Consider the following 144,179-nt stretch of genomic DNA (forward strand, 5'->3'; position numbering starts at 1 on the left):
ACAAAATACTTGGATGCTCCTGCACAGATACAGGAAAGAAAGGGGGATCAAATTAAGATTCCAACACTTAAGCAGCAATATCCAGCAGTGATATCTGTTTTCTTTGAAACTTTTAGTAAGTTTTAAATTCATAGTTCTCTCTCACTGTTAAATGGGAAAGACAATACCCCCTTTCCATTCCTCACAGCTATGTTGTCAGCCAAGATTCATTCACACTTGTGTAATGTGGTGATAGAAGCAATATAAATGTTTAGATAAATACATACAGAAGAGACTGCTAGACACACATGTAAAATGTCATTCCCCAAAACAATCTGCATGGATAACTTTTGGAAATAATGAGTGGGGACAAGTGGGGTTGATGGCTGTTTGAACCCAACCTGAATCCCAGAGGTTGCTATTGGCAACCACTCTAACATATGTCTGCTATTAACCTCCAAAATGCCTACAAATCTGAAAAAGTATAAAATTTGAAGTCCACACTCATCCATCAATTACCCAAAGGCCTGACATGAAAAACAAATGTTGATTCCAAACCTATAGAATTTTGTACACACATACACGAAAATCAGAAATTGTAAAAATCCATTTCAGAAAATACTGAGCAAGAGTATTTATGTTCCTTGGTATATTTTGGGATCACTTATCACTCCATTAAAGATGAATTTTCTGGTTGTTGGAAAATTTCTTCTTTAAAATATTCTCATGATGTTGGGATGGTAGCAATCAAATAAAAGTAGTTTGCCTCGGATTATACAACCTTTCCTCTAGCCTGATGGAAAATCAGTTCATTAGAAAAATATATACATCAATTTAGTAGTATTTCTTCTAATCAGGGTTTCAGATTATCAAATAATCTCCAGGCACATAATGAGATTTACATTTTGTCTATTTTATTGAAAAAAAACAAAACAAAACCAAAAAAAAAAAAACACAAAAAAACACTACCAGAATCTTTTTTTTTTTTTTTTTGTCTTTATAACTTCCATTTCAGTGTTGACATTTTCCACATTCAATTATTTTAAGTCCAATAAGATTTCTAGCAAACGTTGCTAAAAGATGAAAATGCAGAAACTGAAGAGTTGTGAACATTCTTGATGCAACTCCCAGGCAGCTTCAGTGGATATAGCTAAACTGAAGCGAGCAGGGTATACTAAAATGACTTCCACTGTATATTTCTAAGTATAAAATGATCTATTTCCCCAAGTACATTTTTTATCCTCTTTCCCATATTGGAACTTTAATTCTGGCAATTCAAGTCCTTTAGCTGCAGCCCTTTTTGTCAAAGGCATTCTTCTTGAATAAAGACAGAATAAATACAGAGCAGAATTATCAAATAAATGCATACCAGGATACATGACTGCATGTTTCTTTATGATACATGTATGCATAACATATGTTAAAATATGAGGAAAAAAATCATCTATATTCTCTCAAGAGGAACCCTATTTGCATGATGTCCCAAACTGCTTTCAAATGCTTCTTGTTGTTTAAGGGACCTTTGAAGAGCAATATATATACAACCCTTTAAAAGAAAATCATTAAAATTCATAGCTTCCTTTACATTGCATGTATTTCTTTTAAAATTGTATACCCATAAGTGACATCCTTACATGTTCTTAAAGCCTTGTAAACCACAAACATAATTCTGAGAAAGAGTGACAGAAGAGTCAAGAAGTTTCAATATGTCTTTGGAACTGAACACTTCATAGAGCAGCAAAAAAACTGCAAAGCCCCTGCTAAATCCAAAACACTGCATCCTTGTGCAACATGCTTTGTATTACAATTCTTCAAACTGTGGTCAACAGAAAATTCTGCTCCAAACTCTACTAACAAATAACATCCCAGAGTCTTACCACCTGTTTTCTCCCTCTGTGCCATTTCTCTGACATCTGGGAAAGTAACACAAAGCCATAATTATGCAGTTATCACCCACACTAGGAAAACACATTTTCTTCCTCTTCTAGGTTAAGTCATTATGAAAATTTGTACACATGACTAGGAGAATAATTTGTAGAATGTTGTTTGCCCTGACATTTTGCTATCATAGCGCCTCTAAAAGCAAGGGCACAAAAGCCTGTTAAACCTCACAATTACATTTCGGCTCCTGGGTGCCACTGGACAGGTCATGAGAAGCGGACTAGTAAGTGGTGAGTTTGTGTTTCAACACTCACAAAGGAAGTGTTCCTGAAGCTGTTGTCTCCTTGGTAGGTGTTCAAATGACCTTTCAACAGTGGATTGGCACAAAGTAATGGTCAATAACAACGGTTTACTGTGGGGAAGCCTTCCACTCTGTCACCATGGTTTCCAGAGCTGAGAGCCCCTTAAAAGTAATTTGCAGCAAATGGGACAAAATCAGGAATTTGATGTAAATGTTCTTTGTCCAGTATGTTAAATCCATATGGGAGATTCCACAGCCCTACTTTACAGCTAAGACCAAAACGGATATCCTGGTCTGTACTTTAAGTTTAAATAAGCACCATGAAAATGCACGTTTTTACACCATTAAATGCTATCTAGAATGTTATTGTACATTATTATAAACAAAATACAGGAATGTCACAGTTGACTAAATTCCTATCAATTATGAACTTAATTTTTACACACATTTAATACTTATCTCATTTCAGACTTTTCTATACTGAGAAATTTTCTTTTAAAGAAAAATGGTTTATACAGTTCACTTCCTGCCATAATCAAGGTCTTTCTAACCTGATATCTGAAGGTTATGCTTCAGTGAATAATTCAGTAGGTTAGTGAAACTGTGGCAGCAAAGAAAGTGCTAATCTTAGATGGAAGCTGTGAGGGATATTAAGAAACAATTGCAAAAAGTGACATATTTAATAGAGAAAGATTACTCTGTGCTACATCTATTTAATTTGAATTGAATAAATTTTGCCAGTATTTTATGAGATGCAGTCTGCAAATTATGTGAAACTTCATAGTGTCACTGAAGTCTAGAGGAAAGAATAAAGGGGTTTTTTTTCCCTCAACCATTTTATGAGTATTGTGATTTTTGAGGACTTCTCACTCTTTCAAAAGAAATTTCAAAGGAACTGAAGAATCATTCACTGCAGGACTTTATTAATTTGAATTAAGAAAGAAGAAAGAGTAGTAAAAGGTGATAGTACTGAAAGATAAATAACAAGGGGCAATAGAAGGATCTTGTGTAATGAGACTTCTTGAAATAACTGAATTCCTTCTGGACTGTGACTGAGTGAGGCTGGAAATGTTCTCAATCTTTCAGGGAAAATTTAGTTGATCTAGCTGAGACAAGTCTGAAAGTGTGAGTAAATGCAACTGTGAAAAATGATAGGGGGCAGTTTTTGCCCTTAATCACTAAACAGATCCTTAATGCAAAGCCAGTCTTGACAAAAATAATTCAAGTTTATGTTCTTATGATACCTTGTATGAGTAAGTGGGATAGGAATATGATGTTAATGCTGAAAACATTAACCTCATCCTATGCCTCCGTACAGTTACAGATTATTAATGAGCTTGTTCTTTTGTCTCTTCCAATCCAACATTTATGTTTTTTCTTTTATCTTTTTTCTTGATTTTCTTCTATAGTCAGTGTTAATAAATTCTAAAAACAAATGTATCCTCTTGACATAAATCTTTGAAAAAATAAAAGTTACCAGCATCTAGTGAAAGGCAGCCAAAGACTAAGTACATAACAAATCTTGTAAGAATAACAAAAATTATAATCATTTCTGCACATCAAGAAACATCTTGAAAATGCAGAAAGATCCAAAAGGTTGGGGAAATAAAAAAAAAAAAAAAGCACTGAAACATAAAACATATTAAGCTGTGTGTTACTGCAGCTTATATGTGCAATTATATATTGAATCTGTACATGTCATTTACTAATTACATTATAAAAACTATGTAAGTGTAGCTTTTAATCAAAATTTTGCTCAGAAAACTGCCTCTCCAATAATTCCAAACTTTGTACCTATGCCTGTGCCTGCACTTGCACCACTTTCCCACCAAGCAGCCCGATGGAAATATTCTGAAAGCTATACCTTTTTGTTATAATTTCTACTTGAGGATTGCAAACTTTATTAAACACTTATTTTATTTTATTTTATAGGCAAATTAAAAACAACTTTATATAACTCTTGAATACCTTAGGATGGTGCCAACCGCAGATAATAACTATGCACATTTTGAAGTTAAATTTTGCAACTGTTAGTTCCAATTGTGGATTGTTCTGTATTTTCCTTTTTCAGTAAATGGTCACATTATTCAAATAGGAGAGAACACAGTAACTCCTTCCTCCCTCACCCCTTTTCCTTCCATGAGCAAGAAAGGTAAAACCATTAGAACTCCATATTACAGGCAAAATTGTTCTCTCTGATCTGCATGGTGGATCCAATACTCCCAATGAGAATTCTGTTCTATGTGAATAAAGAGACAAATTTCACTAATATTATGAAACATAATAATTTCACTGTGCATTCACTGGTACTGTTAACACTATGTTTTCTTCTTTACACATTTTGAATCCCCTTTGTCTGCTCAAAACAAATAGTAAGGACAAAAACACAGATCTACTGTGCATTTCAGAGGAAAATATCTCTCAATTCCACGATTAATCTTATACTGAACAAATTCATAAATGAGCAGGAATAGAAATTGGATATGGAGCATTTCACCTCTTCTATAGGCTACCAGATCAAGTCTGGTTCAGGTCACCAGGAACCTAAAGATATTACAGCCTAATGACTGGTTTGTGACCCACGTGAAATGAACTGGAATTATTTAAATTCACGGAAATAGGTGTCCATGTCACAAAAAGAATAGAAGAGACAGGATAGGGTAGGACTAGCAGTCTTCCTGGTAACCTGGTAGCATTAATAACAGGCAGTAACGACTGAATTGTAGGAGAGATTGGACTATCTTTGAAATGGTGTTCATGTAAGAAAGCAGAAGCAGAAATAAAGCAGTTAAAGTGCAGGGAAGATGCAGGAAATACAGGGGAAGAGGTAGTGCTGTGTTTGTTTATGTATTGTCTGATATGTGTACAAACAGAAGACTTCAGTCTCAAGGCCTGTCAGTTCAGCACCTTTCACAAGCACAAAATGTCATGTACTACAAGCTGATGAAATAAAAGACAAAGGTGTCAAAGGAACCATTACACTGTATTCTAGCAGTGATCAGAGGATCAACAGCTTCCCTTCTAGATTGACACTATGTTAAACTATGCCTGGATATTTGGCCTGAACCTCTTTTTACGTTCCCCAGTTTTATACCAAGTGTAGAACTTAATTTATAACAACAACCTCACACTCTGTCAAGTGGAAGATAAATGAAATACATAAGTATTCCCTTTCTAAGAAATATTTGGTCTATTTTTCAATAGACAATATGGTTGTTTGCATCCACACATACAAGGAGGCATACTCTTTCTTCTGCTAACAAAAATAATGGGTGTGCATTTACTCACCATATGGATACAGTGAGTATCCAACAGATAGAATAACACCTTGCACTGAGAAGGCTGCTCAAAGCTGAGAAAACAGTATGTGAAAATACCACTGCTTCTAATTCACATTGTCCTGTATATTTGGCTAACAGCGTATTTCTGACATCAACAGATCCCTCTGTACTTGCAGATAATTGCAGAAGAGCTGCACATGTATGCTATCATGGATTGTGATGGCCTCTGAGATACTAGAATGTATACTACCAGCTAAAGATACTAGAATGATACTACCAGCTAATAAATGCTGAAAATTTCCTGAGACTAAACATTTGAAAGATGTCTGCTGTACTGCTTCTAACTTGAAATGTCAGAAGTAACTTGAAATGACATTCCAAAATTATATTCCAATTAAAAATCTCTGGGTTTGGTTACTGAACTAGAATAATATGTATAGAGAAAAAAATATATACATATATATACACACATATATATATGTATATATTTGCCATTACAGCTGTCTTTACAGCCACAACTGCAGCAGCAGCAGCAGCGTCCACTTGTTGAGTCAGGTTACCACATCCAGCCAAAATTAGATTAAATGGCTCTAAAAAGTTTAGATACTTTCTTTCCTCACAAATGTTTTCACTAGTTCTCAAACCTGCAACAGCTTTGATTATTCAACCAACACAGGCTAATTGCCTACAGGTCTCCCTGTATTACACCACTTACATAAATACAGTCACCAGTCTTCAAAGAGTGGTGACTTAGCTTTTACAGGACCTAAAGTGAAATAATATGTAGCTCACTCTTTCCCAGGCGCACCTTTTTCCTGCCAATCTCCTGGCAGGAGATTTCCCCAATCCTTTCCAGAAGCACAACCATAATGTACAGCTGTAATGATGGTCTACTGCTGCGCAGAGCCTCTCACCACTGACCCGCAGCTTCCCGCCCTCATGGGGCTGCCTCTGTGGCTCATACCTTCAGCAAGAAGCTCTAAAAGATCCTTCCATTTTAATTGTATCTGGTAATACAAATCTAAACACCAGTAATTGGACAGATGCTATTTCAAGTGTTCTGTTGTACAAGCAGCAGCATGGATAAAAACATAGCAATGATGCAGCTAACCCATTCCTATTGTGCTCAGCACCATTACACACAATAAGAATATGTTGCTACTCCTACTATGTCATCTCACATCGTACCTGAATCCACTCATGTGGCTTAACCTAGCAATTTACTTAGTCACACCATGACAGACTCAGTTTCAAGATTTCTTCATGACTAGGCATTTTGGGGGGGCTCAGGTAGCTCTTCTGAACATTTTCCCAGTTTTCTGTGGTTCTTTCAGCTGTTATCCTCCAGGCAAAAGGCTCGAAAATACTCTAAAATCCTACCCCAGTCTTTTTTGTTTTTTTATTTTCTTTATTTTTTCTGAAACTTACCAGATACTCTAAAGTAAAAGAAGGAAAGGAGAGGCACTCTCTTGTTGATAAAAAGTCATTGCAGAAGTACAGTCCTCCTGTACTTCCCACTTCATCCTGATCCACTGCAGTTTTGCAGCTTTGCCTGAAGTTTTTTAAAAGAATGTGCAGAAAGACAGAGATTAAAATGGGTCTATATGCATTTTTACAATTGATCGGCACAAAAAATTAGTGTTAAATTCCAGCTCTTTTTATTGTTGTGATATACAGAAAAGATAGAAAAATCACCATTTGGATTCATCAAGCCAGTGAAAAAATGTGTGCCCCAGATTGCTACACGCTATGTATATCAGAGCTTTGTAATGGGGTTCATAGAAAAATAAATCAAAAGTGAATTTTCACCAAAAATTCAAGCTCACAATGTGTTTTCTGTATGTACTTTTGCTTCTCTCCAATCAGCTCTCAACAAGGAAGCACTATCCAAGCGCTCAGAGATGCAGAAGAGAAATGACTAAGTACAACCACGACCCTGTAAAATTTCTAGACCAAACATGGCCAGATATATTTATGCTCTCACCTATTAGTTAAGAGACAAATGTTCAAGGTTTGCCACTTGGACAAGAACTTAAAAAAAAAAACTTAAAAATACTTTGCATGCTCCAGCAATGTTGCATTGGAGTGGTGAAGGGAAGCACAGTTTGACACATCCATCAGATGGACATATATGAGATGGGTATTTCCAATAATCTCATAGGTTTTATGAATCATGAGTAGTCAGGAAGACATCTGATTAAGTGTATTTATTCCATCATAAAACCCACCTGTGTAAAAAGGCAAGAGCCACTTCATCAGCCAAACATCATTTTTCCCCAGTCTCCCTTCACACCCTCTGCGTTCCTAAGACAGACATCATGGAGTCCTGGGTAACTTCGTCTTGCACAAGGAATTTCAGCCTATGGGTACCTCTGACCGAAACCCTACTGCACTGGGGATGTCCCCTGAGACTCCCTTCCACACATTCACCCACAACTACATAAGCACAGGCACTTTGGTACTACCTCAGTGGTGCTGTTCATCCACCTGCACTTTGGGTCCCTTTGCTAAAGTCCAAAGGAAATAAAATCCCTGGTATTGAAGAACCTCTGGTAACTGAAAAAGATTCTCATAACAACAAGTAAGAGGATTCCAATTCTTTTTTCGGTGATGAGTCAAAAACTACCCAATCTCTTTTGGGTATGTCAGTTTAACAGTGTGATACTGGAAAAAGGAATAATCTGATTTACGCCAGGTCCAGGGCTTGATCAATCAGAACTACGCCTCACATTTAATCAAGAAACAAAGGAGAAGCCAGTGCTGTCTCTGGGGAACAGATATCAACACTGCTCCCCTGATCAGATACGCTGCTACTTGCTGAACCCTGAGATATCCTTTATGGCTCATTGCAGCCAAGCAAGCCAGAGCTGGCAAAGGCTTAGGTAATGCCAGAAGAACATGCACCTGAATGAGGATTTTGCAGCATCCATGCCTAATAGAGAAGGGAAAGCTCAACTTGACCAGCTCAAGTATCCTGGCCTCAACAAACAGCCCAGATATGAAAGAACACCCAAGTCTGTGAATCCCAGAAACAAAACATAGGCTCTTCCAACAATGGTAGCCCTGAATCTATGGACAGTTAACCCCAAGGGCAAGCACACTTGTACTTCTGCCGTATCTGACTTCTCATTAATTGTTTTTCCACCTCTCCATGTTTAGAGGTATCTGCCACAGGGGGGTCCTCACCCTTTAGAAAGGGGACACGGTAACTAGATGCTAAAGGTTGGTACAAGAATGATGAGCTCCCACTTGAATGAGCTGAACAGAAAAGGAATTTTCTGAAGGCTATGCACTATCCTGTCTCTCAGCTTTGGATGGTGGCCCAATGAGTTTTACACTGAAGACAATCGAAACATTAATCTCCACCTGTCTCTGAGCAGCGTATTGACACCGTGTACATACTAGGCATTACTCTGTGCTTTACTTCAATCTACTTATGAGCACAGCAACAGTGAAGCAGCAGCTTTCTCTTCTTCCCTATTATATACACGCACCTATAAACAGAGCAATACACACACATACGCACATATAAACAAATAAGTGAAGGTATACAGCCACATAAAAATTCACAGTAAGGCTCACAATCAAACGGGAAATTTGCAAAGGCTGTAAATGTAACACGCAGGCTAACTAGACATACAACAAAAGACTTCTGAACCTTTATCAAATACAAATTAACAGGAATACATTTGAATTGTTAAGACGAACATTGCTTTTCAAATAGGGTCGTAACTACTTCCTCCTTAGCATAAAGACGGGAAAAATATTGTTCCAGCTCCACCTAGTGGATAACGGCAGAAAATACAGCGGCTAAGCAGAGGCCCGGGGGGACGCGATAGCGGGGGCTGCGCTCCCCGTAGCGGGCGGGCACAGGGGGTCGGCCCCGGCGGGCGAAATAAACCGGCCCTGAGCTGCTATCCCTGCCTGGATCCTGGAGGCTCAGTTCCAGTGGGACCAAACGCCCCGGATTCGGGTGTATGGGATGTGGTTGCTAGTTATTTCTCACAGCTCGTTCAGGGAATGCCACGCATTGATACCGGTGGGGTCATCCATCAAAACAAACGATAAAATTGTCACGTGTGTTATATATGTTCTTTGAATCAAAAGGAGGCTGAATTTCCATATTCATTCAGTTTTCCTATGGCCTCTGCCAAATTAAGGTTTACTGCGAACACATTTTACTGCAGCATCAATTTGTGCAAATTAATTGCTTTTAATTGCTTCAAAGTTCTTTCCAAGCAGTAACGTAGCAGTATTGTCTGTGCTCTGAGAGCCAGACAGAATAGACACTGAAACAGAAGTCCCATCTCCGGAGTCATTGAATGGAGCTCAGGGCCTCCCTATCTCATAGTTGGCAACCCTGTCCATGTCGCGGGGGTTGGAAGCAGATGATTTTTAAAGTAGCCTCCAACCTAAGGTGTTCTATGATTCTATGAAATTTCTCTGTGCTTTCTCATCTTCTACCTTTGCTTCATTCTCTCATGATGACAAAACAGGAGAACTGTGGTGTAGCACACACCTCCACACTGAATGGAAGCACTGTAGAACCACAAACAGGCAAAACAAATAAACAAAAATAGCCTCTGAACCCTTTAAGTGTGTTCTAGGTGTTATGCTCTACAGCTGTATTCTTTTCTAAAAATGTTAATACAATTGAACATTCTCAGTTGAGACCCTTGATTTATTTCCTTTTTATGCCGTACTTTTCAAACATCTTCTTCCTGCTGCTTTCACAGGCAGCCTGTATTTTCATTGTTGCCCACTAAAAGGATCCACCTTTAAAAAAGTCAGAGCACTCTGTTAAGGCCTACTGAATAAGAAACATCTATTCCTTCTGTTCCCCAAATTGCTCCACTACTCAGCTTCTTTGTACCTCAAGTGACAGACAGAGCTGACCTTACATTTTGCAGGGCTCTAAGCTGCAGGCACTAAGGACAAGGGCTTGAACAGCCAGTGCCCCAGTCCTGATGCCAGAGGTAATCCGACACTGAGCTGCTGGAGAAGGAGATATGAAAGAGAGACCTGTGAACAGAAGAGATATTAATGGACAACAGGCTGCAGATGAGTAGGGCTACACTGCTTCTGCTTAAGTGTAGCATATCCACGGATTATCTTTAATTTAAAGCAGACGTATAAATCATTACATTATGCAAACAATTTCATTCATTCCAAAATGTGTATTCTGCGCAGATATGAGAACAATTGTAATTTTGTGCTCCTTCTTACATAAATGTTTGGTACATATATTTATAAATGTATAAATGTATAGGGTAAAAATGAGAAGAAAAACCTTGCTTCATGTGGTTTAAATAGTGAAAATATTTAGTCAGATGTTGAAGCTTCCAAGTGGTTCTGTTACAGCTAATGGGACAGTCTGCAGACTTCAATTCATTATGGGAGTATATATTTGCAGAACTGGCTCCACATACGCAATAGAGGAAAAGGATCCATCCACCATGGTGATTTACTTCAATATTTGTATCTATTTTAGTTCATTTCTCCCATAACAAATAAATAAATAAATGAAAATTAAATTAAAAAAAAAAAAAAAGTAAATATTTTTGCCAAAAGAAGAAACCTGAAAGGTGCATAATGATTTCACTAAACTCACATTAACTAAACAGGGTAAATTAAGCAGAAAACATAAAGGCCAAACACTGTACACAGTAATTAAGCTCAATATTACAGGGCTGTACTGTAATAATTACAGCCAGCATTGCATGCACACTCTGATAATTTACTTCAATTGCCTTTAGAACACACCAAGAAAATTTCTTTTACCCAAACAACAAAAGATTTATTTATTTTTAATAATAATAATTTTAATAATAATAATAAAGAGGACGGAAAGAAATAAAACCAAATTTGTGCTTTTCATTTTGAAAATTATCATTTTTTTCCCTTTCCCTATCTTGTCTCTTATGGAAAAATAAATAAATAAATAGATAAAGCCCTAAATTTAAAAAGAGCATTTGCTGTTGTCTTTCTACTAAAGCTTTTAAATTTAAAGAATAATAGATGCCTGTCTAGACAACCCTAAAATTGTTTTAGTTACTGATGTATGGATGACTGATAAATGTCATCTTTTCTGCCTGCGGTGCATTTTGTATCCAGTCTAGTGACATTTGTCTATAGCTGACCTGAGTCTGCATTTTTCATTTGCATTAAACATTTAAATTTTACAACTCTGGAGCTTCAGGATTCACTGTTTACTGAAAAATACAATGCCATTCCCTCCTCCCCCTTCCACCCCAAAGGAGAGATGCTTTCTTTGCTTGTCACATGGCCATTTTTAATTAAACCAGCAGGAAAGATTCTAATCAGACAAAGGCAATGGAATTTGCTTCATACCTTTCCAAGTGAAATAATTATTAATTCCCTAGTTTCACATTTCTCATGCAGATAAAATGAAATATGTAGGATAAGCAGTAAGAGGAGGTTTTTATTTAAATATAGACAGGTTTTTTGAAACAATGTGAGAAACGTTTAAGTGTTTCATGGCAGATGACAAACTCACGGAAATGTAAGAAATTAGTAGGTCTACTAGTTGCTTTTAGATGTTATTTTATGCTATTAACATCTTCATGCATGTGATTGCAAGACAGTTGAATTACCTCCTACAGAGATTTCCATTGCAAAAGACATCACTATATTTTCACACACTTCTACTGAGAAATGTTTGTTTCTGCCTACTTCGTAATACAGATGGTTCCAATGATAACTTTATGCAGATCATATCCTAAAAGACACTATGTCTCAAATAAGGCATGATTTTTGCAGTACATCACTTCAGAGGACTGAGGTCCGTTGAAAGTCTTTGCAAAATGCAGCTGGCCCGTCTGATACCTAGCATGACTTCTTTCAAAAGGACTATGTAAATCTGGATTGTAACAAGCTACTGAGGTCCACAGTTGTACCAGTTATTTTTCATTTATTAGAGCGGCTGCTCTGGGCAGCATTGTCCAATAGTTGGCAACCCTGCCTGCGGCAGGAAGCTTGAAATTAGATTATTTTAGAGGTCCTCTTCATCCCAGGCCATTCTATGATTCTATGATTCTCTGAATATAGCAATTATTTTCTATTATAAGGGCTTCTCACTCAAACAACAGTAAAAAATAAATAAATAAATAATTCCATGGGACAGTATCACAAAAATTGGCTTTGGTGCCAAACTAGAGCACATTTCATTACAGACTTTAAATGCAGGTTTTTCTAACCAGTACATTCACAGATGTTATCAAGGTAAGAAACTGAGGAACCGCTTCGTTTTCTTGTTGAGCTAACAGCAAAATGGCTTGAGTGGAAGTAACAGAGAGCTAAAGCGTGTGTCCAACTTTACATACATGAATAGTCCCATTGAGGCCCATGGATTTGCATACTTTCTATTAAGGATGCACATAAGTAGTACACAATGGACTTTTTTGTTCGACTAATAAAGCTACATCAGGGTATCTGCCATACTACAAAACCCTTGGGCAAACATTTTGCCCTACTGACTGGCACCAGAACCAGTTCCTCACAGCTCTGGGGAAGCCCCATTCCTGTGAATAATCTCCATCAACAGCACTATGGAAAGGTTTTGCTTGTTGTAATCCTATCAGGATTGGTATACGAGTACAAGGCAAGGCAGTTCTTCTCTACTTCTGGCTCAAGTGCATCAGTGTAAGATAGAAGTGGGGGCTTATATGAATGCCTTTGTTAACCAAATCTCACTCTACCCTATAAGGAAACATGGTAGAAGACTCCCTGCACTCCTGTTGGTCAAGTCTTATTTTCACTTGGCAGTTTTATATCAGCCTACACCTCACTTACTTTCCATTTTATATAGCTGATTGTAATGTTTTAATAATTTAATTTCTCCAGCACAAACTTGTGTAGAAAATCGTTAACCACTGAGCACCCCTGGCACAGATGGAGTAAAGTCTTGGACATGAGTTTTTTGCTCCAAAAAGTACAGCAAGACCCTAGCACATGGAGTAAAGTGGAAATAGTTGTTGTATATTTTTAACACACAGAGAGGGAACAGTTTTAAACTGGGACCTTTCAGCAGCTTCAGTCAAATTTCTCCCTCCTCTCTTCTTCCTCCTCTCCCTCCATCCCCCTCCAAAACAACAAAAAGAGATTCTTTTGAGTTAGTATCAAAAAAGAATGTGGTCTGAGATCAGAGGAAGTTGTAGTGAAAGGAAAACAGAAAACAGTTAACCTCCACCTTGTATATAAATCAGTGCAACAGATGTAAAAGTAAGTATACATTTGAAACCTACTGACCCAGAACACCAGCACTGAACCTTTGTTTTCTCTCCTCTCCAATATGACTCCATCTTGTGATTTTTGCTCACATGGCAATACAAAATATTTGTGTTCTTCTGCAAGATTTATTGAGAGAAACATTTATGCCTTGTTTCTTAATGTACCTCCTTTCCTCAGCACTATTCTAGGGCACTACCCTGTATTTAGGCAATCTTAGCAAACCAGTATTCTAAAATGCTAGATCTGAAGGGAAAAAAAAATGAGTCTCTAGCATTGTCCTAAGTAGTCCCTTATCAACATTCAGCAGCAGTATGATAGCAAAAAGGAGAAAAAAGCCACCCCACAGACACATGAGAAAAGATAAAAGGAGGCCTGAATGAAGACAACTGTGTTATTTCTTAACTGAGCTGTGGATTAGGAAGAGAAAAAGGGTTCTGACATGGCCTGCAGCTCTTTGTTTATGAGAACATCCTTTCAGTGATCTGAATCAGCGTCAGATGGGAGCACAGAGCTACTCTTCACGTTTGTAGCATTCTGGCTCCTATGCAAACTTATGGAGATCCTGAGTGTGAAAACTCTCATTTTCAAGGGCTAGAAACAGATTTTACTTCAATCCTTCATATGAAATCATTAAATTCAAGGGTAGGAGACACTCTAAAGGATTCAGGAGTGAAGCTGTCTGACAAGAGATATATATATTGAGATAGTACATGTTGAGGTACCAGTCTCTCAGTTAAGACTCTGTGAGGAGCCTTTTGCATACCAGTTTCACGAAGGGGGAGGCCTGTGAAAAGATGGAGAGTGCTATAACAGCATTCCAGACATTGATTTGTTTTCTGAACAAGTCAGTAGGAGGTCTGAAGAAAAATTTATATATGTATATACAAATACAGTTAACATACAAACACATTTTATATAAAGACCTAAACATGTATATGTAATTTACTTATATATATATATATAAGTAAATATATACATATATAAATATGCAATGCATATGTATATATATAATATACAATATATATTGTACATAAATATGATTGTGGATAATTTTTTAAAGAACAGTTGAATTAAAATGCAAGTTAAAGCACTGCAAGTACTGAACCAAAGATCAGGTTTGCTGTCACTTACATAGGAAGAAAATCATCTTTCTGAAACTGCTTGAGTTGCATCAGTACAAAACTGATCAGAATTTGACCATTCAAGCTTCTTCAGAAAACAAATGAACGTGTGTTTATCCTCCTAAAAAGAAGTAAATTCTATTTCCTAGGACTTCTGTGTTGCTGTTCTGACTGCTGAATAAGACAATTGTTAGGACTGTCCTTTATAAATCTGTTTATCATTTTATTTATTTGTCTACATTTAAGACATTCTTCACTCTCACACACTTAAAATAACAGTAGGTTTTGCTTGACACCTACTTGGAAATTTTTCATCCATGCATCCATTCACGTATACAGTGTGGAATTTAAATGAAGAAAAAAATAGCATGTTATACTGGAGAACACTGCATCCACAAAATATATGGGAGAGATAGGAAGCCAGATGGATGGAAGTTTGGAGATGACATTAAAAGAAGGACAGGTTGAAAACTGCTTAGTCAATACAGTGGAACACTGGACAGAAGAACTGATAGAGTCTGTATCCTATAGGGATGAGTAGGAAAATGGATCAGTTACAAGAATTTGATTGCCATAATAAAAAAAGATAGAAATGAAAAAGCACAATTTTCATGCAGGGGCAATAATTGCCTTTGAAACCAATGGGTAGTGCTTGAAAAATAAATAAATAAATAAATAGAGAAATAAAACCAAAACACAAGGCTATAGAAGCAGCAAAATAACATGAAAAATAATAATGAAAAGTTAAGTCCCACTGCATGTGGCTGTTGTATTTGTGCTTATTCAGTCTGTGCTCAGGGACATCTTTGGAGCTTGTCCACATAATTTTTATAATCAGCTCCTAAAAATAATGATATTTAGTAGACACGTGCAAAACTGTTTTTTATATTCAGTAATTTCTAAGGGCTGTGGAAATTATAGGGATTAGATGCTCTCAATTTGCAAGTGGAGAAACTGAGGCTGGTAGATGACAGAATTTTAATATGGTTCCACGGGGACTCGGTGTCATGGTGGAAAAGCTGCTGTGAGAGCTTTTCTGATGGCAGACTATCCATCTGGAGTCCCTCTTCATTAATCACCCAAGTCTCTGTTACCAAGTATGAAGTTCCTAGGAGTGGGTTTCTGCCATAGGGAGAGCACAATATTGCTTCCTGGGGAAGGAGGCATAGTGTCCCTTGGCTCTAGTGGTGAAGGCATGGCCCTCACAGACTGTGAGGCTTCACATATTCTGTATCTACAGCTGAATGTTCTCACTCTTCCCTGCCATTTGACCCCAATGCCAGCTGTGTCCTGCATCATAGGGTCTCAGGTGTCTTGGCCTCTATGATGAAAATAGTGAAAGTATCAGAGTTATGATAAAAAACACAACTCAGTTCTGTATCTTTTATCTTCTTGCTGCAGACATTATTATTTCCTCCTGGATAAATTCCTTTGTATTTCCCATGCTCAGCTTCATGATGTAACACAACTCTGTCTTCAAGACTGTGCCTTTCTTGCTGTCATATGAATCAGATGTATAAAACATGAGTCTTCCTTCTCAGCACGGGAGACCGCTGGTACAGACTCCATTTACAATAAAGCATCAGTTGCAACCCTTTTCATGTTCATCATATCAAATTAAGGCCTTCATAACTTCCTGACATGCTTATTTTGTGGGCTAAAATTACCTGAGCATAGGTTCTTCCTAAAACAAAATTATTTACACTGTTACAATTTTTCACCTATCATTTCCAAGAGTTAGCAAAATCACACAAAGCAGGAAAAGAGCTGCTGTGAATCTATATGTTGAAGAAATTCAGAAACAGTTCTTCACAAAAGCTGAATTTTTGACTAAGGAAGGAATGGGGTATAAATTATACTCCAATCTTCTCATATCAATGAAACAAAACAAAAGCAAACAAACAAAAAAAACCACCACAGTATTTCTCTCAAATTTGTTGATTGTAACTACTGTGGAAGGTTGCAGATGAAAAAAAAAAACAACACAACTATAATGCATACAATTTGCACAGTGTTGAATCTTCCATGCTAACAATATACAAAATAATAAACTGCTATGCTGAATGAGATTTGCGAATTTCAAGAGATCAAAATAGCCATTTTTTCCTATATTGTGAATCTCCTTTCTATGATATGTAGTCATATCTATCGTAAGGCTTAATACGCAATTTTGCAAGAAACTTTGGAGTTCCTAGTTTCAAAAATAAACATTAAGAGATTAAAGAATTTAAAGAGATAAAGGTTTTAAAAGTTGTCTGGAGTTTTTGTGTAGGTGAGTCAGGAAGAAGAGTGTTAAATTGCTGTTTTGGGCTAATCTGTAAGGCTTTGTTCCTAGATGTCTTTTACCTCTTGTTGTTCAAAAATATTTACCATTATTTTACACTAGTGTAAACAGCTATCTGAAGTTTAGTACGACAGGGAACCAGTCACCTTTCTTTGTCTGCCAGAGCCTGTAGCAGGGCATGCATTCCATGGAACTTCTCTTTGTTTTGGGCACACTGAAATAAGCAAGGATGACGGCTGAGTTGTTCTAGTCAGACAGAAAATGGGATTGACTGTTAAAATTATACTTTCTTGCATTATTGCTTCCACTGCCCTCTGTTTTGTATTTGAGTCAAGTCAGATGCATCTGCCTATGGCTTTAATTTGTACTTGAGCTGGCTCTGACTGCTAGTCATACATTCCAGTTTGTAGCACTCCAGAAGGCTTAACAACTTAATTGCAGGTGACTCCACAGTCCTCCATGTACTTTGTTTTCATCACCAAAAAAAAAAAAAAAAAAAAAAAAAAGAAATAATAAAGCTTGGGAAAGCTTTATTTCTGATGGTTTTTTCTGTGAGGTATCAACCTTCCCTACCTCCGACCCCTCCCAAACTAACAGGATAGTCCAGGATATTTACTTTCACCTCTTCGTCACATGGGAAAATCATGTTGTATCTGCCCAACAAAGCAAGATATATTAGTGTCATGGCAATAAAATCAAAGGAAGCCATCAGCTCCAGCATAGTTTGGATCCCACATCTTAAGGATTCTGCATTTTACCTCTGACTAAGTTCTTAAATATCCTTCACAACATTGTATGGTAGCTAGTAAAGCCCTTGAGTAGCATTTAAAATAAGAAGTAAGATTTGATTAAATTTTGTTCTGTGAGAACTATACAGCCTTCTTACAATTCAAAAAAGACTTAATGTCACTTCATGGAAAACAAAGGAAATCAGATCATTCGAATTACAAGATTGTTGATGGATTAATTTGTGACAGAAGAAAGTGAAAACGAGGTGGTGACAAGGGGATTAGTTAACAAGATGCAGTAAGAATACTAGGAGAGCTGCTCTTGCTTTACAAATACACTAGACTTTTTGAAGATATCACTAGCATGACAGATAAAGGGGATGTAGCTGCATTATATATTTAAATTTTCCACAAAGGCATTTGAAAAGATTCTGCACAAATGGCTTATTTTGAAAATAAAAGCCCATGTGATGAAGAGGAAGCCAGAAAATGAATTAAAACATAAGACAAAAGGAGGAATGGAATAATGAACATAATGCACTTAAAATGGAAGATATTCTCCTGAGAAGTATCACAGAGAGCTCTGCAGACTTATACCAGGGCAGCTGCACCTTGTTATTTAATCTGTGTAATGCTTTGCTTATAGATACTTGACTTCATTGAATGCTGATGTTTAAAAAAAAAAAAAAAAAAAAAAAGTATAGCATTTGTACAGTATTTATAGTCTGATGCTCTTCCTTTAATAACAGAGATGAAAGCAGAGATTAACAAAAGCTTTATAATTACAAAATTCACATTTCACAGCCTTAAATGTTGCAGAAATTTCTTCTCCCTTTAAACACGCTAATGATTTTTCTGTAGTGCCTCAGTTAGGGTGCATTTTTTGATAAACACCTGGAACCTTGAGAAAATAAGTGCCTAGTGGAGTCTGTAACCCAGAAGTGTTTCTTGTTAGTTATATTTGTAATTCACTGACTCATTATGTTCATGTGCTATTGTGTTACTGGATATCCATTCACAAAATTGACATGGTCCTATTAACCTTGTTCCTGTAATTTTGTAATTACATTTTTTTATTTCATTTTTATCAGCAAGGAACAGAGACAAAGAGAAACTTAAAGGGTTTGCCCCTTAAAAGTGAGAAGTCGCAGTACTGTGAAATTTAAGCCTTCACTCAGTGGAATTCATGGCCATTAACTCTCTGTAGGACTCATGACTCTAAACTGGTTTGCCTTTTTGCAAAGAAAATGACAAAAAAGAGCATATATCACACCACAGAATAAACTGAAGCCTAAAGATCTTGCATATACAGAGGACAGCTGCATTCAGATTATGCTTCTCCAGTAGCTAGACTAAGAATTGACAGCATAGTTTTGCTGATTTCCATGAGAGTATACTAATCACAAAATAATTGGCTTTTCAGTGATGAGTAAGTTTTTGTCCTTTATAGATGATTTAGAAATATATATATATAAAATAAAGGGAGTGTCACTTTAATCCAGAAGTTTTCATTGTCGAGTGGAATGTGCTATGTTAGCTAGCTCTCATGAAAAATTAGAGTGGAGATCCAAATCCAGTTTTCCCCACATCCAAAGGAAGCGGTCTTTTCACTTACTTAGTCTTATGGTGGATGCAGACATCAAAAATATTGTGCAATAAACTTTTATTTCAGATATGTACAACATTAGCTCTAATCCTAAACAATCTGACTGTTCTGGAGAGGTGTTAACACTTTAGCAGCTCTGTTCATATTCTCCTATTTGGAGGAAGCTAAGAACTATCCTGACCCAGGGATTTGTCAAAAGACCCACATGGGAGAAAAAAAGGAGGATCTAGATTCATTACTACTAAGTTCATAGCCTGTGAGTGAGACCTTCTTCAGATAAAAAGAATAAAAAGAGAGGGTGCTATGGCATTTTCTGCGATTGACTGTGATACTGTTTGTATCCTGCTGCTTGAGAGTTCTGCTGTTCTATAATCTTTTCAGGTGTGGTAGATAATTTAATCTTCTTCACAGCCATGATGTTGAATAAAATGTCACAATTAAACTACATAGAAAGACTGTTGCTGTTTTAATGGTAACCGATGTAAAGAAAATCATTTTGGAATCATCATGATTTTCTAAATGAGCTGAAACTTTCGACTTGAAAGCCATACTTTCTTTCCAAGCCATTTTGCCACGTATGAGATCAGCAGAGTTACTTAAATTCTCTGGGCTCAGATACAATGGAAAAACTCCATGAATTTGCAGAAAGCTAGCTAGAATTGACATTACATATATAAGAAATATGCTTGCCAGTAAGCATATACTTGCTGGCCTGTTTCAGGTTAAAACATTCCATATGTGCTCAAGTCTGAATTCTTTCTTAGTGCTTCTGAAATCAAATTAATGTTTGTTTGGTTTTTTTTATACAGGTGTAAGGAAATTTCTTGGAAAGAAAATTGTGCTTACAGTAAATCTTGAATATATCCAGTATTATGATTTACTGTGTACCTAGGTCATATCAACTTCTTCTCCTATATGAATCATATAACCTCTTTTTTGTCAGTTTCCAGATATCTGGAAAATTCTTTTCTGGAGGAAAGAAAATTATGGAAATATTTTGGTTCAGAAATAGTAAGGATAATTTGGTAACTGTGATTTCTAATTCACATTGAATTTGTTTGAGTTTTCTAAATGGAACAAGATATCCTATTACTTTGGATTCTTAAAGTTTCAGAGTTTTACCTTAGAAATTAATCAATCAAAGTACATAGGCCACTATTGGCATGCTTAGATTTCTAATCTGCCTTCACATAAATGTGCCATTACCTGAAAATATGGTTCACAGCATGCAGTTAATATGTCTCCAAAAGGGTTTTTATTGTGACCTTTAGTGGTTGGAAGGCACAGTTCTAGACTGCTACTGAGAAATATGTTAAAACAATAATCCTTATTTATCCATGAATTAAATAGCATGCTATGCTGATGCTAAATGCTTAGCTATGCTAACGCATATGAACAGCAAGGAGGTGACATGGGAGAGCCAACTTAGCTTCACCAAGATCAAATCCTTTTTGACCAACCTAGGGGCTTTTATGGTGGTGTTGCAGTATCAGTGTACATGGGAGGAGCCACTGATGTCATCTACCTGGACTTCAGTAAGGCCTTTGACACTCTACCCCACAACATCCTTCTCTCCAAACTGGGCACATATGGATTTGATGGGTGAAGTGTTCAATGGACAAAGACCTGGCTACAGGATCAAGTCCAGAGACTGGTGGTCAGTGGCTTAATGCCTGGATGGTGATCAGTGATGAGTGGTGTCCCCGGGGGTCAGTGTTGAAACTGGTACTCTTTAACATCATCAGTGACATTTACAGTGAGGTTGAGTGTGCTCTCAGCTAGTTTGCTGATGACACCAAGCTGTGAGATGCAGTTGGCACACTAGAGGGACAGGATGCTATCCAGAGGGACCTAGACAGGCTTGAGCAGTAGGCTCAGGTGAACCTCCTGAGGTTCAGCAAATCCAAATGCAAGATTTTGTACCTGGTCAATGCAATCCCTATTACTAATACAAAGTGGAGGATGAAAGGGATGAAAGGACTGATATAACTGGATATAACTGGTGGATGGGAAGGTGGACATGAGCCAGAAATGTGCCTTTACAGTCCAGAAAACCAAACATATCTTGGGCTGTACAAAAGAAGCGTGTACAGCAGGTTGAGGGAGGTGATCCTGCCCTTCTACACTGCGTGGGTGAAGCCTCACCTGGAGAACTATACACAGGTGTGGAGTCCTCAATACAGGAGAGACACAGACCTGTTGGAGTGCATCCAGAGGAGGGTCACAAAAATGATCCATGAAATGGGTCACCTCTCCTACGAGGACAGGCTGAGAGAGTTGGAGCTGTTCAGTGAGGAGAAGGCTCCAAGGTGATCTGATAGAAGCCTCTCAGTATCTAAAGGGGAGCTACAGGAAAGAAGGCAACAAACTCTTTATCAGGGTATATGATTACAAGCTTAAAGACGTCAGGTTTAGGTTGGATATAAGGAAAATATCTTTTACAGTCAAGGTGGTGAGGCACTGGAACAGGTTGCCCAGTGATGTGGGTTGATGTCCCATCCCTGGAGACTGTACACACAGAATAGCATCCACTTTACATGGATCTCCAGAAGTGCAGTGGAGTAAGACTAGGCACCTACAGGAAGACAGAGCTAAACGTCAGATCTTCAGTGGAAGAACTTGAAAGAAACTGAATTGTGGTTTTTATCCATAGTCACAGACATTTCCACTGTAGCCTCATTAATGAAAGAAAAAAAAGAAAGAAGGCTTTACTTATTTATTTATTTGCGGAATGTTAGCTTTCCATTTTATTTTACGCTATTGGCCATAGTGTGCTTTTTAATTATCTGTTTGCAATCTTTTGACATCTTAGAACCCAAGCATCAGGCCAGATGTTTCAATTTCATCAGCTTTTATTTTAGGACATGGGGAGAATACTACCTTTGGACATTTGTAATGGCTTTGTTGTTAGGGAAAATGTTAATTTCTGAATAATAGAAATTGGATTGTCTAATTTTCACATCAGTATTAATGCAAAATTGTTGATGTTGGCTTATTTCTGCAGGGAGGTATTAACTGTCAAATCCCATTGATTTCAGCTTAGATATCTTAATTAGTCCATCCTATTGATTTTGATGAGGATGTCATGAAAAGTAATTACTGTGCTTTCAGCGTAGTCATTTTTCTATTTTAACATTTCTTTTAAAAAGCAGATTCTTAAAATCACTAACGGTAGTAATTTCAAGAAGGCAGTCAAATTATTTGGTTTAAGAATCAAACTAGCCTCCTAAGACCACTTATCATTGTTTTGACAGATTTTGAAGCAGACCACCAGAGCTACACTCAAAACTGTCAAAAAAAAAGTGTTTCAATACCGCTTCATCCCCAAGGCCTGATTATGGTTCGGTATTCTTAACTTATTGAATTTTCCCTCAAGTATGCTATGTGCCTGAAAATTGTTGAGATGTTCTGTTCCATCATGTTAGCAAGAAGTGCTTGTTCTACTACAGTACAGTAAGGACAACAAAGCTCAACCAGTGTTATGTCACTTCATTCATTTTTCACTTCTTTTCACTTCTGTATTTCATATCCGACAAGATCTTCTCTATGCCTTTGTATGATCAAAGTCAAGAAAGTTTTGGTGCACTGAATATGGATCAAAGAGTCTTTTTATCTGAGAAGCTTGCATTTGGTTAAAATCAATATACATATTTTATATAACATTTCAGTTCAATCTCAAGTGCTGTTTGGGTTATTATTTAAAATTAATTGTATTTTGCAGACAGATGAGCCTTAGTAAAAATTTGTGGAAAAATACTGTCCACGGTCAAATGTGAGTATACTGATCTGGACAATCAGAAAAGTTCTCCAGAAGCAGGACAGCAGAAAACATTTATTTTGCTGCACTTATTTAAATAATATCAATAATAATAGTAAGAAGAAGAAGGGAACAATAATAATATTCTTCAGATAATTTCTACAAAAGAGTAATATAAGGGCTAAGTTCCAACAAGACAAAGAGAAAAATCACTGTATTAAAACCTTCTTCATTTCGACTATATTCTTGTGCTTTAAGAAGATAATACTTGGTTTCTATCACAGTACCAGAAGAATGTGAAAAATTATGGAAATCATAGATTCTACACCATGGCAGTCCAACTTTGTCTTGCCTGGGCCACACTGAGTGAACAGGGATTGTCTTGGACTGCATATAAACTATACAGTTAATCTGTATAAGTAACAAAACTTATTGAACAGTTCACAGATGTACATGCTGCCAAAGAAACAATGACATGAATAAGACAAGATTGTGTAGCGATGGATATTTTTCTCTGATGGAATAGGGCTTGTAAAAGTCTGGTACAGTAAATCAATCATTTTTTTTAGTAAAATACCTGGTTACAACTCCATACATTCCTTTTGAAAATTCACAGGTCATGTATTTATGTTGACTGAAAATGGAGTTGCAAATATACCAAGTTATTGATGATTTTTTTTGCAGTCTTGAAACCTGTTCTGAAATTCTTTCATACAAGGAGCAAGCACAGCTGCATATTTTTTCACTGTTCACAGAACCATGTGTATTCAACACACAAAAATGCTTAAAATTATTTGTCATAACTTAGTTACTGCACTGTGCAGTCAGCATGCACTGGTTTCAGCCCTGATATTGCCTATTGCACACCAGTGTTTGGTTGTTGCTGGGTAATGGATGCACGCCAGGGGTCAGGCTGGGCTGTTTGGTGGGGAAAAGCTGCCACCATGATTGAGGGCAGAGGACAGCCACAGTATGAGCTATGCTGGGCTGCATGCGGCCCACTGGCTGTGGATCAGACATGCCTGTTCCTCAGTATCTGCCAAGACAATAATCATCTTGTAAAGGACTTTGGATTTGCTTTATATCAACAGTAGTCCTTCGACTATGTAAATCTATGCCATGTCTGCTATAATACATAGTATCTTTTCACAGAACTGAGATTTATTTTCTACAACATAAGGTTTTATCATGTTAATGTTCAAACACTGTCCATATTTCAGCATTTGAGTATGACATGTTGTATAATTGCATTACAAAACTTTTTATTATAAAATCACCACATTCTTGGTATGGCATATTGAGCTTCCTTCAGTATATCTTTTTCCCTCTTGAAATGTGATGTCCTTTGTTTTCCAGACCTTTTTAACACCTGCTTCTTTCATTGGAATCTGTAGGACTGGTAAAAGAAGTACCAGAATTTTGATGTCTCAGAAGATATGGAAAAATAACCAAAACAAAACACACAAAAAAAAACAGGAATCCTATTCTAACCAAAATCTATAGAAACTCAGTAATTTTTTACATTTTGAATGTCTGTATGTATCTTTCATGGCACTTTTTCTAAAGACAATTTATGAATCTCTATTCCACTTCTTCTTCCTCGAGATGTCAGATCTTTCTCTTTGTACTTTGGATATTAAGATTTCTTCAGAAATTCTAGGTTGTGAAAACTTGCTGTGATCTTCGGTGACATAATAAAGTAATTCTCAGTGAGATATCTGGATACCATTTTAATAATTTTATATCTATTTTTAAATGAGATACTTGAGTTAAGTGTAAGACAGTCACTTATATAATGTGACCATTCTGTTTATAGTATGCAAGATCTGGTAAACAATAGAAGAGTTTTTTGCATTTTAGTATACCATCTTAAATACCAAGAGTGTTGTTTAATATCTGTGTCTACAGTGAACAGCCTCAAGGAAATAGAAGATGTCCTGCTGGAAAATGACAAGGCTGAAGATAACCTTCTGTGTATTGGAGAAAGCTTTCAGTGTATTACCACCCGATTTCCTCTAGGATTGTCCTCACAAGATTGAGTATAAATCAGTTTCTAAACCAAAGTGATATTCTACAAAGTACTAAACTTGTATAATTATGAGGAGAACAATACTTGTGTCTTCAGGTTCTACAGTAAGCTGGAATTTCCATGAGAAAAAAAAAAAAGAAGAGATACTTGCTTTATTCTGGATTTCTGAGTTTGGGATAAGAAATTATACTGACTCCAGGCAGGGAAGAATCAGTTTCTGACACAGCTGGAATAGTTCAATATTCATTGTTTAGCTGATAGAAAAGAGGCTGAATTTGCTAAGAATTTCTAAGATGTTTTGTCAGTCACTACGATTGATTAATGTAATATAAAAATACACACAAATATAATTCATATGTGTATGTACCATAGTACACATACTTTATTTAAATAAACTCACAAATATACACATTTAAGATAAATAAATGTCTAAAAATGTTGCAACAGAAACTTTTCTATCAAAGAAATAATAATTCTGAAAGCTCAGAATATCAACATACATCAGAGTTCAATTCTTTCAAGTAATATGAATTTGTTTTTATTTCTATTTTAAATTGCTTTTGTCCCACTAAAATGAATTGGAGCTATGGGTTATTTTGTGTGCTGATATGTGTGAGGGTTATGTATTAGAAATATTGCATCTGGATTTCTTATTCATCTCCTATACAAATCTCTGGCCAGTGGAGTTCTCATGAAGTGCTTATATTGTAATATATATTAAAAAAAAAAAAAAAGGGGGGGGGGGGGGGGGGGGGAAGAGTTATTAATACCCACCTGACATTCTTTTATGAATAAGTCAAAGATCAAAGCAGCAAATTTAAAAATTGCCATTTCATCTTTGGTTCGGGAGAAAATATCAAAAAAGAAGAGATTGTTAAATGTAACACTAAACTTGTGTGCAAAGTTGGAGGAAAAACACTCTGACTAGCAGAGTGGGTTGTATGTGTTCTGCAGATCCTAAACTTTCATAATTTCTACTGCAAGTACATTTTAGGAATACGTTAAGAAAAGTTTCAAGCAGGTTGAACTTAGCATTAGGGCTCCTCTAGGTGCTAGGATCCAGCTTGGTCCAGCAGTCACTGGCCACTTCATTGCCACAGCTTCATCCAGCTGCCAACCAGCAAGGCTGGTGGCTGAGGAACATCCTGAGTCCTGTGTTTGAAAAATAGTTGTCACATGGAAGAGAGATAGAAGATAAATATCTTTACAGAAGAAAAAATATCCTGCTCTTGTGGGCAGCTTCTCTTTCCACTTGCAGAAAATTTTTAGTTTTATTACCATAGGTAGCATTTTTCTTCCTCTACTCGGTTCTTATTTTTAAATCACCAACAAACATGAATAGAGTCATATAATTTCAGGGTATTTTACTTGTTCTTCTAAATGTGTGGAAAGTCACTTGTTCATTTCTATTTCTCTTACTAAAAGACTTTATCTTCAGCTTACAATTTTTGAGTCAGTATACTAAAAAGAATTTCTGTAGGACAAAATATATTTCTTCTTTTCCAGTATTTGTTTGCATGTTGTAGTAGATAAAGCTGTGATTCATCAGATCACTTAATCCCAGCTTTAAATCTTTTTTTGAAATATGTAATTAGATTCTACTGAGTCTGTTCTTCAATATATGATTTCTTGTATGAAAGTGATGTACTTCATAATAACATGATGAGACTTCAAACTGGTTCCAAGTTCTGCATTCATTTAGTGTTTTGTGGATGTATTTGTTTTATTTTGTTTTCACTGTGACTTGTAAGATAAATAGGCCTGTGAATCTCAGTATTGTTTATAGAGTTTCACAGGATCACAGAATGGCTCAGGTTAGCACCAAGAGCAAGGAGCCCAGGATCATATCCAAGCAGTTTTTGAAGAACTCGAATGAGACTGTAGCCTCTGGACAGCCTGTGCCAGTGCCCTGTTGTCTACACAGTAAATAAATATTTCCTGATGGCAGATATCTTTTTCAGTTTGAGTTTCAGTTAGTCTCCATTGCTTCTTGTCCTTGTCCTGTTCAGGACCTACTTTTTAGCAGACTGTCCTGGTGCCTGAGGTTGTTCATCTCCAAATGCAGGACTTTGCACTTCTCCTAGCTGACTTTCATGGGATTTTCATCAGCCCACCTCTCCAGCCTATCAAATTGCCTCTGAAGGGCAGCATGAACCTCTGGTGAGACAATTTTTCTCTCTCAGTTCTGTGTCACCTGTGAATTTTCTGAGAGTGCACTCTACTCCATTGTCCAGATTGTCAGTGAAGATGTTAAACAGGACTAGACCAAGTATTGGCCCCTGGGGTACTTTGCTCATTGCTGGTTTTCAACTAGCCTTTGTGCCACTCACTGCTACCTTCTGACTAGTTTAATCATACCGTGGTTTATCATTAATGGAGCATCAATACAAATCTAACCTCTGAGACAGATAAATAAGTACCAGAAAGTACCAAACATTTTTGTGGCACAGATGAATATTTGTAAAGTAGCATTGCTCAAATAAAAGGAAATACTTTAAGATGCATTAGCTACCACCACAAAAAAGAAGAAAAAAAAAAAAAAACCAAAAAAAAACAACCACCAAGAAGTCAGGAAAGAGGGGCTTTGTTCAATCAGAATATGCTTAGGCCAACAAGTCAATGGGATATTTCCAGAGAAATTTAGGTAGGAAACCTTTAAATCACCTTATAGTGTTTTTGCTACCTCATCTATCAAGTATTTTAAGGTTCAGAAAATTCTTAGGAAGATCATATGCTATTGTCTGCTATTTTTCTATTACTAGCCTGATCTAGAGCATTTGAACAAGTTACTAGCTGTGAAGAATTGTTTCCAGCTTATGTTATGTTCCTGTTTCTGCCTATTTGCATTAGTGCCCTGAAGCATTTTTTAGGTTTGCTGCTTGAAGAAAATGAGCTGCAGCACTATATTTACCTGATAAATTTCATATAGCAGATTCAATCAGATGAAATCATTCTGCAACCACTTATTTTTTGGTGGTGGGTGCCAACAATGCAATGGCAATTAATAGGACACTGGACAAAATTACATTCCATAACAGGGAAGTCAAATTATTTTTCAGCTGGCAAGTAGTAAAAGTTCAATTAGAACATGAATCATTTAAAACCAAATTGAATACAGCAGTGGATAGCATTATTTTGGGAGTAATATCTTGTACCTGCAAAGGAACATGTCTTCTTAGCAAGGTAGCCTCAGGGATGCTCTAACACACGGCCCTGCACATGGTAGTCCCAGAATGAGGGAAGGAGTTGGATGAGAGTTCCTTTGTATTTTGTCCCTTCCTCTCCAAAGGGATCTTCGCAAGAGGGTGGTCAAACACTGGATGAGGCTCCCCATGGCAATAGTCATAGCCGAAGGCTGCCGGAGTTCAAAGAGCCCTTGAACTACACTATCAGGCATATCATCTGATTTGGAGGTGGTCCTACACGCAGCCAGCAGGTGGACTCAATGATCCATAGGGTCTCTTCCAACACGGGATAATCTATGATGATATGAAATTACACTGTGCACATAGTCATACCTGGAGATCTGGCCCATGTATCAGCACTTTGTTCCTTAGCCACTCCTTTACTATCCAGATGCCTTGAAAGTGTAGAACTGGAATTGTTAATCTAATATTGTTACAAAGGCTTCCTTGTTTGTTTGTTTCCTTGCTCTCCCACCTGTTCCCCCAGACCTTTAGACAGGCAGAATAACTGCAATTTGAATATCAGTAGCCAGATGAGACAGACAGCACATTTGACTTTGAAACTGCTCTTACAGGCATCTACTAACCACTTCAAGTACTTAGGATGAAACCCTCTCTCCTCTTAAGTCTCACAGAATTTACCACAACATTCCTAGGTAAAGATATTACTGGCATCATGTTTGGCATTCTCTATCAGCTTGACTTTAAATCAGTATAGCAGTCATTATATTCATTTATAGTTCATTTGTAAATGTACTTGCTTCCACTTTCATGTTTGCTTCTTTAATCGCTTGAATCATTTAAGAATTGAAGCTCAGAGAAGTTGCAAAGAATCCTCTGAAGAGACCACTGAAAACTAGGTCTGCAAAGAGCTTCAGCAGAAATCCATGTCTACCCTGCGCAGTTGAGCATATGCAAAGAATGCCAAGTTAGCACAGAAACATCTGGAAATACTGGGTCTGAAGACAGTTTGGCAATGACAATTAATTACATCTTTGAGCTTAATGTTATACTGACACAGGTATAATATTTGTAGTATGACTGCTGGCATGCCAGTGGAAGGCCAGAGGTGTTTCAAAGGCAGCATTATTTTGCTGGACTATGCAGGGACTCAAGTCCCAGCCTTACTCCCCAAAATTCTGCTCTTCCAAACACCAAAATCCCCTAGAAAAGCTTCAGAATATTTAATTGTGCACACATCCAGAAGCATCCTAGCCTTAGTAGCTCAGACCCTGATGAGTTTCTTTATGGAGATTCACAGCTTACTCAAGGAAAGGACACAACTTGTTTTTCTGCCTTCTGCAGAATTTGCAATGGTTAACACTCATGCAAATTTCTACATGAGAGGTATTTGGAGTAGACATATTTAACTTTCCAGCTCACTGTTCACTGGTCAAATTCTCAATCTTGTTTTAAGGGCTCTGTCTCTAATCTGATAGAGGACATACCTTAAATGATAATTAAGACAGGTAGTAGGCTGTATGGCAAGTTCCTTGCATTAGTCAGTAGAAAATGAAGAGAAGAGTCTTCATGACTGTTCTTCAGTGGATCTTTCCTCATTGGGGCTGTCTCCACTCAGGAGGCATCCCTCCCCAGCCCTGGATGTTTGACACAGGCCAGCCCCTTAAGCCAGAAAGAGTCTGTATAGACACAAAAATGGGCTAGGTCTTCCACGAAGAAATATATATCACTACTACTATAAAGATTTCAGCTTATTATTTTCAGTGATTTATATACTGCCAGTGTTTAAACCTTTTTGTTCCTATGTGAACTGTAAATGGCAGCCACATTTTTTTTCAGATATGACAGTTTCGTGCAGTAGGTTATTTTTTCCCATTAGAACACATGCCATTAAATCCATTATGCTTTCTACTTTCTCTGTCAGTGCAATCTGTCTCTTTGCTTTGCTACAGTTAGTGCCACTATTAATTAATCTTATCCTTAATTCATTCCTCGTGTATTTTTTAAAGAAAATGTAGAGCTCATAATGAGCTGAACTGACAGATTTGGAGATCAAAGGCACAGATCCTCAGAGATGCATTGGCACATAATCACAATCTAGGTACCCAGCTTCCAGTGATTTCAGTAGTAGTTGGTGCCAAAGTATCTTTGAATATTGGTGCCGGAGTTTATATTCTTTTATTAGTTTCAGTCCAAGTTCCTTTCATTAGATTCATTTTGAAAGGCATTGTGTCCAAGGGCATTACAAGCCAACACAGCCTTTCATAGTCAGTTCAGTCACCAACCTTGTTGTGGGGCTGTAAGTGTAACTCTGCTTGCAATTACAGCTCTGGTGTTTTCACCCAGCTGATGGCCTAGCAGTAACTTCCAGCCAGTTCCCTCAGCACTTCCTAAACAGGTGAAAAGAAAAACTTGTTTCCTTCAAAACTCTTACTAACGTCCAGAGATAAAAATTGTAACTTTCCACCTGTACTTAACTTTGTGTTCAAAATAAGGAGGAGATCGGGAAGTCTTTTCCTTTCATTCAAGACATTGTGCTCAGCCTGCATTGTCTTCTTACATTGTTTCCTGTGAATAGAAGAGAGAAGCTGAATTATTTTATTTATGAATTTATTTTTGATACTTCAGCTGAAACAGAAGTAATTTGTATGATGGCCTGCAATACTGCCTGTTCTGCAGAGTGGCATGCAATAACATACATCCTGACCCTATGCAGCAGGGACCGATTTAAGCTTGAGAGTAGCTCCAGTGAAGTCAGACATGTTTCTGAGGTTAAGCATTGCATAACTGCTGTGTCGCATTGGGTCAGAGTGTTAAGCATTATCCCAGATTGTATCTCAAATATCTCAGCAGCCTGAAAAGCTCTATCTCATGCCCTGAGGGTGGGTGCATCCTCATATGGAGTAGGATACATTAATAAGTGATACCCAGATAACTCTATGTTTCTTCATGAACAGAGATAATTGGACTCTTGCTATCTTTTCTCAAGTTTACTTGCTACTATAACAAAATGTGATCAAATTCCAAGTGACATTTACTTTTTCTTTTTTTCCTGCTGTTTTTTTTCTTCTGAAATGCTTTGTATCGTTTCATAATATGGCACTGTAAAATAAAAGCAAAATAGATAATTCATAAATAGGGATCACTTCAGTGGAGTAGCAAGTAGCAGTATTAGCTGAGCTGTCTTTACACCACAGAAAAAGCAGAATATGACTCCACTTCAGTTACAGGGTGAAGAAGCCCTACAGACATGCTGGAGCAGACACTGAAGCTTCCTTCTCCTTTTCGGGGTCATCTGCAGCACTTAGCCTCATTACCACAGAGGATACAAGTCACATGGCACTGACTGAGCAATCTCAGTTGTATTCCCCATCATATGAAATGAAAGAATATTAAAGGAGCTTGACACTCTACTTCAAAGGTCAACAAATAATTCTCAGTGCCTCCATATATAAAGCAAATGACAGTGGACAATGGGCACAGCTTTGTTTCACATGCTGGCTGTAGTTTAAAGCAAGGTGACAGGAAATAATGAGGTTTAAATTGGTGAACTGGTTTGTGTGTTCTGGGGATTAACCTATAATACACATTGCACCCAAATTACAGAATTTGAGAGAAGAGAAGCATTAGAGCATTTTAGCACACATACTGGTTGTTTTGATATTCTGTTTACAGAAATATTGGTATTCCTCATTACCTTTACAGTCTTATCCCAATTTTAGATTAAAACCTTAAATTAATTAATTGTAATAAAATGTATTAGAAAATGAGTACTACTAAAATCTTATTTTAGCAAGGGTAGTCTTAGAGAAGGTGAAATGTACCAACAAAGGATCTGGTCCAAATGTTAAATTTTTAGTGTTTATAAATGAAATAAAGTGCAAAGAGGTAAAGGATGTCACATGCATTTTCTTTTTAAGCAAAGGAATTTCATGAAATAACTGCACTGTTCATATCCTTCCAAACACTCCCTATAACAGTCCAGATGTACATTGCACAGAGAAAAAGAGTGGCAGTACATAGACCTTTGTGTCACCTTCTGTCTTCCTGTGACATAAAGAACTACCATGCAGCTACTAACTTGTTCAGAGGTCATAAATAGTCGGCAGTGAGTTCAGCAGCAGTGAGTAACAGAAATGACAAGATATGCTGCATCCCTCTAAATCTGCTGCTTTCTCTTGCCCTACCTAGTTATTCTAGTGGGTGCATTTTTTTGCTCAAGGAAATTCAGTCTGAACTCACATGAAACCAGACTAGCAGATTGACAGCGCAAGTTCTATAAGCTTGATGGTTTCAAGGATACTCAGGCACAAGATTCAATATAAATTAAGCTGTAAATAATAAGGACTCTTACTCTGGGAAAGATAAGATTCAGGTGAGAGAGAAGACAGAGTAATGCAATTAATAGTTATTACACTAAAGAACCTTTATCAATAGCAAATGATATTATTAGGGCTGAAGACTGTAATTTGAGCAAATAGTTCTATTAACAAGCTTTAGTTGAAGTAGATCTCTTGAGTCTATTCAGTGTGCTGTTGGAAGTGTTTTCTTTGGGTCTCAGAGTTCTCATTGTTTAGGGTTTTTTGCTTTGTAATATCTTCATTCCTCACAGTCCCACAGGGCAGAACGTGAAGATGGCATCTATAATTGTAAATTCCAAGTATTCAAAATATGGAGACAGCATAATTAATATCAGAAATATTAACTTGTATAAAAGCAAACAACAATAAAAAATTACTTGGAAGTCAAAACAATTTCCCTTCTATTTCTCCTGTAAGGAAATTTGAGGAGGTTCTCTCTAACTATGATAGCTTTATGTTCATGCTAACCACAAAAAATAAAAGGATTCTTTTACCCACATTGCAAGTGCACCTGGGTCAAGGCAATCCCATACGCAGATAGCAAAGAATCATTTGAGAACTGCTCTGAGGAGAAGGATTTGGGGATGTCAGTTGATGAAAGACTTAACATGAGCTAGCGATGTGCTTTTGCAGCCCAGAAGGCCAACTGTATCCTGGGCTGCATCAAGAGAAGTGTGACCAGCAGGTCAAGGGAGGTGATTCTGCCCCTCTACTCTGCTCTTGTGAGACCCCATCTAGAACAGTGTCCAGTTCCAGGTCCCCTACACAAGAAGCACGTGGAGCTGTTGGAGCAGGTCCAGAGGATGGTTACAAAGATTATCAGAGGACTGGAGCATCTCCTGTACAAGGACAGTCTAAGAGAGTTGGGAATCTGAAGAAGAGAAGGCTCTGGGGGGACCTTATAGCATCCTTTTAGTACCTGAAGGGGCCTACGAGAAAGCTGGGGAGGGACTTTTTATAAGGGCAGGTAACAACAGGACAAAGGGAAACTGGAAAAGGGTAAGTTTAGACTAGATATTAGGAAGAAATTCTTTACTGTGAGTGGTGAGACACTGCTACAGGTTGCCCAGTGAGGTTGCAGATGCCCCCTCCCTGGAAGGCCAGGCTGGATGGGGCTTTGAGCAGCCTGGTCTAGAAGGAGTTGTCCCTGCATATAGCAGTGGAGTTGGAACTAACTGATCTTAAAGGTTCCTTCCAACAAAAACTGTTCTGTGGTTCTATGATTCTGTGATATTCGTATATTTTGAGAAGAGGGACATTGAAAAAGGCAATAGTGCTGTCTTTGTTCCTTTGGCTGCATCTCCTTCTGTGCTCATCAGGCTTTCTTGTATCTATCTGCACTGAGTTCCCTTGAGACTAACAGCACTACATTTTTCTAAGCAATTTTTTCCCACCATTCCTGTTATTTTTTTAAGTGCAAATTTCTCTTTAAATAAGTGTTTTCTTCTGCACGTCTAAAGCTGAAATCTCCATCAGTGCTTTCCTCACACTCAGAGAGATGTGGATTCCTCTTCTGCCCTCCAGAAGGACTCTATTCCTATTTTCATTTTCAAATTACTTGTTGGTTAATGAGCATCACCTCAGGCTGTCAGTCTCTGAACAAGCACAATGTCACAGGGATGGAATATCAGCCCCTATGTATTTACTCATATGATGCAATATTAATCAACCGGCAAAAATTGAGCTAAAATAGGTGACAGATCATTCTACAGTTAAATTGTGATTTTGCTGTTGAGATAAAAATCGATATAAGTGTTCGTGTTGCAAAAGAAAAGCGTACTTCACAGGAAATAAATTAAAGTTTGTTATTCTATAATACATCTGTCTGCACATTTTACAATACTATTCCCTATTATTACATTTCTGATCAAGACTAATGCTCATTAAAAAATCTAATATGACAATGAAAAAATTTGTATGGAAAATTTTTTGTTCTCTGTTACAATTGCTATCTCCTCCATTTTTTGGCAACCACAGAAAATTAGTCTTGGGCCATGGTAATCTTAATTATATCTTGGAACATGCGATGTTGGAACTGTATTGAATAAATTCTATTGGTGAGATTGCCTTTGCCTCTTAATGCAAAATCTCTATGTTCATATGCTTGCATTATTTAAATTACAAAAGGAAGGCAACTGAAAAATGGGATGCTTTGTTGGGCAGTCATATTCATGAAAATTCATTCAGTTGTGAGGGCTTTAAAAATGGGGAAAAAACCTTTTGCTGTTCAAAGTATAACAAAGCTGCATCAATTCATTTAAGCAGTAACATGCATAGGCTAAGAAACAAAGTTTCTATATGCTCTCAAAATCAGATTTTATGAATTTGACATGTATATAGTTATATGGCAGCTTTAACCCAACCTCTTGGGCTTTATTCCAAAAAGACAGCAAATAGGTGCCATTCTAAGAGGAGACACAAGGGCACTGCAGATAGGTGGCTTGCCTGTAGCCAGTATCACTTATGGACGTAACAGGTGGGTACATCATCAGTTCCAACACCTCTTTTCTCTGCATTTTTATCAAATTCAAATTTGACTACTGACTAAGCATCTGCACCATGGTTCCTGTCTTGTAATGTTCCCAAAATGTGTGAGCTTGTAGAGCTGTTCCAGGATAAGTGGGAAGATGATGCAACTGTCAGGTTCAACTGTGCCACTATTGTGCCCCTATGATGAACGGAATGGTGACAGAAAATGCTGCACTGGACTGTTTGAAGGGTGCCATTTAATTTCCATGGTGCAAGGGCCCAGTGATAATAAATGCATTTAAATAATGCTTAGAGGCAGGATATTTGAGCAGGGATGCAGAATGAACTCAGGCCTCCCTGCACAGCAGCCCTAATGAGAGCCAGCATTCTGTGTGAGTGTATCAGCAGACATGCTAAGCTGTGAGGCTGTGCTCCAGGCAGGACCTGCTCAATAAAAATAAATGTAAATGAATCAGCAGTTGCAACTAAAATCCTATGTTTGTAATGAACAGGCAATAGCCTAGACCACTAAGAAATGTTCTTGAGCAAGGTTGTGCAATTTCTTATTTTCACTGAAGAGGTTCTTGTAATGTCTTCATGGAAGTGATGATGGTGCCAGTTTTATCCAGGCCTTATCTCCTTCCTTGTTTTATTTAATTCCCTTAAAAGACTGCAGTACGCACTATGTATTCTTTTAAAATATTTTTCTCCAACCAATCATGATCTTTTTTAACTTAGTGAGGTTCTTTCACTTCCAGAGACACATCTGCCTATGCAGTCTTTCTCATTACATTTCTATGAAGACATCGGGATTCCAAGTATGAAACAGCAACTGCTTCTTTGGGCTACTCACTAACAAAACAGCAGTAGTTTTTTTTGTGAGGCCAAGTCCCACAGAGCTGCTAATAAAACACAATGTTCTCGGCTATTCAGAGTGCTTTCTTCTTATAATAAAATTTATTACAGACACCAACCAGAGTTATTCAGACTAAATTTGAGGAGTGTTTTTAAAAAAAAACATGGATATCTAGGTTTTCTTCTCTAATCTCAGAGCACAGTGTTAAAGTTTCAGATGGAACCACCCCTAGATCAGACTGTTTAAAGTGAAATCTTCAACAGCACTTGCTGCTATTTTCCCTATGGAGAACACCTCTCTATGTTAAGATGCCAATGACAATCACTGCCACATGTAGAAAAACCCAGAATTATCAGTGGCTGCAATGAAGAACAATGTGCTGGTGCTAGACCGTATTGCTGTGGTGTGTAACCTGTGCAGCAGTGTGAGTGAGGAACTGACAACCCTGTCAGCAATGCCAGTAGATCTAGTGCTAATGTGATATCTTTGACTGATTCTTAATTGGGATGAACTGCCATATAATGCCAGTAGCAATTATAGCTCCACAGCAACTTCAAGGAAAAGAGATAATCACTGTCAGAATGTTTTTTAGGTATAACTTTTGTTCCCTCATCTTGATGAGATTTTGCCCGTCCTCTTTAGAGACTATTTAGGTACGATGACATTCAATGAGAATGATTTACCTCTTTCCAGCTTGTGAGAAAAGACTTTAAGTCTCTTTCATTGCATAGGTGTTTATATTAAATTTCTGCATTCCTGTCTTTCATTTCCTTATTTTTTTTATAAATATTTATAATTTTGATTAGAGTTCAAGTATGTATTTTTATTTATTTATTTATTGTATGGAAGTGATTTTTGAAAATATTTTTCCTTACTCCTTTTTGTAATTAAACTTAAAATTTTCAATTTTTAGAGGTCTCTTAATAAACTTCACGATTAATGGGAATACTTGGATTTACTACAAGAGAATGAGGAACCAGAAGGAAGTAAAGACCAACATTAGCCTTGATTGGGACTATGTCCCCTTTCTTTTTGTATTACAAACCTGACAGAAGAGGAGGAAACCTGTTAGCACAATGACTTAAACATTTAGGAAAAATAATTTATTCTTTATATTTGGGGTATAAAGGAAAAGAAGAAATCTACTGTCTCTACATGAGGGACAACATGAAAAATGTAGACATTTGCAAAATGGTACAGAAGATTTATGAAAGAATTAATAGAAAATGTGACTTTTAAAAAAAGGTCTTTCATACATACTTTAGCATATAGTATATTCTGTCCTGTGAGAAACCATCTGGATTATTGTATTCAACTACGGAGCGTGCAGCATAAGACATGGACTTGCTAGAGCAGATATAGAGGAGGAATAAAAAGATGAACAGAGGAATATCTCTCCTATGAAGAAAGGGTTGTGAGAGCTGGGGTTATTTACTCTGAAGTAAATAATGTTCCAGGAGACCTCCCTATAGCCTTCAAATGTTTGAAAGGGACTTAGAGGAAAGATGGGGAGAGACACTTTATCAGCTACTGCAGTGACAGGAAAAGAGACAATAGTTTAAAACCAAAAGAGAGTAGATTTAGTTTATGTATCAGATAGAAATTCACTACTGTGAAAGTGGTGAGGCACTGAATGTTTGCCTTGAGAAGCTGTGGATACCCTGTACCTGAAGATGTTCAAGGTCAGGTTGGATGGGGCTCTGAGTAGTCTGATCTAGTGGGTGGCATCCCTGCCCATGGCAGGGGAGCTGGAACCAGATGATCTTTAAAGTTCCTTCCTACACGAGCCATTTTATGATTCCATAAATAGCACAAATATTGGAGGAGCATTATTAGAAATAGACCCCTGGAAAGACATGTTTTAGACAGTCATGGACTGACACAAATCATTCAAACAAAAACAGGACTGCAAAAACAGGAGTACAGAAATGGCAAACAAGAGTTGTAATTGATTTTATTATTTTGTTCTGGAAACATCAAATTTTCTGTCACAGAAGGTTCCTGGAATAAATATTCTCAACCATATTCAGAACTCCTTAGCTGGGAGAGATGTTATACAGTGATTTGACTAGAAAGCTAATATGCCCACCTCTTTCTGCAAAATATATGCTCCTGATTCATTTCTTGGAGTTGTTTCTAAATTTGATTTATGGAAATACTTAAAGAAGTGTCTGTCTATCAGCACTTCATGTCATTGAAGATTTAGGCTCCACTGTAGGCTGAAAGAAAATCTCTTCTACTCTTTAGTAGATTTAGTAGATGTATTTTTTTTTATTCAGGTCAGCATTTACAAGTAAAAAGCAGATAAACCCCCTAATCTAGAGTAATCAGACAGAGAAATACAGAATTCTCAATGGGACCTGGAGACATCCAGCATTCATAAGTGCATCTTCTGACTCCCGTGGAAGATTTGCGCAAAAGCAATTACCCCAATTCACTGTGTTATTTCCCTTCTTTCCCACCCTCCAAAAATTCCTCAAATCTACTTCTATTGAAAATCTATTCACAGGAGAAATGCTTTTCAAAACTTAGGCAATACTTCTTATATAAAAAGGTCTATCTTAAAAAATCAGCCTAAAGTTTTAAAGGTATTTTCCTACAAAGTAAATAACACTAGCTTAAGTAGCAGTGTTCTAGAGAAACAACAGGGAGTGATTTGTGAAGTTATCCCTGCCTAGAAAAAAAAAAAAAAAAAGAAAGAAAAAAAAAGAAAATTTTGTTGAACATGTGCTTCATTTTAAATACAGATGGCATTAAGCACATGCTTAATTATTTTTTTTTCTGAGGCAGGAGAAAAACTGAAAACCATAGCTATGTAATACTTTGCCATGTTACAGGAGAATCAACTAAAATGTTGCCATTATATTCTTTCATATGATTTCAATATCCTGCCTGAGCAAGAGAGCTGGGCCAGATGACCTGCAGACTTCCCTTCCAATCTCAATCATTTTGTGATTCTATGAATACTGTACAGATGAAAGCATGTTACAGTTTTATGACTATTCATAAGATAAACAATAGAAAGCATCATCAGTGTTTATGTAAACAGTAAAAATAATAACAATCATAACTAACAAAGGCAAATGTGTCATTTGGATCATTCATTTTTCTTTATTGAATTTTGATGAAAAACAGTCCATTTGAAATATTTCCAGAAACCATTTCAGTTCCAAAAGCTGAACACAAAAACTTGGTATCAGAGTTCAAACATATAAAGTTACATCTTATTATAATTTAATATTTCACAAAGCTAATCATTTTTGATTTTGAATAATTAAGCTTACAAAAATAATGTTACATTTATAAAATAAATCAGCTTTTCCCAATAAATTACAGTGGTGTTCCTCTTATTCAAAAATGTAATATATTGTACAAAATAGATAACATCTTTCAGTAAGATAAAATACTAAAGTATGTTTTTCATCCAGTACATTTTGGCAGTGTGTGGAACCATGTTATTGTGCATTTAATATCTAAACAACAGTGTGAAAACAAAACCCATTATATTATCATATTAATTGCTCATATTAGGCAGGAGTACCCAACTTGGGGACCATTTTTTATTTAACTTTTGTTTAGTCAGATACTCACAAAAAGTCACATTCACAAAACCGGCTAAGTTAATCTGACCCAGTATAGTCACACATATCAAGCCACAGCCAAACATTCACTTTCTGTGAGAGGGTCACAAAAGTGACCTCATTCAAGATTTGGGTGTCTCACGCATGCTTTATCTGTTTTCTAGTGCTGGTGAACTACATGGAGAAACAGCACAGTTCTGATACCCCTAAAGTTAATGGCAAAACTTTGGTACTTTATTCTGCTGTAAAAAGTCTTCCTAAAAGGGTCTAGTAAAAAGAGCAATGAATTGATAAAAAAAAATAAAATAAAATAAACAATAACCAGCAAAAAGAAAAACACATTCTATAAAGCAAAAGGTAAACTTTAAGAGCTATTGTATGAAGACCTAAGTACAAAAGCAACTACTTCAAAATAACAAGGAGAAACACAGCATCTACCTTGTGGTAAATGTATTTTCATTAAAGCCCTTTAAATGTTTAGGTCAGCTTAGTATTTACTGAGTATTTTCTGCTTGGAAAAAAAAAATATATAGATAGATATATATATTTATATATGTGTGTGTGTGTGTGTGTGAAGAATCATACATATTTGTTTGAGTAATTTTAAAGGCCAACGGTTTAATTATATTATATTCAGATGCTGTGATTAAGGCAAATGTCTAACTCAGGATGAACAACTCACCTTGCAGAATTTCTGACTCCATTGTGTTCCATCTTTGCCATGGTTCAGCAAACTGCAAATACTTTTTCTGTTTATTTCTTATTTAGCTACTGGGGAAAAAAATCAAAACACAAACAAACTAACAAACAAAAACCCTACCATTGCTGTCTGGAATAAATAAAATGTGCAAAGTGGCAATTTTCTTATGATATCACTACTGTATGAACAAAATAATCGCTTTACATTTTATAACAGATAATTTTCAAAAATTCTTAACGAACATATACCCATGTGAGCATGTGTCACAACTGCCACTTTGTGCAGACAGACAGAGGGTCTACATCCAGATTAGTTAATATAGACTCCAGAAGGAAAATTTCAATCAATTCTTCAAAACCGGGAAGGAAGGAAGGAAGAGGAGTCAAAGGGGACTCATCATAGTAAGTCAATTCATACCAAACATCTGAAAATTCTGAGTTTGAAATCCAAACAGAAAGTACATGATGTGCTGGCTATCTTCATAGCTTGAGGAACATCTGGAGTGGAATTAAGGCATGTCTATCACTTGAGTTAGCAAATCATCTCTCTCCAGACATAGATCTACAATATAAGTATGTAGGTCACTCCAAAAGCAATGCCTCCTATTTATTTCATGGAAGCTACAAGAGGTGTACAAAAATACTATTTGACAGAGCAAATTCTCAGCTACAAAATGCTATTTTTCAACAGTCGCCACCTTCAGATATGCATTTTTGCCAGTGATGGACATGAGCTACACCCATAATTCTCTGCAACAGCAGTGGTGACCCACTGTTTCACAGCTTCTATGACACTCCTGAAAGAAAAATGTTGGCTATGCAGTCTATCTTTCATCAGCCCAAATAGATGGAAGTCAAAAGGCACCAAATCTGGACTATCTGTTGGGTGTGATAGGACAGTTCTGCCAAGATTAATTGTGTGTTCCTTGATCATTTTTGTGTTGCAGGACAAAGGTTGTCTTCTTCTCTGGTCTGACTCTGGAAGTTAGTCAGTTTCATGATGTAACGGTCAGAGTTGATAGTTTGTCCAGGTTCCAGGAAATCCAGAAGGACCACCCTGTTCCTGTCCCAAAAGACATTGCACATCACTTTTCCTGCTGAGGGCTGAATCTTGAATTTTTTCTTCAGTAAAGAATTTGCGTGTCTACTCCATTCACTGCATTCATTCCATTTTAACTCAGGCTCATACTGTGACACCATGTGGACCAGGAAACATTTCACCTGTCCTGAAATGCACCGCACATCGCATCGCTGTGTTCATGCCCACTGTTTGGCCTCCATATACATTAAGCAGGTGTTGATGAATGTAAATTGGTGCATTTTTTTCCACATAAAGGAACACTTCCATGTCAGAGACCATTTTGTCAGACTGCCCCTCTATTGACATCCACCTCTGCTATTGTGAGACAGCACAATAAAATAGGAAGCATTACTTTCAGAGCAGCCCTGATACAATTATTCTGTAAGTAAAGTTGAGAGTGATAGCCAGTGCATTCACCAGACAGACAAATAACACAATGGCTGCATTTACATTAGCAAGTTAAACAGTACAAAGTCTATATACTCCCATCTTGAGGTCAATTTGACATGCCCTGGCCATGCTCCTACAGTTATTCTCTGTAAAGAAAGATGGCAATACTGAAAGTGCATAGCAAAAAGTGTCCCTAGACAGGCCTAAATCACCAAAATATCCTGAGAAATTGTCTGGAAGAGTAATAGTCTCTTCCATCAGAAATTCAGACCACTTTTTAACTCTTTAATAATATAAAAGTTAGCACTCTGGTGTCTATACATCCATGCCTAGGCACTGTCTCATTGAGTAATATAGACATTACTGCGTATGTAGATTTCAAAAAGTTCTCAAACATCTTTGCACATGGCAAGCCTTCCCTCTGATTCACACCAATTCATATGCAGGGGGGATTCAACACTTTTGTTAAAATTTTACTTGAAAGAGATGCTTCTTTCAAATCAGTACTTTTGAAAACATTTTGAATATTTCTACCCATTCAGTATTTCCTTGGTTTTGTTTAGTATGTGTGCTTTATTTGTGGAATCTTGGCTTTGGTTTGGCTAACCCACTTTTTTACAATTCACAGCTAAACAAGGCCTAGCCAGTTTTGTCGCAATGAAAAAAAAAAAAAAGAAAAAAAGAAAAAAAAGAAGTTATATACACAACTAAAAAAACAATATTAAGATGACAACTAAAACAAAAAAATTTAAAAAAAAGAATCTGTGCACTTAAGAGATCTAAAAATAACATCAACCTTTATACATTTTAATCAGACTGCATTGTCCACAGTTACAGCTCTGCATAGCAGTCAGAACAGTATTATTTTACAAATCACAAAAGGTCTCAAGAAACACCCACAGCAATGGCTCTGGGGAAATAATATCCTATATCATCCTGAGATTTTAAATGTGCAAGTTTCCTACCAAATTATCTAGTGCATAAAAAGGAAAGAGGAATGGAAGGAGGGAGAAGTGAAGGGAAAGAATGAGGGAAATAAGGAAGGTAGGGAGAACAAGACAAAGAAATATTATCACAATGATTTTTGTTTTAAAATAGACTGCTGTGCAATTACTGAAGCCTGATTTGAAGACATTTTGTATTCTTGTCCAGAGCCTTGAGGAGGGGAAGGTAATGGAGTTTCGGGTGTTGCTGAAAAAGAATTCAGAAAGAAATGCACTTTTTTTTTTAATATTCTATCCAATTCTGCACAAATATATACATTCTACTGATCCCAACTAAAGTTCTACGCTTGCCGTGCTAGGCAAATAAGACATTGTTGGAGATCTCAGCTTATTAGAAATTTTGCACATAAAACCAACTATATATCATGTATATATTGTTAAAATTAGATAAAATTTAAGTCAAAGACTCTTTCTTACCACTGTTTACAACCATGTTTTTAATGCGCAATTACTTTATTCTTTATGAAATAACTGTAAGCACTGACAGACCACCATTTTAATTAATATGTTAAACTGTAAGACTGAAATGTTATGATGAAAGGCTAACTTGCAATTACTTACAAATCTGTTCTGCATGTACAGGAGCAGACATTGAACTTATTAGAATAGTTTGGCCGGTTAATGGATCTTGGGCTAAGTGAGGATGTACTGGATGGTGTAAATGACTGGCATCATTAGAAGTACCTGCAAAAATAACATGAGTACATATCAGTTTAGAAGAGCAGGTTGTTGCCAGCAGTTTATACTGCAATAATTACATTTCTGCAGAGCAAATATTTTGATTGGCAATTTGAATAATTGCCTCTGGGTATTCATTAAACAATTTAACCAGACTTCAATCACATTAAGCACTGTGTTTATTTGCACTGTTTTGACTGCATTAACAGCACATTTCTTGAAATGTTTGTGAGAATTCTGCAATCTGCCAAGGGAATTCTATGTCTAGACACCCAGCAAAGACTACGAAGTACACAGCACAGTCTGAGGCTGTAGGACTCAGGGAACAAGATAAGCAGACATGACAAGCATTTAGCTAACAATTATATTTCTTGAAGCTCAGTCAACGTGGCACTGGTCAAGGTGCTTGCTTACATCATGATTCCCTCAGCATCTCTGTGTGCTAAATGCAATAGAATACAGTAGAATACAGCATGGTAAATTTGAGATGTTATTAACTTACCTCCCAGTAACATTTCCTGAAGCAAACTGTCAATTTTAACAATTCCAAATAGTTTAACCAGTTGTATTTGCTCAATCATTTGCCAAGTGATACTCTGGAGTGTAGGCAGTAAAAGCAAAAGCTCTCCAAATCTTCCTCGGGAGTCGTACTGACGGTCATTGATATAATCCTCTAAACTGATTTGGACTTGGTATCGCATGTTCTTAATCTTCATTGGGTTACTCAGGCCTTTTGCATCTGGAAAATGACAAAAGCATACAATGAAGGCAAATTTTGATTCGGCAGGAGCATCTTTTTTTTTTTTTTTTTTTTTTTTTTTTCATTTTGTTCTTTTCCTTCCAGCTAGATATCCTGAGCAGATGCTATAGCAACAAAAAGCACTTTCAATGTAATCTGAACAAAATCAATAATTAACAATAATTCTGATATATATTTTCAGGAATGTACCTGGATCAAAAAAAACAATCGCTTTCAAGCAAGCATACTCGTTGTCATCTATCTGAATTTCCTGAAAGGGTCGAACTAGTTCATCTAGGATTCGATTTGCCACTCGGCTGATCTCCACTTCAGTACTGTTGCGATGGATTATGTAGTTGTTACCTGGGAATGAAAGAAGACCAACATGTAGAGTGACATAAAGATTTAGATGCAGTATACTAAATGATTAATGTCATTTTCAAAAATATATTTTATTTTGCTTAATCAAATTATTTTTTTTTCATTCAGTAGCTCTCCCTTACAGCATACAAAACTCTCATGATGCAAATAAAGTTATACTTACCAATTACAGCTCTCACTTAGTGAATAAACTGTGTGGGTAAATATGCTATTGTGTGTAGTTACACATTAGTCCACATTTGGTAGCACAACCATGGAATAAGCAAGCCTTTACACAAAAGATAAATACACCAGTAAACTGATCTAACTTTTTTTCTCCCTCCAGTATACTGCAAGACAAATAATCAGATTTTTCAGAGGGCAAAAAGACAGCTTTTCAGAGAAGATATCAGGAATGCTTCTTTATTCAACATATGCTCCTGTTTTTCCTAAAAAATGTAGAAGCATCAGAAAACTTTCAGTAAGTAATCAATTTTGCCTCTTCTTTTCATTTTAAATTTTCCATTTTGGGTAAGTCACCATCCTGGTATCTTAAATCAACTACTGCACAAGAAAGCATCTAACATAAGTGGCGAGAACAGTGGGAAGACCAGAGAAGTTCCAGAAGCCACGAAGTCATTTGGAAAAGTTGATGAACATATCACAAGAGATTCATGCCAAAATGACTCATAAACTACACAAATATCTGCCTCAAAGTATTAGAAATAAGCATAGACTCAAACTGTTTCTTCTTTCTGTATGTATGCTGATTCTAGTAATGCTGACTATAATTTTTTGCTTATTATTTTCTCATTATTTGTCCTTGTTATTTAATAATCCCAATAAAAGAGTATTATTTATGTTAATTTTGTCAGTAAAATGACAGCTAGAGAAAGAACTACATCAAAGAAGTCATCTGTATATTTTCTAATTTGAAAATATTGCTGATGTCAGTAATATCTTCAGAGTAAGCCCTTTCTGTCCCTTTAACTTTAAGGTACATGTGAAAGGAAATTCAAACTGAATCACAGTTATGGAAAGGCAAACCCAAAGAAGTAGCAGAAAACTCCTTTGCACTACAACACTGATGGATAAACTAATTTGTGTTGATATTCTGCATAGTCTTGACTCACATCAGCTATTGAAAATGATTTAAACACTTTCTTACAAAACACACAAAGAAATGTACATATTAAATGAGGACATCTTTGGTAAGGTGTACTTTAGACTTGCAAATTGCTGTGTCAAAGATTTCTAGCAAATGTCTCATCACGTCGTTATGCACATAGCCATATATATCATCATATGACTGCCTCCCTGTTGTGTGACGGAAGGGAAGAGTTGCTCCAGCAGTGTGACAGCGTTCTCTTCGCTAACAGATCTGGTCTCTTTATGTAACCCAGCAAAGGTGCTGATCAAGAATATAACTGTTGCATGATTTGTTACACATGCAACAATCACACTGTTCCATACTACATCCAAAATGGCAGGGGAAAACAGGGTTGATCTTTGCATGGTGACGCACAGTAGCCATCAAAACAGCTGTGAAAAAAGATGTTGGGAAAGACAGCTGCAGGGAACAGGCCATCCACTTTTGTAGCCTACAGAATCTTCAGTGATAATTTCTGAAGAGCTTTTAGGAAAGAACCAGGTAAATGGTTTTCATGAGACTGAAATTATTAAATGAATCTCCTTTCTTAAACGAAGATTTCTTATGTGATTTTGGTATTGTGTTGTTTTTTGTTTTTCTTTCTTTTTCTTTCTTTCTTTCTTTCTTTCTTTCTTTCTTTCTTTCTTTCTTTCTTTCTTTCTTTCTTTCTTTCTTTTTCTTTCTTTCTTTCTTTCTTTCTTTCTTTCTTTCTTTCTTTCTTTCTTTCTTTCTTTCTTTCTTTCTTTCTTTCTTTCTTTCTTTCTTTCTTTCTTTCTTTCTTTTCTTTCTTTCTTTCTTTCTTTCTTCTCTTTTCTTTTCTTTTCTTTTCTTTTCTTTTCTTTTCTTTTCTTTTCTTTTCTTTTCTTTTCTTTTCTTTTCTTTTCTTTTCTTTTCTTTTCTTTTCTTTTCTTTTCTTTTCTTTTCTTTTCTTTTCTTTTCTTTTCTTTCTTTTTTTCTTTTCTTTCCTTTCTCTTCTTTTCTATTTCTTTCCTTTCTCTTCTTTTCTATTTCTTTTCTTTTCTATTTCTTTTCTTTTCATTTCTTTTCTTTTCATTTCTTTTTTTTCTTATTATTTTATTTGTTTGTTTGTTTGTTTTGTATGAGAAAAAGATACCAAAGATGATGCTAATGTAAGGAAATCATTTGCTAGGAAATTTCTAAATTGTGGCTTCTGATATCCTTTGGCATACCTTTAAGGTATGCATTGCCTTAATTATGTCAGAACAGTTGTCCTACTCAAGTGACTACACAGTTGCTAGTGTACTATAACATCATCATTATTAATTGAATAAAAACCAATATTTACCTAAAAGCAAAATGTCCTTATATGCCATGGACCGTTTTGCTGCTCCAAGCAACAGGTGCTCCCCAGCATGTGCTCTCAGCAGTGCAACCTTAAAAAATAAATAGTATTTTTTTGAAAATAAAGCAGTAACTTCCAAGAAAGGGCAAAATGAATGAGCATACATATTAACATGAGTACCTTTAGCTCTATGTACTGTAAGGTCATATGGTAAAATGCCAAATAAATATAAAAACCTTCCACTGTATATCATTGTAATATAGTATTATATAAGAAATTATCATTCTTTGTCACTTTTAGCAGTAGGGGATGATCTTAAACATATAATTCTACAAAATACTTCTAAGTCAATAAAGTTCTCTCTGTGCAAACAATTATTTTCTTATGAAGCCAAGTCCATTCTTTATGGGTGATGTAAAGGAATACAACACATAGGAATACTTAATGGATTAAGACTCATCAGACTCTCAGTAAAGTTATCCACAGTGGCCTGCTCCAAGACCTGATTCCAAGATTAGGAATTGTTTGTCCCAAACGAGTTGATTAATGTGATTAATAAACACACAATGTCCTTCAGAAAGAAGCTATCAAGTAAATAAATAAATAAATAAATAAGCATTTATTTTAACTCCCAATACCTTTGTCATTAATTTTTGAAGGTATCTGAAGTTCAGAAAAATTTCCCAAACATGCACTCTTTCTTTAAGAGTGTTTTCATCCCTAACTTATCTGTACTGATGACTTATTTCACTTAAGTAAAGTCAGTAACTTCTCAATGATATCTGACCCTTCCCTTCTTTTCATGTCATCTTAGGAAATTGTTTTTTGATTGCTCCCATTGCCTTTGCAGAACACTGTATTTAAAGATCTAACACTACATCTCTCTTTTTTTACAGTTTTTAACTTGTCTGTTGAGTTTGTGCATATCTATCATATTCCATGGGCCTGCAAAGATAGCAAAGTCCATATAAAAGGGAATGTACTCAGTTTTAGTCTCAAACCCAATTACTTAACCTTCTAAAGAGGAAAAAAGAAAAAAGAAAGAAGAAAGAAAGAAAGAAAGAAAGAAAGAAAGAAAGAAAGAAAGAAAGAAAGAAAGAAAGAAAGAAAGAAAGAAAGAAAGAAGAAAGAAAGAAAGAGAGAGAGAAAGAGAGAGAGAAAGAAAGAAAGAAAGAAAGAAAGAAAGAAAGAAAGAAAAAGAAAGAAAGAAAGAAAGAAAGAAAGAAAGAAAGAAAGAAAGAAAGAAAGAAAGAAAGAAAGAAAGAAAGAAAGAAAGAAAGAAAGAAAGAAAGAAAGAAAGAAAGAAAGAAAGAAAGAAAGAAAGAAAGAGAGAAAGAAAGAAAGAAAGAAAGAAAGAAAGAAGAAAGAAAGAAAGAAAGAAAGAAAGAAAGAAAGAAAGAAAGAAAGAGAGAAAGAAAGAGAGAAAGAAGAAGAGAAAGAAAGAGAGAAAGAAAGAGAGAAAGAAAGAGAGAAAGAAAGAGAGAAAGAAAGAGAGAGAAAGAAAGAGAGAAAGAAAGAAAGAAAGAAAGAAAGAAAGAAAGAAAGAAAGAAAGAAAGAAAGAAAGAAAGAAAGAAAGAAAGAAAGAAAGAAAGAAAGAAGAAAGAAAGAAAGAAAGAAAGAAAGAGAGAAAGAAAGAGAGAAAGAAAGAGAGAAAGAAAGAGAGAAAGAAAGAGAAAAGAAAGAAAGAAAGAAAGAAAGAAAGAAAGAAAGAAAGAAAGAAAGAAAGAAAGAAGAAAGAAAGAAAGAAAGAAAGAAAGAAAGAAAGAAAGAAAGAAAGAAAGAAAGAAAGAAAGAAAGAAAAAAGGAGGAATTGCTCAATTTCACTTCTCAAAGTAATTTTCAAGCTAAATCAGGTGTCACTGAGATCCTGAGCAATGAATTAACCTTCTATCCAGGAAGTTGGTGACAAAACAGCCTACCAGAATGTGAAGACACTGATTCTATGTGTGCCAGCTTGGCTGGCTCTGAAACACACTAAACATTAGGCGCAATACAAATCTGATGATATGTCAGGCCTCTGTAATAAAAACCCTGAAGAACCCTTCATGTTTTGATGATGTTTTTTCTCTACACTTCTGTTATTTACAATATGATCTGAGTACATTACATCATGAAATATTGCTTGCTATAGAGTGACATCAGCACGCTTGTCATTTTCTCAAGATTCTTATGGCTTTTATTTTTTGCAAGCAGAGACAATCTGCTTCAAATTAAATAACAGGCTTCTTAATCTATATTATAATGAAAGTTGGACATAAAACAACTACTTTGTAAGGATAAAAAAAAAATCATAATATTTACAAGATTTTTTTTCATTTCCGCATTCAAGTTGTTATTTCTGCTTCTAAAAGAATACAGAAAACACAAAAAACTAAATGACTACTGGTTTGCTGAAGATTTGATTTCTTCTTCTAACAGGCTAGAGCCTTATCAACTCCCTCCATCTTTCCATGGTTGAGCTACTTCAAAATTAAAAACAAACAAACAAACAAAAAGATTTAAAATCAAGCATCTAGTATCCAGCTGTATTTGATCAGACATTGCATCATTATTTTCTCATAAAATTAAAATATAACAGAAAGAAAAAGACAGTTATTAAAGTTCTCTCTTTGGTCTCCTCTTGTACCTGGTCATCCAGTGGTAATTCACAGAAACCGGGAATATATTTAGCCCATTCCACCAGGACCAAAAGTTGCTGCTTCATAGATTCACAGACATCACTAATACCAGCAATTTTCTTTGCATTTATGTCAGTGCTTGCACCAGGACTGGAGACTGAGATCTGGACAGATTAAAAGAAAAATATTAATGGTGTTGAGTTTCATATAATTGCATTTTCAGAGCAAACTAAGGGAAAAAAAAAAATAAAAATGACAGCAGTTATCACATACACTTAAGAAATTCCTTGACTGTATAGACAATACAAAAAGAATAGTCTGCACAAAAATTATAAAACTTAATTTCTCATTATTACTGCTATTCATATCATGGTACAATAGCTCTGCCTTCCAAAGAATTATTTGTGAAGATTTTAAAGACTTCATTGTCTGTAGGTGGGAAGGTTTTGTTTTGTTTAGGTTCAGGTTATGATTTTTTTTTTCTTTTCCCTTTAAGATGGCTATAATTTACCTCATTTTAGGAAAAAAGACAGAGTTCATATACAATAAAACAAAAGGCAAAGAATAAAAAAGAGCAAATGGGTAGTATGATATTCTAGTGAAACTATCACTAACTTCTGAAGTTAAAATGGGGACGGAACAAAGCAATGTATGAGACTACTGAAACAGTTTCACTTTACATTTTACTTAAGAAAGGATACTTAAGAAATCCTGAGATTTGATTATTCCTATAACCCCACTGCTATTTCTCCATTCCAGCCCCCCTCAAAAAAATAAATAAATAATAATCAACCATTTTATTTTTTGTGGTTACAAATTTCAGGATTGTGGGTACTATTTAGGTTGACTTCTGTCATAAACCCCTCATTCTCAGATCTGTTTTTAATCACACATTGGGACCCATGGTGAAATCCCGTTATCCTTGGATGGTCAAAGGGAGCTGTACTTCTAAAATAAAGCCCAGCACTTCCTAAAACAATGAAAACAGCTTGGATACTAATGGCAGTTTACCATCTGAACCATGCTTCTCATAGCAGGAGGCTCTCTGATCTATTAGAAAAACAGATATATCACCATCCACTGACTAGAAGTTAGTTCAAGAGGGAAAAGAGCATGCAGGTTCTTTAATCATTACACATAATGACTCATGAACTTGAAACACTCTATCCTTTAATATCCTAAACTATACAACTTGAAAAATTACAAGATTATGGACTATGTGCTGAAATTACTCAGTGAACTTCTGTTCAGGATTCCTTATGAACTACTAGGACTGCATGTCTTTACAAAGACATGAAGCTGAGAACTTTCCTCTTTCTCTGTTGCTCCTCATTTCTGATTTGCAACATGGGTGTCACCAGCTCGATGAACAAGATAAAATAACACTACATTCATATCATCCTGAGGAATGCCTGTGACAAATCTCTATTGAGAGCACAGCATGTCCCTTACACATTTACATGATCCAAGACCTTCAGTCTGTGGGAGAAGAATTTTACTTGCACAGTTTATCCTCACTAGCAATCCTTGGGGATAAAAAAAAAATATTTTCCCTATTTTAATATGAAATTTAAAAACAGAAGAATGCCACCCTTTTCATCATTTTCAAAGCTCAAATACTTGACCAAGTACAGGACTTGGGGTTGTGGTTGACACAAGCAAGTGGTGTGCACTTTCAGCCCAGAATGCCAGCAGTATCCTGGGCTGTATCAAAGTACGGGTGGCCAGCAGGGCAAGGGAGGTGATTGTCCCCCTCTGCTCCACCCTCCTGAGCCCCTATTGGGAGTACTATATCCAAGCATGAGGCCCCTAGCGCAAGAAAGACATGGAGCTGTTGAGAGTCCAGAGGAGGGCCATGAGGAGGATGAGAGGGCTGCAGCACCTCTCTTATGGAGAAAAACTGAGGGAGATGGGCTTGTTCAGCTTGGAGAAGAAAAGGCTCCAAGGAGACCTCACTGTGGCCTTCCAGTACTTAAAGGAAGTTTATTAACATGAGGGACTTTTTATACAGCCTGAGAGTGATTGGGCCATGGGGAACAGTTTTAAACTAAAAGAAGGGAGATTTAGGTTAGATGTTAGGAGGAAATTAATTAAGTGTGGTAAGGCAGTGCAACAGGTAGCCCAAAGAAGCTGTGGAAGCCCCCTCCCTAAAGGTAACCGAGGCCAGGTTGGATGGGTCCTTGGGCAGTATGATCTGGTGGGTGGCAACCATTCTCAAGGGGAATTTGAACTAGATAGTCTTTAAATTACTTTCCAACCCAAGACTTTCTATGATTCTACCGTATGATGTATGACACTACCAAACTCTTGAAATCTCTTCTCAGGACTGAGCTATGACAGGCCCATTCAACTGAGGCAAAAACAAGGACCTCTAGAACTTGGCTTTTCCATCACATTAAAATAACCTCTTGGCCTTTAAGATTTGGCATATTGGAAGCAATTCTCTTTTACTGCACCATATCAAACAATAAGAATAATAAATTTTTGTGTGAATGCACAAGGTAGTGTTTTAGGACAGAAATGTACCAGCTGACAAAAACTTCATGGCAGAAAAGACTGGAGGATGTGATTCTCTTTAAGAAAGCTCTTATTCCTGAACTGCATGCGTCAGTTGGAAATGATTAAGGTACTGACACACACGTGCACACACTAAAAAGCATAATAAGCAAGTTCAAAGAATTACTAAGGAGGTAAAATAGGTATATTTTTCATACTGCATAGCTATGAAAGGTAGGAAGGTCCATTATGTTCATCTGCCCAGACACACAATATCTGCCAAAGACCATCACCCAGTAATTCCCGCATCAATTCTTCACAGACAGTTCCACCCTAAGAGGGATGCTGATAAAGGATGAGATTACAGAACATTTGGGGATGTATAAATCAGTCAACATGAAATCATAAAGGTGGCAGTTAAATTCTAAGTTAGCAAGAGGTGCAAGAATGCAGAATCAATGACCATGATTTATCTCAGTTGCAGAAAAGGACTGGAGACTGTTCCATTCAGCAATTGATTGAATAGGAAAAAAAAAAAAAAAAGAAAGAAAATGAAGTTCAGATGAGACAAAGAAAATTTAAAAGAAAGCTGAGAATAGAGTTTTCAGTTGGAACACTTCTGTTTGCCTTATTTATAATACCTAAGGAAATTGAAAATGGGATTTTCAAAAGAATGTAAGGAAATGAGTGCCTACACCTATTAGAAATTTAATGTGTTTTGACAATTTTTTCACTAATGTTTCATAGGAAAGCAAGCCTAAAGAACAGATAGATGCCACCAGCTGCCTGAGACAGCAACTGATTTAAAAGCAGTAAGAATCATAAAGCTTTATTAAGAAAGGCGCCTAGGACATATTGTCCAGGACAAAGTAGAAACTTTATATTGACTTTGCTTTAAGAATGAATTCTGTTGCTGATTCTTTATTGGAAAGAGGAAAATGGGTATATTTTGGAAGTAGGAAGAAGGTAATCTCTAAAATGATATTGAATACAATGAGAATCAGAAAGGTTTTAACCACAGAAAATATTTTCTTGAAGTCATTAAAGAATTTTATGGAAGGTATCAGTACCTGACGGGAAAGTGTCTCAGCTTGTGACAGTGTGCTAATAGAGGGAATGTTGCAGCCATCAAAAGTATTTCTTCTTGTACTGATTCTGTCCCGTTCATTTTGTACAGCTGGAAGAGAATAATTGTCTCATTTATTGACTTGTAAACATTGCAACACGATATCATGACAGAGGCATACTAGATAATTATAAGAATAAAAAGTATGGCATTTAAAAAACCTTGTGCTTTCAGCTCTGAGTAATGAGAAAGAATGACAGTACATGTTCATGGTCCTTATCTACATTATGATGTTTGTCTATAAAACTTAGTATAACTAATTGTATCTAGAAACTAAACTTCAATAAATGATGTTTTTTGATAGTGACAGAAGTGGACATCTCAGTACTGCTGAATAGGTCAGGATGTACAACACCATGAAAAATGTCTGAGTGAGACATAGTTTCCTGTAAGAAACCTTGATACAGCAATGAATAATGAACTAAATATCCTAGTAAAATAATTTCAAGACTTAAATATAATACTGTGACTGTGAATTCCTAGCTAGTTTACAGAAGATTAACTAAGTAAGAAATTAAAGAACAAAAAAGCACCAAAAGGGTTCCAGGCAGATAAATTTTGTCCCATGGGAGGACAGAAAAGGTAGTTGAAAGGACTTTAAATATGGAATCCTTAATCAGTACATGCAAGGCTTATGAAGCAACAAGGCTTACTTCTGAATTCAAGGAAGAATGAAAAATAAAACTATCAATCAGATATTTCTGCAACCTAGAGCATGTCCAAGGTTAGGCCAGGAAAGAAAAAGAAAGGAGAAAAAAAAAAAAAAGAATTATACTGATCAAAATATTTTTTACTGCACGAGGAATCTCATCATCTTTTAAGAGCAGCAGCTTTATTTCCAAAGATACGTTTGCTGTTTTGTGAGCAGCTCCAAAGGCTTCAATAAAAAAGAAAATAAATAAATAAAAAACTGAATAGTTTGCAGGGCTTGTCTGAACAATGCACATAGTTTATTCCTGAGGAGTAGTAACTTTTTGCCAAGGACATTCAATGATGGGCCTTTTATTAAAGCCACAATAAGAAATGTTGCTCAGTGATAAACACTCAACACTAAATGTGCTTGAAGAAGGGAGTCAAAAAATATAACCTTTTTAAAAAGAATGGAGAATAAACACTCACTTTTAATCTCAGAATCTTAGCGTCACATAGCTAATTAAAATAATGTCAATACTAACTAAAATTAATAAAATAGTAAGCTATTCTGCCAATCACTAGTGAAAGTCACTAGTCACTTGAAATTCATAGGCAAATGCCTCTATTATTTTTTGGGAATGCATAATTTCAGATAGACTGAATTGTCTATCTTTCCAGAGCCTTTGTTCAGACTCCATAAGGAAGGGGGAACATTTGCTCAAAGAGGGCTTGTATAGCCTCTACCAGCTGAAGCCCTTTTCACCTTTGCCTTGAAGGAAAGAAAGTGATTTCCTGGAAACAAGCTACAAATATATCATACTGACTATGCTACACTTATGCTGTAAGAGATAACCTGATGGTGTAGAGAGAGGTCTTTAACAGCATATGAGCAGTGAAATCTACAGTTCAGTCTCCTGAATTATTTTACTACTTGGAAGCCTTGAATAAACATGACTTGGATATGGGGGAAAATGAAAGCTTTATAGGTAGTGGAACTGAAAGAAGCAGAATAGCATAAATGAGATTAGAATTCTGAACAGAATATATATTTTCATTTATAACATGAGTCAGCAGTATGCCTTGTGTTCACACTAGCTAAATATGTACTGGGCTAACCAGTAAACAAGAGACACTGGAAAACTGGCCCGTGATGTCCAAGGTGAGACAGAGTAGTTGTTTTTATAGGAAAAAGAGGACTAAGTTGGAGGTGGGTCTAATTTAAGTAGACCCAGATTCTTCTCACATGTTCAGTGAAAGGCCAAGTCAATAGACACCACACTAACTGCAAAATGAGACATTCCAGTTAGATATTACAAGGAAAATCTTCACAGTGAGGGCTGTCAAGCCGTGGAAAAAGTTGCTGACAGAGGTTGAGAAACGCCCTCTCTTAGGGACTACCTAAACCAGGCTGGACAGAGTTCTTAGCAACCTGACTGAACCCAGAAATTACCTCTGTTTTAAATGGGAGCCTGGGCTAGATGACTTCCAGACGTCCCTTCTGAGCTAAAATGTTCTTTATTTCCCCCTTTTGAAATTCTACAAAGCTTTGCTTTTTGCAGAAGTTCTAGGGCTGCTATGTATATAGTCTTCCTTTTTTTTTTTCATGTTAGACTACCAACACACTGCTGATTTTAGTGGTTCAAATTCTGGAAGACTATAATGTTCCACAAAAATATCAAACCTATTTCATACAAGCACAGAACTACCTGTTTAGCTAGACTATTCCTCTGGAGTTGCAAGGAAAAAAATCCTGTTATCTCATACTATAACTTGAATACTAGCAAAGCAATGTGATACTACAGAAACTTAAGAGGATTAAGAAACAGCTTGCTTCATCTTATGAAAGCAATGCATAGACTAAATCTGATACAGACTAGTTACAGTACAGGACAGTCATGCACTCCCATTGCAGACTGGTCTTCCACATGACATATCATATTCCAAATAAAACTGGTAGCAAAAAGTATCAGAGAAAACATAGATTTTAGAACAAAATAATCATTTCTGACTGCTTATTTGAACCAGATCAGGAGGCCTTCTGCCACTATATTATAACCGAAAGTGATAACATTGATCCTTCCATGCCCTCAAGAAGATCACCAGAAGATCCATGTTTCTTCACATTTGTCAGGTAGATGCATAAGTATCTTTTCTCACATACGCACAAGTATATGTCACATACACATTTTAAGTCCCAGCGAGATTGGAAATATTTCTGATTGTTGACACTCCACTAACAGTTACTACAGTACTACTAACAGTTACCTGTTTCAAACATTAAAAACAAAGCTACCCTGTAGCTTAAGTAGGGTAGAAACACAATGCTAAGTATGTATTTTATGACTCAAATTTGGAAAAAAATATAAATTAGAATTGAAATCCTGTGCTTTGAATTTTTCCAGGCGAATGGCTAAACATTTAGAAAGCAATGAATTTTGGTACCAGGATTCATGGATTAAGCAGTTGAGATTCACTTTAAACCTGTCATGCTTGATAATGCCCAGTGTTAAAACTGCTTACTCACCAGAAAATTAGATGATGCATACTTCACCTCAGTATAAATATCCTTCATACAGGCACTATAGCAGATTTGCCATTTAATTATTCTGTTGTTGATTTTTTTTTAAATTTTGATTAAAGTTGGAATTTTGATTAAATTTTTAAACTTAGATTCGATTACTATGGCCATATCAAATAATAAATGAGTCTATTACCTTCTTTTTTCATTCCTGCTCGAAAACATTTTTTTAAACGACAGTATCTGCACTGATTCCTTTTGTCCTTGTCAACAACACATTGTCGGCTGAATCTATCAGAGACAAAAAAGAGTAAACATACAAAGAATTAATAAAGCGCAACATTGGTTATGAAGAGGAAAACTAATTTGTGCTCTCAGAATTATGTCTGTAGCTACAGAATTTCTTCTGTAGTTTTTTTCCCTATCAGTCAGTCTTGAGAGATTCCATGCCTCCTTAAATTGTGGGCACATGTGTGTATGCATAAAATACTTATTGTATTTATATAAGATACAAATTAGAATGGTCAAGAATGGAATATTTTTGTGTTATGCTTTATTGTGAGATAAGCAAATGACTGCCTACACAGAAAGGGTTGGGATGAAATGGTACGAATAGCAGGACAGGATAATTGATGAAAACGGTCACCAGCACAGACCAGCCCACCCATTCCTGCAAAACCGGTACCTTCTAGGAGCTAACACATGAACAAGTTACCTGTAATATCATCACAGGTGACAAATTAAACAGGAAACAGGAGGAAAATAAACCTGAATACTGCAATAAAGTAAAGATGCGGAAACACACATAGTGTGACACTGCAAGAAAATTTTCCTGGCTCTCACGCACATCCACAGAAGGGAAATGTACATGAGACATCCCCTCCTCTCCACTTGCTTTTGCCTTTTTGTTGTTGTTGTGCATTTGATACATAGATAGATTTATCTTCTTCAGAGCTCTGCTTGGACAGTTATATCAGCTCGTTACACCATTTTAGAAGCATGTCTATGATCAGGGCAGATCAGTGAGTATCTGCCTTGTATATCCACAATAAGAATGTTAAGTATCCAAGGAAGAGTGGAGCAAACAACATTTCCAGCAACAAGACCAGAAAGAAAGTTTTCAGTTCTATCTATCTGTGTAAACTCACAAATATATTCTGTGCATGGCTTAAGACTGACATCTTAAGGACTCAAGCACACACAGAACAATTCCTCAAACATGGCACACATACCTGCAGAATGACAATTTGGGCAGCTAAGCACAGAAAAGTTAGCAGGTTGCAGTTCAGATTGACAAAGAGGGAAATGGTCACTAAAAGGAGCTGTGCATCACTGAAGTGGGAAGATGTGTATATATAATTGACTTGTCTTTAAAAAAAGACTCATAAATCTTAGATTTTCTCTACAGAGACTGCCTTAATAAGGAACAATTTTAAGACTAAAAATTAAAAATCAGTTAAGAATCACACTTTCCAAATGGCCAGTGAAAATACAAAATATTTTTTTCATTTTCTTTCTTTTTTTCTTCTTTTGTTTTGTTAGGTTTTCAGAGAATGCCACTCTGGATATGGTCCTGGGCACTCTGATCTAGGTGTCCCAGCTTGAGCAAAGAGGTTATACCAGATAAGCTCCAGAGGTCCCTTCCAACCTCAACTGTTCTGTGTTTCTGTGATTCTTTATAATCATAAATAAAAGATAGAGACTGCACTTCAGTAATGCAATTACATCTACCTCGTTAATGGACATGTGGAAACTGACAGATCTTCCCCAGTAAACAGATACCTGAGTATCTATACTTGTATAAACATTTTTTTGTTCTAGTAGTGATAAGAAGTTTATCATAGGAAAAACAATCAAACAAAAAAACCCCAACTAATATAAGACACCTAAGCCATTCAGCCTGGCTTTGATAATTAAGGTTCGATTTTCAGAAAGTGCTGTCTTGATGCTCATTAAATTGTTGGTAACTTTTCATTCTTAGCATTTTGTCTGCAAGTCCTACAAGTGAAAAAAAAACAACAACCCACCATCAATGAATAGAATACTTTCATGAGGCCTTAAATGCTGACTTAATATGTTGCCTTTAGGAGTATATGTAGTACTACAAAGATTCCACATCAGAGAAGCAATTTATAGGTGGTCCAGTTCATTAGTCTTAAAATAAAGGGATTTTTTTTTCCACATTATAAGAACATAACATCCCCGCACACTCCATCTTAGAATTCCTTCAGAAGAAGCGGAAAATACTCCTATGTGAGTTTGAAAATCCTGAAAATGTTGGAAAGTAATGTTTGTGTACATTTATTAATATAGTGTCTCTAGATTAACTTTTTAAATACCTGCATGTATAAACATGATTTTTCCGTATACTGCGTCTAAAGAAACCTTTGCATCCATCACAGCTGGAAGCACCATAATGTTTTCCAGTTGCTCGGTCTCCACATATTGCACAGAGACTACTGATCCCACTGTCAGTAGCATTCATGTTGAGAGGTTCTCCAGAACTGTCTGAAAAGAGGCAAGAACAGTATATATAATTATGGACAAAGTTTGAAAAAGTAGCACATGGACAATTTATACTTAAGAAATAAGGATTTTTCTGTTTGCTAGAGTCAGAATAGCAGAATTGATGAAGTTCTCAACAACAAATAATTTTATTCTGATCTGTTTCCAACTGGAAGGGGTAATAAAGTAAATGTAACATTCTAAGTACATATGTATTATAACTAACAAGAGAAACTTTGTCATAAAGCAGCATTACATGGATAGCTGGCAAAGACATCAAATGCTACGTCTAATAGGAGAAGGCAGTAACTATTGACTGTCACTGAAAAAAATCAATTATATTTTTAAAAAGTACAGTAGACATAAGGAAAAAATGCTAAGAGGACTTAGTTTTACTTCCTTGAACAACTTTTTCAAAGGAGGATTGACTAAAAAGTTGTGTGAGAGAATATTATCTAAATATGTTCAACATTTAATCATTGAACATGGTAAACACTGAATTCACCTAAAATCAGAGCAGTTATATTTGTTATCCTTTGAGTCAAAAGGCTTAACAGACATATTTTCTGATTATATTTTTCTGAGTATGCTTCTGTTCTTACGGAAGGAAAACTGTAGTATCCATTAAACTTTTGTGGCTATTCAGAGAAAAGAGGTTAACAGTACTTAAATATTCAAGCCTGCATTAAGAAGTATATGAGTTCATTAAGAGTAAAAATGTTGAAAAGCAGAACTGTTAATGTTGATAGACATTATTTATATTGCAGTTGAGCCATCTGGAATGTGTCATTCAATAACCCAATAAAATTTTGCTTATGTCCCAAGGAATTTACAATGTAAATATAATTCCTTAGACAAAGAAAAAATTAGCCTTAACTTATTCCTGTACCGAGTCATAGTTGATTAGAATCACATTAAATAATGTTCAAATAAAAATAAAAAAGGTAAGGATTCAGATCCCTGAAAATTTACTGTTCTAAAATTGGGTTTGTTATGGCCAAAAAATTATTTTTAAAAATAGTCTACAGGGTAACTTCTTTTAAAAAATACAAAAGCTTTACTTCAGACTTTCTTGATTTTGGATCAGAACACAGAAGATTAATTAAAATATTTAAATGTAATGATGAAATTTTTTGTAACAATATGACTTGTATCTCCATGTGTTTATGTGTGTGTGTACATATATATCACAGTATCACAGTATCACAGTGTCGTGTGGGTTGGAAGGGACTTTAGAGATCATCGAGTCCAACCCCTGGTATTCAAGCCTCCTGTGTAGCAGAGCGGCACTTCTACCACTTGCGCCACAGGGGGGATTCGAACCCGGGCCTCCGATGTTGCAAGTGGTATTCCTACCACTGCGCCACCGCAGTGGATACTTGTTTTCATTGGGTAATATTCTGAAAGAAAATGTCTGGGAAATTGACTTGATTTTGCAAAGTTTATTCAACAGAACTGTAGAACATGTCTGAATGTGGATAGTTAAATTTCTCTGAATAGTTCTAATAACTTAGAAATTTTGAAAATACACATCTGAAAGTTTAGAAGAAGCAGCTCTCAGATCCAGACTAGCACTGTAGATGGAAGTCAACCTTTTTTTTTTTTTTTTTTATAAATTCTATCAGAAAATACTAGAGCTAACCTCAAAGCAAACTGAAGAAAAAAGGACTGCATTTAGTAAATAATAGTTGTCAAAGTAATCATTTACAGTGAATAATTTTACTAACTGGATCTCTTACACATGGCACTGTATAACCTCCCTAATCAGCTTTCCCATTCTGTGTAACATTAACAGAACAGAAAGAATGAGATTCAGCAAAAAACAAATGACCAATGAAATCACCCATAGTAAAAGGAAAATCAGATAAATCCTCTAAAACTTACATAATCATTGTTGATAGCTTTAAAATCATTTAGGCAGTGAAGGTCTGTTTTTCTTCCTAAATCAATAATAAAATCTACTTTTCTGTTTACTAAGCTGGTTGTAAAGTAATACGAGAAATTCAAATAAAAATTCAAGTCCAGTAATAAAAACTAACTTCTATATGGAAAGAATACGTAGACAAGGGAAATGCAAGGTGCTGAGTATTTTTCCTGCAAATCACTATTTGTTCTGTATTTCAATATATACTATATTTTATAAATACTATAACTGCCTTGGAAATACAACTAGAAAGTAATATATCAGAAGATTTGAAAGACACTTCAGGGGAGTTTAATTCACTTGATACTTTTCTTCACATTAATAGACAGAAATTACTTGGCTTTGTTCAGTGCTAAAATATGGCAAAATGAAATGGTGTGCTTCCTATTAAATAAAATAAAATAAAATAAAATAAAAAATAAAAATTGATCAAAATATTCTACCTGAAGTTAAAATGCTACATTTGCCAAATCCAATAGTCTTCCTCAGCTAAGCCTGTAGAGAGCCAACATGATTACTCTCATTCATATATACACATATCTAGAATGACTAGCTTAATATTTAAATAAATAAAATTTTAGTCCAATGATTAAAAAGCAGGCATCAAGAAACAGTATCTAATTTTATTTTTTTTCCCCCCCCACAAACCTCTGGATAATTTTGTCCTGTCCTTCTGAATGCTATATACAAAATTTACTTTTATGTCCCAACTGTCAATACTAGTTATTCATTTGTCTTACAGTAAATAAAACAACTGCTGAATACAACGTTTTCTTCCTTTGATTAACTGACTGATGACAGTACAGTTCAGTTATTTTATTACATATAACTGCTCTCCTATTTTCCTTAATGTTAAAGAATTATAATGTCAATAACTTAGAGTTAACGGTGAAGTGTGAAAGAGAAGATTTGTAGTTTGAAAACAATCACCAAATCTTCCATTAATAAAACATTTTGCTAACACCTTAAAACATTAATTAACTTCACACTTCCCACTAACTGGCATGATTTTGTATGATGGAGCAGAACTCACCGTTTCCATTGTACAGAATCTGCATAGTTTCAAACTCCAATGCGGTGTATGTGGGATCTAAAACTTCACTGTAGTTTGCCATTTCCATGTCTAATATTGGTTCCGAGACCCTCATCATTGAGAGCAAAATCAGTGAAAAAGCTGCTCAAATGTACAACCTTTCCATTCTGTTTCACAGTGGTTGATTATCCAAAGTTAACTATAACCGTGTCTCTTGCGTCCTACAGTGGGAGGAGCTGGAAAACTGCTTCTGCATGCTATATTCTACCTGCATCATTTTTTCTTTTATGATACAGTGCAACCCTTCTGATAATCTTGGAATGCTTTATGGAATTACCTTATCAGAAGTTACACTAGCTCTGGTTCTTGCATGAACTCAGGTACATCCAGGAAGCTTCCTATCTCCTGTGACCTTCTACACATTTTGTTGTCAAGTAGTTGTGTAAAGGTTCTAAACAAACCACTCACATTTGTTTTGTGTAAAGAGACCGTAGATGCCATTTTACTCTCTCTAGTCTAAACAGTAAGGAAATTCAATACAATTATGGACTACTCTCAGTTCCCTTCTATGTAGCCTCAGTATGTCTATTATTACAACTATTCATGTTCTTCAACAGTGACAATGAGCTGGCTGTGCAGGCATGCTTAACAAAGATCTGAAGCAAAATAAACACTAAATCACGAGTGTCCCCTCCTCTTTACAGTCCCTTCTCACCACATACTGTTCTGCTGCAGTGGCAATGGTGGAACTCACATGTCCTCAGAAGAAGGCTTCCTGCTCTAACACTTCATGCAGAATGTGATGGCAGTATGCTGTTTTCAGCACGACTGAGGCACAAAGACAAGAAATTATTTTTCTTCTCTGAACAGAAGGCGGAGATTTTGGGTAGGTGTATTGCTCATCAGTTATTATGCACAACACACGCAAACCCAGACAAACCCTACCCAAGAAGTCACTTGAATCTCTGCATAAGATTGCTCAATTTTGCTTGCTAATTGGGTGTTTTTTAAATGCTGCATGTCAGAATTTCAAATGCTCTTGCTTTGCAAGTGAGCCTGTACAGAGAACTACTGTTTACACAACTAAACAATAGTTATACTAAGGTATAGGAAAACTTTCCAGGTTATGCTGAACCAAAAAGAGGAAGTAACTATATACACAGCATTTAAATGTTTATTTGAATGAAAAATGTCTGCTATCACATAGCCATCCCAAAATTTAAGAGTATTTGTGATTGTGTTCCTTCTTGCACAAATTCTCTGCAGATTTTCTAGAGTGCCCTTTTTAATCTACTGTTATATTTATTTCCTACACAGTACAGAAAACAGTATTTGGGAATGATAGGATTACAATTGAAGTGTTAGACTTTGTCTACAAACACAAAAGAAATGCTGTTTAGTAAGTTACATTTCACAGTAAAAGATGTGTAAAAGGAGAACTATCTTTTACCCTCTTTACTGTTTTTTCCCTTTTTAAAAAGAATCACGTGAAATATCTTTGTAAATTAAGATTGATGAAAAACTATTTGTTGTTGAAAGCCTTTATTTGTTTAATAAATCACAGTAGTTTCATCATGAGATAGATTCCTGTTATACTCTGCTGGTTCAGCTTGAAGTTTCTTCAATAGTAGAATTTGTTGTAATTAAGTATTTGCCACACAACTAGTTTCTTGTTATAAGAATAAAATAATTCACTGCATTAAATATGTTACTTAAAATGATATACAAGGGTTTTATGTTAACTAGAATTATCTTATGTTTACTAGTGCATAGGTTTTGATAAGATATCCTACAAAGAATCTATGACTTTTTTTATCAAAACTATATGTTGCACAAGCTCAAACATATCTTACACTAGGTAAGTTGTATTTCAAAACTCTAGTTCCAAAACAGTCTGGCATGCAAGTAACCTTAAAATAAGGGAATGTATTTAAAAGTGAAGGCATGTATGACATGATCAAATCCTGCTATACCTTCTATTGTTTAAAGCACTTCTTCAGTGCTGCCAAAACAGGCCCCTCGGTGACTGCTAAAGAGAGGGAATGAATTGGCCCTTTGTGATTCTGTCATATATAAATTCATTCCAATAGATTTTTTAATATGGAAAATCACACACTATAGGGAACTGTTCTTTATACTATTTTTTCATGCCTTCATAAAAAAATGTCTTACAGTTACACCTTACATTCATAAAAACTGTATTTGGGGGGAGTTATCACTTCAAAAAGTAAATCACAAACAATTAATATATTCTAAATTACTACTACCATGTAAAATATTTCTTTCTGCCTAAGATGAATCACAATGCAGGCCCAGAATTAAGACCAAGATTAGCCCTAGATAAGCAGAAGTTTTAAAGCTGCATAATTAGTCAGTCTACAAAATAGTGTTCAGAATATTGATAGTGTAAACTTGAGTAGGAAATGATTTTTCAAAATTAATTATTTTGCACTAACTCTGAAGAAGCAGGAAGCAGCACTATAATGTACTTGTTCATGTGGTTTTGTTGAGGGTTTCTTTGTTGGTTTTTTTTTTTTGCTTTAAATCTGACCTCATAGTCACATACAGAGAGCATTCCAATCTTATCTTTAGGACTATTAACCCTGTTAATTGTTCAGTTCTCCATAATAAATGTAATCATTCTTTCTGATAGTGGCATAAAATAGTACACAAGCTAATAAAATCAAGGTTATTTCTATAAAATGTCTTCCTGAAAATGAAAACAGCTCTCAGGTTACTATCACTACTGAATATTTTTTACAAGTAGCAATACATTCCCTTATTACTCTAGTTTAGTAAGAAATATAGGTGCTTACAACAAGGTCTTTATTTAAAGGGTTGTATTCTTGTTTGTTTGTTTCTCACATGTTCTGAATAAGGAATATGCATAAGGAATCACAGTATCGCTTTTTGTTTTGTGAGTATGGAGAGTTGCAATTGACATACTCCTGAGGTATCCTATTTATGTTAATAAACTGGAATATTTATTATTTTCATAAAACACACAGTCTGTTATGTCTCTTCTGCCATTTGCTGACACATAAGAGTACACAGGCAGCCCACACCAACCATGCCAAATGAAACCACCTGAACTTATGCTATAGTATCACCTTGCAGCTATCAACATGGCCAGAGACTTCAAAAATAGACAGATTATTTGCCATATTTGGCCTGGTACACAGGAAGCTGCGTGCAGATTTCCTCACGTCAGTGAGGATTTTCACCTTTGGCTCATAAAGGCACACCTCTGTATTGCCTGCAGAGACTGAGCGTCCCATCCTTGTAACGCAACCTCAGCGGGCATCCGCCACAGGAAGGCTGCATCAGCTCTGTCACTGCCCACCCCAAATAATTTCATAAATGAATCATGAGCAGTGGCTCAGAAACATTTGCTTGTATTCTAAAACATATAAAATTATGAGCATGTTTGATACTATAAAAGATTCATAATGTTGCAGTGCTATTTTACACGATGGAAATCATCAGCATTCTTTAAGAAACAAAAATATCAGAGGTGAATCACATCTAAAAAAGAGCAATAAATCGAAGTATGTTAACCAATTCTTAGACATTTCGTAAAATAAATTACCTCTTGTGCTTAAGACCTAACTATCATAATGGAAACGTGCCTACAGTCCCCTGCAGATCTAGAACATGATAGCAAGTCTCTATGATTTTGGTGTCCTGGCCCCCTCCATGCCCTACCCCCCACAAGTAAACAACAACACAATTTCAAACAAATAAAAGACAAAGTTGGCTTTGAGTTGATTAAAATAATTTTCAGAAAAAAATTGTGAATTCTGAGAACAAATGTAGAGCACAACTACTTCCAGTAAGCTTACCAAAGAAACAAACTAATATATACCCGACATCAGCATTCTGCTTTACCAAACACATCTATAGCACCTAGATTTTTTGTGTCTTTTCCATTTTACATCTTCATTTTGACTTTACCCTGAATGTTTAGTGATTAAATAAAACACTACGAAAGTGAAGTAAGAAACAGAATCAACAGCAGACTTCTGTGGCGCACGTATTAGGCAGTGTAGTTAGACTATCTGCAACAAATCATGTCCAGTGAAATGCAAGTACAAATCTTTCTGGGAAATCTATATTAAGCATCTTTCCATTGCACACATTTTTATACACTTAGACCATCACGGGCATTCTATAAAATTGAGATACTTGCAAATACTGAGTCTGCCTTTTTTTTCTTATTTGATTATTCATTACAATGATTTCCACAGGATCATACAGCAAAAATACAGATTCCTTTAATAAGTGATGACAAGAGGTGTGGGTTTTTGTTTTGTTTTCTCCTTCCTTCCTTCCTTCCTTCCTTCCTTCCTTCCTTCCTTCCTTCCTTCCTTCCTTCCTTCCTTCCTTCCTTCCTTCCTTCCTTCCTTCCTTCCTTCCTTCCTTCCTTCCTTCCTTCCTTCCTTCCTTCCTTCCTTCCTTCCTTCCTTCCTTCCTTCCTTCCTTCCTTCCTTCCTTCCTTCCTTCCTTCCTTCCTTCCTTCCTTCCTTCCTTCCTTCCTTCCTTCCTTCCTTCCTTCCTTCCTTCCTTCCTTCCTTCCTTCTCTCTTTCTCTCTTTCTCTCTTTCTCTCTTTCTCTCTTTCTCTCTTTCTCTCTTTCTCTCTTTCTCTCTTTCTCTCTTTCTCTATTTTTTTTTCTTTTTTCTTTTTTTCCCCCATTTCAGAGTAACAGGAACAGATCATTACTGTGAGGTGTGAACTGTTTTTATGCTTTTGGCTTCCAAAAGTATTCATCTAGTAGATCACAATTTCAACAGCTACTAATCTGTATACACAGAGAAGACAAAGAACATGGATGGCTTATGGTCAAATGCAATAGGTTCACCTTCTTTAGAGTGCTTTGCAAGCTGGCAATACTCCCCAGGAGTTATGAAGATGTCAATGACTAGTCTACACCAGAATTTCAAAGGTGACTAGCAGATTTAACACTCCAAATTCTTTGAAGTGCAATTTACAGTTTTAACCTTGCAGCCACTGAGGTCTCTGCCCTGTCTGCACTTAAGGGGAAATATCAAAGGAATATGAAAGCTGTAAAATATTTCAAGCTTGATAAATAGTCTCCATGGCATCTGAAGTTAATTTACACAAGCTGAGGATATAGCCCACTTTCAGATCCTTGTTCCATATTCCAAATTTTATTCTCTGCAGTTTATTCTAAAAGGATACATGATTTATTCATTTTATATTCTACATTGTCATTGAGGAGATAGGCTACTAGCATAGAAACACTAATATAATGATGCCATATGCAAAGGAAAGATGTTACACCCATTTTGTAAGGTCAAGGTAAATAAAGTTATCTGGTTTATCTGATTTTATTTCTCACATGCACATACATCAGTTTGCAGAATATCAGCATGATTCCTAGGTAGCAACTTGCATAGTACAAAATATTTCAGATCACAAATTCATAGTTGTGGATGTCTCTTTTTAGTATCAAGGCATTTATTAAGGATGATTCTTACACTGGATTTACTAATATTCTGAACAGATCACAGTGATTTAGATAATATTTTCTGCATTTTCCTAGTGTGCTGTGTTCCTTTCTGTCAGTAGTCTAGCAAAACCAGCATTGTATTTGTGTGTGATGTTCCAGCCTTTGATTAACTACTAGTATCAGAGTTATTTTTGCTACTCTTACTATTTCACTTCATTATTCACTCTTTATTATTCATATTAAAGTGAATTTCTTCAACTAAGGAGAGCTAGGTTGTTCCTACAATAATTGTATGTGAACAGCGAATACTTAAAAATTTTCTTATGACATTACTCAGTGTTCACCTTAGCAGAGGGATTTTGGACAGCCTTCCACCAAATAAAACACTGCTTAAGAGCAGAAATAGCCCAGGAACAGCCACCTCATAGTCTAGAAGTGACACATGGACCGCTGCATACAGGCCACAATGAAATGTCAACTAGCAACTATGCAACTGCACTGATGGAAAGCAGTGTGTCTGGGTGGTGGAGAACCCAAAATGAAGATTGTGCCTCTTGGAGCAGGACATATTTATGTGAAGATTTAAAAGGACACCAAACGGAAAAGTGTCAGTCATGACATAGCATTCCCAGTTAGGAGACTAGCAATTAGGACTTAAAGAACTGAAGACACAGTTCTCACACATTTCTCGATCTACCAGTTCCAAGAGGAATCTGGCCACAGTAGACCTTGAGCCAAACGTAGACAGACACAAGCAGATTTAAAATCTTGGCTTATATAAAATGTACATGCATATATGCATGTATACGCACCAAAATTTCTATTCAGTGTTTTTCTAACAGTTGGATTGGCTCCTGAATCAAGTGTGCCTAAAAAAATGTATTTAGCAGGGGTAATCTCCCCACCTTGTACAAATATGTCTCAGTCCTTAATATTGGATTCTAGTAATTATTGATGTTATATTGTCTGTGTGAAGATTTTCTCCATGAGCTAATAGCAAATCTGCATTTTTCCACCTCAGTCCATTTCTGTGCTTGCTTTATGGACGGATTAACAATAAATTTACTAATCATATGTAGATAATTGTGCATTTACATACGGTGGAAGCATGCAAAAAAAAAAAATAGGATACTTTTGGTTTTTACTTATCATCAGATAAGGTTTACTGTTAGGTATTTGGATTACTATTTGGTAGAGTTTAATATTTCTGTTTTAACTGAATATTCTTCAGTTCATTTTCTTCTCGAAAACTCACAATAGCCATGAAGTTTTGCCAGCTTAGAAGGCTTAGAGGATTTTTGTAGCATACAGTTCTGTGGCAAGACTTGCTGAGTTACAGTTAAATGACTGGAGTGACTTGTTAATTATTTGCTTAGGTCAGATAACTTTTATTATTTTCTGATACACAGGGTTATTAATAAGAGATTTGTCTTGGAGAGCAGAATGAACTGAGAAGAAAATAGAAAAGAGTTCAGGTGTAAGGTAAAACCAAAACATCATGATATTGATAAGCAAGATTAAAAGTTCTTGTTCAGTCATCCTCATGTGATTAGTAATTTCTTAACAAGCCTCCTTGGCAGGTTTTTATTGAAACTGACTCGTAAACAATGTTTTATATAGCCAGTTAGGTAGCTTGTAATTTATCCATGTTATCTTGAGAAATCCTATATAATGATAAATATATTTTTTTTTATTATTCCACATGTAAACACCCTTGTCTTTGTAATAAGTAATAAAAGAGTTAAAAAAGGTTAACCACTATCTGGACAGTTTGCTTTGTTTGTTTGTTTGTTTGTTTGTTTTTGTTTTTGTTTTGTTTTTTAAATCTTGCTTATAATCCTTCTGTGTGATGAATTAATTATCACGAGTCTTCTAGCTTCTAAATCCTATCCCTTGCTGAATGAGTTATATATTCTACATAATTTTTCAGGATGAACTCAGTACACTTCTACCCAAGTTAGTAACTGTGTAACTCCTAGTCCTACGTAAAAAAAAACTAATTAAATAACTAAATACTCAGACAAGTCCCCTTATTTTCAGTTACTCTATCTAAAATTAAAAATTTTAACTAGTGTCTGAACTGACTCATCACATTCCTGCAGAAAGAACTTTGTGTCAACACAATCAGCTTAACTCTTCCAAGACACTGGCATGGTTATGCTTCGCTTGACAACTTCTTTTATTTTTATTGTCACGAAAATCAGTTAATGAGAAGTTCACAGTGAGCTAAAAAAGAGTTTATGCTAAATGTACAGCAAAGAGAGAGAAAATTCAAAATACTACATGTACAAGAGGAAAGTATTAGGGAATACATTCTATTTGAATTCTATTTTGGACCAGTCTTTTAAAGTATTTAAAGAACTCAATTTTATGCAGTAAATAAACATGACAATTTTTAGAACATGGCATATCCTCAGGAGGCATGCATGTAAAATATCCTGACTTTCAAAAGGATGTTTTTTTCTCTGAGTACTGCTAAAAAACTAGTTTTCAGTATCAAAACCAATCATCCAAAGCTTGTAATATTCCTAAATTGGTCAAATGTAGCCATTACATTGGGTCAGAAGACAAGAAGTTTCACATTCAAATTATTACATTATTTTCCTTAAGAGAACAAAGCCATTCTTTCAGCAAATACCAAATGATGACAGTATCTCCTTGAAAATACAGAGCTTTTCTAAGAATTAGGAAGGTCCTGGAGAGTTGATATGTTTATGGGCAGAAGCATCTTCACTGCACATGCAATAATTTCATATCCCAGTTCACATAAAAGAGAACTGTCTGCAGTAGGAAATTAATGCTAGGTGTGTTCCCAGGTAAAGATAAAACATTAACTCCTGTGACTTCTAAAAGATAAAAATAAATCCATTCCCAACAGATTTTTGACAGTAATTTTAATAAGTTCAAAATTAACAAAAGTCCCTTTTAAAAACTGATGATTAATCTTATGAGAGCTAAGATGGACTTATCTGTTTGAAGAACAAAGCCAGAACACTGATCAAGCTGAGCAGGAAAAAAATTGCTGGCATGGAAACGATGAGGGAAGTAATACTGAAAAGTTTTACTTGAGCTTAATCTTAAGTCTACGTAAGAGGAAGCTTTGAGAAACAGTCATAGGTGCAGTTATGACCAAAATTACCAAAACCACAATGCAAATCTGAATCATTATGTATAGCTATAACAATGTAAGATCAATTCTACATTAAATATTATAGATAAACTCTGTGTCAGGGTGGGTTTTCTGGACATAGGCAATATCCATGTGGTCATATAGTCTGTTTTTAGTGTACTCAAGTAGGCCTCATTACTTTAACCAAGAATCCTGCAGTCATCTCTGTATCTATGAGAGAGGACGAAAGTATATTCCTCTTTTTATGAACAATGGACTGGAGCAAAGGAGAGCTTATACTGCTTGTGACACTTGAGTGCATGTGCCTACAACAGTCATCAATATGTACACTGGAAGTCTAATTGATTTGTGTATAAGGAAAGAAAAAAGCACTTCTAAAAAGAAACATCAAACATGCCTGACTTTGGGTTGACTTATTCCCTGCAACTGTAGGATACGGATATAAAGAATCATATCATCATTTATGTTGCAAAAGACCCTCAAGATCACCAAATCATGGATGATCTTGAGGGTCTTTTGCAACCCAAATGATGCAAATGACCATTAACCCAACATTACTAAGGCTACCACTAACTCATACACCTTAACGTAACCTACCCATATCTCTTAAATACTTAGAGATGTTAGAGATGTTGACTCTACTAGAAATACCTCCAAGTATGGCAACTCTTTCTCCTGTAGTTTCCTTCAGAAGGAACATTAAGCATGTGGAGAGGCTCAGAGCTTAGTCAATTCTTCCTTGGGTGTTGGGAATCAGAAATACAAAGCATGCAGTGGACATACATATGTCAGTTCTCCATCCTGCAGGGACATTGCACTCACAGGAACAGCTTTCCATGACAGATTAAGCTGCCTTATTAAAACTATGTTGAGTAAAAGGAGAAATCACAACAGATCTATTAACTATATCTTAGGTGATATCTTATCACCAAAAAAAAAAAAAAAAAAAAAAAATTGCTGCACACCAAAACTTGGGTGATTTTTCAAAGCAATTCTGTAAATGCAAAAAACTTTTCCTCTGATTCAACAGAAAAAAAAGTAGCTATTAACTGTAGTCATTACTGATTAAATGCCCTGGCAACCTTCCCTATCTAAAAATGATTCATTATCCAGGTAATTATATTGCTTTAATTACACATGTGAGAAAATATCCAAGGTAACAGTCCACTTGATCATTAAGTTCTGTAAATATATCAGCATTTAAAACACATTAGTATTTGTATATCCCTATCTTACTTGGGAGCATGGTAAAAGTAACTTCCTGTGAGAAGTCAGTCTTTCAACTTGTAAAGTAAGCAAAAGCCCCCTAGAAAAGTATCTCCTTATCAGAATGAACCACAGAACAAATTTGTTTAAGAATCAGGAAGGCTGAGTCAAAAGAGTTGGTGTGTAAGCAAACTAAGATGACTTGACAGATGACAAAAAGGTCATTAGTGGGTGTATCCAACCATTTATAGTAAGGTTTTATTACACATACAACAAATTAATTATTTGAAAAACTTCAAATTCTGCAGGTGAGTGGGAGAAATAGGGGTGACAACATGCACTTTTTTTTAGGTAATGTAAGCTCTAGACTTGTATGCACTGTTATGGTAGACTGGCTGTTATACCTAGGAGCAACAGAACTGCTGCACCAGAAGAGACAGCAACATTTGCAGTTTGGAGTGGATACTCTCCTTGCTCTTTTATAGAATGGTTTATCCCGCTTAAAACTTGGCCTTGCCTGGGCTTTTAACTAAGTACAACTAAAACAGTGCAGCCTCACAATTATGGTTTTTTTGGACATATAATATGTGTCAGGGAAAGGAAACATAGTACAATTTTTTTCTAATTGGAAATCTAAGAATGAATTTTTATGTGATTTATCTAATATGACCTGCATTCCTCTCTTTCGAAAATAAAATAAATAAATAAAACTGCAGAGGGAAAAAAAAAAAGAAAAAGAAAAATGTCAGAAATCCAACAATTCCTAGGAAATGTGGCTGAAATAATTACTTTTGGACCCTGAATTCTTCATAGAATCATAGAATCACCGCATCCTAACAATACAGGAAGACACAAACCTTGTTGTAACCAAAATTTTATTTCATATAAAAGAAGTATTTTTTCACTTGTCTGCCTACAGAAGACTTACAGATGAATCAGGACACTAGTTTTTTTCATAATTTACAAGTTTGAAGATAATTTGACTGAAATAGTACTGTGGCAGATAGTTGTAATGTGTTTTTTGAAGACAAGCATTAATAAAAATAAAATTTAAAACAATAAAAACCTAGCTTGATGTTATTTCCTGAAGGAGATGTGAATATAAAATACAGCCAAGGAAGTAGTGATACTGAATTGAACAAAGTAATGCTGTCTAAGATAAAGGGGAAAAAAAATCACTGTCTTTGATCCCACTTGAAATCACTTCCTTAGAACAGCCCAGGATGCTGTTGGCCCTCTCTGCTCCAGGAACACACTGGTAGCTCATGCTTGACAACCTGTCTGCTATTGTCCCTCTGGATCTTTTTATCAGAGTTGCTCAACAGCCAGGCTCCTCCTTCTTCCTTAGCACAAGGTTTCTCCTTATTACAAATCATAATATCTTTCCAAGCTAAATTACCACGGTATTCTCTAATATAACAAGAAATATTTAAGTTATTTTACATGAAAAGATTAGCTTACATGTCTCAAAGAGTTGTAACTGAGATGCTGGAGCATCTGTTCTCTTAGCCAGACCACGAAGTCAACCATCAACCAGCTGCTTCCACCTGTACTTCTGAACACACTCCTTAGAGGTAGCAGAACTCATCTGCACCCCCTGCTGTCATTCACACAAGACTAATCAGTATTTCTGCTTCCATCTACATTTGTGAAAGGGCTTAAAAGTTGCCATTACAGCTCAAGTTAAGGAGCACTAATGGCTTGCCAGCCACGTTCAGGGCAAGAGAATGTACATATTATAGAAGAGAACTGAGAAGAGTTGGTTTACCCATCTCAGGGAAGTAAACAATGAGAGGGAGTGTTTTCTACAAAGAAATCATGCATGACGAATAAGGAGGGAAAAACAAACAAACAAACAAACAAAAACTATTTAGATAATGAAACAGTACTGTCATAAGAACAAAGGAATAAATTTTAGTTTATCAAATGGAAAGATTCTAAATGCGGAAGAATTAGAGCACTGTGACAAACTTCCAATTACATAGCAGAGGCAGCAGAGGCAAGGAACTCAACTGGTTTTAAGAGGCAGATTTATGAATGTTATTATTGATGATATCAGCCAAACTGATGACTCAGAAGATCTTTTCTAGTTTTATGTTGTACAACATTGCATTGTTACTACATTTTTATTTTTTTTTTAAGTAGTCACTGAGCAATATCAAATATGGTATTCCAATTATCAATTTAGCAAATATAAATGACAGAAAGTTAACCATAGCATGATAAACAATTAACAGAACTATACTGACTGCAGCTGATATGCAAATGATGTAATCCATCTAATTTGCCCAGATTATAGCAGCTTTATTCTCATATGTGTTTAGCAAGTTTTGTGGTAGCATACACTTGAATGAAATGTTCTTTACTAATGTGTTCAAATTCACAAAGTTGTTACTGGAATTGCAGATAAGTTACATTCTAGCATTATTTTCTCTGAATATCATTTTCTCTTCTTTGCAACTATCCTTGACAGAAAATCAAACTGTAACAAGTCCAAAGGATGTTTGCACAAATTGAGCAAAATAAATGTTATATAATTAAACAAGAAAAATGTACAAAAAATCATCCTGATGAAGCAAGTTGGAATGAATTCCAAACATGCAAGTTGCCACTGAGTAGGAAAAAACAAGGATTATAGAATTCACTGGGTAGAGAGAGTTCACAGTAGAATTCTTTTAATGAAGTAGAAAAGGTATTTATTTATTTATTATTATTATTAATATTTAATATTGTATATTTAAAGCTTAGAACTGAAGAATATCTGATAAAATGAGTATAAAAAGTCATAAGTTTTCAGGACTAGATCTTCAGGGGCAATACTTGTTGGAGTTACAAAATAACGAAGCTAGTGGTTCTCTGGTCTTCTGGTCACCTTACCCAGGATATAAGAGAATATGGACAGCTGAAGTAATAATGTATGATGAAGGAGAAGTTGCCTGAAAAGTAGTATGCACAGCCTTGGTAGAACAATTTATTGATTGCACACAATTGATAATACACCATACCAGTAAAAGTCTTTGCACTGTGCACACCTTCCACTAACCTACCACCAGTTTCTCCAGTGTCACAGATATTTATGTGCCTTTCAGGATAGTTGTGTCTCCAAACAGTCATCATTTTTTTCTGAGAGAGTGACATGTCAAAACAGGACAACTAACCATATAGTCTTTAGTAAGCAAGTATGTTAGTGAACCATACAGCAAAACTTTACTTACATTCAAGCACAAAACAACAGAGTATAAAAGATTCAGTTCTCCATATACAGATGAGGGAAGGCTGACTTCCTGGTCTGTGTTTCCATCTTCACCTGTAGGTAACACCTGCAGTCAATAAAAGTAAAATAAATGTGAAACTATCTGTAATGTAAACCAATCATGCTCCTAAAAAAATTATTTTGATTATAAAGGATGAGAATACAATACTTTTAGTCAAGGTACAAAGGTGTTATTGAAGATTAAAGAAACTTTGAGAAAAGGCTGTCATCAGACAGCGTAGCCAGATTTTTTTTCAATTGCAGAATAAAACAAACAAACAAACAAAAAAACAAAAAAACAAAACAAAACAAAACAAACAAACAAAAAACCATAGAATTTAAACAAGGTCTTGAAATGCTATCTGGAAGGATTATGTATAGGGAAGAAGAGACAGAAAGCTTTTAAAACTGTGAAACTGTTTTAAAAGGAACAGAGAAGCATATGAATAAAAGATTCCCTGCTGTTTGGATGACCCTAGTGTTTAGGTACTGGATAAACTATGCAGTAAAACAGGATGCATAGTAGAAAAATCTAAAAGAAAAATATGTTTAATTGGTCTACGTGCAAAGGATTTCAAGAAGGATGAAGGTATGAAGGAAAACAAGGCATATTTTGTAGTAATCTTGAGAAGCCCCTTATATCCCATGCTGCCTTGCTGATTTTTCTAGGATGACTTGCATTTTTAAAAGCTGAGCTTTAACTGGACCGTACTATCTATCTTTTCTGTTTTACATCTTTTGGTTTTTTCATCCATGCTACCTATAAATCCAAAACAATTTTATGTTGGTATATATACAATGGTAAAGTTCTGAAATACATTTTTTTTTCTACATCTGAAATATGATTCCTTGTTAGTAAATGCCAGGTAAGTACATGTCATTTTCAGGTTCTCCGGTTAAAACAAAACAAATGAAGATGAAATGGAAAACTAGCTTTATCTTAAGACATCATTCTTTGCTTTGCTTTTTACTTTACTAGAAACCTTATGGGTCATACATTGTGCTTCCTTGTGGAAGAAAATGACAACACAAAAAATCACTTCTAGACACCTGGGATGAAAATAGCTCCCCTTATTTAGATACAGCAGGACTTTAGTCAAGACCAGAGATTCTTACAGTCTAAATTGTAGGTCTGCTGAGGCATTATATTCTTTATTGATCTTATAAACTGCAGTGCATGCAAAATAGAAAGCAGTAAAATTATTAACCCATCAGTACTTTTTGTCCTCAGAAGTGATACTGCTACACCAGTATACAAGATTGATTTTGACATTATCAGAAATGAAAGTGTTTTATTTGGTATTTATGTATATATTAAAGTAATCCTCATATGCATATTTTCACACATCAACCATGGATCAGAAATGTACCGTTCAGCTAATTGGGTTGGAAAAATGCAGCACGTGTAATGGCACAGCCTCTCCCACTGGGGCCACTATAAAGGCACATAAAAATCATCAGCTGTACTAAAGTGAGGATGAAGCCTAGAAATGGATCTGTTCTTGAAGTCCCTCTGTGCCTCTCCTTACCCTTGCTTATCTATGCAAGGTAAATTGGTCTCTCCATCATTTGTGATTAGGAAAAGATAGAATCTCTATGGGAAGCACACACTTCTTTATATACCTCTTTCAGTTCTACATTTTCAGAACTCCCTTACACACTTAATCCTATAGCCATTAGCAAGGCAATGATATGACATAAAATGAACAAAGAGCAATAAAGTAATCATATCCCAGCATGTTTATTTAGTTGTGGTCCTTAATGACTAAGACCTTCGTACCCAGTGATACCTGGAGCTGCTACTAAATTTCCTCTGACTCAAATCCCTGGTTAGGATTATTGTAGGATATGCTCAATGCATTAAAGCCTGCGTCACACAAACCATGAAAGCAAAACAAAACTAACAATCAGAAAAACACTTTACAGAAAGAAAGATTGGTTGTCCAAAATGAGGTTTTTTAAATTCAGCCAAAACTTGTTTTCTTTCAAAGCAATACTTGAAGAATAGTTGGGGTAAGAAGAATGAATCACAAAATCACAGAATGACTTGGGTTGGAAGGCGCCTTAAAGAATATCTAGTTCCAATCCCTTTGCTGAGGAGGGTGTTGCCACTCTCCTGATCAGTCTGCCCAGAACCCCATCCAGCTTGGTCTTGAATGCCTCCTGGGATGGAGCATCTACAGCTTTTCTTGGTAACCTGTTCTAGAGTCTCACCACCCTCTGAGCAAAGAACTTCTTTTCAACACCTAATCTAAATCTCACATTCAGTTTAAAACCACTGACTCAAAATTTGCAAAGCTGCACTGAGATTTTGTTATAATGTGTTAATGTGGGCCTCATTCTTTAAGTATATTGTCAAAATTAGGAACTTAAAAAGGCTGAAACATCAAATAGAGTTTGGTGGGTGTTAGTACACTGCAGAAACTTTTGTAGTTGTAAGAAACATATTTAAAACCTAGCTACTTGTGAATCAGATGACCAGTCAGGCTTTTATCCCCTCAAAATAGCAGTCAAATTTAAGCTGTACTAGCTATAGCATACTGTGATTTCTTTTCCAGTCGCTGCTATGTCAATTTAAAATCCATTCCTATTAAAATACCACATTCCTTCAAGAGCTATAGTTACCTAATAACTATTTAAGACTAGTTTCCTCTATCTTTAATTCACAATTTATTCTTTAAGAACTGTTAGGAAACATTATTGCCAGAAGGGGACACTGAGATTATCTGCCCCGATTACTAACTAGTACTGACAAGTGCTACATAACCCAGTTATTCTTAACAGGGAGTACGTGCCTGTCCTTCAGGAGTACCCATATTGATTTTAAAATGATCAACAACCTTCAAAAAAGTCCAGTAAACCATCACAGTCCAGTGGTTAGTCACAGCCACAAACGTGGTCTCAATGAAATAAATAAATAAATAAATGATAATAATAAAAGCCAGTAGCTTATTTCCACTTATTTCCAGTTTCACCTTTTAACCATTCCTTGTTTATCTATATACCCATCTATCTATATACCCATTGATAGATTGGGTATGTATCCACGAAAATTACTCCATTTTATCTTTTTAGAGTCACCACTTTTTCATGAAAAATGTCTGCAGAATCGCTTTACATTCACCTCACTCATGCTGTGTATTTCCTTCCCAACATTTCCCTCTTTCTTCTTTCCCTGTCCCCCTCGTTTATTTTCAACTGATCTATTCTCTCCTTGATTTTATCATTTTATTTAAATAATTCCCTATGCATTAAATCCAAAAAATATTGTTTGTGTCATGAAGCCAACACGTCTTCAGACAGGTATTGAAATTAAAGAAATGCTTTCACTAAGCCATTTTTTTCAGGATAAAAAAATTATTCCAGAACCTGGAAGAGATCTTTGTTGAATTACTTACTATATCATAATGAGATGTGACAGGATTTCCCCTTCTTCTTTAGCAGGACTGCTCTCTAAATCACTACTCAACTGGAAAACCTGGGATTCTTTTCAAGTAATCTCTGGGGGTTTAAACTAAATTTTGTACTGCTATACTTCACGCTTGTTGCAGTGCTCGTGCTGTCCCCATCTCTTCTAGACTTTTTTAGAGATGTTTTATCAGAGTATATTTTTCTGCAGATTTCAGCAGTGTTTTGCTTGACTCCAGCATGCTCAGGGAAACTGGCCTCTTTCAAACTGGGATGAGCTACACAAATGTGGAAGCCCAGCCATAAACTAGCAAATGCTTAGTACAAATAAATTACCTGACCTAGACAGCATGTGATATGTTGTATTAATATCGTAAGCAAAAAGATACAGCAGGTTGTGTTTACAGAAGTAAGTGCACATGATACAGAGAAAAGGCTTATAGCTTGGTAACATTCTTCAAATAGCATGCTATATATAGGAAAGTTGATCAAAAACTACTGAAAAAAAAAAACAAACTCCTTTTGTATTGGAAATTTCAAATGATCAAACAGTACGGTACAATGAAAAAAAATAAAAATAAAAATTATTAAAAAACAGGCCTACTGGAATAAAAACACAATAAAGAAGACCTGCATGTTGAATTATTTCATTGAGTCAGGATCAAAAATAGAGCACTGTGTATAAATCACATCTTTTTACTTAAAAAGCAGGAGAGAATAAAACATAGGCAGATAGAAGAAAACATTAAAAAAAAAAAATAGTGGAAGAAAAATAAAAATATTGCCCCTTTCCGGATGATTGATTTTTGTGCAATCCATATTTTACTCTCTGCTACATAATTTTATACTCTTGACAAAGTGTCACACAGTTTGAAAAGGGCTCGGAAAACATATGCAGCTTTCTATCAATTTTATGCCTCCCTAAATTTAGAAGACTTTTCCGAATAGGGAAACTAAAAATAAATCAGGAAACAATGTCGATAATGAAGTCTGAATTATCCTGCAGTAAAAAACACGAAAGTATTTTTAGTATATTTAAATAGAACATTCATAACATAAATAGTGGCAATGAAACTTGACTGTCAACAAGAAAAATACCAAGTGATCTGTAGCCGACTTCTGCAGATGACATTTTCTTTCTTTTCTTTTTAAATGTCTATATGTACTGTGCCTTGTTTACTTACACATTTAAACTGTTGTAAGAACTCATTGTCACAATGTGCCCAACATGAACTTTACTTAATCTTAATAAGAAAAGCTGATACTGAAGCTGGATAAGCAAATAAATTCACATTAATAGCTACACTTTTGTTTCCAGAATGAAACTCTGGGCCAATTCAACCAGATATCATAAACAAAACAACAAAATATGCAGAGAAATTAATGTTTACAGGCAATTTGTTTTTCATCACACATATAGTGTGTTTGATTCTATACACAAGAGAGAGAGAGGGCTGTGCAACTTAAGTTAATTACATTTCTATGAAATAATAATCTTTAAAGAAATCTTAATAATCTCTAATGAAATGTGCTGATAAATTAAGAAGTTGAAAAATGTTCATTTATGCAATTATAACAGACATATTCCTGGATTTTTTAAGAGGAAAACTTTTTCAGGACTCTGTAAGCATTCACTCTATTAGTTCTTCAGTAATTACGGTAACATCATCAGAGATACTTGACAAGAATGCCAACTAACTGTTATGCAAAATCTAAATGTTGTTGATATAGAGAACAATTTTTCTGGAAATGTGTAAAAAGGTATGTGTAAAACAACGGTGGTTAAAATGAAAACAGAGGAGCAAGTGGGTCATCAAAATAACTAAAATGTTAGTTAATCAAAATATGAAAAATTATTAATCAAAGTTAAAAATAAAACCTTTTGAACCTTAGCAAATAAAATTATATTTCTAAGTAGCTCCAATTACATGCACAACACTGAACCCAGACTGAGATTTACACCCATTTCTGTCAGTTCTTCAACTCTTCTATGAAGTTACACAATTATTCTGACCTGAAGAAGGTCCCAAGTTAAAGTATGGTCTGGCCCGCATGCCAAGCTAACCAGTAAGACTTTTTCTCGTGGGGACCTTGTGACCAGTGAGAAGCAAAACAATCAACCAGATTTCACTCAAGCTCCTGCAGTTCTTTATCATTACCCTCTCATGTCTATCCTCTTGTTTCTTATCCTTTTCAATCTTACTAGACTTTTATTTCCTATGTCAAAGAGCACAGATTTTTGCCACTCACTTGGACGAGTTCATCAGTGAAACCACTGCAGGTCAGAGGCATACAAAAGTGAATGGTACTGCTTGTAGCACAAGCTCTGTTAGAGCAGAGTTTTCTCAAGCCACTTTTCTTGATTTTCCAACATGCCTGTACTAAGCTAAACAAATATCTTCACACAATAAACTTCCAATATTTAACTGAATGCAGTCATAAAGTATACCAATCAGTAACCAAATCCACACACAAAGCATACAAATTATTACAAAGTAGCACTACATCTGCTACAATAGCAATATGCAGTATCTTCTAGAAGGTACTGAGGGACAAAGGACAGTTTTGGTTTGGTTTTTTTTTCAGATTTACATGAAAAAAATGAACCAGGATACTTATTTCAAAAAAGACAGTAAGGAAAGCTATCTAAAACTCTTATTAAGTGCTATTAGAAAAGACAGTTGAGTCTAGAAATACATCTAGAAATAGCTCACATGAGCATGAAAATGATCTTCAGATAATGGCTCAATGGAATGACTGATGGAAGATAGTTAAATTTTATTCACACCAAGAAAATAAAATTTTTCACTTTTTAATGCCCTTAAGTCCGCAATTGTTTTATGTCATAAAAATATTTATTACTGTGTTTATAGGCAACCATTGATTTTACTTGAAATATTCCATTAACTATTGGTAGACATAGTATAGAAAACATTGTGCAAAGACCTAGCAAGTCTACAGGAAATTACATAAAATTAGGGAAGATTAGAAGCAATGAGTAGATATAAAAAGACTGCAATGTACCAGCCTAGCAGTGTTCTTCCCATAGAGAACGTTCTGTCCCAAGCAGTTCTCAACAGTAAAGAAGCAGACAAGGACAGAGATCTCAGCCTCACTAGAAAGTCATCTTCTCAGCAAAACAGCATTGAACAAACTGACACAAGATGCATACGCAAACAACAGACCAGCAGAAGATTGAGTAGCCCCATAAAAATGATACACAGAGATTTCTCAGTAATATTCAGGCACTGTGAGATGTATGTCTACACTGCAGGAAAACCTATGGCTCTTGGTAATGGCTGGCCTCAATCCTGCTAGGAACCAGCAAGGTAAAATGTGTGACTCTCAGCTGAAATACTGAATGAGAGACAAAAGAGATCAGTAACACTCAGAAGAGGGTGAAAAAGAGCAGGAATCTTGTATAGTGCCTTTACACACACACACACAGCTGTAGTGCTCAGTGTAACATTGCTTGGAGGTTTTGTCCTGTTCTTTTTTGCTGTCACTCAGGAAGTTTGGTTTACAGACACAGCTTAGGATAGGGATGCTGTATTTCAGTAGATGCCTATTAGAATCATTCTATGCATAAACCCTTTTGAAAATCTGACCATAATCCTAAGTATTCCACAGAGAAGTATAATAGTGAAAGTTTATTTTTGCTAGTCCATTGCTGTCTTGAGCTCATCAGTCATCAATTAACTGTAAATAACTATAACAATAATAAATGCTTCTGGGCATAGAGCTCGGTTTCAGGTGTAAATGAAATCTCTTTTATGAAATATGTTATTTTAAAGTAGAAACTGCTTATCTTGCAAAATGCCTTTTTTTTTATTTTATTTTATAAACATATCCTGAATAAAAGAGCTCAAGTTTGCTTTTCTTTGTTCTTCTGCACAGATATGAATTTCATGTGAAATGTATGCAACTAATAAGTCCAAAATAAATATATGATAAATTTTAATTTAAATGTCTATACATCAATTGAAATAACTGAAATAATGCACAATATTTTCAGTTATTAACTAAGGCTCTTTTTAAAAAATTGGTTTCCATCTATCTGAACTGCATCAACTGTGTATCAGTCACATTCTGCTACACTAAGACAACATAGCCAGTAGCAATTGAGAAACACATTATACATAGCACTTAGTTCACCATGAAATTCTAGATGAGTTAATGACAGATAATGGCCTACAATTCATGTGTGACTTATTTCAGCAAATCTCACTGATACAGCAATTCAAGCGAACTGCATCAAGGCTGTACTAAGTATAATCAAATGGGCTTGCAGGAAAAAAATCAGCAAAAATTACAAAACACTTAATAGAAAAGAAAGTGACATACTTAGAAGTCCCATGGAATCAGTACTGTCTGACTGTTTTAATACATCTGTTCTATTACCATTTCCAGTATGGTTTGTGGAGAACAGAACTCAAGCGTCCTGCTCCTTACCCAAAGCTTTTGAAGGAGTTACAAAAACCTGTCATGGCTGCCATCCTGTCTGACACCAAAATGACATGTAAAGGATACCTTTGCAAATCCTCTTACACCTTTCTAACTGGCTTACAAGATCCACATCCAATACACAAGATTTGGATGCACTATGGGTCTACCCAATAGATTTGCAACTGCAAAAATCTTTACTAGCTTATGAATCAAGGCCTTTCAAGATATGCTGGTGAATGTACTGAGTAGCAGAAGTACAAGCAATACCAATTTATCTGGATGGGTCTAGGTATGACTTTATTAGTAATCTCTTTTCATTATGAAAGCTAGCCTTAAACCCAATCCTAGCCCTACCCTTTGTTTTCTATCTATTAAAAAATCATTAATCCAGGAAAAATCCTTCCATTTTAATCCATGCTAGTTTTGTTTCTTTTAGAGCACTTTGGAGAAAATCTGCCTAAAGCTTTTTAGAAAACTAACTATACTGTAACAATGTCTAAAATCCTAACCAGAAAGCACTTGAAAACTTTTAAGCCTTATTCTTTTAAGGCCTGGAAAAGCAGAAGATCCTTGCTTCCTGCTCACCAGGACAGAGCAGGAGCTATGGCAGTTACTTGCTCTCAGGATGGAATGGTCCTGAGAGCAGGAGGCAAAAATCACAAAGCACCACGTGGCCAGATGTGACATTCTGGTATTTTGATGCAAGGGCATAACAAACATAGGCTAGTATCAGTAAAGATGAATATGGTTGAAATAATAACTTAAAATATCTTTCTACTTTGTGAAGATTGTGCTAGAATAACCACTATTTTTACCATGATAATACGTGATAACCTCCAATGGAAAAATCTAAAACAGAAAAAACAGAAGACAATTTTAAGATAGAGCAAGAACAGTGGATTACCAGCTCCTACTGCTGGCATGGACTATGGACAATGGAGCTACTCTCATCACTGCTGGGAGCACAGAAGTCAGTGTGGTCAGCTTGGGCTCTAGATAGTAGCTCTCTCTGCAACCACTGACAACCAGATCAGCAATAAGGAATTTCTTTAAAAATGAGAAATCCACTCTGAACAAAAAGTCATAGACATTCACAGATAATAGATGCTGGAGCATGGTCAATAAAAGACTAGAAACATTAAGCCTTAAGCCTTAAGAACTGGTAATGTTCATTTATCCATTTTTATAGAATGCCTTGTTTCATTTTGATTGTGTCAGAAATGCTAAAACAAAGTGTAGTTAAAATGCACACACACAAGACCAAATGTATTCTAGAGAAACAAACAAAAATCTTTGGCTATGAAAAATACAAATAAAAATTCTCAAAGTACATGATCAGGCCCAAAAGGCATTGGAGTAAGGTTTGCCATAAGAAAACTAGCAAAACTAGCCTGTTTCCATTATCTCTGTAACTGTGTAAATATAAACATTTCCTCTACAATCATATTGTTGATACAATGCCTGAGTATATACCTTTTAATTAATAAACAGCAGACATAATAACTATCTAAAGCTGATCTACTGATTTTATTTGATGTTACCTGTTCATTCTTTTCATCTAAAAATAAATAAAAATAACATAAATATTATTGCTCTTCTGCTACGTTTAGTGGTTTCAGTAGAAACCTACAAGTTCAGAGCTTCTCAGATTCATTTCTTAGAAGTTACATAGAGCTTGACATAAATTAGCGTATTCAAACAAATAAGAACTCTAAAGAAATGTTTGCTATGATAGCAATGGCCATTTCTCAACAAGAAGAATGTACTTTATCCATACAAAGAAACTGAAGCAAATTTGGAACTACTTTGCAAGCACCAGCTTCCCTATGCAAAATGCACATCAAAACTAAAATACCATTTCTTCCAAGGCTTACTTTCACCCGCTTCACCCAAAGAATCATCTATAAGAATACGTGTAAGAGTGCCCTCTGGTGATTGTGTGTTTAAGGAATAGTCTTTCATTGTAAGGGCAAAGAGAACAAATCTGTGGCAGGGCTGATAAGTAATTCTGAGTTTTGCAAACTGAATTGTGTTACCAGTTCTCAAAAACAGAAGTGAAGAAACTTGGTATTTGCAGCTGGTTTATGCCCATGTTTTTAAATTCAAATTCACATGAAGAAAGAGACAGTAGCCTTGACTAGGTTAAGATTTATGGGTGCTATAGACAGCACATCTACTTTTATGGCTAAGAATGTAATAGATCCTAAGCAAACACTGATAAGTCCTCTATTCTCCTAAGAAGTATCCGCCCATCAAGTATCCTGACACTGGAAAGCCCCACAGTTTTGATAAGAATAAAGACAAGCTAACTGTAGAAAAGAACTTCATTTCTTAAGTTAGCTGAAAAAATTCATCAAGTGCTTCATGGGCAAGAGCAGGGTCTTCTTCCATTGTTGGACAGTGATCACTGCATTTTCAGTCCCACTTCAATGGATACACAAGCAAAACATATATAAACACATAAATAGGTGTTTTGTTTTATATGTATGTATTTACTGAGAGGGTGACAGAGCACTGGAACAGGCTGCCCAGAAAGGTTGCGGAGTGTCCATCTCTGGAGGTATTCGAGACCAACCTGGATGCTCTCCTGTGTAATCTACTGTAGAGAACCTGCTTTAGCAGGGAAGTTGGGCTAGATGATCTGCAGAAGTCACTCTCAACCCTTGTGATTCTATGATTCTGTGACGCACGCATATGAATATATACACATATAAAATTAAAATACTGGAGTGACTTGTTATTGAGCAAAGGAGTACAATTCTACTTTTGCAAGATTTAGTTGTCAAACCCAACAAAAGGTTCTGCAGTAATCACCAAAAAAAAAAAAAAAAAAAAAAAAAGCTGATAAAAAAGTGCACTGGTTGAGGCCTGAAAATACCATTCTAGTCTAGTTTATTACCTCCTATCTGGGGTGAAACTAAGGGCAGATTTACTGGGAGTGTTATACTGCCTCATTAGTACCTCCCAGTAATCACATATACTCCTTCTCTCAAGGTACCATGGCAGTTACTTCTAGCCTCTGTAACATAACCTAAACCGCAGCAGTGTTCCTGTGAAGGCAGTAAAAATTAGGGAAGTTATCACAACTGTTTGTTTCTCTAATATTTGTAAGAGATAGAAGAGATTCTCAAAAGAAGGAGAAAGGAAACTTTATGAAATATTGTCCTAATAAACTTATCTCTTATGATGATTCCTTCTTTCACTCATATTAAATACCCATCACCACTCTCTGAATATGGTGACTAATTAACTTCATGTTTTTTAAGAAAGAAACCAGGCAGTCCCATGGGGTTGTTTAACAAATAACCAGCTGACCTCTGAGGATTCTAAAGAATCACTTCCAGCCAAGTTTTTTTTTGCCATGTATAAATACGAGTAGATTGCTCCAAAAAGGGGGAGAGAAGAGCTAGAAAAAATTAGATTAGAAAATGAAAAATCAGATTTTTCATTCTTTTTCATTATTCATATAGCTCATCAGTCAATAAATAGATCATCATTATTTTTAAGTGTTCACTCCATTTACTACAGTTACTATGATGGTTATACTGGACATTGTAGGCCCTGTTTATAGTATATGGTTCTTCAGTGTTAAGCATTTGCTTCTTCTAACAGCACCTGAATACATCCAGCTATCCACTTACCCAAAACAAAGGCACTGGTACTTTTCAAAGAGGACAAGTTAATTCATTTCATAGAATCACAGAATCACAGTACACTCTGAGTAAGGAAGCACCTGCAAGAATCATCCAGTCCAACTCCCGGCTCCACAGAGAACCACCCAAAAATCAGATCATATGACACAGAGTCATCCAGATGCTTCTTGAACTTCATCATCTTGGCGCTATGACCACTGCCCTGAGGAGTCTGTTCCATGCCCACCATCATCCTACTTGAATCTCCCCTGACCTAGCTCTGTGCCATTCCTCAGGTTCAGCCTGAAAAAAAATATATATATACTAAAAAATGGAGCAAGAACTCCCCTTCTCCACAGGTGGAAAATGAAGTCAATTTATTTTCGCAATTAAAGAAGGGAAGGGGCTGTGAAAGTCAGGTCTGCAACAGAAATATTAACTTTGCTGATAATACTTTTAAAAGCACTAACAGTCCTAGTGCAAAGGCTACCTTTTATTATGCCAGCAAACAGTACTCAGCCTCATGAGGCTAACAAGCATCAGTGTAATATATGGAAGACCTTGTGGTGGTTCAGACTATTCTGGTGTTTGTTCTGAACATCAGATATAAGGAAAGTTAGTGTCCCATTAAATTACTGACTTTTAAATTTTTGTATATTTTTCTCCAGTTCTGTAGATATTTCTAAATTAAGGCAGCTGTCAACAGAAGACTTTAGCCAGCAGCAAAATGGAAGAGTGAAGCTGCATTGTAAGATGTCACCATCTACTTATGCAAGGTAGAGGAGGAAGAGGTAGGTGAAGCTACACTGTGCTCAGTGCTGAAGGAACTGAGACCTGAAAGTGCTTCATTGTGAACATGGTTATTTTGTGCCACATTAATCATTTTAATAAAGTGGGGGAAAAAAACCAAAACAACAACAACAAAAAAAACAAAAACAAAAGAACGTGTTCCAGGGTAGCTGTAAACAATAGTGCATAGGAATCTAGTAGAAGTAACGCAGAAGTTTAAAACCAATCAAAAAGAAAGTATGATAAAACAGACTTCTGTAGAAAATCTTAGCTAACTGACAAAAAATGTCTAGTTTGTTTCTGTTATCCTACGTTCTAAATTGACGTGATCTGACTGATCTGACTGTAATGGACATTTGTTCAGGTAGTAAAAGCAAAAACACAGACACAAAAAATATATATCAGAAATACTGTTCTGCTTGGGGTTCAGTCCAGGCTTGTCTCACTTGTTACAAGCTCTGCGCTCACTGGGGCACACTCCCTTCAATGCGCCAAAGCTGTGCCGACTGTTCTCTCCCTGAGCACTGCAAAGGAGTCAAAGGAAGCTCTACTGAAATTAAGCCCTTATTAATCAAAGGCAAAATAATTCTCTCTCTTCCATTCACATCAGAGAGTGGGGAGACAGTTGCTTGGGAAGCGGAGAGCCCTGGCAGCCCTCCCGGCTCTTCGAGCTCAAAACAGTACAACTCTGACAGTGCTGCGGCATGGTTGCTCCGACCTGACTTTATACTTCTGTTCACAAAGAGGTAGTTCACATGTCAGAGATCAGTCACAGCTTACCTCAGTGATTCTAAAGAAAAAAGGAAGGGAAATAAATATACTATTATTCTAGATTGAAAAAAAAAAATAAATAAATAAAAAAATTAAAGACAGAAAACAGATTTTTTTTAAGTACGACTTATTTTCCTATGCGTTTCTATATCACAAACTGCTCTGGCAGTAATTCTGCATAGTGAATAAAGTAAAAAGAAATCCACTCTAATCAGATAACTTACAATACCTTATACTTATGGTTCTTGTGTTACCTTGGCAAAAATGAACCCTTGTTTGTCTTCTTCAGGCAGTGGGATCACACCATTACAGATCTTTCAACATAAAGTTACAAGAAAAAGAGAGAGAAATACTTTTTTCTCTTTTATCAAGTTTTTATAATGTCTAGGTTTTCCATCTCAACTGTTCTTGTTCAAACTAAATCTAGTTCAGGAGAAAATCCCCACCTCATTTCCCTGAGAACCTAGTTATTTTGTCTACCTCAACAACCAGGCTACTCTACCTTGTCATTTCAATTTTCACATATTTTCTCTTTGTGTATTAGTTCTTTGATTCAATGAAATCTCATCTCCTCAGCCCACTGCCATAAACTACTGTCCGGAACAAAGCTCTCTCTCAAATTCAATCTCAAACAAAATGAAAAAGAGAAAATCACAAATGAGAAAGTGGACCACAACCAATCCTACGGGTCCTGTTCTCTCAAGGTTTGCAAGCTATTTCACTTTATCAAGTAAACCTGAACTACGGGAAGGTGCTATCACCTCTCTCACTGTCGAGTGAGAATGTGTTAATAAAAACAAGACCTCCTTATGGGGACACTGGTGTGTCAATGTTAATCACCGATTTCACTGAAATACACTACTTGATCTCAAAAGTGATTTCCAGATGAAAGACAAACAGCTGAAATTGTGTTTGAATAAATAGAAAAGCAGGCTCGTCACACATCTGTGGAATTACTGTTACTGAACTATGATTACAATAAATACTAATTATGTTTGTAATGGTAACACCTAAAAATCATTTGTGTTCATTTGAGTCTTTTCTGAGATATTTAACAGCCCCAGTAAGCAGGATGACAAGGGCAACCATTACAGGTATGTTGTCATATTCTGCACAAGGCACTGACCTGTGGAGGGTCTCCGTTTAAAGAACCTTCAGATAGGGAATAATTTATTTTTGCTTCAAAATTTAGGATATTTATTGCACTTTCTCATACTGCCTTTTAAAAGCTTTGTAATTTCTTTCTTCAGTTCTGTGCATGTGTTTTTTCTCTACTTTATATGCCTTCAACAGCTTTTGTAGAGAGCCCCACCTGCTAAAGCCTCCCCAAGAGAGCTGTAATAGCTGTAACTCATAGGACTAGATTGTGAAGCTTTTCCTTCAAAAGAAAATCTGGAAAACACCAAAAATAAAACACTTATGTATCAAACATTTATAAATGCTGGAATTTAGCCCCTACATGTGAACTTTCAAGTTAAAAGGATTGGGCAAGGAAATTTATTAAGGTTTTCTAAAAGTGAGAAAATTCTTTGTCACATAATGGTGCCTGTAATTTTTGCAATCAAGAATAAGTAGTTGTCTATATCCACGCTGTGCCATTGTTGAGATACAAGCCATGCAATTGCTTCAACAGAATTACATACAAAGTCTGCACTGAAATAAAAAATGTTTCGCACAATGATTGTGAATTTAATAAAAATGATGGGATTCATTTTTTTTCCCCCTTCTTTCACAGTGATTTTAAACCAGTGTATCCCAATTAACTGAACTTCATGAGACAGAGAAAGCAGCAACAGTGCACAAAATCGGTGCTAATGATTCCCCCATGCCACATGATAGCAGTGACGTGTTAATAACAGAATACTCTAGCTCAGTGCAGATGTTCCTAGAGTCTGGTGACTATTGAAACAGTTTCAGTTTGCTGAAAAGCAATGCTTTGACTTCTTTATTCAGCTGCAAATCGGATGTGTTATTAATAAAATTGTTCTGACTTCTTCAGCTGAGCTTTTAAAAAGCTAGACTACGGTTAAAAATTACTAGCATTTCCCCATGACTTTTCAGGGCATTACCTCATTCTTACCAGGTTTACTGTGGTGTGATTCCATAAGTGTGCAGATGTTATAGAATGGGACTTTAATGAACTTGGCAACCTGCAACATATTAAAAGTAACCTTCTAATATTCAGATATATATATACACTTATATACAAACTGAAATGCATACATATTTCTCTAAAGCCTTCAATATTCCCACTGCTATGTTGGAACATAAATCTCTTGTTACTACTTTATCTGTGAAACACTCATTTTTCATGCCTCGGCATTTTGTTTTCTACTAAGCAGAGAATCCAGCTTTTGTGTAGTTCTGCAAGGCTTAATTTTGAGACCCCTGTTCTGTTCTCACCTTACTACTTACTAAGCATCAGACCTGAGGTCGTCTGTCACCTCTAATCTTAACCACTACAGCAACTTTAGTGATGCTTATCTGTAGACACTTTAACACTTGTTAGTGTATCTCCTTCTCCACAAGTCCTGTTCAAGTTAAGTTCTAGGCTTGCTCTTGCCTTCCTAGGCCAAAGCTTGAGACGTACCCAAACAAATCATCTCTTTCATTATCTGTTCCTTCTGTCTGCTCCTTCTGAAATGCTTGTATATTTCATAATCTCTGCACTGACCTGGTTCTTCTCCTCTTACATCTCATCTGCAGACTGCCTGCTGATTCCTGCAACTTTCTCTGTACATAAAAATTTCTTTGGCATACAGCCGGAACATGCTTTGCTTTCCCTAAAACTGTGAGGTAACAGCTTACTCAGAAACCCAGAGCTTGCAATGAAGAATTTTACAGTCTTTGTCCCTTTTTAAAGATGTCTTGGACTGCCTTGTTCAGTAGCTGTAAGGATTGATGTCTGAACCGTGGTCTTCCTGACACAGACACCCCAGGTGCCGGAGGCCAGTCACCTCATTTCATCTCTTCCAAACAATGAAGTGGGAGAGCAGAGTATTTGGAAATATGCCCCACATCCATCTTCACCAAATTCCTCATCTTGATACTCATCTGTTTTCAATTCAGTTACATCTCCTTCTGCCCTAAAGCCAAGCTCTCCAGCCCGACAGATGTACAGATCGTAATCCATCCTCCAACGCACAGAATGATGCATCTGCTCCTCCCCCAAGAGCAAGCTACAAAAAAAAAAGAATAAAATTCCTCTAACATTCACCCTGTCCCTCACTCAAGTATTTGCTTGGAAAAAATCTACAACAATGGAAGAAGAACACAGTATGCCACATATTTTCATGCTGTTACTGTTAACCATGTTTAATATGCAGCCAGCTGTTCAACTCCTGTATGCAACAAAAGCCAGGGAGTTACTCAGACAAACAAAAGCAAACAAACAAACAAGTAAAAGCAAACAAACTCCAAATACACATACAGAAGTAAAACATACGTAGTCAGCCATTACCACTAATGCCTATAAAAAACTCATGCTTATCTTGATTCGGCTAAGGCAAGGCAATTCTGCAGAAACTGGAGAGCTACATTTAAAATAAGAAGAAAAATATAAAATGCTACTAGTCAAGTTCACGGAGATTAAATGATTTACAGTTTTGCTTTAATATAAAATGTGCATATTTCTCCTTGTTTACAGGCACACAGAAAACTCAAAATGAATTGCTGGAACGCAGGTATAAACATCGACAGAGTATGTATGAAGTATAAACCTCTCAGCCTGGGACACAAAGTACATGAATAAGGCAGCATGAAACCCAGAGAAATTACTTAGGAAACAGATAAAAATGTAGGACACTTCTATGAATGAAGACTAACTTGGTTTTGTAATATTGCTAACTAAACTTTCATTTTCTAGCACAGAAACATATGTGACATTATCCTGAGGTTTTTCTAAGCCAAGTTCCTAGAAATGAAAGAATTTGAAATCTGTTTTGCCAGGAGGTAACCTAGTCAATCACTTATTTTAAATCATATACTTTTATTTGAAATACTATGTTAAGGATCTATCTCATAAATAAATAAGTACATAGGTGGATAAATAAATAAATAAATGCATCTGCCTTTATTCTGGTGGAGCCTATACTTTAAAAGAACAGCAAAGAGCTTGCTTAATAGAGGCAAGTAAAATTCCTAAACACTGACTGAATGTAGAAAATAAATATAGTAAAAAATAAATATAAGCCTTAAGAATTGCTTAATAGAGAAGCTGTTAAAAGCTTTTGTTGTTTTGGTCATACACTAATAACTTTATTAAATGTTTTGCTTCAAAATACTAGCAAGTTCCAGATTTGTATGACTCACAACCAACCGCAGAAAATACGCATTCATCCCAATTCAGTATCTAAAGCTTGAGATACACTGTAAGTAGTTACCAACGGGAAGATATATTTTTGTACGTACATCTCTGTATCTTTTTTGTGTCTGTTACAGTTCCACTGTAGCTACAGTGATTTTAGAGTCAAGGTCATCTGAAACAGCAAGTACTAGATCTGACCAAAAATGAAAAGGAGACACAGAAAGAAAACAAAGAAGAGGATGCCTGTGTTCTTTATCACTCCAAATCAAAACTCTATATGGAAAATGTCTTACTCAAAAGAAAAGGATTCCTTCAAGCAGCAACCACTAGCAAGATGCAGATTTTTCTCACTATCTGAAAAAATATATCATCTCACCTCGGGTTACAAAATATGTTGGATGCTTTATCTAAGAGCACTGAAGCATCTATAAGTGTCCAGAATAACAAGCTGTAGTTGTGGGCATATATATCCTTGATGGAGAAATACACCACATCAGCCATTTTCAAGATTTCTAAATTATCCATCACCCAAGCCAGGACTCCCCACAGTTTCTACTGTCAGTTGACCTGGTCTGAGATGGGACAGAGCTCTTAAACTGAGAAATAGAAGTCTATCACTTCTACAAAGAAGCTGTATTCAGTGATCTCCTGGAGCACACTGGCTTTTCAGGTTTGAATAATGTGTTTAGTTCTCAACAGCAGCACCTCTACAACTAACTGTTATTTTGCACAATTAGTGAAATACATATTTATCAGAAATGCTTTTCCTTCATGACCTGACCCATACAGCAGAGGTTTAACAAGCACCTTTTTGGCTTGAGTTGCTTTGCCTTCCTTCCTGTTGTGGAAAGCAAGAAGCTGGCCTTACAAATTCGAAGCTGTGAAATGAATCATAAAGGGTTTAAAAATTTGCTGCAGTCTCATATATATTTCCTCCTGGACAGTCAAATCTGTGTTCGTTTTCTATCTGCCTAGGATTTGCTTTCTATACATGTATCTTAATTTCAAGATGTCCATTCACGTTCTATGGTACAGAAACTTAAGAACACTCACCAAGAGTGGTTTTCATATTCTACCTATTTTTAGCTTTAGATACATACTGGGAAATAAATTGCTTGACCTAGTATATCAAACGAAGATAAAAATTCAACTATTATGTTGGGCGATAAAAAAATTCATGATGAAACTTTTGTTAAAATTTGAATTCCATTCTCAGTCAAAGTCTGCAACCCGTTTAGCAATTTCTTGCCCTTGAAATGTAAGCCTATTTATTTGATGTTTCACATATTTTCTATACTATTAAAAAGGTCTTTACAGACTTGCTCTTGGAAAGATTGCTATAACTAAGTTGTTTGTTCTCCTATTTACCACTAATCAACAAAATGTGAGTTGCCCTCTGTCAATTTTCGAGCAGGCAAATACATCCATGGCTACATATCCGCTACCACAGCTCACTTTTCTTCACAAGAAATGAAATGAATCATTTTTCAGACAGAACAACATACAAAGGTTGCAATATTCTACAACTTCGGCATATACCCAAACCTCAGCCACTAACGTGCAGCATCAAACTGCAAGCAGCCCTGTATCTGTCAATTTAAGCTAATATCTCCCCTCAGTTATGGACAAAGATTTGTATTCCATTGCCACTGATGGGGACAATTACATTTAAAAGAGACAGGAGACGAGGTGCACAAGCAAATGGCGCTAATACCTTAAACTGCATTAGTTGTTTTGGTAGAGCCTGAAAACGTAAATGAAATGCATCAGGAAACTTGTATTTTTTTTTTCTTGTCCAATCTTTTTTACCAGCAAACAAAGGCACGTGAATGAAATGCGTGCAAATTGTCTGTGGAGATGGACTCAGATCAATGTAAAAGCTCAAACTAAACATGTGCTCATGAAATCGAGCATCTCTATTTTTTCCTGTAGCACTTGTTAAAATGACTTTTTTTATATGTTTAAGATTAAAAAAATATGTTTAAGATTAACATAGAAAGTCACTTAAGCTCAGAGACAAATAATTAGGAAAAGAAGAAAGTTAAAAACAATAATATAAGACAAGATGATGTTAAACATGAACTGAAACAATAGGCTTAGAAAACATTAAAGACATTAAAATGTAGATCCTTTTTTAATATTTTAGATCTGAACACTGGAGCAAGGAATGCCATTTTTCTTCCAAAAGGTAAGAAGATTATTAAGTCAGGATAATACATACCTACTGCGTAGATAGCACCTACCACCAAAGTCAGACCTTGCAATAAAATCTACGTCTTGTTTCGAGAGTAAAAAGCCAATCTCACATTTCCATTTCTGTGATGACAAAAGAAGTGCAAATTGAATGATAACTGCCCAGAAATTGTGTGAAATTACGTATGTATAGACGATGCCGTACAAGATCTCTATTCAGACTGCCAGCGTCACAGTATGACTACCAAACGGCCCAGCTGAAGACTGTTTTCAACTTCTTCTACAGATGGAGCAGAGAAGTAATTAACAGGTATTTAGCAATATGGTAAATTAAATTTTATCAGTTATCATAATTACTCTGAACTACATCATAGAGCCAACACCTGACTACAGCTAACAAGTGCAGAGAGAGGAGAGTAAATGTTTATCAATGTGCAATCACAGCATGGACAACATCTCAGTTTTCTGAGTCATCTCTAAAGCTCTGCAGAAGGAATTTTGTCTGCCAGTGTAATGTCAGTCTGACATTTCCTTGCAGAAGAAATAAATACTATTATCCTGAAGAGCATATAAAAAGACGCTGTCTGAAAGACACTTTCGGGTGCAATTCTGAAACCGGTGATATGAATAAGTCATTACAGTCATCAATTTCAAAGCAACAAGAAGAAGAAAAATCTAGCTGCAAGAGGCACAATATGTGCCTGAGATACATGAGGAAACATGCTGGCTGCCATGAAGAGTTTTCAAGTATATTAAAGAGCTCCGAGAGCGTAAACTGATCTCACTCCTTGTCTGATGCAGATACTTTAAACATCAACAGCTAATGAACAAATGTCGTGTTTAACAAAGAAAGAGGGAAATTCTAAGGTCTGTCTAACTTTCTGCCTATTTTGGATAACAAGCAGCTGGTTACCTCTGAGTGTATCACCAAGCTGGTGTAGCAGAGAAACCTCATATAAAAACGACGCAAAGAAAGCTTTCTTACTGCAGCATTGCCAGAGATACACTAAAAATCCAACCTGAAATGTCTTTTCCATTCCACAGACAAAAAACTTAGTCTTGGGTACAGTTCTGAAAATATATTAGTATATCTCAAAACCCCCCTCCCACCTGCTCCTAATTACTATGTTTGGGCAGGCATTGTCTTGGGGCACACTTCACCATGCTAGAAATAGAGAGAGAAAACAGCAGTATTTGTACAAGTCTATTGTGGTTGGATTCACAGATAAGCAGGAGGCAAAGAAAATTCACACAGCATCTTGTATACTGCTACTGTAATGTATGTCCTTGTTGCTTGGATACCTCCAGTGAATTACCAAGCAGGGGTGCGAGTCTCTTTCCTAGTTGGTATTAAATAAAAAAATCCCAACCTACCACTCTGTAAGAGGTAGAAGATGCACACGGAGGCTTCCTGAGCCAGCCAAGTGCCATAAAAAGACAGATTGAGCCACAAGAATTTTAAATCTTGTGGGTTGCTGCGCCATGTTATGAACTAGATCTCATACAATTCATCACCCAAGTTACAAAAAAATAGTTCAAGAACTCAAAATAATGAATTCTGTCATTTCCAATAGAAGTGTGAAGGGAGAATTATGAATGAACCTTTTAAAACACGTATGTGGAGGGAGATTGCCCTTCTACAAAATGAAAGCAGCAGGCTTCTATTTAAATGGTCCAATCCCAAAACCGAGACCTTTCATTTTCAATTAACTTAAATTGACAATTGAGAAAGGTTTGAAAATGTTGTTGGAGCCTTTCACTTTGATAGATCTCAGCTCTGACATTGCACACAGCATTCTGACCTGATTTTTAGGGTATGCTGTTTTAAAATTGAAAATTTGAAATGAAAAGACTTTGATTCAATCAAAGCTGTAGCAAGACACTCAAACATCTTAATTTGTTAGTAATGCATTTCTCATATTTTCTCATCATATGTTATAGAATGCATCATTCATTAAGGCGCATTAAAACCTAAGAACCACACCTTTCTCTAATGTATTAGAGCAATGTTTTCCTTACAAGAGGCAACAATGGCAACAATAAAATCCTTGATATATATATTCTAAAACAGTCTACTTTACCAAGCTACAATACTGAAATAATTCAATTATCCGATATTGTGTACCTCGTGTCAACATGATGCAACTTAAGCAAATCAAACTGATTTTCAAGCTTAATATCAAATTGTGAATTGCTTTTTCACTTTTGAACACACAAAGGGAACAAAAGAAAGACTTCTGAACAGCTGAAACACTTCATTTAGATAAAAATGGAATTAATCAAGCCAAAAATGGAACTTTAAAATCTTTGAGAAAAGAAGTAAAGATTTCCCTGCATGAGAAGTGCCCACATATCAATTAATAAATGGAGCACATTTGCTCTTCAGCATATATGAAAGCATAATCGGCTCAGCTCATTCAGTCATAAGTCACTTGTGAATTATAACTGTTGTTTTGTTACCATAAATCTTATTCCCAAATAAAGAAACATGAAATCTGTATAATTTTCGAAAAACTTCCATCAAATTTGTGGTTATGGGAATCTTACCAGTATAGAGCATGCAAGCAGCGGCTGGACTGCCTCTTTAATGACCTTGAATTTTTTCAGGACATCTCTTCATATGAAGAATATTGCTTAAAGCATACTGCAGATACTGTTTAAAGTAATGTTTTGATTCTTGTAGCTGACAAAAAGACAGTGAAAACCAATGTTTGTGAGGCAGATTTGGAAGTAACCAGTGCTATCTGCTGGACACTATTTTTGCAACCCAATCCTAAAGAGAATGAAGACACAACAGAAACAACTTCTAGCAGCAATGAGTCTGCATACACCTGCTATGAATTCTGCAGCGAAGTCCAGAACAGAAACCATGTCAAACACAACTAAATTCTGTTCTTGCATCTTTTTAGTTTTTCCGGTAAAAACACATCAAATCCTATTTGATTCCAAAATTAAATTTTGGCCTACTCTGAGGGAGTGAAAGCAGCAAAGAAGTGTTTATCCCACAAGACCTAGGGATAAACACTTAGGGAGCTGGTCTGGCGCTGCTTTAGCGATGCGTGCAAAAGAGCAGTAAGCATCCCTTTACTATCCAAGGAATTAGACATTGCCAGGCCTCAGGAATTCCATTTTCTCCACAGTATCTCCTGTGTTCTTCACTGATGGGAGGCAGGATAGACAGCAGTGCTACCTTGATGTCAACCAAATCTTCGGACTTTATACTGAATACTGGTACTTTTAATAGCCATCTTGGAAAGGCTCTCTCTGTAGTTCTACTTTTACATTAATGCCACTAAATACAGCCGTTTGGAAAAGAGTTATTCCTCTAATTATATAAGTTGCAGAGAAAACTATACTTTGTGGTAAGCAATTGGTATTAGGAAATCAGTTCTAGGCTCCAAATGCTTGAGCTACGTGGTAACATGTACAAGGTAATGTCATCCTTAACTTGTCCAGTGCCTGATTGTATTTTTTATGAAGTGACCCTCAGTCTACCCGGTGTGCTTCAGTAAGAGAAACAGGGACAGGGATGGGGAACTGAGCACTGGATGATGGAAAAATATTTTAAAAATCCTGTTTTCTTCTCAATGTTTTCCAAACTGAAAGATAATGAGGAGTGTGAATTGAGTTTCAACAGAACACTGTAAGTATTTTTTTCCCCTTACTTAGCATATGACTAGAAAAAGGAAAGAAGAATTACATGGTTGATATGGAGTTTGCAATATGTGAAAACCATCTGTGTGTGTATATATATATATGCCTCTTTGTAAACTGTGAGAAATGCTGTTCTTAAGGAACAAGGAGAGTTCCATAGCCCTTTGTAGTTCCATCCAGCACACAGAAGACTGGGACTTGGAGAGCTGGGAAGCGTGGTCAGTCCTACACACAGAGCCAATTTTAACAAATACAGCAGCAGTAACAAAGATGTCACTTTCAGTTATTCCAGTGTCTTTATAATATGGATGACAAGTCACAATAAACCAAAGTACATGCCTCATTGTATAAGGAGTGGCTTACAACAAGGAAGGTCGGACACAACACACTTATACTTCACTAGGGAATATTGCTTTAAAATACCATTACCACTGCAAACTACAGTATTCTTCTGAAAATGTTTGACTATGTCTCCCAGTTCAGCACACAGGAAGTTGGATTCAGGCTGAAGTGCAGCATCTAAAAGTTGGCTTTCAACAAAGCTACAAGGCAGCCTGTTTTAGTGCACCTGCTGTGCTGGAGCTGCTGGATCTGCCTGCAGAACTCTTCCTCCTCCCTCAGCTTGCTTGGCCCTTTTCATGTTTATATACATAGTCGTTTCATGTTTACATGTATAATCATTGTTTCTTTTCCCGACAGGAAGTATTTTGGGATTCCTCACCGAGGCACACCACTGGGCCAAGAACTATGAGTAGCAGCAGCTTCAAAGTAACAAATCCACCTGCTGCACAGGTCACTGTGAGGGCGTGGCCGACAAATTAATAAAGAAATGAAGAAGAAGAAGAAGGTAATCAGAAAGTGCTTCTAAACCCGATGCAAAGCTGTAACCGAAGCTGCTTAAGCTCTGCAGACGGCTGCACAGCGCCGGGGTCGGACCGGAGCCGCCCGCAACAGCGCGCATTGGGGCCGTGCCCCGCCGGCTCCCGCGTCACCGACCCGTGGCCGCAGCAGCAGCAGCAGGAGCAGCAGGAGCAGCACACCCCGCCCCGGGGGCCCGAGGCTGCGCCCAGCGAGCGGCGTGCTTCTGCGGAGCGCCCCGCGTGCCGGCAACAGACACGTGACTAGACGTATTTCTTTAAGGAAAAAAAAAAGAAGTGTATGTATGTAAGCGAACACCCCCCCCCCCCCCCCCACCCCCCCCCGCTGTCCCCTTCTTCCCCGGTCCGGCTCTGCTGTCCTCTCTCCCTTCAGCGGGGCAGCGCTCCCGGCCTGCACGCCCTCCTCCCGCGGCCGTGCTGCCTCCAGCCCCGGACTTACCGGCGGGGCCGCGCCGTCCCTCGGCCCCCGCGGCGCGCTCGCGGCTCAGGGCATCGGCATCCCCTGGGCCGGCCGCCTCCCTGCACCCCCCGCTGGGTCCCGGCGCTGGGCTGCGTGCCTCGCTCGGGGCGGCTGGCACCGTCTTAACCGTACGCTATAGCGTGGAAGAGGCGGAGGAGTGTACGTGTGTTTGTGTGTGTGTGCAGAGGGAGAATTAACTTTGCTCAATGGCGACAGGGCAGCAGCCTCAGCCCAAGCATCAGATCGATTTACTAAACAAACGTGGGTGGGGATGTTAAACAGTAACCAGCAGCTTCAATGAAAACTGAAAGCTGCTCAACCCACGGCTGGCCCAGCGTTGCACCCCGCTCCCCACCGGCGGCCATGCCAGGCGCTCCCGGTCCGGCCCGGCCCGGCCCGGCCCGGCTCGGAGCACTACCGGAGGAGCTCCGCCGCCCGGCCTGGCACCCGTGGGGCATCGGCCCAGCGGTGCGGCCTGCGGGCAGAGCGGGGGAGGTGCGTGCCCCGCGCCGGCTGCGGGCAGCACCCGCTCGGGCTGCCCACCGCCCTGCGCTGTAGGATCGAAGCCACCCCGCTTTGCCCCGCTGTGCCCCCGCTTGCACTGCGAACTCCCTGTTCCCTGCCCCAGAGACGCTGGGTGGACCTCTCAGCGCCTCGCAGGTCGTGACACAAGGAAGCGTTTATAAAATAATAACTGTCATTGTCCTCCGCCGCGGCACACTCAGACTAGAAACAATAATTAACGCTCGGACAGTGAGATCACCGTTTACACCCGCAGAGGCATCGGGAAGGGAGAGGGCACCTGGGGCCGTGTGTCACCGCCACGCGGGGTGTCCCTGCGGTGTGAAATGGAACGGGAGGTGCCACGCAGGAGCAAAGAAAGTGACCGCGGAGCTCCTGGCCCTGTGCGCGTCCCGCAACGCGCACAGTGCCGGGATGTAAGCGGCACTCAAAAGAGCGGAGCAGCGAGGGTCACACGCTGAGACTGGGGAGAAAAAGAGATGAAAAACGTTCTTTTCCTCTGGCCTCTGTGATTGATGGGTTTCTCAGCGAGAATCTCAGTGCTGCGTCCTCATCGCGGTCCCTCACCGTGAGGCTGGATCTCGTTACGGAGGCCGATGCCTCGTTCCCTGAGCTCACCCGTGGAAGCAGCGGGTCGGCTTTCCAGGGGCTTTCGATTGACACTTGGAGGGGACAAACAGAATTTCTCTTGGCAGTTCTCTCCGTTACGAAACATTTAAATAACCACTGGAAATAATTGCCCCGTTAGCCGCAGGGAAGGCGTACATTCACCCCGAGCCCTCCGGTGTTATCACAGAGGTGGGTTTTAAGAGGCAAATAAAATTCGCAGGGGAAGCTGTTCCCGAGAAGCGCTGCCCATGGCAGGTGAAATACCGCGGGCAGGGGCAGCTGTGGCACTTGACAAACACTCGCTGCTGCGGCTCGGACAGCTATGCGGGAGCGAATGGCTTAAAAGCGGCCACCACCTGCGTGGGGTGGGCTTTCACCTCGCTGCTGGGAATCTCGTCCCGATGCCGTGTGCATGAACACTTTGCTTAAATGAATTAAAAGCGTTGTCGTCATTTCCTTGCTGTCCTAATTAGAATAAAAATTAACACACTAAAGCAATGTGAGACCCTACGTCCACCCCCGTTTCTGGATCGTGAAGAGACATTTGATGGGTTGGGGACTTAGAGGGCTCTGTGCTCCGGTTCCAATCTCTCCCGCGTGTCCCAGCGTTATCTATCTGCGGGAAAGGTGCTTCCTCGTACTACAGCAAACAGCCCGCAGGGTGGGAAATAGGTTTTCTTTCCTGTGCAGGAAATATTTGCGCCTATTTCTCATCACATAAGGCCGCGTTTGATGTAACCTAAATGTAACTAGGGGCTTCAATTTCGACACGAGCGTTTCTTTAAACGTCGTTTATGAAGTGGTTGCCTCTTTTAGTTACCAACGGCGTTTTTGAGTTGAGTGTGTGTGTGTGTAGGGGGAGGGGGGGGCAGCACCGAGTCCCTCGACAGTTTCGTCGCGGCCAGTGCTACCTCTGAGGCAGCGCTTCCACGTGTCACCTCTGCGCTAAAACCGCACGGCCGCCCGAAGAAGCCAGGAGCCGCCCGGTGCCCCGGGAGCATTCCCCGGCTCCCTCCCACCTCCCCACATAGGTCCGGGGGCTACGGCCACCTCCAGTCCCACCCCCGGGCAAGGAGCAGGCAGCAGAAGGGCGCAGGGCAGCCGCGGGGACCGTGTGTCCGGCTGCCCCTTTGCCCACCGCTCCTCTTCATCCTCAGAGCCAAGGAGGGGAGATGGAACCGATCTCAGTGAGGGCAGCGGATCCACGCAGCTTTTCGCAGCGGAGATAACGAATATTTCCAGGCGCTGACCTCCAGGGGGAAGCCCCAGACGGTACAGCTCCTGTGCCAATTTGGAGAAGCCCTTCTGAGCGCTTGGCCGTGGCCGCAGACCCCCGCTCACTGCCGCAGGGCACTCCCTGGGTACCTGTGCTAGGCTCTGCCCTTCCCCACCCGCTCCGGGCTGTGACCTACCGGGCGGACGCCCGCAGTGTATCTGGGGACAGGACGAGGGAAGCTACAGGCCGGGGGAAGGGGGGGTGCACCCCACCTGCAGCCCGCTCGCCCTCCCTTGCTCCATCCCGGTCTCATTAACCCGCGGGTGAGGCAACTGTTTGTGTGCCTTCGTTCCCTTCCCAGGGCTGCTTTTTCCCTGTTACTGATCCATCCCTCGTAAATCATTTATAGGAACCGGGCGCTTCTCTCCTCGCAGGAGCTTCCCTTGAAAAACTTTCCCATCTTCAGGCGAGCGCCTTTTCTTTGTGAACGCGAGTAACTGATAAAGGACCCCAAAGCGCCTTCAAACACCACCTAAACGGCTGCCGGGAACTGCAGTCACCGCGGGTCACGGGGCGCTCCTGGCTCGAAAAACGCAATACAGGAAACGATCAAGACCAAACCGGTTTAAAGAAGCAGCTAGTTTTATGTGGTTACCTGAGACCATAAATGGGAAACCTGCTCCAATTTTACAGGTTCTGCTTTGGAGCGCTCGGGCTGAGTTCTGCAGAACCCCCGCCCCCCCATCAGAAAGCACCTGGCATTTCGCACTAATTCGTGGCTTTGAGGTTTTTTGCCTTGAAAAACAGAGAGAGGGTGAAAGTGCTTTGTTCGAAAGGAATCGCAAAGCTGTAACCTCTTAAAACTCTGAATCGTGAGATGACGCCGGCACCACACGGCTAGGAACCGATTTCCAGGGCTGCATTAAAGCCTCTGTTTTCTTTAAAGGTTCTCTGGCTAAACTATTAATTGCCGGGGTTTCATGAAAGATTTGCAGACTTTACAATCATTTATGATCCGTGCCATAAAACCTGAAAGATACGAGAAGGCTGGTTCAAGGTGTAATGCAGAGATGTATGAGGTGCCCTTGGCAACTATCTGTGGGTGCTGTTTGTATTCCCCGAACACGCCCTTCGCTGCAATGAACATTGCTGCGAACCGCGGGTTGGGCTGCTCATTGCCTGAGCTCCGAAGGCTTACACAAAAGAGCTATAGATTTCAGGCAGGGGAATCCAACGACTGGAAACTCATTCTGCTCCCCCGAAGAGTTCAAATGCAAGTGAGATAATTACCCTTGAAGAAAAGTAAACTCGGAGGGAAAATATACGCCTTTCCCTCGTCAATTAGAAGCTCTCCAGAGAGTAGATTTGAGCATTCCGACCCCGAAGCCCTCCTGGCCCCCTCAGGGTGGGGATCACCCTATTGTCTATCAGGCAGACGGCGGATGGGAACCCCCCCCTCCGAACCCGAAGAAAGACCCCACCGAGCCCGGCGGCGGTGCTGCTATGTCTCAAGAGCCCACCAGCCGCACCCTGGGCGTCCAAAAGCTTATCCCCCCGCAGACCTTTGAAGATTATGCTAATGACCGCAGATTACAAGAGTTTATTGCAAAAGGGGAGAAACAAAACCGGCCTCGTGGCGGTTTCCCATGGTGATTTTTCCTCCTCTCTTTTGAGATGATTCGGGCTCGCTTACCCCTCGGCCGCTTCCCTCGACAGCCTCAGGGTGAGGCGGGGGCTCCCTCCTCACCTAAAGGGCCGGGGGGGCCGCAGCTCCGGGCAGCGCCGCTCGTAGCACCATGCGAGACCCAGCCGTGCCACCTAGCGGGCAGCGCGCCGCGACGCGCCGGGCCGGGCAGGGCCGCGCTCACCGCAGCCACGGGGCAAAGGGAGGGCACGGCACCTGGTGGCAGCGGTGTCGAAGTGGGAGCATCGCGACGCGGTGTTGTTGGCCCCAGCGCCGCAGGGTGTAAGGAAGCGACCAGCAGCAGAAGGGCTTACGCTGCCTGAATGCTTCGTTCATTTCGGTCTCACCCCACTTTCAGCCTTTCAGTCCCCAGATGCTCATCCTGTAGTTGCGTTGCTAAATAGAGACTAAGAGCCAGAGCCTGTCGTCCTGTTCTCACCTGAGCTTTGCCAGTAATCCCATCAGCTCCTTCCCCGCTGAAAACAAGTGAAGGGGAGGGGTACAGCATCACCTCTGATGATGCCGTTAGCATAAAGGCAGAAGTGCAAACCGTGTTGATGGTGTTTGTGATTAAAAGCCCTGCTGGGCTAAAGCAACAGTAAGGGTTCCACACATACACTGTTGCTGTCATCATATGGACAAGTATAATGAAAACTGTTCCTCAGATGAAGACAATAACTGTGTACTTAGAGATAGTATTTTGATCCTGTTGTTTATTTCAGGCCGTGCTTGTAGTGTCCTTTATGCAAATTGTGATTAGTTTCTTTTCCTCCCAAAATGCAGATAGATACATGCCCAAAGATAAAAATATTCCATGGTTATTGCAGGTCCTTTACCATACCACATGTAAAGTCCTGGCCACAACAGATCAGCCACCTAACAGTTTGTTGCTGGGTTTACACTTGGGAAGCATGGTGTCCCATCACCATCTGCTGCCTTCATTGCCTTTTAAAATATAGAATCATGGGATCATAGAATCATAGATTCACATAATCAGTTGGAAGGGATCTTTAAAGGCCATCTAGTCCTCGTCCCCTGCAAAGAATAGGGACAGCTAGAGCTAGATCAGGTTGCTCAAATCCCCATACAGCCTGACCTTGAATTATATATATATATATATACATATATATTCCTCATGTTTATTTATAAAAATGATTGCAAATGTTAATATGTATGACAGTTGCAACATATATATGTATTTGTCTGTCTACATGCCCTGTCCAATATGGGATGTTCTGAAATGCTCTTCAGTCAATTGCAGACTTCTGCTAGGCTTGAATATGCAATGGTCTCCTTGTATTGCATCCAAGGAGATAAACATTTTAGGCATTATCTTGGAAGCCTGAGGACAGGTGAGTGTGGGACGTTATTGTGAGAAGAGATTAAAGCGGTACCAATGTGAGAAAAAAACAAAACTGAAAAAGGCCTGAACAGATCTCCAAAACATGTTAGAATGGGGATTAAGAGGGTGAAAGTGCTTATGATACAAAACTTGTTCACAAATAGTTCCACCTCATTGATTCTGTTAGGGATGGTTGGATTAAAAAGGTAGGCAGGGCAAAAGAAAATGATGTTTTATCGATAAGTGAGTGTAATTCGCGTTGTGTATGCTGATAAACAGTGTGTGTACATTGATATTGACAGTGTGGGCATGGCAGATGAAAATGAGCTTTTGCTGAGAATTGGGAATAATTCAATCTCTATTGCATCAACTGATGAAAATTACAGTGTTTCCAGTTGAACATCACAGGAAGAAAAAATGGCACTCCAGAAGTCTAATAAGCCATTTAAACAAATTACTTCTCCCTGGGTTAATAATGCTAATTCAATTAATTGGCTGGTCTTGGCTATTTTTATGCTTATGTAGAGATAAAACAGTTCAACTTCCCTAAAATGTTTAATTTAATTTACCATCTGTTTTCACAGAACCTCGGAACATGTTGTGCTTGGACTGAGTTTGCAGATTGCATATAGGTTTTGAAGGCTGCTTTGGGTCTTGAATGTTTAATAGAATGTTCTTAAATTTCTTCCAATCCCCATCTTTTCAGTGGAGGTATGGGCTCATGACAATACTCTTTATTTACTTAGGTACCCCTTATGTTTTCCTTCATCCACAGATACCTAGTGTTTCACAAGACCACTGTCTGAAAACCACTGGTTTTGGAAAATGCAAGCCACCTCCTTACAACTACCTTCTGTGGAACTGATTGCATTTAGATTGCTTCAGCATAGTCCACTTGGGGACATGCGATTTGGGTCAGTGGTACTAAATAGGCAGCAGCTGAGGTAGGAGGAGCTGAGACAGGGGCTGAAGAGCAGTGGCACTCCTCCTTTTGCTCTAAGCATGTTTTCCTAACTGGAAGTAAGTGGAGACCTGCTCAGATGAAAGCCACCAATACCTGAGATCTGTCAACAGTCACTCCTGGTCACTCAAAATGATCCAGTATAACTACAATAAATAAATAAAAAGAGAATAAGCATTCTCTGAAGTATCAGATCCCAGAGAGGTAGCCCATTTTATATGTAGCATCACCTTTCTTCTTCTAGTGCAATTACTGAAATTATTTAGAACACAGAGTTGTGATTATTGTGATTTTGTGATTCCTCCTACAATTCATAGAGCACAACCACATTCAGAGGATGGTGATGATTTAATCTCCACTGTGTTCATATTTTTTTTAACAGTACAAGCTGATTTTAATTTCTGAAGAAATGCAAAAGAGTGACACTTTAATATATTTAAGACTAGGACTTAATAAAGCTATAGATCTAAAATTACACGTTTACATTTTTAGTAAGAATCGTGTCATCCAGTCTTCCATAAGTCTAGCCTCATTACAGCATAGGCATTCTTATATTACAGATGATGAACTTTGTCATTTATTTACATAAAACTAAAAGCTTAATAAAAGGAGTGTAAAAGCAAGCATCATCTCAGACTGCTAAGAGACAACTCATTTACCTATTAAATCATTTGTAAAATCCAGTCACTTATCTGAGGAAATACATCAAGGTCACACACAAAAAAAGCAGCACACTCCATAAATCATATCACAGTATGTAAAATAATACTTGTCAGTTTTCAGTTCATTGTTCTTGTATGGATTTGTACAAATAGGCATTTTCTTTCACATAAATGCATTCTTTTTTTTTTTCTTTTTCTTTTTTCTTTTTTTTTCCCCAGATTGAAAGTAGGATGCTTTAATAAAATGCTCCGTTTTTTACTAGAAAGTTTGTATATGTCATTTGATAGTGTGCTAACATGAGTAAGTTTGAGAAAGTCCACGTTTTCCTGACAGTCAAAAACAAAGACTATTTAAGTAGGATGATACTGGTCTGAAGAAACATGCATAGAACCCAACAAAACTGTTTTGTGAGTTTTATTGGCTTGCTTCTGTAATACAAAAGATAGAAATAATAATAACAGTAATTTAAAAAGGCATGTTGGTAAAGAGTGCCTGGAAAGGAATTTCCTTACTGATGTGGAATACATTGGATGCTCCAAGAAGGATGTCATTGGGAAGAGCTGCTTCTCTATTTTCTATGCTGCCATCATGGAACAGCTGTTTTTTCTCAGAGTGATGATATGTATATATTTTTGCATTCATGTAGGTGTACTGCTTTCCCTGCTTTCTCAGCATACTAACCATACGGTGTTTTGACAAGTTTCTCAGACTCTTTGTTCCAATTCCTGATTCTTACACCTTGTACAATTGTGTGTTCCTGATGTTGGGAGAAGGCCAAACTCATACGCTAATGAGAAGAGGCCCAAGGCTTCCTAGGGACAAAGCTACAGGCTTGACAAGTCTAGCCTAGGAATTCAGATAAGTGTACAGAACATGTGTATAAGTAAATCTAAGATATATTTTTCAGGATGTTGATTTGAATCAACATTTTCAGGACTTGTGTTGCATCTGGACTATCCATATCTATTTGATTCATCTTATTTGATTTGGGTCTCAGGACTGCAGATTTGTACTATTAAGTGAATTTCAGACTTGCTACACAAAATACAGTCATACAGTGTTTTATGAAACACGGAAGGATATCAGAAGTGTAAATTTTAAATCTATAACTGAAGCAAAGTTTGGATGAGGTTTCTTAAGAAGTCTGGCTTTCAAAAAGTCTCATATTCTGACTTGTGAATGACCGAAAGAAACCCAATTGAGTTACCAGACTGAATAATCTTGGCAGAAGAAACCCAAGAAAAGAACAGTTATGTATGTGCTTATTAGAAGCTATTGCTAATTTGCACCAGTTTTCTTATATCTGCTTCACTTATTGAATTGAATATGTGTAGTGAAAATATATTCCTAAAATATATTTCTGCAGCTCTGTTTTTGGCCGTAATTATGACAGCTGTTCCAGTCAGAGGAGCTGAACATTCCTGTATGCATATAGCTACTGAAAAAACAAACAACAAACAAACAAACAAAAAACCACAACAAACCCAACTAATTATAGTTTTAATTATTCATTGCATTTAATGTTTCATAGACTCATTTAGGTTGGAAGAGACCTTCAGGGTCATCAAGTCCAACCATCAACCTGACCTACTGAGTGCCGTCACTAAACTATGAAGCACTTTAGTGCTTTGCAGAATGAAACTTTGAGAAGAAATTATGTATTTTCTTAATTTTATTCCTTTGCATAAGATATTTTTAACAGTATGAAGGCCATCTCTTTGCAGTAGTTTCTGGGGCTAATATTTTGTAAGAGTGTATTTGTAAACTCTATTTTATTTCTTTGTAAATGTCAAGAGAGTATAAATCAATAATAGAGTGGTAACTGGGCAATTAACTCATGTCACCCCTGTACCTTCACATTAGCATCACTGAGAATGGTATTACCCTTTTGGTGACCTCAGTAAAAGCAATAACATCCTATTCTGCTAAAGTTAATTTTTTTAAGTGAACTTAATGCTCCTGAAAGGTGATACATTGGCAGTCCTGTAAAGTGAAGTTCCTTATTTGGTCATTGAGTAGCCACTATATGGGTAGTAGGTAATTCCACAAATTATCTAGTGATCCAGACCTGTCCCAGAAGGATAGAAATGGAGTAGAGCACTTCTTTTACCCATTTCATTGAGGAATCACAACCTAGATATCAGTTGTCAGGGTAGTTTCTGATGCAGTTATTTTCAGTTAGCAAGCAGAGTTGGAATTCCTATTCATTTTCAGCAAGGAACCACACATTACTGTAATCAGTATTGACAGAAGGTAGATGGCAATCATCGACCAGCAAGCGAAAGCTGTGTATCCTGTTACCAATCCCCTAAGTCATTTCATTTGCAAAATGGCATCAAGTAGCAGTTCAAAAGGTATCAGGAAATCCTTGAATCAACTAAGGAAGTTAAATGCAATGCAATAAGTTTTTGCCAAACCAATAGTAAGATTTTGAAAGCATTATGCTTACCAAGGAAAAATAGAGAAAATCCAGTAAATAAGAATTGGAAGATAACTTAACGAACTAAATAAATTAATTAGTTTTCCATTTGTATTTTCATCTATGCGCTTTATACCATATAAGAATAATAAAGTACGAACATATTTATCAGAAGCTTGAAAGGCAATGGAAAGATGTTTATTCACTTGTCTCCTTTGTCATGGATCTCAGCCACTGCCTATCTCTTCCATCTACAGGGAGAATCTGTGAATACTTTCCTATTTCAGACTGATGCAGTGTGCTATATAATACAGAGAAAGATCCAGTGGCGATAAGGGATTCAGATATGAAGTTGAGATTAGACTGTACCCCAGTTCACCTTTTAATTTTTTTCAGGGTCTTTCCTTCCTCAAATACAACAGCAAGGAAACATCTGAAGAGTAACTACTTAAAATGGTAATTATCTTATATTGATCTAAGATTTATATATGCATTTCTATATTACTGTGTGAACACAGAGCTATTCTCACTAAAGTCCAGAATAGGGGAATAGGAGAACCAGAGTTACATCTATGCTAGTGATCAAGTGTATCAGAAGGGTCCTTATTTAGATGAGAACATGCCTTCTCTCCCTACTTGAATTCAGCAAGAATGATTTTATGCTTTGTGCATCAACCCTTATCTAAATACTGAAGTGATGGGAGCTAGAGAATGTACTTACTGGACATACTGCACGTTGTTAAAAGTGCTTCTGTAATTCATATAATATTCAAGTTCTGCAATTTTCTTTACAATAAACTGTTCTTTGCAGCTCTCTTAGCACTGAGTCTGGTCTTTTGAAATGTGATAGGAATATATATTTATATGCTAGAATAATGAGATTTTTCAAAATTTTGAAGGAACTTCCATGTATATTTCAGAAAATCCTGTCTAAATCCTGATATGTTTTCTTCTAAGATATTTATTTCTTCTTTGGTTTAACATAATACCCTTTTACACAGGGTAAATCTAGTTACCTAGATTACATAATGCTGTTCTACATTTGTGTTTTTCCTGTGAAATGCCAGTCTGGGCTTCCTCCACGACATTTACATGGATGCCATCTCTTCTTACATTTAAATCCAACCACCCCTCAGTGTGCCATCTCATTAATTGTACACTGGAAAAAAAAATAGAGAAAGAGAACAATGTGACCTGTGTATATGTAGTACTTAGTGAGAATCTGGGGAATTATTTAATGAATTAATCACCTCAGATATTTCTTCTGCATTCTTGAGTAGCCCACCAATTCCCATATGCCTGTAAAAATTGCTATAGGGCTCAGGTGGTCCCTTATTATCTATAATGTCATTTAATTTTTTCATCTTTATGCTGAAAGTACCTTCAAATAAAGCTTGATGACATAATTCTCAGTGGCCGTAATTAACAAACGAGGCAGAGGTAGGACAAGAACCCACATTTATGAGTACAGAAGAGATCCATGTCTGTATAGACATCACTATGTTTACCCAGTGTCAGCAAGACAGTGAACTCAGCTGTCATTGGCAGCATCCCCTGCAGTGACAAAGGTAGTGCTAATTAAAACCCACTAAGCACAAAAGGGCCATTCCTAATGAACATGTACTGATGAGATGTTTAGCTCTGTCTCTCGCATCTTCAGATGTATTAAAAATTCCTTTCATGAGAGATTTTTCATCCCAGGACTGGTAGTCCCTTTTCCTGAAGGATTTCAGTCAGTACTTTGGCTTTCTATGTGAAACCAAGTAGAGTGGCAGAGAATGCTGAAGCAGAAAGTGAGCACTGAAAATACTGTCAGCTTTCAAAACAGTCCATTTTCAGGAAGGATTCAGCCTGAGTTTTTAAGTGATGTCAGAAAGTATCCTCACATCATGAGGAGGGGTCCTTCCTTCTTTTTAGCTGATTGGATGAGATAATCTTTGAAACTTCCTTCCAACCTAACTAATTTCCCAATTATTTCTACACTTCCGTGAAGGATAACTAATACCATAAATCTATATATTCACAAATGAATTAATTTCATAAGAAATGTAATGCTGCCAAAGTCAGCAGTAAAATTCCTATTGCTTTCAAAGGAAACAAAAGTGCTTCTGTGTATGGCAGAATGAGAATTTATTGCACTGAACACATTATAAAATGCACAGGCAAACATTACCATATGACTGTAACAATTGTTTGTCATAACTCCACCCTGACACGTACTGACAGATATAAGCATTCTTTGACTTATAGATCTGCAAATAGTTGCTCTGGTTCAGTACCAGGTCATACTGAAGCTGAAGAATCCAATTACATCTATCTTTATCTTTTATGCTATGGGTTTGACTATGTCCTCAAGGCAAGACCAGACTTGAGAGTGGCAGCCCATTGTTTTACCCTATGTGGCAGGGTTCGGCTGGAAAGTTTGCATGTTAGAGAGCTGCCAGCTGCTGGGCATAAACCCTCTCTCAGAGCAGTGCTCTGGTTGTCAGCTCCAGCAGGCCTGCTATAATGGACAAAGGCAAGAAATCTTTGAATAATAATTTGGGATATCAGCGTATCAGATGACGTTCTTTACATAACCACTGATGAATGTGCTGCAAAAGTCTTTAAACAACAGTTATCAGGGATAGCTGAATCTGTGAAATTAGCCCCTTACTAAAGATTTTTGTCAGCCAGAAATTCGTATTTAATCTTTGCAGAAATAGATGCACCTTGACAGTGTTTCCACTGTTAGGAGACACCTATGAAGTGGTTGCAAAAGGAATCGAAGTTGATCACTTGCATTTCTCACAGTAAGCACTAGATGGCCATATGGCCTTTTACTTCTTCCCGTGTTTAAACTTAATTATGAAAAAGCCCCTGTGGTGTTCTTGATGATTGTAAATAATAGAAGTTTCTCCAGAAAATTTATCCTATTTTAAACTGATTTCAGCAAGGTCGAAATTACACAACTGTATACTGTGCACGAGAACTACACATAGTTCTAAATGTCATGAGGGTTTTTTGTTGTTGTTGTTGTTGTCGTTAATATATATTTATATGAGGGGGAAAAAAAACCCACAAACCTGATAACAGTCCTGCAGTACCCTTACATCCTGTTGCCGTAGCATTTTAATGAAGGAAAATTATATTCTGTTTGAATGTTCACATATTCATATATTGCTAAACCCCAAATTTGCATGCAGTCTGTATGAGAATCTATATACTTTGCTTTATTTTAATTCACAAACTATAGCCAACTTTTATAATAAAAATTATATTAAACAAGAGTTCAGCAGCCTCACTCATGTTGTTTTAGGATGTAGGTTGCTTTTTTTCCTTTTTGTAACGTACACTTCTTTTTTGCAGCTGTACCTTCTTAATTAGTTTGTAAAAATTAAGGTTTGTACCTACTTTAATGTGTAAAAATTGAATCACTAAAGAGGATCTCATAGTAATTATTATCCTCCTCATATTTCTTCAAAAGCATTAAAATAGTCCTTCATTAAAAAGGTTGTGTTGTTCCAAAATTCATAATAACTGAATCAAACAATAGCCCTTTTGTTTTTCACTTTTTAACAGAGCCTTTGACTTCCACAGGTTTAACACAGTTCTTACAGTCTTCTTTTTTTCTCCCCATCCTGTCAGGATTTCTGGCAGAAAAAATGAAAAATTTCCATCTTCTGCTTTTTGTTCATTCTAAAGTAAGAGGGAGCCCTTAAGGAAATGATAGGTCCATTGCCTACCGATCTCCTAGGACTTCAATGCAAAATTAATCAAAACAATGAAAAATGCCTTGCCTTTTGGAAACACCCAATAGCTGATAACATAGTGTTTACATATGCAGTTATGTATAAAAATTCTTTCTTCTCTCTTCTCGGTGGCGCAGTGGTAGGAATGCCGCATTGCAACACCGGAGGCCCTGGGTTCGAATCCCCTGTGGCGCAAGTGGTAGAAGTGCCGCTCTGCTACACAGGAGGCTCGAATCCCAGGGGGTTGGACTCGATGATCTCTAAGGTCCCTTCCAACCTGCACGAGACAATGATACTAGGACATAGTAGACATTCAAAAAATCAGCACACTATATATTCACCAAAAAAGTCTACTGCGAACACGGTGGCAGTCTGAAGAATTTCTTTGATGTTTCCTGCAGCACTACACATTCCAGAGGGATATAATAATGTAGATGTTGGTCTGAAATTCTCTTCAGAATGTTATCTCTGCTTGTGCTGAAGATGTGTACACTTTCTGTGACTTTGGCTCCAAATGTGTTTAGTCCAGTATAGCTGAAGTAAGGTAAATCCTGGCATTACTTATGTGGGATTAAAAATACATTTCTTACTCAGGGTACTGTTGGCTACCTATACTAAATGCCATTAAGATGTGAGATCTTTATGTTCTGCCCAAAGATCTGAGGCATATATTTGAAGCAGTTTTCCAGAATTTAGGCAGATGGCTTGTTCTTCGTTTATGTTAGCCTCGAGTGGCAGATCTTTATTGACCATAAATTTCTGGCACTCTTATAGTGCAGCTGCTTCACATTTAATATTTGGATGGCAGAATGCTCAATAGTATTGAAAGCCAAGGAATTGGATTTGAGTTTAATGCACTGCTTATTACTCTCAAAGAGCTATTTATTTCAGGGGGGATCAGCTATGTATGAAGGCTGTTATATCAAACAGATGAGCAATCCTTTGCTGTAGATAGGTTAAATCCTTGTTTTAAAATCTTCAGGGCACATACACTGCTTCCCCAGGTATTCCCCATTCACTTTTGATAGGTAAATCTGGGTTTTTGCTTATTGCTTGGTATTCTCAAAGCGTGTCTGGCAACTGTGAGTGGCTTTCAAAGAGATTCCAGCGTACTTCAGTAGGCAGCCATTCCCTGGTCCATATTCATTGCCGACACTACTTTGAGCGAGAGGCTTGCCAGGATGTCCTCACTGAGTCCCTTCCAATCTGAGTTTTCTCTGATTCCAGAATTTAGACTATGTTCCTGAACAAACCTGTTGGGACTTTTTATGACTTGCTTTTTCTTTTTGTACTGAGAGAGAGTTAAAGTAGCTTTAATTTCCAATCTTTGAATTTAATCTCTAAGCCTACATTTATGCTGTGAAATAAAACAGGACTGGAACATGGAAGTAAGCACTGGATCACAACTGTCCATTCTGTTTAATTTTTAGCAAACTTGTTGGCACAGCTTAGTCCCTGCCAACTAGGACTTGACCTGCCAGTGGACAGATAAATGCCTAATTATTCTTGCACAGGTGGCTATTCCCATTAGGCCATTCCCAAAAGGTAGTGTGGATGTATCCATCATGTTATGGAGAGGAAAGGGGTTTTTCCATGGAGAGTTGAACTCATCAGTGCAGCATCTCTTCAGGGCTGAAATTTCCCTGATTTTATTTTTTTGTGAAAAAAGTACCAAGGATCATTGCTGACCTCAACACAGCCATCAGACTTAATTGGAAATGCAAAGCCATTTGTAAACATACATTTTAGGAGTTGCTAGGTAAAGTTGTAATCACTGATTGGAAAGTAGTAGGTCTTGTGGAGCTCTTCATTCAAAAATTTGATTACTGATTTAATCATGCAGATTCACTACTTCCGGGAATGTTGTTGAACAGTATAAAAGCTGCATGGGAGTTACGTATGTTTGATGCAACAGATGAAATAAGCTTATGTGGCAGACTTTTCTTCCTGAAAGTGTTGTTAATCAAATGTAATTATTCCTTAAAGTTCTTTCAGTAGCTGAATTCAGTAAAGATAGACCCTGCTAGAATTTTACTGGAACTATGGTTACTGAATCTGATATCTGCTTGCACTATCAGAACACTTGTTTCCTTAGGAGGAAGCTGTCCAATGTGCTATGAGAGTATAATAAAATGTATGGACTACTAGATATTAGAATTGACTTGATGTTATAAATGACCTCACAGAAGAGTTAGCTTCTTTTGGTTTTGACTTTGTTCTAAATTGATGAGTAGATTCTCTTCTAAAAATTGTCAGTCTAGGTGAGAATGAAAGACTCTAGCCCTGTGAGCTAGAAGATGAGCTAGGGAAAGGAGGAAACAGATCCCTCATACAGTAACACACAACATGAAACATTGATTTGAGCTGCTGGAGCAGGCCCAGAGGAAGGCCACAAAAATGATCAGAGCGCTGGAGCACCTTCACACTAAGGACAGGATGAGAGAGTTGGGGTCTAAACAGCCTAGAGAAGAGAAGGCTCTTGGGAGACCTTATGATGACTTTCCAACACATGAAGGGGGCCAAGGGGAAAGCTGGAGAGGGGCTTTTTATAAGGGCATATAGTGACAGAATTAGGGGAAATGGCTTTAAACTGGAAGAGTTAGAAGATTTAGACTACATATTAGGAAGAAATTATTTACTATGAGGGTCATGAAAAACTAGAACAGGTTGCTCAGTGAAGTTGTGGATACTCCCTCCCTGGAAGCATTCAAGGCCAGGCTGGATGGGGCTTTGAGCAGCCTGGTCTAGTGGGAGGTGTCTCTGCCTATAGCAGGGTGTTGGAGGTAGATGATCTTAAAGGTGCATTCCAACCTAAACCATTCTATGATTCTATGACTTGATACTGCAGTAGTGAAAACTCTCTTCTACTGTGTGCTTTACATCTCCTGACCATGCTATATTCCCATGATGTCAAAGTAAATCATACAACAAAGAAGCTTTCTTATGGGGTAAATCTGGCCAAGACTGCAGAGTGAAGATATACTACTCAAGGTAGATGGAGACCTTGTGTTCTACCATGGAGAATGATGAGACTTTTACAGAGTGGCATGGCAAATTTAAGTATTTCTGGAAATGACAGTTTTGAAGAAAGTGAGCAGGAAAAATCTTATGCTGCAGTGTATAATCCCTACATATTTATTTGTTTATTTAAATTGTAAGATATTATTTGCATCTCTCATACCACTATCACACTTTGCAGGAATGCATCCTTGATGAATAGTGTGATATGACTGCACTTTTTTGGCCTTGGGTCTTCATAATTTCCTAAGACTGTAAGCTAACATTCACTGTAAGCATTTGATACTGCCAGATAGTATCTCTGTATTTATGACCTCAGCTAACCTGCTTTTTCATGCACTGACTCTTCAGTCTTTCTGAAAATATCCTTCACTTACTATTGTCTGCTAGCTCCTGGTGGCTGATGGTTTCAAGATATTCCCTTTCAGGGGATGGGCATAGAACATCGTGCTTAATAATTACCAACAGCCTTTACTTTCATGAAAATTGTCTGGTTCTCTGGTTCTTTTTGAATCTATTTGTAATTTTGCCTTCACAACATTCTGTGGTCTTGAGTTCCACAGTTTAATCCTCTCTTGTATGCAAACATTTCCTTTTGTTTGTATAATAATTTCTTTGTATGTTGCTTCCTCTTTGTCTGTAAAAAGTATTAGTCATCATTCATTTTTATAGACCCCTACAAGAGCCTTCTTCAACTGTCTTTTCCCAGAGGAAGAGTCCTACTTTGCATCATTTCTGTTCTGCTGGTCCATAGCACTTATTATCCTCATTGGCTTTCTTTCTTCTGGAAGCTATTCACAAATACTATTCAAGATGTTAATCCACTCTAGACAAAAACAGTGGTGTAAAAATATTCTTTGTTCGATTTACGATTTGAAGAGTTGACAAAGAGTTCAGTTACACATCTTTCCTGATAAGAAAGCCTTGAAACTCTCTTCAGCTGAGGAACACACAGATCTGTTTTTCCCTTCAGATTGTTTGAGGTTCATTCCTGTGCAAACCGCCTTGATTAATTCTATTATCTCTGCTCAAATAGACCTTTTGGTGCCTCGTACGAAACTCACTTTCAATTTAATAAGCCAAACTAGCTAGGCATGATGGATGATTCTGTGGGAAACAGCCAGTCTATTTTATTTTAGGTGTCCCCTTTAAATTTAGTTCTATTTCACAGTTCTAGTAAATAGGTGTGGCAGGTTTTTCATGGGATTTAGTCTTTTAATTTCTTTCATACTACTCAAAATGAACTTCAAGCAACTCCAATGTTTTTCTCATACTGTAAAACAAATTAGTTTTTTGGTCGTTTTACAGTATTTTATTCCAGAAATGCCCAGAGCTACAAATATCTCTTATAAATCTGGTAAAAGTAAAGCTGAGATAAAAGCTATTTTGTCTCTGTATGAAGGCCCTCTAACTCTCCTCCCTTCCAGACAAAAATATCTTCTCCAGCAGCTCAACCTGCTGTGTTCTTCAGTAGTTTTTAGACAAATTTGCCTCTCACAGATGTTGAAACATTACAACTGAACCTTTCTTACATGGTCCGCAAGATGTTACCCTCTCAGATGAGTTGATAGTAAAAATCAAACTTTTGTAACATTCTGAAGATGAATACAGTCCGGACAACTAGTATTGCTGCTAATCCCACACCGAGATCAAACTCCTGAGATAGAGAGCTCCTGGAACAGGTAACAATTCCTTCTGACCTTGTCACAAAAATTATAATCCATAAGGACAGACAATATTGACTGTGCATTCTTTCAAATCTGCTGCAGATACACTATGGTTATTTAACTTAATGGACTTAGTAGGCTTTATCATGCGAAACAACAGGTAGAATATAATTTGTTGTGCCTAAATCTGAAATCTGAATGTAGTTTGCACATCTTTCCTTTTTTCTTTTTTTTTTTTTTTCTTTTTTTTTTTTAAGAAAAAATGATTCTAGCTTGATTTAGTATTTATTCAAATATATCGGCTGTTTCATGTAATTATTTATCTTCTTGGAGAAATTTGGATGAAAATTTCAGTCAGTCAGCTTGATTTGAATTTGTTTTACCTGGAGACTTGCAATCACAGCACAATATCCAGTTGAGAGTAACAAGAAATATCCAGTGAAACAAAAGCTCCTATTCCTTCAAGGACAAAGGATAATAAAAGATGCCTAAGCTAGCATTTGACCCTCTTACGCTTTACTAATAACATTAAATGAAGAAACACTCAAAAAATAAAAATATGATATACATACACAAGAAAAGGAAATTAATGAAATAAGGTTTTAATATTTTAAGCACCGCAAGAGTAAACAAAGTAAAAACACCAGGAGTTAAGCTCCTGCTCCACAGGGCTTAAATAAGTCCTCAAGAGATAAGGAAGCATACTCAGTGCTACAGTTTCTGATTTACTTTTTTCATAATTTAATTGACCTATAGGGAATTCTCAGGGGATGAAATAGATTCTGCTGCACTTGTTTCATTCATAGTCAGGAGAAGAAGCATCATAAAATGCCAGAATTTTGGCTTTAGACTGCTCAGAAGTTTGTTGCTCTAATTAAAAATGAACGTTCCCAGTGTTTTGCCAAATAAAGCTCTTTTATAACAAATAACCTTTTGATGGGGAAACCACACTGTTTGGACACCAAAAAGCAATTTTAAGGCTTATCTTGAGTGTGTGCCATGGTAAATACAGCCTAGAGCTTCTTGCCTTTCCTCTCTTTACTGAGGAATCAAAACAGATGTATTTCAGCAACTAGCTTATACAAATATTCTACTGTAAATGTAACTACAGTTTGGAGTGACAAATTTTCTTCTAATGACATTTTTAGAAGGATTATACACATGCTTATCATTAGAGCAATGGTTCTATAGAATAAGGCTGTGACACTTTTTCTATTATTAATCTAAATTTCTGCTGCTTTTGTTTAACAGCCACAGAAAATCTCCCTTTGGTTGGACTATCTTGGCTTTACTCTTACTTCTCTTTTTCTTACTTTTTTTAAGTTTGAGGTTATTCAGACAAGTTACGTTTGAACTGAGGTGCTCTGAAACTAACTATAGTATGTACTGAAGACACATAAAATGTAGATGTTGTTAGTTATGGGCTCAGTTCCTCTCTGACTAACATTTAATTCATTAATGCAGTCTCCTTTGCCCCTTTCCAGTATGTGCAGCATCAGTTCATAAACAGTACTATCCTTATTGAAGCACACAAAGAGAACGCACTAAAGGGGAGAGAAGCCATAGCGCCATAACTTGCAAATACTGGTAAAATATAGCTTTAGACAGATTATAGATACAGGGTTTCCCTTCACAGACATTTACCTTCTTGGTTTAAAAGCCCTCCAGTCTTTTCCATCATTTTTGGATTAACTTTTACAGTATTGTCCATCAAGTCTAAATTCATGTGAGTTAGGATGAAATGGCACTACTTCTCTCTTAAATGTTGGTATTTTCAAATGCCTTGGTTTGATGGATTATCCAAGTCCTACATATCAACACTCCTCTTACCAAATAATTTTAATTTGAAATTTGAAAACTAAAATTGATGTCACATTGCAAGACACTTCAGTGAAGCATGGATAGGTCACTAGTAGGAGAACGTGTCACCAGTGTCAGATAGATAACCTCAGATCTAAGGGCTGCAAGCAGCCCCAAATATTTATTGCCTTCGAAGGGGGGTTTACATGTGTGATGGAAGATTTCCATAATCTTTCCAAGCATGTAAGTTTATTACCAGAAACTAGAAGGTGGTAGGTAGCAGCACAAGTAAAGTGGATTTGTCAGTCCAGTAGACCCAAGACAAAAAGGAAAAAGTTAAGATAGCAAGCATATTTATATCCACAAATCTTTTTAAGCTATTGTATTTCACAGGATATATTAAACTTTAAACTTCTGATGTCTTATTACCATGACAAGACCAGAACTTAAAAAAAGTGTAGAACTGTTGGTCAGCTATTTTTATTACAAGTCTGGAATGTGAATGATGAATAGCAAACATGAGCCATGCTGTATTCTCCTTATCTTCTATAGATGTCAAACCCAGGTCAATCTGTTCCTTTTTTTGTTGTTTGTTTGTTTGTTTTTGTTTTGTTTTAAATAATTATATTAGTATTAACAGATGTTCTTGAGCAGAACAGGTATCTAGACTGGCCACTTCCAAAAACAAATGTAAACAACCCTTGCACAGACTGTTCAAGAAATGTACGTCAACTATAAAAAATGGTTATGGGTATGTATGAAACATCTGAATGTTCCAGAAAAATTAAAACAGGTCTGTAAATTCTGGTTATTGAAGTTCTATTTTGATGTGTATGCAAACTAATATACAGTAAGGCTGTTATAACAAATGTTTTTTTAATGAATTGCAGAGTATACATGTGAGCCATAATTGGAGCTCTTGGGAACAGCACTGCTTAAATCTAATTAGCTGACACGCCTTTGTAAGGTCAAGTAAGTCTTTAAAGAAGAGAAATCTGGTAACCTGAGATCAGAGACTTCCAGATTTTTATTCAATTTTGTTCATTCACATTTACAGCAGAAAAGCTAACCATTTTTTATTACAGTTCAAGAGCTTTAAGCCCTGCTGCTACCGTTGTCTAAAAGCATTAAGGAATATATTGTAAATTAATATGCATTTCTTATATTGTAAGTTTGATTTTGTCTTTGTCCTCTACAGAAAAATAAACTTGAACATTTCAACAAGATAAACAAAATAAATTCTACAAGCTGTTAGGTCATCTTTGTGAGCGCACTACTTTAAAACCATTGCTTTATAAAATTATTCATATAATTCAGTTCATTTATCGATGATCTCATCATTTTCTTTAGCTGTGATTGCTGCTTTTTTAGTTCGTGTGTTGGGTTTATAACAATAGAATACTGACATCTATCAGCTTATAGAGATCTATTTCATACAGTGTAAATGTTTTGGCAGAAATGATTCATCTTCTGTATTATGAGATCTTTAACTTCAGAAAATAAAACAATGAAATGTTTAGGATTTTTATTTATTTATTTATTTTTAAATTCATTTCTTGTGTGCTTTCTCTAACAAGTCTCTTGGTAAAGTACGGGAAATTCTTGTTCAGAAAACATTAAACTATCTAGGTCAAAAGTCTTAAAAAGCATATGGAATTTTCCATAAACAGTACTACAGAGATTTGTAGTTCAATTTAGCTGTTGAAAAGTGAGCTCTGAGATATAGATTGCAATTATACAGATATACTGCATGTTAAAATACCAATCTCACTACTCATAATTATGTTGAAAATATGCTGAGGTGGCTAATGTCTAAAAATATGACAACAATAAAAGTTTACGATTTTGGATTAGGAATTATTCCAGACTATGACAGTGAAGAAAAATAATAGGTCCTTTTTTTTTTCCTTTTTTTTTTTTTTTTCTGTGGACTTATTTTCAGTGCAAGGTATTTTTGGTTCTAATGTCACGTAGCACAATGGATTTATTCTGATTTATCTGGAATACACCAAGTAAACATTTGCTATTCACAGCTTTTTTGAATATGGCATTTGTGGACAGCTTTGAAGACCAGCTTCATGGTTTACTTTTCAATAATTATTTATTTTAAAAGCTGCAGGTGAGGCTAAATTTGTACTCTGCTTGGCACGCCACAAATAGCAAGATAGACTCACTTCTGCCAGAAACTTGCAATCTGGGTAACTGAGATAGATAGATGATGATGGGGGACAAAAATAATCTAGCCTCATTTGGAGAAGGAGAAAGTATGATTGAAGTCCATGACTGTACACAATTTTTTATTTGGTGCTCACAAGTTACATTCCAACCTTGATATTCCTCTAACTTAAGGCCAACACTTGACTTCCCTGAATTAGAAAAAGAAACCAGTAGCATGAGTTATATGCTTATGTAGTATTCCAAAAGCTCAAGGTAATTTCCCTTACACTTGTAATGATATAATGAAGATAATTTTTTCTTTAATTTGCTTGGTTTCATTTTAGTTTAAAGGAAGTATTTCTTGGAAAATTAATTAATTGTGACTGTCATTAGAGGTGTTTTTTTTTGTTTGTTTGGGTTTTTTTTGTTTTGTTTTGTTTGTTTTTTGCTTTTTGTTTTGTTTTGTTTTTCATTTCTCTGTGTTACAAATTAATTGCTATTTTCAGAGATTCTTCTGAACTATTGCTTGATAAAATCTTTCATTTTTGGACAGTTTTTCCTTCTAATGCAACACCTGAAATTCTTCACATTTGGACAACCTTTGTTTTGTTTGTTATAAAGTATGGGAAAAAGTCTCCACTTAAGCGAAGACTTTTAGAGAAGATATTTTTATAATGCACATAGTGTTTATCCTCACTAAATATCTGAGAAAGAATGTATATTGTAAGCAAAATTGTGAGCAAGATTTTTAATTGTTAAATTTCTCAATAGGCTATCCCTTTGATTTCCCTTTAGCTTCATCTCTGTTTTTCTCTTCCCTTTAGGCAAACCACTTTACTGTTAATTATTTTTGCTACATCACATGCTCATCGTCTCCCCTCAGAAGGCAGATCTGTGTCCTCATACACAGAGTTCAGGCCATTCTTGTCGTGTTTTCATCCTTCCTTTCCATTACTCCATTTTTTTATGTTTTGGATTCTGCTGCCTACCCCTTCACACACTCATTTTTCAGTGGTGCCCAGCAGCAGGACAAGGGACAATGAGGAAAAACTTGGACATAGGAAGTTCTATACAAACATGAGGTGGAAGAACATTATTGTGAGGGTGACAAAGCACTGGAACAGGCTCCTTGGAGAGTTTATGGGGTTTCCTTCTCTGGAGATAGTTTCCTGTTCAACCTATGGTAGGGAACCTGCTTTACCAGGGGGGTTGGACTTGGTCTCCAAAGGTTCCTTCCATCTCCTACAACTCTGTGATTTTATGTTTGGCTTCCCTGCCTTCTACTAAGCAGAGGTCATTTTTCCCTATGGGAGTCATTCAACCTCCTATAATATCAGGTCACTTCTGAAAAGAAAAAATATATTCTGAATGTTAAAATATATACAAATACTTATAAAATATAACTAAAAAATAAAATATTAAATAACTATAAAATCCTTTCATGATCAAGAAGGAGAAGTGTGTATGTGTATTGGATGAAGCAGCTGGAAAGAAGTGTCTGGAGAATGCTTTGCTTAAAAAGTACTTCTGACAGACTTAATTTTATTAAATCATTCATAGTGAAATGAGCTGAAATACTGAGATGACAATAATAGTGGTTGATAGCTCTAAGCTTTCAATGATCATTACTGTCATCTGAAGCAATGATATGGAATATTTAGGAAGAAATTTTTGACAAGCTGACCCAATCATTAAATAATAATAATAATAACAATAACAACAATAATAATAATAATAATAATAATAATGTTATTTTTCATGATAGTCCACACATTTCTCATTTTTAAACAATTTACTGCAATACTCATCTATGTGCAGGAGTTGTGTACAAATGAACATACCAATGGGAACTGTGAATGGCTGCCTACAAACAGTACAAATGCTGCTGCAGCTGATATGAATGTTGACAAAATCTTTGGTAGAACAGTCAAAGTAGTGTTTGAGTTTTCTACTCTTTTTGGTGATGATAGAATAACCTCTTCCAACAAACAGCATCATGCACATGAGTAGTGTCCCAGCAAATGCTCCATGGTGTGGATTCTCTGCTTGTCAGATTTTGGGCTGCCACAAAGTGCCTTGAGTCCAGTCAGAGGAAAACAGCAAAATCTCCCTCACAAGTACAAAGCTGGAATGCCAGACAAGCAACCTTTCTTCACATGCTGTGTGTTTCCTGCTCTGGTACAAAAAATTAGTATTTCAGGACAAGCCTTAAAAGATTCAGTTATATAATACATTAATACTGAAATAGGAAAAGATATATTGTTTAATAATATGAACATATATACAGAGAATTTGAGGACTAGCGTGAAAAAAGGTGTCTTGGTGCTGAGAAGTCATCACATGCTGTAAAATGCAACAAAAAAATTGGCCTAAACTTTCCAAATACTTTTGGATGTACTTAAATGTAAGTACAAGTGTAAGTTAGCTTGAACAGCCCCGAGCAGTAAAAAGCCTATCAATGAGGAAGAAGCTTGCTGGTATTACAATGATATTACTGCAGATTTTTACATTAAACTCTGAATTTTCTACCTTTATGCACAAGTGCTCTTTTTGATGCTCTGATTTCTCTTCCAGTGTGAGCAATTATGATATGATTTTTTTTTTTGAAAACTTTGAAGTTGTCTGTCTTGCCCATTATATGAGGTGAGAATCAGGTCAGCTGTATTGTTTTAACAGCTCTAATCTGACGAATAATTTGGTTAAATAAAATAAAGCAAAACAATATAAACAAGCAAAATACATTTTTACCATTTAAAATGTGAATATTTAAGATAAACCAATCTCATTCAATAAACAAGAACCTTGTCTCTCTGATACTTGACACATAACATTAGATCATGCTTGGCAAAACAAAGTTTATTATTCTTATTACAAATCACCTTCTAGGTGCCAGCCTTTTACTGCTTCACAGAACCAGGAAGAGATGGAGACATAATTCTTGCCATGAGGATTTTATAGTCTAAATATGCAGACAAGATAAATCCATCCCTAAATGCATAGGAAGTTCTGTGTCAGAAACATGCAAAAGTATGTTGCATTGTTTTTATTTGAGTAGATAACATCCTTAAAGAAAGGAAATAACACTAGTGTACAGAATAAGTCAATTTTCAGTTATTTTAATTAAGACAAAAGGCATTCAGCGCCCCAAACAAGCAGGTATTTATAAGCTATGCAAAAGGAACATGAGGTGACGAAAAAAAAGACAAGTTGAAGGTCAAGGACATAAGTTCAGCCTTGATATGAAAGACAGAAGGGCACAGCAGAGAATCAAGAGGGGAGGGGAGTAGATTTTGTGCAACTAAAACTTCTGCATTGATTGTCTGGGAGATATTTTAAATTAAGTGCTAGCAGAACTTCCAGTACTTTTTTATTATTTCTTGAAAATACCAAATTATCTAAGGAAGCACAACAGCACAATAGAATGCAGTTATGGATAAGTTAGTAGGTGAAATGTGCTTTCAACAAAGTAGAAATGTATTTGCAGAATGTATCTGGGGAAAAATGCCAGGAATTCCAATTTCCAACCACAATTCTGCTTAAACAACATTAAAGAGATGGAAAGGAATTTTGTCTTGTTTTGTTTATTTCTTCTTATGGGCTCTCATTACACAGTGCTGCCCTGGTGTGTGATGTGTTCTATCCCCAAATGTCTTGAACAGTTGTAACTTAATCTTGTGTAAGTTCATTTATCACTTTGGTGCATGAGATAAAACCACTCTTCCAATTAAAAGATGTATTCATCTGACTTGTACTAATTAGTATCATAGAATCATAGAACAGCCTGGGTTGAAAAGGAACACAATGACCATCTAGTTTCAACCCCCCTGCTATGTGCAGGGTGGCCAATCACTAGATCAGGCTGCATAGAGCCACATCCAGCCTGGCCTTTAATACCTCCATGAATGGGGCATCCACGACCTCCTTGGGCAACCTGTTCCAGCGTGTCACTACCTGCTGAGGGAAAATCTCCTAATATGTAACCTAAACCTCCTCTGTCGTCTCCATTTAAAAACATTCCCCCTTGTCCTATCACTATCCACCCATGTAAACAGTTGATCCTCCTCCTGTTCACATGCTCCCTTCAAGTATTGGAAGACCACAGTGAGGTCTCCCTGGAGCCTTCTCTTCTCCAAACTAAGCAAGCCCATTTCCCTCAACCTTTCTTTGTGGGAGAGGTGCTCCAGTCCTCCAATCATCTTAGTGGCCCTCCTCTGAACCTGCTCATAGAGCTCTGCATTTTTCCTGTGCTGGGAATCCCAGTTAGTTATTATTTATATTAGTTATTATTATTACACATCTCTGGCTTAAATCATTAACCTGTTTTTTTTAAGTATTGTGACTGAATGGTCAAATAAAGCCAATTTATTTAAGAGAATTTATGATCGATAACTCTATTGAGCTCTAAGGCTTAATTCCATAGGAACTGTTGTATTATTTCTGTGGTATAACTAAAGCATCTGTTTTAGAAAACAGAATATTCCCTGGCTATTAATAAAGCTGGGGCCACTTTAATTGTTTTTGGATGTCAGTATTGTATTACCCAATGCCTGCTGTTTTACAGTTAATTCCATTTTTAGGAGTAAGATCACAAAACAAGTTATCTGAAACCCACAAGGAAACTGGATGTTCAGGTTGAACCTTTGTCCTTAGACTGTCATGTTTTAATTTTTAAAATTCAATCTCCAAATAAATAAACAAATGAATAAATATAGCAATTATAACAAATGAATAAATAAAGTAAAATAACAAATCTCTCAGTCATTTCTTTGGGCCACGTGGACTAACATCACTAATTCTGTGTGTATTTTTCCAGTACTCACCTTCAGTCCCTTAAAGAATCTTAATTTTGGCTATGACTTGTCAAAGAGCTCATTTGAATCTCAATTGTATGAAGACATAAATTTTAAATTTAACAAAGAGAGATGTTGACTATGTAATTCTAAATTTCCATCCATATATATTTGTATTTCCAGTTTTGAGGCTAATTTCTAGTTCTTCTGAGCCAAGTAGAATCAGAGAGTTAGTCCAGGTTTTCAATTTTGTCTGTCAGATCACTCTTCAAGAGTTTTGAACTGCTAGGCTAGTTGTAGTATTTTCCTCTAGTTAGGTGGTTTTTATTTTTCTTACTGACAATGACAATTGCTAAGATTATTAAACTGGCTAGTTCAATCCACCAGTATTCTACCTCTTCTTTCAGAGAAAGCATGTTTATGTCTACAACTTTGTTGCCGTAGATCAGGCTCCTTGATGTGATCTGTGGTCACTGATCAAATATGTTAGTTAGAAAGCTGCATTTCACTGTAACTTGAAGCAAGATATGCATGTGTAGTCTAGTAAAGTTTATCAACTGCTTGTAAAGCCAGTTGTAGTAGTCCATCAGCTTTAGCTGATGAAATACTCTCACAATGTGAAATTTCCTTATGAAGGTTATTAACTTGTGGCCTGTTTTGGAGTTAAATGTGAAAATATAAAAAATAAGTTGACTTGTATTTTTGCAAGCTAAGGACAAGGATTCCTCTGAATGCCTGTCAAAAGTATAGTTTCAAGAGTATATATTTTTTTTTATTTAATTATTTTAAAGCCTGTATAGACTATGCACTTCAAACACTGTCTTTTGTTTCTGTTGCCATAACTACTTTAAGCAGTAAAATTAAAAGTTGCTCTATCCAACTGATGTTTACAAATTATGTTTTCCTTAGGAGTGACCATCACCCTACATCATCTACTTTGAATGGCTTTTTACATATGGTGAACATCTGAACTCTGATTATATAATTCAACTTTCTTTAAACCCAGAGAAACAGAGAGATATTGTGGTCATTTATGGCACCATGCTATCATTTGAAAGCGTAACTGAATAAAACTTCCTACAATTTCATTCCCTTCTACATGTTAATTTATTTGGAAAAAATGATGTCAATGCTTTGGAGCATGACAGAAATGCTTAAAAGAAATGCAGATTGACTGAGACACACTGCATCAGCTGTGGAACTAAAATACTTGCAAAATTAAAGGTGGGGTGGTGAAAAATACATAACATTTTCCATTTAACTCTGCTGTTATACAGGTCTTACTGATTTTCATGTCAGCAAATTTAGACCTTGCTGTTGAAAATACCAGTTCTATGTACAAATTTTACATTTATTTTAAAAATGCAACACTTTTACATAGCTGGAATTTTATATATGTAACAGGCATCGCTGTTTCCACAGTTAAAGATGTTCATCTCTCACTGTTATGTGAGGGAGGCTAACCCTGATAAATGTATTTTATTATTTTCAGTACTTCTAAGTCTCCTCTCTTTTAGTTTAAAGACAGTCCACCTTGTCCTACCACTATCAGACCATGTGAAAAGTGGATCTCCCTTCTGTTTTTAAGCTGCTCCCTTCATTTACTGGAAGGACCACAATGTGGCCTCCCCAGGGCTTTCTCTTTTCCAAGCTCAACAAGCACAACTCTCTCAGTCTATCACAGAATCATAGAAAGGCTTGGGTTGGAAGAGACTATCAAGTTCCAACCCCACTGCCATAAGCAGGGTTGTCAGCCACTAGATCAAGTACTAGATCAGATTGCTCAGGGCCCTATTCAACCTGACCTTTAGCACCTCCAGGGATGGAGCATCCACAACTTCTCTGAACAGCATTTCAGCTCCTCACCTCTCTTTCAGTAAAAAACTTCTGTCATCTAATCTAAATCTCCCTTCCTTTAGTTTAAAACTATTCCCCCTTGTCCTAGCACTATCTACCCACATAAAAAGTTGATTTCCCTTATGTTTATAAACCCCCATTTAAATACTGGAAGGCCACAATGAGGTCTTCCTGCAGCTCTTTCCAGGCTGAACAAGCCCAGTCTCTTCAACCTGTCTTTATAGGAGAGGTACTCCAGCCCATTGATCATCTATCTTTGTGGCCCTCCTCTGGACCCGCTCCAACAGTTCCTCATCCCTCTTGTTCTGGGGGTCCCTAGCTTGGACACAGTACTCTAGCGGGGCTCTCATGAAGGCAGAGTAGAGGGAGACAATCACCTCCCACCCTCTGCTGGTCACTACTCTACTGATGCAGCCACTACTATGGAAGGAATAGGACTTCAGCTGTATTTGGTGAAGCAGAAATTCATTTATAACTGTGATCCACATAGACAATGATACTTTGAGAAAATTTGTGGATGTGAATGCTTCACCTCAAATAAATGAATGGTCCGCCAGAAAATAATCGGACTATTCAACTTTTTAAAGTGCTTGTGTGTTTATAGGATTGGAGCCTCTCTGTGTTGGTAGAAGTCACAGTAGAATACAGGATAAAATGGAATGAAGGCACAAAGTTGTTTCAAAGTCAATAAAAAAATCTTTAGGATCATATGTGTGTTTAGGTGCATCTAGGGGACAATGCTATAATGCATTCATTCTCCATAATTAACTGCCTTCAGGCATCAACATACATTTTCTCCTATATTTTTGCTAAAATTACCCACCATCCTCTCACTTTGAGAAAATTCCTAGATCAGAAAATCTATTGATATGCTTACCCATCAAAAACAAACAAGCAAAAAACTCAGAAGTCTTAAGACCAAGGAAGCAAAAACATATGCAGCCTAGTGATAGCACAGTTCAAAATTCAGCTCATGTAATTGAAAATGGAGTGGAGGTAGAAAACATTTTAGGTGTCTGGGTTATGTTGTCCCCAAGACATTTTTAATAATGTAATTGGGACTGGTGTTGTGCATTCCAAAAGCGAAATAAATTACTCTTTGTTAGTTGTTTTCATGACTACCAGGGACCACTCATATCAAGCGAGGATGTTTTTTTCCACTCAGAGAAAGCAGAAATTGCATTAGAGGCTTTAAAATTATCCTCAACTTCCCTTCAATTTGGGGAAAGAATTTTAACAAGTTACTTCCAGGAACCCTTGAGAGCTTCCCACAGTATCTCATTCCACTTAAACCTTAGATATATCCCTGCAAGAACCGTGGAATTTAAAATAAAGTTATAAGCATTTTAAAATCGACCTTGGTACACCACTATTAAAATTTCTATTAGACTTTTATTATATATAATCCCCCTGTAGCATCACGGAGATGCCTAATAGCACATTTACTCTGTTATAGGTGATATGAGATAAAGTTGGGCAGCAAAATAATGTAAATCTGTTCATCCAGTTACAGCTTTCTGTGCTGTTATTTTTACTTAAGTTTGTGATCATAGTTTGTACTGTACTTAATAAATGCATTTTGGTAACCAGCCATAACTTTAATTTTATGGTCAACCAAGCTAAGTGAAAGTAGAAGCTAATTATTTATGTTTACATCCAAAGCACATAGATTTATAATACAGTATGTAAATTTTTTCTCCTCAAGTCTGCTGTCTTTCATGAACATCAGATAAAATATGACTTCTTCCTCAGTACAAGCAGACCATAAACTCATTAGTTTATTCTCCTAAGACAGAGAATTTCCATCAAGTTTTTGTGCTATACCTATTCCAGAGAAGAATTAGACAAATTTTATGTATCAGGTGAAAATTGTTAAAAAGATGGCAATATGATTCTGGTATTCTATAGAAGTCTACAAAGATCTTGTTCTTGAGCTGTGATTTTTGCCCTCTGAGTCCTTAAGTATTTCTCCTTTTCTCTCAGATTTGTATAAAACCAAACTTGCAAATAATACTTTTCAGTTGTTAACTAGCACCAGAATCTCTGGTGTTTACTTTCAGATTCCTGCAGAACTAGCACTCAAGTTCAGTTTATGATGGCTGAATTATTGTACCAGTTCCTCATGTTGATATACGAATACATGGGAGTCTAAGAATACCATGATGGCACTAATGAGTTAATATTTGGCCAGTGAGTTCAGAGTGTAGATTGGTATATAAATATCATTAAAGGAAAAGATGGGAGTTTTATAATGAACAGAGACCACTGATGAATATATAGAGTTCTGTAGAAGAGAAAAAACTTATTGTTATGTTGGAAAATAAAATACAGGTTTATAATGTTGGCATAATTATCTTCCTGTAATAAAGGGCTATCAGATTCTAGAATGTTTTGAAGTTGATGAAAAGAGAAGAAAGGAGGAAGAGAGGAGAGGGAAAGGAGGGGGAACAGGCTGCCCAGTGAGGTTGTGGATGCCCCATCCTTGGAAGTGTTCAAGACCAGGTTGGACGGGGCCCTGGGCAACCTGATCTAGTAAAGGCGTGTGTTTGGTGGCCCTGCTAGGCAGGGGGGTTGGAACTACATGATCCTTGAGGTCCCTTCCAACCCGGGTAATTCTGTGATTCTGTGATTCTGTGATTCTGTGATTCTGTGAAAGGAAGGGAGAAGGAAAGGAGGAGAGGAGAGGAGAATTTGTTCTGTGATGGATGCCATGGTGCATTTTATCAACTACAGTCAGAGTAATCAGGCTTTAAAACAGTGAGTTTTAATTTAAGTAAGGAAGGAAATTTGTTTCTTGCTTTGTGAGGAGAGGAGAGGAGAGGAGAGGAGAGGAGAGGAGAGGAGAGGAGAGGAGAGGAGAGGAGAGGAGAGGAGAGGAGAGGAGAGGAGAGGAGAGGAGAGGAGAGGAGAGGAGAGGAGAGGAGAGGAGAGGAGAGGAGAGGAGAGGAGAGGAGAGGAGAGGTTTCAAAATCCCCCAGGTTTCGGTGCTATTAAAAAGATGCAGTATTTGCAAAGCAGATATAGAAGATTGGCTATGTGAGTGTATAAAAAATGAGCTAACAAAGCAATTATATTTTTGGCTGGAGGATTTGAGCAATGAAGAGACAGTACTTGCTAAAGCCTGAAAGAAATAAAAGGAAGTCAAATGTAAAGGAAATCAGATATTAATTTTTCCTCATTTCTCGCCAAACATCCCACTGAAGAGGCAGACCTTTATTCCAGTAAAGAAAATTGTCTTGCCAAAAATGTGGAGGTGGCTACTTCATTCCCAGCCAAGTTGAGGATGAATTATGAAAATAAAACTTATATCTGCTGGGACACTAATCGTCTGAAGATCTGTTGCAACATGTTGAAAGTGACTTAATTCAGGAAGATCTGGATTCTAGCTCAGACTCAGAGGGAACTTAAGGACTTTATGGTTTCCCTTTTTTCGATCAAGTTTTATAGCCCACATTTGTAGTAAAACAATGTTGTTTGAAGTTTGTATGTTTCATGGGAGTGGTGCCTTGAAGAAGTTATTTCAGTTAAATGACACCAGATGGAGTGTTTAGTTTGTGACAGAATTCCAGTGTTTAGTTTGAAATTATGTTCTTTATTTGATGGCTTTATGGTATCAACAGCTATTCTGCTGGCATGTATTCCTGTTCTGCCTCTTGAAAAAGCAGATAAAATGCATCTTGAATCAATTAAAAAAAAATAAAAATGCCATGCTTAGATATTAATATAGAGGAATATCTTTACCATAAGAGTTCATTTCTGCATATCAGAATATGTATTAGTTTTTTATGTTGATATGGTTGCTTTTCAAACATACAGCAAACCCAAAATGTATGTAGATAGAATGTAATAAACCATGAAATGCAACAATAATAATTAATACTTACTGAGGCAATCAAAATATTTCTTTACTAGTTTTAGGAGTCAGACCTTAATTTATTTTTCTTTAAATTTGCTATCTTCCTTCATTTTGAAGTCATATATATTTTAGAACTTCTACATCATAGCAAAAATAGGAGCTAAAAGAAGACAAGGAGATCATCAGTGATTATTAGCCCAGGTAGATCAATGAGGTTGCTACCAACTGAATAATTGATTTCTAACCACTTTTTGCCCCAAAATAATTGGAGAGATAAAGAAGGATCCAGTATGAAAATTATCAGAAAAAGAACAGAAAATGAAAGGTCTAACAGTAAACAAGTGAGTGTGTGCTTTCATCTTCATAAAGGGGACTGGGCTCTTCAGTCTTTTAGTAATGACAAAAAATCTAAGGGGGGAAGAAAAAGCTGTGGGAAATTTTATTTTTCCTAGAAAAAACTGACAGACTACAACAGCAAAAATGACTCTGAGAAGGAGACAGAAAACAGATCCCTCATTTTGTGTTCACTAGAAAACATTTTCTAAATATTTCTACTGTCTATTCTTAAAGTAATTCTGTTAAAGGAGAGGGAAAAAAGACAAAGCAATGAAGTAAGGAAATACTTCAAACTTTCAAATTTCCTCTAGCAGTCACTATGAAAGTAAGCACAGTCATAGGTGGATGAGACTCCACCAGCATGTGGTAGAGTTTGATAGAGTTTGACAGAAAAGTTGATGGAAAAGTTTGAGATGTTTCATCACTCACATAAGAATCTAGCAGAGTGGGATTGTAGTACTATTTATCCATCCTTACGTATCACTTAAAATCATTTTTAAAACAGTCTTAACCTTGAAGGCACTTACACATTCCTCAAAGTTTTGGTCCAAGTCAGTCTTGTCTTTTAAAAACAAAAGCAATATCTTGATTTGCAACCAGAAACACTTTGAAAGCAAGAAGAAAATCTGGAATACTCATACTCCCCGAAAGCAGAACTCTTCAGTAAGAAAATCACAACCTTCCGCTGGAGCTCAGCTCAAGTTTCCAAACCGAGGTGTGGAACACTGCAAAGAATAAGATTTATAGGAATTCCTTTAGACAATTTTAATATGTGACTGAACTGTAAGAATAATTTACTCATGCCTTCTCTTCTGGGACTGAAGACATTAAAGAGGCATCTCCTTCTCACTTCTTTTTTTAATTTCCAGTGAAATAGTTTATTGTTACTACATTTATCTTTCTCAGTTAGGTATTAATTTTCACACCACCTTTAGCTGAAAGGAAAAATGTTTATATTGTGTTTAAAAACCTTTATGAATTAATGATGTTAAGAACTGAAAGTGGAAAGGAAAGGATTTAGTAACAAGAAATAGTTGTTACTACCACTGTCTCTCACAGTTGTGCCAAAGCAGGTAGAGACCTAAACCTCTTTAATATAACTTACCACAACTTTAATGGTTTCAGTGTTCTGTGAAGGCCAAAGCAAATTTATATCTTTATACTGGTTTTCCCCTTGGGTCTGTAAAAAACAGCCCTCAAAAATTAAAAATACAAAAATACAAGCTATTGAAAAGCTTATAGGTTGCAACAAAGAAAACTTTGTGTTTAAATAACCTAGGCAGTCACATTTCTCATCTTAAAGGTACTTAATTATATTGATGCTTGTTATAACAAAGGATCTCCATGATTGAACAATTCAGGAGATATACATTTCTTGAATCAGCAGTCACCTTAAGCACTCATTGCTCTCATCACATCCAACTGTATGATTCTTGCAATATCTCTTGCTTCTGCCATGCTCATTTGTACATGATGTTTGCTCTGTGGCTCATGCATGCAGAGATAACTTTCCATTACAATAACTCTGTAGTCACTCAGTAGTTGCTTGAAGAACGTAGTAAGCCATAAATTATTAGTAGTCCACACTCTACATTTGGAAGACTGTTTGGATAACTCATATCATAATACTTCCAGTTATTCTAGAAGAAAAAGAGTTAACTTTTCCTAACAGATATTTATGTGCGAAAACCATATCCTCAAAGGTAGCTTTATTTTTAAATGTTGTTGTGATTTTTTCCACTAATTATTCTGCAATTTATTTATTTTGGCAATCCAATTACATTGTACTTCCTAAGCTTTTGGCTAGTCCTGTTTTCATGAGTAATGTAGTGTTTTCATCTTTCCAAATGCTTGGAATCTGTATGAAATATTTAAAAATTTCATTTGAGAAATTATTTTTCTTTTTTCTTTTGGTAATGTAATGAAGCTCTTATAAAAGTTCATTACAGCTAAGTCCATTACAATATTTTATTAGCATTTACACAATGAGAGTTCACACAAAACCACATATATGTATATATGTATTTATCATACACATATAAATGAAAACAGTGGAAGAGGAACAAATAACACTTCTTACTCTTTACTGTTTCATCCTTAAATAGCTCAGTTGTTTTCCTTTTTTTTCCTTGTAAGTAATCACCTTTCCCATCTGAAACAAATTAACTCCTGGGGAGGAAATGTTCCGAGAGCTTTCATATGGTCCTTGTTACCAGGGAAACTACTTCTTTTGTCAGTATGTGTTCTGAAGCTTACGGACAGTGTAGATTGCTTTGTAACATAAGATGACAAGAGACAGCAAGGGCCAACTAGTTTGCATGTGGTTTCTGAGCGAAAAAAATAATTAGGGTCTCTCATAGCACTGGACAACTTTACTTACCCTGGACAGCTCTTCAAAACAGAGGTGTGCAAAATTGCATGGTTTATCTATGTATTCAGTTTACTCTAGGTTGATTAAATAAATATTGTCTTGAGGGTGTGCTGAGGGGGATGCAGTGCAGAACATTCCTTAGTGCTGGAGAGTCCTCTGCCGGGGGACAGTGAGTCAGGCGTATGCTGGATGCTTCAATCTAGTTTGTGAGTGCTGCAGTAAGCCGCTAGGGGAAACCACTTTCATTTGAGCATGTTCTTCTTTGACAGATACATCTCATCTTGAAATTGATTTGTTTTGTTTATTTTGGTTTGTTGTGTATTTTTCTATGATATTAAGCCCAGAGATTCCACTTCTTAATTGTATACAGTGTCTGAGTGCGTATCTTTCCAAACGTAACCAACAAGTAAAGCAGGGAAGTAAACTGGAACTAGTAGTATAACTAATAATAACTAATGCCATTTCAGAAGTTTGTTTGTTTTACATTTCTAATTTTAACCTAACTCAAAACATACTTCAGATAAAGGGAGGTATTTTAATTTAAAATGAGTAGCAAGCAGAAGTTGAGTCAGTGTTTCACGAATTTCTTCCTAACATCCCAGCAAAGTTTCTGTTTTCAAAAATCTTTTAATAGCAAGGTTTAATTTATGTTGTATGCCTTTACAGGTTTGCTTTTTTTGACCATAATATTTTGTCTAGAATTTTATCCATAGTTACTGGTTTGTTTTAGAAGTGAAGACAGATGAGATTGATAGACCTAGAGCATTGTATTCTTTTAGATGAATCATCTGGATAATACATTTTCATTCTTTGCAAGATTAAAATAATATAAACCAGGAACACTGTCTGCAAAAGTGGAAATGTCAGCTTAATTTATGTCATAAATGCTGTGATATCATTGCAGCAGCCCCAGTGACTGGGAGTTCAGTTTTTCTTGAAAGTTGTGTATGAATATAGCGAATGGTCCAGAAAGTGGCACTTAACCATGTGTACTGATGAGAGAAAATATAGCAAAAAATACAACAGTTGAAAATGCACATAAAATAGCATTTAGAAAGAATCTATGCTATTAATCTCCTCTTACTCATGAGGCACAAGATGTATCAAATACTCCCACAAAGGTAAGCTTCTTTAACCACGAGCTTATGAACTAATTCTCATAATGTTCATAAAAACTCTAGGAAAGCCAGCATGACTAGATGGCAAATTTGTGAATGCTTTCAGTGTAATGAGGTGTAAGTTATTTTATTTTGATTGCTTATTGTTTTTAACGTGTAACCCCTTTCTACTTCCTCATATTTTTACAAAGATACATCCGATGAGCACAATGCAGGAAAAAAAAAAAAAAAAAGGAAAAAGAAAAAGGCATTTTCAGCCTCATAACCAAATATATAAGAATTTTAGATAGTCATATTTGTATCTGATTTTAATGACATGTAAGCATACGCTTCAGTATATTTTTAAAATGGAGATTATCCCACTTTCTGCTAAAATAACACATGAAGACAATAAAACACGAAACTTCCTCTCTTGGGATATCTGACAAAAATCCAAAGTAAAAGAGAGTGGAACAAATGTGAAGCTCATTTGAGCTCTTCATTGGATTCTGCAAAAACTGCCTTTTCAGGTTGAATCTGTAGCTAGCAGGTCCTGCAGGAGTTCTGCAAAAGCAGAGAATTTAGACCTTGAGGGAAAAGAGAATGCTTTTCCCAATCTCTTTCAACAGTGGTTTCCCTTGTCAATTAAAAGGATGCCAGCTACTGTCAGCTGGGAAAGTCTGTCAAGCCCTTAATGTAAGATGCCTGAAGGGAGGATGCAGATTAAAGCGGTCTAAGAAAAACAGATGTTAGAGCATGAACTAGAGATGTTCTGAAATTCAAAGAGGGTGTTCTGCCTTAATGTGCTTAATTACAGAATTCCTTGTTGCTGTCATTAAAATTGAACCCTGCTGTTAGCTCATTCATCTATGCTCCAATTTCCATTAAAATTTTTCAGTTCTTTTAAAGGTGGAAAGACCACCTAGAATTGCTGATCCCTGAGATGCTACATCAAGAAGTGAAAAATATTCTCATTACAATTATGAACTATACAGTGGTAAATGTAAAAAGGAAGTCCAGAGCTTAAAGACCAGGACTAGGGATTTGATGATCTAGATTTTATAACATTAGACATACTTGTGATGAAAACCTAGTTCCCTTGAAATCCTGGGCATTTTGCTATTAATTTCAAAACACCCACGATTTTTCTCTTGCTGTTCAAATTACAGTTAGTAATTGAGGTCAGCCTTTTAAATGAATCCCAGGACTAAAGATCTTCAGAGAACACGGGGCATCCTATATATGTACCATCCAGGTAGTGAGGTTCCTTATGCAAATTTTGTAGCTGCTCTTTTTTTTTTTTTTTTTTTTTTTTTTTCCCCTCTTCATATTTCCATGTCGAACATAAGGAGAAATAATATTCTGCTTTGCAAGGAAGTTTTATTTGTTGATATGGGATCATGAACCAAAATTTAAAACAAACAAACAAACAAACAAACACCATGAAAGAAAAGGCAATAAATTTTACATGTGAACAATCTTCCGATTTTTGGAGGAATGTAAATATATATTCACACACAAGGTTTACTCCAGAAGTATCATGGAATCATAGAATCATAGAATAAGATCACTGTGATCATCTAGTTTCAACCCCCTTGTTGTGTGCAGGATCACCAACCACCAGACCAGGCTGACCATAGTCACATCCAGCATGGCCTTGAATACCTCAAGGGATGGGGCATTCACAACCTCCTTGGGCAACCTGTTCCAGTGCATCACCACCTTCTGTGTGAAAAATGTCTTCCTAAAAGTAATGCCTACCATTTTATTATCTTGCCCATGCAGAATTAGATGTGGATGTTGGTGGTATGGCACTACAGCCTGAACCTTCACACAAACACTCATTTCCATTTTGTTGCTGTGCGACAGATGGCAGCTGAGGGGCAACCTGACAAAAAAGGTCCGATGTGAAAGTGCATATGAATCAAAGCTGTGTCACTGAATTCCTCCATCCTGAACAAAATGCACCTACTGGCGTTGAATGTTTATGGAGACTAAACAGTGGACACGAGCACAGTGAGGCAGTGTCAGCAGCATCACTAGGTTACCTCCAGTGGCACAAATTTTTATGAGTGCGTCATGAAGATTCTTCTTCATTGCTGGTAAAAATTCATAGGTAATGGTGGTAACTATGCTGAAAAATATCTTTTTTTTTTTTTTTTTGTTTTGGTAGCTGAGAATTTACTCTTTCAAAGAGTAAATGTAGTATTCATGGAAATATATTGGAGGCATTATGTTCAGAGCCATCTACACATATTTTGAATTGAAAAATGAAAGAGTGAGACAGAGAGAACAGTTCTAAAAAATGTTTCCTCATTGTCATGGAAACAGTTTTCTTCCCAACAAGCAGCATATCCAAACAGAATATTCCCAGCTACCTCAAGCCATAACAGTAGGAACAAAAAATCAAGGAAAATGTACACCCAGTAGTTCAAATGTTCCAGAAAAGAGAGTACAAATAGTTGGAATTCATTTATGCTGCATAAATATTTAAGTTAAATATAGAGATGGTTGAACTTGTGCCTACAGGAAACCCAGGAAAAAATCTGAGCTTCCTTTTAAGATTTTGAACAAAATTATGTGAAGTTGCCTTCAAATGTGGTTAGAAATGGAAGAGAGGAACACCCGCTCCTGTGGAGTCACTCTATGGAAGGAGACTAAAGCTCCTGGAACTTATGAGTCATGTGTCTGAGACAGTGTGAACCTAAAGAAACTGGAGTAAAAAAGTCCTCTTGAACCACAAAACTGCAGGCATTTTTGTCCATTTAATATAAATATCACCATAAAACAACAACAACAACAACGAAACAAACAACCCATCACCACAAAACATTGTATTATTGCAATATAGTTGCTTTGTCATAAAATCCAATTCACTTTTTCATAGACCCAGATGAATAAATTTTAACTGGCATTTTATTTATTTATTTATTTATTTAATAACCCCTCATAGGACATTCTCTCAAATAACTGGAACAGTTTCTACACTTAATTCGTGAAAGGTACCTTATAGCTCTCCAGACACTCTGGTGGAGCAGAAAGGTTATACAAAGTCACATTTAAAGGAATTCTGTACTTTTATTCAGGATCATTCTGTGATTCTGTGATTCTGTGTGAACACAAATAGCTTGCTGTTATATTTCTCATTTCTGTGTGTCACAGTTGTGATCAAATTTTCAAATGTTCTCCGTTCTTAATATAGTGCTATTTTGGCAGCAAGAATTGATGGACATACTACATAGTCCTGAAAATTGGTTAGGAACCTCATTGTAAATCAAGCACTTCTGTGAGTTTGATTTTTGTGTTGGGTGAGCTGACTATTTTTGAAAATCAGCCAAAGGATTAATTTCTTTTTACTTTTTTCTCAAAAATTCACAATCAGCATCATCAGGATCTGTGAAGATGTATTGTAAAGGATCTGTTTTAGTTAGCTAGGAAAGCTATGTGCTTGGGTACTGCTGAATAGTGAGCCTGGTAAGGTTAGGAATGTAGTCAAATGATTTAAAATCATTTGAAAATTCAAATATTCATAGAAACATACAAGGAGACGGTTCCCACAGCTTGTTGTCACAAGTAATTACAAATGCTGCTTCAGAAACTGTTTTCAGTTTTAGTAACTAGGTTACTGAAAGAAGATCCAAAATATTTATTTATTCTCTAGTTGAAGTATAACTTAAAATCATATTGTCACTGACTATCTGTAGAGATGTGGTGTAGTTGGATGCCTGTGCCCCTGGTACAAAATTCTGAGCTTTTTTTTGATGACAGAAAAATATGCAGAGCCAAGCAGAAGGTTGACTGTGTGCTGGTTAATGGCAGCCTGAGACAGATATTCACAGGGTTTAGCAAGTAGCAGGGGAAATTGAAAGAAAATAAGGAGTCTTCTCTACTACCAGAAGTCTTTTTGCAATAGATCATTGATTATCATTGCTACACTATGTATTCAACACCAATATATTCACCAAAGCTCCAAGTCATTGGTAAAAAAATATATGAAACAGAAAGCTGATATTCAAAACAAAAGTAAACAAACAAACAAACAAAAAAGCAATAATAATAAAACACAGAAACACACACACACACACAAAACCCACAGAACCACAATAGCTGACACTTTGAATTCTTCTTCAGAATCCAGAGTTTGGGCTGTACCATATCTGTAGAAGAATGGCCTGCAGATTTAGCATCTCTTCACCCAAATGATGCCAGCTTTCCCCCACACTGCACCATGACAAGCGTTAACTGATGTTGATATCTTATTCTCCATCTACAAAAAGGCATCATCTAAGGAACAAGAAAAAGAACACAGTGTTTGGAGAGATGTATTGGTTTTCAGGACTGCTATTTTGCATGGAGTTGGAAAATGCTTTCAGAAGCAAAATAACCCAGGACAGTATATCAGAACCTTGACCTTGATATGAACAATGAAACAGCAGAGAGGGGTGATGTGCTCTGCAGATTGCAGAAATATCTGTGATTGAGTCTGGCTTGATAGGTACAATGCAGAGTATTTCAACTGATCTCAGTGAGTGGTTGGTTGGAATTGTACATGAACAAAGCAATGCATTTGCTTATTTGGTCATTCAGGAAATTTTGCAAATGTTAGTGAAAAGAAAGCAGTAGAAGGCGAGTCACCTCATGCACACCTAATAAAGACCAATAACAAAAGAGAAATAATAAAAAGAAAAACACAGCTAATTTTAACTATCCCTTTTCTGGTGAAATGACAGCTTTTAATAACTTTTAATTAGCAGCACTAATGAAAGAAAGTGAAAAGTAGCATTTGTAAAAATAGGTGCTATTCAAATAGAAGGTCATAGAACCATTTAGGTTGAAAAAGGCCTTCAAGATAATAAAGTCTAATTATCAACCATTTAGTCTTTAGTTAGAAAACTTTTTTCTATAAAACTGTAAGTTCATTCACATAGATGCTATTGACATTGTTCAAAATACTAAAAAAATAGGTTATATTTCAATATTGACAAACTAAGAGAGAAGTATCTACTGCTACAATTTCTATGAATCCATACCAAGAAAAATGTACAGCCTAGGAAGGATTCTTACTTTACATAAAGATCTTTCAGTTTGTACTCTATCTTTATTTTTCATAAGATTTGTCCTCTGTGAGCTCAAAAACATTTTTTCCTGTTGTTTCTTTTATACCCTTCCAACAGTTAGAGATAATTCCTTAGCACCTCTACTACTGAAGTGATTTTTACCCTACAAGTATATTTTCCTTTCAGAAGAAAACAAAGCAGAACAAAAAATAAAATAAAATAAAATAAAATAAAATAAAATAAAATAAAATAAAATAATTAAAATAAAATAAAATAATTAAAAAAATCACCTCCAAACCTTTTGAAAATACCTCTGTACCTCTGTAAGTACTGTGTTTTCATCATTTCATACCAGCAAGTTTGTAGTACATTTGATCAAGCTTAAGAGCCTGTTTGTTACAGAGATAGATCTGTTTCTCAGTGAATAAATGCAAAATGCCTGTCATTTTGCAAGAGTTATTTGAGCACTGAGCTTAATATGGGATACTAAAAATTTCAGCCTATGTATCTCTTGTCTGCAAGAGCAGTGGGTACAAGGTACTTCCCCAAAATTTCCCACCTGTGCTCCTACATTTCAAAACCTACATATCACTGCCAAGAGAGGTCCACTTAAAAACTGTCCTGCCTGAATAAGAGCTGCATGATGATATTACATAATATTCTGAGTAACATATAGGGACTGGAAAAAAAAGGAACAAAAGAAAGGAATTCTATTCTAGATTTTAGAACTCATCATCTAAAAATGTAGATCTGCAAAACAATGATATTTAAATAACTTTCTTTAAACCTAATTTTCTGATTTTCATCTACCTTTTGATTATTTTATCAAGTAAAACAATAGACTTGATTCTGATCTGTTAATCACCTGTTCCAGAATATGTAATAAAATACTTCCATGGAATTCAGTGAATATGCAATAGCAAGAATAGAATCAGACCCACTATGTTTTGTGTGAAAGTATTTCAAATATCATCATTGCATCTGTTAGGTAACTAGATCGAAGGTTGAGCTCCATCAGGAGCACCATCAGGAGAGGGGTGGCCAGCAGGGAGTAGAGAGTCCCTCTCTACTCTGCTCTTGTGAGGCCCCATTTGGAGTACTGTGTCCAGGTATGGTGCCCTCAGTACAAGAAAGCTGTTGGAAAGTGTCCATAGGAGGGCCACGAAGATAATCAGGGGGCTGGAGCATCTGCCCTATGAAGACAGGCTGAGGGAGCTCATTGACCTGATGTGATTATATAACCTCATTGCAGCTTTTCAGTACCTGAAGGGAACCTATAATCAGGAGGAGAGTAAACTCTTTGAAAGGGCCAATAATAGCAGGACAAGGGGAACTGGTTTTAATCACAGAATCACAGAATTATAGGGGTTGGAAAGGACCTCTAGAGATCATCGAGTACAACCCCCCTGCCAAAGCAGGTTCCCTACACCAGGTCACACAGGTAGGCATCCAGGTGGGAGAAGGAGATACCACAACCCCCCTGGACAGCCTGTTCCAGTGCTCCGTCTCCCTCACTGTAAAGCAGTTCTTACACACATTCGTGCAAAACTTCCTATGTTCCAGCTTATGTCCATTTCCTCTTGTCCTGTCTCCACGTACCATTGAAAAGAGGCTGACCTTGCCACTATGGCCCCCACACCTCAGATATTTATAAACCTGGATTAGATCCCCTCTCAGTTGTCTTTTCTCAAGGCTAAACAGACCCAGTTCACTCAGCCTTTCTTCATAGAGGAGATGCTCCAGTCCCTTCACCATCTTTGTGGCCCTCCACTGGACTCTTTCCAGTGACTGTCTTTTTTGTACTGGGGAGCCCAGAACTGGACACAGTATTCCAGATGAGGCGTTTCTAGGGCAGAGTAGAGGGGGAGGATCACCTCCCTCGAACTGCTGGCCACGCTCTTAATGCACCCCAGAATGCCATTGGCCTTTTTGGCCATGAGGGTACACCAATGGTTCATGGCCAACCTGTTGTCCACCAGGATCACTAAAGGTCCCTTCCAACCCCTACAGTTCTACGATTCTGTGATCTAGTAAATGTGGAAGTTTGGTGGCCCTGCCAGGCTGGGGGGATGGAGATTCATGATCCTTGAGGTCCCTTCCAACCCGAGTCATTCTGTGATTCATTCTGTGATTCTGTTGAGCTGACCCTCTTTAGCTCAAAGGCAAAAAAACTTTGTATTCAGTAGGTCTATCCATAATTCATACTCATCAATTTCACAAAATGTTCATTGTCCAGTAAGTTGTGTCAGCAAATGCCTTGTAAATTAGTCAATTCGCTTGAAAATATTTAAGGGAAAGAACAGATTTCAGTATCTTTTTCTATACTTGAAACTGATTAACGGCTGATAGTATTAAACACGTAATGCAGCTGTAGTACACCTGCCTCTAAAGCCTCCAGATTTAAATCTCTGGATACATGCCAGGGTATAAAGTTCTGCAGACTTGCAAGACTGAAGAGTCACAATTTGTTCACATCAACCACAGTGAACTATGTGACAGTTACCTCAAATTAAATGGGATATGTGTGGATTTGGTCTGTGCTTTCTTTCCTTGTTTTCATTAGATGTAATGCTGAACCTTGGAAAGATTTCATTTTGTTTCGGTGTGATAAACAAATACTGAGTGCTCTGACTGCATGAATATTTGCACATCTGAAAGAAACCATTTTGCCCTTTTTTTTCTGTCAGGCGAGCTTTCTTATTCTCTCTTCCGATTCCAAGTGAATTTTATTCAATAAGAAAAATGCATCTTTGTGTTTGCTATGAAAATTCACCAGCTGATTACTGCAGATGGACCTCACATCCATCTCAAGATTCTCCCATCAAGTTTTTGAAGCAGCTTTCTCAAAAATTAATAGCTGCTGGCTTCTTGGGAACATGAGCACCACTTGGCCATCCACCCAAGGGAACAACTGTAGCCCTGAGAGAACCACTAGGTGTCAGCGTGGTGCCATAAATAAGAATTATTAAATGACGCTGGGATGACTAATTAACAAAAATACTGTACAGTGCTCTTATCTTTCTAATTCCTTTGAGCCGCTGTTTTGTTTTGCTTTGCTTTTTTAAATTAGTGCTGTCCTTCTATTTTCTCCCTTCTTAATTTTCAAAACTTGGTAGTCAAGCAAAATGGCAACCATGGCATTCACTTTATGCCAACTATAACGGCAGAGTAAATGCCATCTTGACAAGAGTTAGACTTTCCTTTCACTCAGATTGTGCTTTATTTCATAAAATTTTCATCATCAGGCACACAAGAAACAGAGGAATTAAGCAAACACAGCACTCTCACTTGAGTATAGTTCTTGAAAAAATATGGGCCTACATTATTCTTTTTTGACTTGGTGTAATAATCTGTTATCTTTTGTCATGCATGTTACAATGATTTCATGCATGAGTGCAAAGAATGGATGATTTATTAGGAGAGCTCTATTCATCCTGCAGAGGAAGCTTGGGTTTGAAATTGATATATACTTAAAGAAATACAGTATCTCAGGTCACAGTTATGAAAATATATTCCAGGTTGCAGCTTCATTAAAGGATT

General features: G+C 36.9%; 1 protein-coding gene across 3 annotated transcripts; it reads right to left on the reverse strand.

The window, feature by feature from the left end:
• Positions 1-39,137: 39,137 nt before the first annotated feature.
• On the reverse strand, positions 39,138-99,707 carry HNF4G (hepatocyte nuclear factor 4 gamma). 3 transcript variants are annotated; one of them, XM_085537280.1, is made up of 12 exons: positions 99,466-99,707; positions 74,912-75,016; positions 58,766-58,934; positions 56,623-56,717; positions 53,220-53,326; positions 49,662-49,817; positions 47,038-47,125; positions 44,432-44,584; positions 43,985-44,221; positions 43,366-43,488; positions 42,915-42,991; positions 39,138-41,392 (listed from the first exon to the last, which is right to left on the reverse strand). In XM_085537280.1, the coding sequence occupies exons 3-12, from the start codon at positions 58,909-58,911 to the stop codon at positions 41,339-41,341; spliced, it is 1,236 nt and encodes a 411-aa protein (XP_085393406.1). In that variant the 5' UTR covers positions 58,912-58,934; positions 74,912-75,016; positions 99,466-99,707; the 3' UTR covers positions 39,138-41,338. The 3 variants fall into 3 exon arrangements, with proteins under 3 accessions (XP_085393406.1, XP_085393405.1, XP_015711291.2); XM_085537279.1 differs by lacking the exons at positions 74,912-75,016; positions 99,466-99,707 and adding an exon at positions 61,889-62,091; XM_015855805.3 differs by lacking the exons at positions 42,915-42,991; positions 74,912-75,016; positions 99,466-99,707 and adding an exon at positions 61,889-62,091.
• Between the last annotated feature and the right edge of the window lie 44,472 nt (positions 99,708-144,179).

The sequence above is a fragment of the Coturnix japonica genome, chromosome 2 (assembly GCF_054131305.1).
Source record: "Coturnix japonica strain WE chromosome 2, WE-NBRP24, whole genome shotgun sequence".
Classification (NCBI taxonomy): domain Eukaryota; kingdom Metazoa; phylum Chordata; class Aves; order Galliformes; family Phasianidae; genus Coturnix; species Coturnix japonica.

Excerpts from the sequence above, each read along its gene's own strand:
- HNF4G (XM_085537279.1), bottom strand. The coding sequence starts at position 62,006 with ATGATGAGGGTCTCGGAACCAATATTAGACATGGAAATGGCAAACTAC. Across the intron at positions 58,935-61,888 it reads GATTCTGTACAATGGAAACG|ACAGTTCTGGAGAACCTCTC; the intron begins GTGAGTTCTGCT and ends GCCTCTTTTCAG. Across the intron at positions 41,393-42,914 it reads TGTCTTCAAATCAGGCTTCA|GAACAGGGTGGTCCTTCTGG; the intron begins GTAATTGCACAG and ends CTTTTGGGACAG.